General features: G+C 42.4%; 2 protein-coding genes across 3 annotated transcripts; both read right to left on the bottom strand.

Annotated features, from left to right (window-relative positions):
- Positions 1 to 2,469: 2,469 nt before the first annotated feature.
- RPE65 (retinoid isomerohydrolase RPE65) lies at positions 2,470 to 18,840 on the bottom strand. The gene is made up of 14 exons (XM_077824424.1): positions 18,830 to 18,840; positions 16,998 to 17,080; positions 14,792 to 14,942; positions 13,380 to 13,487; positions 13,131 to 13,272; positions 10,347 to 10,494; positions 9,904 to 9,985; positions 9,295 to 9,427; positions 9,036 to 9,175; positions 7,000 to 7,129; positions 5,167 to 5,281; positions 4,974 to 5,068; positions 4,758 to 4,869; positions 2,470 to 2,621 (listed from the first exon to the last, which is right to left on the bottom strand). The coding sequence occupies exons 1-14, from the start codon at positions 18,838 to 18,840 to the stop codon at positions 2,470 to 2,472; spliced, it is 1,602 nt and encodes a 533-aa protein (XP_077680550.1).
- A 24,274-nt stretch (positions 18,841 to 43,114) lies between these two features.
- Positions 43,115 to 62,124, bottom strand: DEPDC1 (DEP domain containing 1). Of its 2 annotated transcripts, XM_077824017.1 has the most exons (12): positions 62,068 to 62,124; positions 60,615 to 60,880; positions 59,851 to 60,001; positions 58,562 to 58,677; positions 57,809 to 57,939; positions 57,447 to 57,494; positions 52,854 to 52,994; positions 51,468 to 52,349; positions 50,570 to 50,742; positions 48,120 to 48,296; positions 47,623 to 47,808; positions 43,115 to 44,688 (listed from the first exon to the last, which is right to left on the bottom strand). In XM_077824017.1, exons 1-12 carry the CDS (start codon positions 62,113 to 62,115, stop codon positions 44,548 to 44,550), a joined length of 2,460 nt encoding a protein of 819 aa, XP_077680143.1. In that variant the 5' UTR covers positions 62,116 to 62,124; the 3' UTR covers positions 43,115 to 44,547. The 2 variants fall into 2 exon arrangements, with proteins under 2 accessions (XP_077680143.1, XP_077680144.1); XM_077824018.1 differs by lacking the exon at positions 51,468 to 52,349.
- Between the last annotated feature and the right edge of the window lie 52,189 nt (positions 62,125 to 114,313).

Here is a 114,313-nt window from a genome sequence, read left to right as displayed (position 1 = left end):
CCTCCCACATCCCAACCCCCAGTTTTGTGAGCATTCATGGCCTGCCATACAATTTCCATACCCAGTTGTGACCCTTGTGTGCACTATACTGTCAAACTTCTTAGCATTCATCAGTGTAAACAGGGGCTGAAGGGATCCATCTTGCTTCTGAACTAGTTTGTTGTGGAATTCTTTTATGATACACTATAAATCTGCATCACTGTGAGTCTGATCCAGGGCCCTCTAAATGTAACGGGGGTCTTTCCATTGACTTTTAATAGGCCTTGGATCAGACCAAACATTCAGAGATCTAGTCTCTCCATACTGTTGGTAACATTTAGCCAGTACTAGGTGTTCAGTTAGTTAAGAGACACAGTGAGTCAGCAAATAGGGCACTGACCTGGGAGACAGGAGCCCTGGGTTCTGTTTCCAGCTCTCCTGCCTATGTGGCAAGTCATTTCACCTCTCTGTACCTCAGTTTCCTCATCTGGATAGTCATAATGATTTACTCCTTTGTAAAGTGTTTTGAGATCTATGGCTGCAAAAGTATTCTATGATATGACCCAAGTACTGTTACAATCTGAAGGCTGTTTGGCCTATGTGAAATGAATCAATGTTGAAAGAGACCTCATAAAAACTAGTCCTGGAATTGGCACTTTTGTCTCCATTCAGTAAAGGTCAAGAATCCATTTGGTATCTGAAAACTTTAGATTCAGTCTTTCCTCATAGGATGTGAGGTACCTTAGCAGGGCAATGTAGGGCAACTTAACTAGCCCCCCTGACCTGAGAATTGGACCTATTCTGCAAATAGAAAAATTCAAGTTCTAGTTGTATCAATCTGAAATCATTCACCAGCAGAAGTAAGTTTGTTGGAGTAGAAGACAGTGAGGACAAAAACCTTTTCTTTGCATCTTTTGCATGTGCTAAGAAAACAGGAGCTAAATGCATCTCACATGGGAGTTTTGATAGTGACAAATTACAGTAACAAGTTCTGGGATAACAAAGCTTTAACAGACAACATTACTTCAGCTCAGGGTCTGAGATAAAGTAATATTAAAGCTGGAATATTAACAGCAAAATAAAATTTAAACAATGTTTAAATAACAAGAATACTATTAATTATGTAACATAACTGTTTTGTCAGCTCTGGCATAGAATTCCATGAATTCAGTGTCAAATAATGCCATTTTACCCAGAGGCTGGCTGCTAGTAAGTCTGTCAGTTATGAAATGTAACAGCTTTATTCTTCATATAGCCTTCTGGATCTTTGCATCAAATACAAACACTGAGCTTAGCTGACTGGGCACATCATTATTTTAAATTTGGATTTGGAGGCTGGCAGGACTTTTGAGAGTCATAAGAGTACTTTCACCCTGGCAAGCAAGTGGTCAATATTTAAGTCCAAACGTCCTTTAAGTTTGGATTTTGATCTTGGTCACTTATGCAAACATCCTGCTACATGCAGTATTTGGAAGGTTCTGCTCCCTAAATTTGGAGAAAAGCTGAGAGGTGGGGGATTTTCTTTCATATTTGACTGTTTCTGGCTGCTATATGTTTGGAAAGGGGACTTGCTCCTTAACTGAAGGGTGCAGTTGGGACATGAACTGTTACTTTGTTGGCTGCATCTTGCAAAATTTCTTTGGAGTGAGTGTGTCATCAATGGAGAAAATACTGTCTCTCAAAGCCATGGACTTACTGTCTCATAGATGGATCCTGGTTCTCAAAAACAGCCCCAGGAAGGATAGTACTCAACTTGAATGAGTTTATGGTGGCCCCACTCAAAAACATTGGGTTTTAAAAAGCTAATACAGTGAACTGGAATTTAGTCAAATCAATACATTTTTATACAGGATAAAATAGCCTCCTCATAAAGTCATTAGAAGACACTCGAGCTTGTTCCACTGATGTTTAGACTCTACAACACACTGAATTTCACATAGTACTGTTTCAAGTGCATCTCTGCCCCAAAGTTTAAAGAAAGGTTCTTTACAGAGTTAAAGTTTTAAAATGCTCAATGCTGCTTGTTTTAAAATCCTGTTGATGATTTTGCAAGGCTGAAAAATCTGATGAGAGAATACTTAAGTGACCATCAAGAAAAGTGAGAGACTGGGAGGTAATATCTTTTATTGGACCAACTTCTGTTGGTAGAGACAAGTTTTCAAGCTGCACAGTACTTCTTTAGGTCCGAGACACTCAAAGCACCTTTCCCAGACCTAAAGAGTGCTGTGCAGCTTGAAAGCTTGTCTCTTTCGCTGACAGAAGATGTCCAGTGAAAGATATTATGTAGTCCACCATGTCTCTCTAAATTCTGGGACTAACACAGCTAGAAAACAATACCGCAAACATCAAGAAAAATGAAATTCTCAGTCTTAATGAGTTTTACAAATCAAAGACATTGAAGGAACATAAAATATTTGAGTTTTTGTAACTAGAAATGTATCTTTTCAAAGTCAAAAAAGCAAATTACAATAAGTACACTGAAGAGAATAGTCACAATCTTATGAACGTTCCATGGAAGGTAACAGGAATATTCATCTCCACTTCAGCTCTGGCAACTTCACTCATATCCTTTGCATTCAGTATCAGTAGACAGGCAGGCTTCTGGCCTGCTCCAGGGTTAACAATCACACTCAGAACGACACCTAGCAAGCAGAAGTAAATATGATTTATATCAACAAAAAGCACATGGCATTCAAGGTAACTCACTAGGCTCTCACTTGGACACCCACTAACCTCCAAGTGGCAAAACTATCAGTTACTTCCAGAATCCTGGCAGAGCACAGCTATTATTAAAAGCATGGTTGCCATGAAACTGCTATTGAAAGGAAAAGGCTTTTCCTCTTCAGAAAGCATTCTGGATTTTTACTTGCTTTTCCAATAACCCAGTGCTTTTTGGATTTCTGAGGCAGGTTCGCTATAGCATGGCAGCTCCAGCCCAGTGTATAAAATGTTTTAAAAGCAGGGCTTTACTCTAAAGATGACCATAAAAATGATATTGCAAGATCCTGTGACAACTGACCCTCAGAGTTCATATCACATTAGAAGTAGAAAGGGAAAATTATTTGCCCTAGAAGTAAGGCTAAGATTTCTGTCACACATATTTTTAGTAAGTCACGGCCAGGTCATGGGCAATAAAGAAAAATTCACGGAAGACAGTGACCTATCTGTGACTTTTACTAAAAATATGCATGACAAAATGGGGAGCTGCAGGGTCCCCATGCCACTGGTAACTCCAAGCTCAGGGGACTCCCGCCACCTGCAGTGGCTCTGGCTCGGAGCTCCAGGGCACCTCTGCTGGCTGTGGTGCTCCATGATCCCAGGCACCCCCACCGCCTGCAGGACCGGGAGCTGCACAGCACTCCTGCCACCCGCAGTGACTGGGAGCTGCGGGGCACGTCTGCTGCCCTCTGCTGCTGGGACCTTGGGCCTGAAGTTTCCAGTCACCAAGGTTGGCGGGGACCCTGCAGCTCCCAGGCGCCGGGGGCTCAAGTCATGGAGGTGTCTGGAAGTCATGGATTCCGTGACTTCCATGATCTCCGTTACAAAGTCATAGCCCTACTTTAATTCTACTTTTCTGATCTTCACTTCTGGGCTGACGTGTGGGATGGGCAGAACTCCCCTACCTCTTAAGATTTTTTTTTTTTTTTTTAGCAGCCACTCAAAGTAGGGTAGAGCATGAGACAGGAGAGGGCCCTAATCCCTTCTGCCTATCACTCCGTTGAGTCCAACTAGCCCTCTTCACTGATTTTCAATCTGCCTCCATACAAGTGGCAGGAACTGCTGACAGTGTCCTTAAACTCAGGCACTGGTACATTAAGCCCACATGCTGACAGCAGAGTGCCACAGGAGTGCTGGAACATGAGAAACAAGCACCTGGTGCAAAGAAAAAAAAATCTGAGGCATGGAAAACAGTCACTAAGGTACCAAAAAATGATCAGTGACTCGTGAGGGCAGAGACAGTTGCTGCAGCATCAAAGAACAATGTCAAAAGTCTTGCGACAAAGACTGTAAAAATGTAAGCACTGAACCAGAGTCAATGTTCACCTAATGCCAGAAAGCATGCAAGAGTGTGCTTAAGTTCCATTTAAGTAAATAGCAGTTAAGGATATGCGTAAGTGCTTTCGTGAATTGAGCACATAAATGGAATCAAAATTTCACCCACTAAGTCAATGGGAGGTTTAGCTGTTGACTTCAGGGGGGTCAGGATTTCACCCAATGTCTTTTAACCATATTTTGGGAGACAGGATGATACAGGAAACCATTGGGATAGCTCCTTACCTTTACGCGTGCTGCTGCTCACGCTCAGTATTGGTGCACAAGAGTGCAGCTGCCCAGAGCCAGCTTGCACTATGCCTTGTGCAAACTGGTGCTCTGCATCCTACACTGACACAACCACGAAATTCACTCCTCCCCCAACATTAAGACTAAACCAACATTTGTTCTTACGTTTATACTTTCATAAAACTCTGCTATTGGAATTGCGTCTAATATTGTAATTCCTGATAGAAATGCTCAAGAGGAGGGACAAATTCACAATACCCTCAAACTCTTGCTTCGACAGTCTTGGCCTCTGTTCTATATTCAGAAAGTCCTCCCAATTGTTTTAGACAGTTCTGCTTCACAGTAATGAAAACCACTCTCTCTTTCACTTGGCAATTTATTGACTGTCCATCTAAAGGACTTGGCATTCAAGATAGCTCTGGGTCCCTGGGTCAGTGGATTCAAACTTCTAAAAGAATCTAATTGAGCAAAAGTAAACATAACCTAAGATCATTTACCATCGTCCTCTTCCAGGGCGTCTGGATGTGAAACAAAGATAGGCTCTGATGGGTATGAATCTGGTTCCTGCCACACCCAAGTCTCTTTCGTTTTAACATTCAGCTTACAAAGCTGCAAAGGGGAGAAAAATCATCTCAGTACGGCTCCTTGTTAATTTTGCCTTAAGATAACATGCCTTAAATCAAACATGTCCTCATTAGAATATCAATAGTTACCCTGTCTGGAACAAAGTGATTCAATCCAAGGCCATACGTATATGTATAGGGTTTTCCAGCATATTTCTTATAATTGATTTGTGGAAACTCAAAGGCTAGAAAATGAGAGCACACATTTTCTGGGATTAGTGGGTTTCGGATTTAGTAAACTCCTTTTGCTGCCTATGGCTGAGGTTCAGATTTAACATCTTACCTTGGCGAGCCCCAGAGAAAAGAATCTCTGGTTCCAGCCAGATTGTTTCATCACTGTGCAGAGTTGCAGTTGCTGTTGTGTAGGGCAAGGTGACCAAATTCTTACCTGTGTCGGCCTAGAACAAAGAGAAGCAACCACTTTTGAGGAACAAAGGAACAACTGCAATTCCAAACTCTGTTTATTTTCTGCACTTTTGCACCACACACTGTCTAATGTTTATTTTCTTTGAACACCAGCAATGCAGTTAGTGATGTACAGCAGAACCTTGCTAAGCAGCAAAATTTATAATTCACCTACACAAAATGGCTGTCTCTTCCCATTTCTCAGTTAACACTTAACGGCAAGGTGCTTTGATGAGAGCTCATCTCCACAAGATTTTGTTAGTTTTACAAAACATATAGCTGTATGTTTCCCAGCATACTATGAAGTCTCAGGACATAATTGAAACTAAGATATAGTTCCCAAAACAAATAAGCAAAGTACAACCTGCAGTTCAGTATCCTTGACTTTTCAATTGGGATTTACTGGCTCATTTTTACAACTCGCAAACTCACATGGGTTTCCCATTGGCTAGTGTAAATTTGGGAGGCTCTGCTGCACTATATCTGATCATGAGCAAAATCCACATTTTGTTTTCCTTAAAAGAATGAAAACAAAGAGAGAAACCTGGGGCCAAATTTTGGTCTGTTACTTAAGTGTGAATCAGGAACCAATGGATTTACATTGGCATGAGATCAGAATCAGGCCGCTGGTCCTTAGGGAAGAGGTTTCACAAAGAGAAGTTAGGTACCCAATGTTCACTGAAAGGCAATGGAACACAGGGGCCTAATTCTTCTTGAAAATCTTCCCTAAAGTTATCCTGAGGTAATTAACTGCTAACATATGTACATGTATATTTTAATTAAATTATATGAGGTGTATGATATATAGTGCCACTGAAATTCACTGCTTTTAGGCCAATTTACTTGGTTGGAAGTGTCACCCCTGGTCTGTTCTCAACACAGTCAGGATCGAGAGCAAAGATTAGTTTTAAAAATCATCTAGAACGATAAGGGTGAAATGTAAGGGCCCCTGCTTTACAAAATCTAAGTGGGGTGGGGGCCACAGGAGGAGCAGATGCACAATGGACCTCGGCACTCTGTTTGCCAGGGAAATTAGCTCTGCAGCCGTAGGTGCTGGAACGTAGGGGTGCAGCTGCAACCCCTGGCTTAAAGTGGTTTCCATTAGATTCAAGATTTACAGTTTGGTTAAAAGGTTCTCAGCACCCCCCACTATAAAAATTGTTCCAGCACCTCTCTGCTGTTTCTCTGAATATAGTAGCTTAGAAGGGAGCAGTAGGACAAACTTGTTCAACACAGGCTGCTTGGTCTGTAAATTCAGAGGCCACAAACCTTGTGTTGAGGCTGGTCATGTGTCAGAATCCCAACACCAGACCAGGGGCTGGGAATGGATTTCATCCAGAAAGTTCACTCCAGCCGTGTCTGCTCTCTGCAAATACGCTAGCAAACAAGATGGCTGACAAATTATTCACCCACCTCCAATCAACACACTACAGCTCCTGGAAATCACCCTATCATAGAAGAACTGCACTTACACCTGGCACTTCTCTATCTTGGAAAGCAATACATGGGAACTTTCTGTGGGACAGACACTGTTAGAAAGTTATGGGTGGTTTTCTATTTCTATGAAGACAGATTTTTAAGGGGTTTTTCCTTCAAAAGAAATTTAAACTAAGTTACACAGGAAACAGTCTGCAACAGATTTGCAGGAGCCATTTCAGAGAACTGAATGTAGTTAAACTTCCAGATATGCATAGCCTAGTCAAACTGTTACCTTGTCAATGTTTAAGGGAAGGACATATCTGCGAGCTTCAGGCTGAGGAGCTTTTTCTGCATGTTTCTTCACTTCTTCCCAATTGGACCGCAAATTGGCTAAGTACAGATAATTGTAAACAAACTCAAACCTGCACAAAGACAGAATCAGAAATAAGAACCAGAACAATTGTGTGTCATTTTAGAGAGACGAGTTCAAAATGCATCTGTTCATTCCCACACCTGCAACAAGTGAACAGGAAGGTCTGATAGGGCTCCTGATGCAGTGTTCTTTGGGGGAAGAGTTGTGTGTGCACAACACTGCCCTCTACTGGACGGAATTAAGAACTGTTCAGCTGCATGTCACAGGCTCCATACAAGTTAGCTGATTTTGGAGCAGGAGAATCCCACTTTTGCACTTGGTGTCACCATGAAGTTTTGAGTGTCCATGGTGCAGAATCACTGCTGGAAAGTTAAAGTCTATACTGACAGATTTATTTCTGTATTTCTGTGACTATTGCCTATCACCCTAAGAAAATTAATCCAGACTTGTGCCCATCGGACTAGCAGTAGCAGAGGTATTTGAACAATTAATACCATTTACTAAAGCTAACAATGAACTGAAAGCGTTGGTAAATAAGTTATTAAAACTTCACAAAATCCTCCACACACACTAGTAACTGAATATCTGTGTAAACCAAAAGTGATCAGTATGAACATTCTGAAAGCAGATAGTTGAAAATCAGGTCCTGCTTTAAACCCTGACCCTAGAAGCTGATTCCCCGCAGACAGATCCCATTTCCACTTGAGGGTCAGCTTGGGGGATCAGAGTCTTACTTCACTGCTAATAGCTGAGTGCCGGGGCTGTGTTTCCCCTGCAGGAACAGATGTCAAAAAAGAAAGATTTTTTACGTATTGTAACGAAACAGTCACATAGCCACAACATTCTAATTACTTTCAGGAAAATAATATTTTGCTTTTAAAAATTAACATTTTCCCTGAAACCAAGTTATTTTTTAGTTTGAACAAAAATAAGTAAATAAATAAATACATTTAAAAAAAAATTAGAGTCTGCCAACTTATTTCCCTTAACCAGATCACAGCATGGCAGTACTTTATGAGCAGATGTCACTTTAGCTTTGTGCTTTAAAACTGATTACAGTTAGATACTTCCAGGTCAAAATTATTAAGGGCTGGTCTACACTACACAGTTAGGATGACATAAGGCAGCTGGGGCTTCAGACCTCCCTGCCTGCTGGGAGTCAGGCAGCCTTATCAATTTCATGGCTGGATGAGCCATGAAATTGACAAGCCTGCCCTGCTCCTGGTGGGAAGCCAGTGGGGGGCATGGGAAGCCCAAAAAGCCAGGGCAGCTAGACCCCACTCCTTGGGGGCAAGAAGCCTGGGGCAGCTTCCAGCAGGGAACAGGGAGGGGAAAAGCACTGGGCAGCTCTCCCCGCTCCCAACTGGGACCAGACGGGGGGTAGGGGAGGGGAAGGCAGCCTTCCAGGAGCCAGGGAGCCTGTGGGGCAGCTGGGCTCCTGGCAGGGCTCAGCTCCTCACACTGCCCTTCTTAGGTCGGTGGAAATGCTCGTTGTGAGGACGTGCACCACCAACCCAAGGAGGGTAGTGTGGATATGCACTACCACAATAATTACTGCAGTGGCTTTAACTCTACTTAATATAGGTCGACTTGCATTTCCAGTGTAGACATACCCTTAGTGTAGTGGTTATCCCTGGTTCCTTAGAAAACAAACTTGCTGCTGGATTATCCAGACCAGCCAGGTATTTTTTCAGTCAGAATGGATTTATAGCCTTGGATGACAAAATCATCCATCCATTCCTGGGGTACATTCGTACTTTGATTGAAGACAATGACAAAAATCTCACTAATGTCAATCACAGAGAGTCAGGCCCAGAATCATAGCAATTAGATATAAGAAAGACCCACTAGGTTGCCCATCCCATTGCCTTCTCAATACACGATTTCTCTCAGCACATTTCTAGACTGTATTTACAAATAGCCCTGTGGGCAATCACTCGAGCGCTCTCACATACCCCTTCCAGGTGCAGAGATCCACAATAAGAAATCCATTGTCTTCATAGGTGTTAATGTGATGGAAGAGGTTAAAGGCCGAGGTCCTATATTTGATATTGAGGTACTTTCCTTTTTTTTTATCTGCTACATGAAGCCAGACCTGGAAAACAAAGAAGCATTTTGCTTTTCGTACATGAGAAATAGTGAAGGTATATTTACCATGACACAACCTCTCATTTAGAAGGCCAGTATGTAACAGTGCAATGCAATTTCACTTACCCCCATGGTTTCATTAGACTCAAAGCAATCCATGTAGTTGGCTCCCCACAGACTCCAAGAAGAAAGGAATTTGAGCAGGTTAATTTTCACTGGTGTTTCCACAAACACTATATAGTTTGGAGTCAGCCCAAAGCTGTTCAGAAATACAGTAGGAGCTTGTAAGTTTGTTTGTGGTGATTTCCGACAAAAGTATGTTTATACACAGAATGGTGGCTTATCAAATAGTGGCTGCTGCATTTAAAAGTCAGTTTAATGTTATTGGAACATAATCCTCCTGATTTCTGCAGATTCTTAATGTTAGCTGGTGTTTACTGCATGCTTAGCAGTTTTGCTTCCCATGTATAAAACAGAAAGAATGTTTGAATAAACCAGTTTAAAAAAACCAATCAAACATTGTGCAAGCTATATCTGTCCACATTACAGGACAGTTGTACCTTTTGTGTTATTTGCATAAATGACAGTGGGTTCTCTGCTAGAAATGGCTGTTTTCAAATGTGGCTCAAAGGTATGAAATACAGGTTTCACAGCAAGAAAAAGTCTCACTTTTCTGCATACAGAACTGGTTTATATATTTCACTGTGCTGTTGAAAGAAATGGCCTACAATTTACCTGTGCACATACGAGGGTTTAAATCTATCGCTGCAAGGAAACTGCACAACCACATTGGACTTGTTCATTGGATCTTTCTTGTCTGAAATAAAAATAGTATTTAAATGATTATGGAAGCAGCCCCAAGAATGGCTCAGTAACCCAATGCAACAAAATGTTAGCTAGGAAGGTTTTTGGCCTTTAACACAAGAAGTATTCTTTTCTGAAAATAACATGTACTGTCTTTTTAAAGAACAACATCTGTAAAAAGTTTCTTATAAAAATTTTTAGTTAGATAAGGAAGGGACAGAAAAGAAAAAAAATCAAATAAAAAAAAATCATCTTAATACTGAAAAATGATGCAACATTCAAAGGTGACGGATTAATTCGGCACCTGAAGGGATTTCTACAGCATGAATGTCTGAAGGGCACAGACATTGCTTTTAAGCAATACATAAACTAACCTGCTTGCAGTGGAGGGATCCTTACAATATTGTAGGCAATTGCAAAATTTTTTCCAAAGCAGTTGCCGATGTTATAAACCGTCCCATCATTTTCAATATGGGGGTGAGCAGTCAAGCCATTGATTGAAACATATTTGCAAAGGTCCACCTGAAGAATGAGAGAGAGAGGTGACTTGGGGTGAATCACAAGCTTTTCTGGAGGAGGTATTTACTTATCATTATGAATGTAATGAAATACTTGGCTTGGGAGTGTCCTGTTATTTTAGGTAAGGAATGTTCTCGTTTCACACCTCTAGGTAAATTACCTACAAATATTTAGAGAAATAGCAGCAATGGCACGCACACAACTCCCATTTAAGTCAAGAGGAACTCTGTATGTAGAACTGTTGGGTCCAAAGGGAAAGAGTTTAAAAATAAAAAACAGCTTTGATGTCTCACGGGCAAGCTGTTGAAGGTGGCATTCAGGTTAGAGACAGTTCTGCATTCCTCCACTTGGGGGATCAGAATCCTTCCCAAAACCTCTAGCTCTGATCAAAGAAACAACACACTAGATTCAATTTTTCAGCCTTGACATAGAAATGTGAATTGTACCCTGCTGTAGTCCCTTTATGAGCTAAATTGGGGATTGAGTAGAATGGAGTGCCAGAAGAGAGTGAAAATGGAGGTGTGCTCATACTTCCATGCTGCAGTGGTATAAATGGGTTGTGAGGGTACCTGATTGTAATGTCAAAGATTAAAGCAGCTCCCTTCACCTTGAACTCTGGTGCTACTTTCCAGAGTCTGCAAAGTCTGCATCAGCTCATGCACTCAGATTTTCAGGAGGCTGCACAGGAATATTGTTCTTTTGACAGCCATTACAAAAACCAAGTATCCTGGCAAAATAGACAGCAAGCCAATAAGCACAATGATGGCTCCACTTGGGGGGCCAGAGACTGGCAGTGCAATTGTGTGTCCAGTGAACATTTTGCCCTGTTACCAGACCACTGGGACACCATTAGCACATGGCTCCATGGCAGTCACTGGCTCATACTAAGGAATGCTCACTAGCTATGTCTTCATTGCCATGCTACTCAAATAGGTCCTATAGGGAGGCTCAGGGCCGGCTCTACGTTTTCTGGTGTCCCAAGCAGCCAAAAAAAAAAACCTGACGAATACGCCGCCGCTGGAGAGAACAGGAACATCGGAGGGAGCTGTCGGCAAATTGCTGCTGACGGTGAGACGGGAGTCAGAAGAGTCGCCGCCGAATTGCCGATGCGGGAAACAACGGAGAGGTGCTGCCACTGAATTGCCGCCAGGGCTGCTGCCAGAGTACCACCCCAAGAACAGTTGGAGTGCCGCCCCTTCAGCAGCACCGCCCCAGGCACCAGCTTGCTTAGCTGGTGCCTAGAGCCGGCCCTGGGGAGGTTGGCCTTGGGATAAAGGCACTGAACTGGGACATCTACCCCAGACTTCCTGCATGGACAAATCACCGAAGGGAGGACGGCACCCAACACCCACTGAATGTCATTGGATTTTGAGCACTCAACTCTGAGAATCCTTTGAAAATTGCCAGCCTCAGCCTGTGTGTGTCTCAGTTTCCCATCTCCAAAAAGAGGATAATAGAACAGGTCCAGTTTTTTTTACCCCATGAACATTTTTGACACAAACAAAAAATATTAATTTTAGGCAAAATGTCCATGGAAAAGCTTTAAGTTTTTGGTGAAAACTGGAAACCAAAAGATGCTGGCTGCAAATGTGGGTTGTAGTATGTCATGGGAGCTATGCACCTCATATCCCTATTCTCCTGTGTCGGCTGGAACCCCAAACTGGATTACATCTCCCATAACACCTCAGAGTCTCACTTTTTTGTGAGGAGAACTGTGGAACATGGAGTGCCTGGCTATGGTGCATTATGAGAGATATAGTTCAACTGGGGATCCCAGCCCCTAGAAGAAATGGGACCACGAAGAGCAAACTACAGCTTCTATGAGGTACCACAATGCTCATTTGTAGCCAAACTCTTTCAGTTTTCAGCTGAAAACTTTAGGTTTTGGGCCAGAATATTTTGACATAGAATGACATTTTCCATGAGAGCAGACACATTTTTATGAAACAAGTAATTTTGTGGTGAAACCCCAATTTTCCATTGATAAACAATTTCAACTGAAAATTTTAAGCCAGCCATAATAATAAATAATTAATAATAATAATAAAGAGGTGCGGTAAATTCATTGCTATTTGAGGTGCTTAGCGAATACAGTGTATAAGTACTTAGACAGATCGATAGCAGATGCACCTAACTTAGGCCCCAGTCTTGCAAACATGATTGGCATATTGCTTTCTGCTGTGAATAGACCCATGGACATCGCTGTTATCTGTAGAGTTGGGCTTTCAATTCTCATCAGCCATGGTCATGGATCCCAGTCACACTCCTCACCTGCACAAGTGTCTACTTTGTACATGAAGATGCACTTTGGTCATAGTTTGTAAGGCAGGATTTTAATAGAATCCTTTGATTTCAAGGGAGGAATTAATAAGAGGAGCAGACAGAACTCTTTAAAAGAAAGATGCTATTTTCATCTGCAAGCATGATGTAAGCAGCATGCTGTGAAGAGAACATTGTCCCATTTTTCATGAAGCCTCAGAACCACTTTAATAAATGAATGATCAAGCTAGTTGATATCTTTATTAAAACTGCCCATTCCAGGTAATACCTTGGATCTTACCCTCTGTAATGTGCTACTGATAGAGTTTAAAAATGTGGAGGAATTACAAATAAAATGAAGACCAAGTATAAATATCTACCTGCTTGATTGTCTCCAAAGTCTCTGGGTTAATCTTGGTGATAAAGTTGGTCTCCGTGCAGGCATAGTAATCTTCACCCACTGGGTACACATTGACCAGGGCATTATCAGTCACCTCCACACCTCTGAAGTATGAAAAAAACCTGGGCAAACAAAGTCAACAAATGATCAATGATATCCTAGCAGTGGGGCTTTCAGACCATAACACCGAAAACATGTCACTCTTTTACAACATGCAACTCTCAGTCACCTGGAAAATATGTTCTTGCATGGATCAGGGTAAGCACAGGTGCCAAATTCAGTTATCACGATTCTTTTCTCAGTCATTGCTCTTACATAAGCATCAGTCCGAATGAACCTAGAGAAAGCCAAGAAATAGAAGGGATGTAATGGACATGACGACAAAAGTGGCTACAGTGTTATACAATGAAACAACAACTAATCCCTAAAATATTTAAATGAAACTCGATGTGAAGTTTAAAAGAGCTGAGTTTCATAACATATTTCTGCAATCAAGAGGGTCATGTCACATCTCAAGAGTATATAACTCTGAAACCTGCTTCTCTCTCTCCCCAAATGCTCAGACATGGGAAACACCTGGGAAGTTGATGACCAGGTAAAGCTGGAACCCCTCTTAGATTTTGACTTCAATGGGAATTTTGCCTAAGGACTGCAGACTTGAGACTTTTCTTAGTGGTTTTCTGGAATGGCATCAGTTATGTCTTCCTTGGAAGCTCACATGTCCTATTCAGAATTGGACAGATGTTTTTTCCTTGGAAAATCTCAACATTTCATCAAAAAACAAACCCCCAAACTGAATTCTTTTTTAAAATAAAAAAGATTTGAACTTTTTTGGTTTTTGGCAGATTTTGCCTGACCAAAATCCAAAGAATGTTCAGTTTTTGGTTTTCTCACACACACACACACACACACACACTTCAAGGAAAACAGACTCTCTCCACTAAAAATGCCTACTGTTGAAAAATCTTTCAATGGAAAATTTTCAACCAGCCCTAATCATCTTGTATCCTAGATTGATCAGCTTGGATGCCAGTCAAGTATCTGGACCTTCAATATGAAACAAATGTTGATCCTGCCAAATTGAAACAGATACTTATATACTTTGTTGAATATAAAGTGGCAGTACATTTTGGGTGCAAGCACAGAACCCCAAGAACTACAAGAGTGTTCTACATTAATGGTCCAAAACTCTGCATTAACAAGAGGCTAAACTACAGGGTTTTGACCATTGCTGTAGGACACTGCAACAACTTTCATAAAGGACTTTAGTTAACTAAAGGAAAGCAGAGTTGTCTAGTGATTAAAACCTGGGACTGGGAATCATGAGTCCTAGCTCTGTCACTTGAGGAAGCTTGAGGAAGTTACTTAACCTCCTTCTGTACCCGTTCTCTTATATGTAAAATGACCCAGTTGAAAAATGCATGCATTCTGTAATCTTTAAATGGAAAGTGTTATGTTAGTGCTAAGCATAAATATGATGTTACCATTATTAACAATTTATAATAATCCCAGCATTAGAGATTTTACAATCAGCTAATTGACTTGAAGTCAAGGTGAATCCTGCAGGCATCAGAGGGCAGAATATGGCCCTAACATTTTGTATTTTATCTCTTTATATTTGCTTTGATGTTTTGCACTTACCTGCGATGGTATGTGACATGCCCCTCCTTAAAGTCAAATTTATGAAGAAGTGCTTGGCCATCAAACAGATGATAAAATGGTTCCGAACCAACTTCAAACAAACCAGGCCCACATCTAAGCAGACTGCCTGTAAGCCATATGGGAATCCTGCCTATAAGAAAGGTAATCAAGAGGTAATTTTGTGAGTGCTAATTCCAAGATAAAACAGGTTTTTCTTAAGGGTCATGTGAGAAGAATAAACATTCCAAGTGCACCATTCCTCTTTCAATATGAGTTCTCCCTATGTTTATTAATCTCTTATTTTCACAAGGAAAACTGGGCTCTCACAATCTCTGAGATCAGTTTTTTCTTATTCTGCAGACTTAATATCTAGAATAAAGCCAAATATGGAACAAAATAAATCAGCAAATTGTTATTATGCAAAGGAGCAGATTTTGTTTTTTAATGTAGAAGATTTTTTTTTTTTAACATCTATTGAATTCCAATCTCTTTCCACCTCCTCTTCAAGATTTAAAAATGAAAGGAACTTAGAATTTAGTAGAAGAGTGAGCTATGAATCTGAATTCTCAATTAAAATTATAATGATCTTCCATTATACAGGATTCCAAGTCACCTTACAAACCTAACCAGTCTGATGTACAACTTTATATAGGGATTACTTCGTCCACCACTGAAACCCAGCCTCCTCCAAGGTGAAACACAGCAACTACTTAAGATTGCATAGTAATACCACCAGAGGTGAAAGTAAGCCAGTACACCCCGGTACGGCATACCGGTAAGAGCCGGTGCGCCGTACCAGGACCGGCTTTTAGAGAGGGCAATTTAAAGCCCTGGGGTAGCGGCGGCGGGGCTGCGGGGCTGCAGCCGGGATTTAAAGGGCCCCGGGAGCTCCAGCCGCTGCTATCACCCTGCCCCGGGGCCCTTTAAATCCCGGCCTGAGCCCTGCTGCCTGAGCCCTGGGGTAGGGGTGGGGCGGGGCTCTGGCGGGGATTTAAAGGGCCCCTGAGCTCCAGCCACCGCTACTGCCCCGGGGCCCTTTAAATCCCCGTCTGAGTCCTGCTGCCTGAGCCCTGGGGTAGCGGCGATGGGGCTCTGGCGGGGATTTAAAGGGCCGGGGCGGTAGTGGCGGCTGGAGCCCTGGGGCCCTTTAAATCCCCAATGGAGCCCGGCCACCACTACCCCAAGGCTCGGGCAGCGGGGCTCCAGCGGGGATTTAAAGGGCTCGGGGCTCCGGCAGCTGCTACCACAGTGGAGCCCCAGGCCCTTTAAAGCTCTGCCAGAGCCCAGAGCCCTGGGGTAACGGTGGCAGCTGGGAGCCCAGGGCTCCTCAGTGATTTAAAGGGCCTGGGGCTCCACTGCGGTAGTGGCAGCTGGAGCCCTGGGCCCTTTAAATTGCCCCCGAGCCCCGGGGCTCCCAGCCACCTCTGCAGCTGGTAGCTCAGGGGTGATGTAAAGGGCCCCAGGCTCCCAGCCACCACTACCGCAGCCGGAGCCCTGGCCCTTTAAATCAAGATTTAAAGGGCCCGGGATTTAAGGCCCTGCCTCTTCCGGTTGAGGCCACGCTCCCTGCACAGGACTCCGGCGTACCGGTAGGTCCTCTAACTTACTTTCACCCCTGAATACCACACAATAATTCTGGACAAAAGATGAAGAAGTATACTGCACACATGTTAAGATGCAAGAGGAATTTACAGGCAAAATGCCAATTTTAGGAAGATCATTGCTTTCAAAGCTGGAGTTTGACACCAGAGTTATCATCCCTGTTCTTACAAAAATGCCATGGGATCTTTAATGACCACAAGAAGTCAGGTTTTATGTCTCCAAAAGATGTTACCTCCAGTGCTTCCTAAGAACATACTGGGCCATGTATTTGACTCTCAGAAAAGAGTGCGACCTATGGAACTGTCAGTTCTATTTCTTCAGCTGTTAGGTGTTCCTACAGGTCTGTCCTGGTAAAGACTCAGCTTGATTAAAAGATCTGATGGGATCACAGCACAGGGTATAAAAGGAATTTGGGCTTGTCCAGAAGCACCTGCTTCCACTACCCTGAGATGTACAGGCCACTGTGCTTCCTGCCCCTGACACGTTTAACCCATTTATCTCACAGTGCAGCACCCTGGGATCAGATGAGCAGCAGTCATTGACCCTGGGGAGAAGTGCTGGATTCCGAGGAATTGTGAAAAGAAAGCATTAGAAATGTACAAACCTGTGACATGAGCAGTTACTGGTGCAGCCAATTCCTCCGCAGTCTCAAAAAGCTTCTTGTATCCACCAGCTGGGTGCTCAATTCTGAAAGGTTTTAAGAGAGCTTACATAAGAGCTCTGGAAATGTGTCAGAGTTACAGGGCTTTGTTTCTAGATGGGATCATTTCTGACTCACACTAACTCTTAACAAAGCTGCACGATCAGCTTGAGGAGAAGCAGTGGCCCTCAGAAGAATGAAGGTTTGAATGGACCTGAGGGGAAGCCTGATGAGCTGCATTAACTGATTAAAAATAACACAGAGACTTCGAAGAAAGAGAGTGAGCATCATCATGTGCCTTCACTGCTGGGCATCAGAACTGAACTAACGTTTCTGAATGCCTCAGCCCCCGGTGGCTGCTCTACAACAGGGCAAAGCCGTAATACTATTGGCAACGGGTAGAGAAACCCTGAGGTCAGGGAAGTGGGCTGTGATTTTAGTGCCAAGAGTCACAAGTTCCATTTCCCAGGCCTCAGGTAAATAGTTTGCTGCCAACTGTAATGTGTGTGTATGGCTAAAAATCATACACTTGATTCTCCTCCTGCCAAGTACAGACTACAATGTCCAACGCACTCTAAATATAGACTATACTCCGCACTGCACTACCCTGCCCTCTCATCCAGAGGTACAGACCATCCTCCTGCCCCCCCAACTGTAACCCCCCAGAACAGTATGCACACCCGAACTAGCATACAGAACATACTGCACCCCTAAACACAGACTGAAATTCCTCCCTGACTCTGGTGCAGCCTGCTGTCTAGGACCTGGTCACCCTCTCTCATTGCTACTGTAACGTTCCCCCTCTGTGCCTGATCCACAAAGTATGCACGTCTGTTACAGCCAACTGCTAGAGTGTGGCTCTTTAGCACATGTTGCGGAGACGTATGCTTTCAGCTCTGGAGGTCCCCTGTCAGTCCCTGCTTATGACAACCATCACATTGCTCCTTGGAGAGCAGAGTGCTGCATTATTCCCATATACTGCAACTTCTGAAGTGGGTTTCCATTTCTGAGAATATAACAAGCTACAATAAGATGCTATGTGCAATAATCTCGGTAGGTAAATTCAGGTATCTAGTAAATCCAGCAGATCCAGCTGTAGCATGGAGGAGGGAGGAAAGAGCCAGACAGTGTAACTCCTTCCCCCAATACTCCCCATAGGAGGGGAGAGCTGATATCAGGCTTCATATGTCCCCCGCCCCCACTTCAACCATGTGAATTTGGGGAAGAAAATCTCCTGGGAGGAGCCAGTCAGTAGGAGCAGAGATAAGCAGCTGTAGCCAGCACCTTCGGAAGTTGGTGGCATCATCAGTACTCAATGGATTTCACTGTGAAAACTCTCTCCCCTGTGCTGACTGGCTATTTGCTTCCCCCTTTCCCCACAGTCTCTTCCCTTCAGCCTCCCTCCATGCTCCCCTTCCCTTAGTACCGTTTCCCTTCCTTTGTCTGTCTGGTTAGCTAATTCCCTCCCAGCAAAACTCCACCAAATAAATTTAAAACAAGCAATCAAAGAATTGTGGCACTAACTTGATATTTGCATCCTATTACATTGCTCCCTCCGCTCATGTGCTTTATCTCCCTTGCCTTCCTTCCCCCCCAGCATGTCTGTGTCCTCTCCTCTACTTAGAAAGTAAGCTATTCAGGGCATGAACGATCTGCTACTCTGGTTGTACTGTGCCTCGCACAAAAAGGGACCCTGCCTGAGAACGGGGCCTCCAGGGGGCTATTGTAATACAATTACTACATTAATAATAAGCACCAAGTCTCTAGTCCAGAGAAAAGCCTGTAGGGATACTCACTGGCTGGACATTTTCTCCCTGATCAAGGATTTGAGCTTTCCAGAGCCAACTGCGGAGTGTGGAAGTCAGAGCTGTGTGCTGGGTATTTATATGAGTGGTAAGTCCCACTGAAGGGAGTTATAGCCTCAAGGAAATCATCCCAACCAATTAGCTTGTACCAGGGAACAGAAGTTGCTTTCACCACTGAAATCCTCCTGACCCTTTATTTATTTGTATTGCTGTTCACACAACAAAGTCTTTGAATGTTTTCCAGAGACTTAATTCCTTCCCAACCAGAAATGGATTACAAAGAAATAAGAAGGGAAAGAGAGTGCATTTGAATCACACAGTCTGTAATGTGCTCTGCCCTTCACTACCACCACCACTAAGACTGGCTCTGTGCAGCAAGGAAACAGTCTCCCAATGCACACCTGAGGGACAAAGAATTCTCTCTCTCTCTCTCCCCTCCAGGGAGTCTGTGTATCAGGCACTAGACCAGGCATCAGGAGATCATGAATTCTCTTCCCAGCTTTGCCACTGACCTGCTGTGTGTGACCTTGGGGAAGTCCCTTCATTTCTCTGTATCTGTGACCCTGTCTGTAAAAGAAGGATAACTTCACTTTATCCTTAAATGTGAAGCCATTTAATATCTATAGATAAAAAGTGCAATATCCGTGTGTAACCCTTCTGCCCGTCAGAGTTGGCAGCAACAAGGGCTGGGTTCAGTATCTAGGGGTTCCATTCTAATAACACAATGCAAAATCAGCTCAAGCCCCCACCCAGTGACCTGGGACAAATATATACCACCCCCGCTAGGCGCCTCCAAGAGGCAATACTTTCCCTCTCGCAAGCACAGAGTCTGAGTGTAGCAAAAGCCTTTTAATAACAGAGAGAAACAATATGGCATTATGTTGGGGAAACACCACCAACATGATTCATAACACAACCCATGAGCAAATTGGGGCGTGTCCTTTCCCTTTGGTTCTTGAGTCCAGCAACCCAAAGTCATCCAAAGTCCCAAAAGTCCAACAACCCAAAAGTCTCTGTCCCTGGTCAGTGTAGCTCCAGAGTTCAAAAGTTTATCTGCAGAGTTTTACCTCCCAACCTGGTTGGGGGGGGGGCGGGGGGGGGAGAGAGTGTTAAGGGGCACCTTACATGGTCCAAAGCCGAGTGCTCCAACTCTCCATGGGGCTCCGCTCTGCTCCACCAGCAGTCCCACAAACTGCTCTGCTCCACCAGCTGCTCTGCTCTGCCAGCCGTCCCACGAACTGCTCCACAATATATCTTCAAGCCTCCCCACTATTTAACACAACACTCAGTGATTTCAGCTCTTAGTAAATTTAGCTCTTTTGTGATTTCAGCTTGTAGTAGGGGAGCCTCAGTGCTAGTGCACCATTAGCCCAAAGTGAATTCAGCTCAGCAGCCTGTAACTAGACTCCTAATGGAATCAAAATTAGCTCTGTTTCAGAGTAGCAGCCATGTTAGTCTGTATTTGCAAAAAGAAAAGGAGTACTTGTGGCACCTTAGAGACTAACAAATTTATTTGAGCATAAGCTTTCTTGAGCTACAGCTCACTTCATCGTATGCATTAGCTCTGATATTCCACAGTGGAGAGAGGAGGAAGTACAATTAGCATGTAAGGCCCTCACCAGGGGGCCCATACCACCAGGTATTAATACCTGTCCCCAGCCTCTCTCCATTCACTAAGTTTTGGAACCCATGTCCCTGGCCTAGCGAGTGCTACTTAGTTGATGTCGAGTCCCTCCATCATAACGAAAGGCCAAGTACAGTTCCACTGTCCTTGATTCACATAATCAGGATAATAAGAATTTACTCTTCCTGCCCCAATAACAGAGAAACTGGGGATCCCACAGCAGCCAAAGTGACCATTTGGGCAGCTATGGGTTCATGCTAGGCGGGGTGGGTGTGCCTATGCAAATGAGATCAGCCCCTGAAGTTCTTTTCCACAACTTGCCACAACTCACCACCAGATGTCAGGGTGGAGCTCATCCTGATTCTGCTTACAAGTGTTTAGATAATAATCTTATGTAGCTATTCCGATGGTCCAGGGACATCTACATCGAACACATCACCGGCCACTGACAATACCAGGAGGTGTGAGCCGGTACAACATCATGCATCAACTATGGGAAAGGGACTGAGAGACTTTTTCCATTGGACCATATAAACTGGAACCATAAACTCTCTGAACATTAAATCCCACCAAATGAGGGTAAATCCATCCTCATCATCGTATCCACTCATTATACTCCACACCTGAACATAGCCATTATATGAACAACATACCCCCATATCTCAATGTCTGTACTTTGACCTTTTAAACTTTTACCCCCAATCGGGGAGATTGCAGATTATGTATTCCTTACGCCACCTGTTCCTAAACAGAATTTCACACCCCTTGATAATCTGTACCTTATTCCCTGATAACCAGAAACTTCTATGCTTGAACTCTGTACCGTTTTCTTTTTACTTCAACATCATCTTAATAAAATTATTAATTCCTAGTGAGTCTGCAACTTTGCTACTGATCCACTTCCCATCCCATTCTGATTTAGCATTGACCACTTCCCATATCTGTCTGCTACTAATTCCATTCCCCAGCCTTGTGCCATGGATGATGTCTCTTCCTAGCCTCAGTGTACCACACTACACATCTGTTACCATCTGCTTCCCTCCCCGCCACCCCATGTTGGGCCTGCCACTGATTGCTGTACTGTGACTGGCCTTAAAAACTTGCTACACTACAGTAGATAATACCTTAAACAAACCATGTTATCTAAGCCCATGCAGTACTCCCTATAATAAGAATAAGGTAGTTCAGGTACTGTGGGACAGGGATTGTCTATACCTTTTGTCTTGTACAGCACCAAGCACACTGCCAGTGTGTAACAAAAATCCATGCATAATAATACTGAGGTAACTGTATCTATTTATCGGATACAAAGTTTGATAGCTTTTAAGGGGACAGCAACTTGTAAGCAGCAAATTTTTAAGCCTGATCAATGTTGGCTCTCAATAGCTATCAGTCTCTGCTATGCAGACATCCACATCTCTGCAGGAACCCTGGGGCTCTCCTTGCATAAGGCCCATCTAATGTGGGAGGAGCTATTGCAAATGCATCTCACCTATCAGTTGAGCAGGAGTTGAGATTCAAGAGGTTTCTGGTTCATTGAAAGTGCCAACTTAGTATTTCAGTTAAAAAAATCACGAGGCCAGATCCTCAGCTAGTGTAAAGCGGCACACCTCCATTGGACTTCAATGCAGCTACATCAGTTTACATCAAGTGAGGATCTGGCCCTCAGCGTTTCATTTTTAGTGGGCATCATATTAACAATGACAAGATATTTGCTAGGATTCTCGTGGTTTGTCATTGCTTGACATGAAGTGCTTAGCCTGATTTAATGGTGTAATATCTAGCTAAACAACTTAGCCCTAGAATAAAAATGGCATATCCTCTTAACCACAGGCATGCAAACTCAGAACACACTGCTGCTTCATTACTCCAGACTGGGAATTGTGTCTTAGCAAACATATTCCATGCACATGGCCTGTTGCCTGCCTGCACACGTATCTGTTAGAACGGACCGATGACAATCATACATTGACCAAACTCCTACATGGGTCAACACTACAACAGACATCTTTCTATTGGAAAACCATCTTTAGTGACTATGTTGTCACACTGGCACCAAGTCTTCTTAAACAGGATGGAACATACTGATACATCTTTGCCACAGAATGATTACGGGCTAGTTTATACAACCATTCATGCTGAGTAGCACCTTATCCCATTCAGGTCAATGGGCTATTACCTCATGAATAGTCCCTTGTGAGTTATGACATCTCAGTCTGGCCCTATGTAAACAATTCAGGAAAGAGAGGCCTGGAGTTCATTTACAGGTACTTCTGACAGATTGTTAAATTTTTAATTGACAGAAAGATGCCTGATACCTAGTGCAGTGAACAATCTCTTTTCAAAGCAATATACAGTTACTAGTTAATTAATAATCCTCAAAACCCCTGACAAGTATTAATGTTCTCACTTTGCAGATCAAGGAACTGAGAGACAGATGCTGTGAAGAAATGGATTAAGCTAAACTGTGCTAAATCACTCAGACCAAAATAAGAGTTCTACACAAACTTACACCACATCAATTTAAAAACACATCTTTAGTTAAACCAGTGCAAGTCTATGTGTAGACCAGTGTGTGTGACAGGGCTGAGATTAGACCTCAGGAACAAGCTCCTAGTTCTTTGTCCAATCCACTACATCATGTCGCTGCAGCATGTAGAGATGGTTTAATATTCAGGGAGAGAGAACTGGATTCTATCTGGCTCATCCATCATAATAATAATAATCAGGGGCTGGGGAATGCCATTTAAAGTGAGAGGCCCATAGATTTGCTTCCCTCCTTCTCCTCTCAGGCCCCTCCACTACCTCACTATCCTTACCCCCCTAGGCCATGAGCCCCTCTGCCCTCCACAGCGGGGCCAAATATGAGTTGAGTGAATGGCATTGCAACTTGACACATGGGGTTGTAGTGCCACTCAGGTTTGGCCTGGCCAAAAAATAGTCAGGCCATGGCCCTCGTGCCCACACTCACCCCACCCAAGGCTCCCTGTGCTACAATTATCATTGTTAACTAAATCCCCAGTACAGAATCTTTACTGTCAGTGATGCATGAATCAGGGGAAAAAAAACAAACAAGTTTAACTTTTAAATCCCAGACTAAGTTTGTAGAGCTGGGTACTAAACCCCATCTTTTCACGTGTAGAATGAAGAAATTAGTTCTCGGTTCACTGAGACACAAACATGGAACCCCATGATGCAAATTTTACAGAGTCAGTTTTCAGAACAGAAATATACTTTAAGAACAGAGAACACTATTACTATATTGTACACAACTCTGATAGGCTACAGGAAACTGAATGAACTCAACTGATAAATTAATTGGTCCTCCTGGCTAATTTTAACTTTGCACCATGGTACTTAAAATGAATATTGCCCAGTTTGAAGTAGATTTTTTAGAATGAGTCAGAAAGAAAACTGACAACTCCATAGCGGTTTAGTTTAAAATGAAACAAAGAATGAACATTTTTATAACGTGTCAGCCATTTAAAGGTGTTAACTGTCATGTTGTTAGTCAGATTTGTAACTTAGTTAGCTATTACTTTAGTTTATGTCAAGACCTTGGACTACACATTAAATAACATGGATCAGGAACTCTGAATAATTGGGGCAGCCCTCTGAAAACTAAATCCTAAGAAATGTCAGCCTCTCTCCTAATAAGTTGCTTACATGGAACATGTAAGTAAGTAAAGTATTAACACAGAACAGAATAATATGGAAGTCATTACCGTGTGTAAGGTTAGGCAGGTACTGGGGTTTGCAATGCTTTATAAGCACTGTTTGCTCCAGACTGCATATAGGTGACATACATCTTACTAGCAACAGCATCAATGCAAAACAATTTCTACAGACAAAAGAGCCATTGATTACATTACCAATATCAGCCAGTTTACACTGGATCCCTCCCCTCCCATCATAAAACAACAGCTCACCACCCTAAACACTAGATTATAGCAGGAAAGCACACATTAATGTTCCAAGACATATCCTGGCTATTAGAAGATAACCTGCTGCACCAAAGAAAGGAGACAAAAGCTCATACTACAGCTAGTGAGCATTTTTCTCTCTCCCCAAGAACCGCTTGTGCTGCATCACAGATGGTGCCTTTTGTAATTTCCACAAGAAGAGGCAAAACCAATTGCTTTGCCTGGAAAACTGAGTAAATTATGCTAGAACAGAGCTCCAAGACCAGATGTTTCCCTCCTAGATCCCTACCTGGGAGGCTCTTTGCATGGATTTTCCCCTTTCCGTATAGAGGAGAGGCTCAGCTGCCTACTTATCCCCCATACTCATCCCTCCAGATTTTGCTGATGCTTCCCCATGTGGTCCAGCAGGTTCATGCTAGGTCAGGAGATGGGGGGGTAGCTGGGAAGAGAACAAGACCATGGGACCCCCAAATTCCCTCATGTCCCCTGTCCTAAAGAAGACCCTTGGATAAGATAAGTCAGTTCCACCGCACCCCCTGATCCTGGAAAAAATCCATGACCGTGCTCATCCACAAAAAAGGCGAATGAGACGACCCCAGCAACTGAAGGCCCATCTCCCTCTGCTCCACCATCTACAAGCTGTATGCCAGCTGCCACAAGGCAAGGATCACGGACTGGTCAGTGTGAGGGGGCGCCGTCAGCTCAGCGCAGAAGGGCTTTATGTCCTGCGAGGGATGCTACAAGCAAAACTTCCTTCTTCAGATGGCCATCCAGGCAGCCAGGAGATCCAGGAGGCAGTGCGCCATAGCATGGTTCGACCTGACCAACGCCTTTGGGTCCATACCCACCATCACATCTTCACCACCCTGGGAGAGTTCGGGATGCCAGAGACCTTCATCCAGATCCTCTGGGACCTCTACAAGGACTGCACCACCACCATCTGCACCACGGAAGGAGAGACGGATGCCATCCCCATCTGCTGTGACATGAAACAGGGCTGCCCTCTCAGCCCCATCATCTTCAATCTGGCCATGGAACCGCTCATCCGAGCCATCTCCAGCGGCCCGACCAGCTTCGACCTGCATGGCAAGACAATCAGCATCTTGGCCTACGTGGACGATCTGCCCTTGGTCGCTGACAGTTCGGAAAGCCTCCAGCGGATGCTCAACGGCTGCCAGCTGAGCCGCTGAGTGGATGGGCCTCCGCTTCAACTCCAAAAAGTGGCGCCTCCTTTAAAGTCGAAGGCGGCGCCAGGGCTCTAGTCCTGGTGACACGGTTCCTGATCCAGGGCGAGCCCATGGCCTCCCTTGAAGAGGGAGAGGTATACCAACACGTGGGCACACCCTCAGGAGTCTGCCTCCGACAGATCCTCCCCGAACACATTATTGAAGAGATCCTGTGGGACACGGCCCAAATCAACTCCTCTCTGCTTGCCCCCTGGCAAAAGATCAATGCCCTCAATACCTTCCTGATCCCCTGCATCTCCTTTGTCCTCAAGGGATTGCCTGTAGACAAGGTGCCCCTGAACAAGGCCGATAGGACAATCAGGCAGCTGGTGAAGAAATAGCTCTACCTTCCCCAGAGGGCCAGCACCGACATCATCTATATCTCCCACAGGCAGGGTGGCACCAAACATACCTCGGATGGGCGACCTGTGTGACGTGGCGGTGATCACCCATGCCTTCGGCCTCCTGATGTGCCCGGACCCGATGGTGAGGAGCATCGTGGAAGAAACCGTATGGGACGTAGTCAGGAAATGCATCATCAGGTCCCCCTCCGAGCAGGACGTCGCCACTTACCGCAGCAGCTCCCTGGAAGCTGAATTAGGGAGAGAGGGGGGAGACCTGTCCTCTCTCTGGTCCCGAGCCCGCAATGCCTCGAGATGCCTAGAAAAGAGAATCGGCTGCCGCTGGAAGTGGTGCGAGGAGCGCCGGGAGCTGGGAATACTGGTGTCATGCATAAAAACCCCGGACCACACCATCATCATCCCGACCGCAAGAATGATGCTGGAAAGAACCCTGAAAGATGCCATATGCTGCCACTGTGCCGAGAACCTCAAGCGGAAGCCGGACCAGTGCAAGGTGTTTGAGGTGTCCAGCAAGTGGGATGCCAGCAACCACTTCCTCTTTGGGGTAGCTTCACCGACTGGTGGTTTGTCCACCAGGCCTGACTCAACTGCGTTCCCCTCAACGGAGCCATCTGCCACGGCAACCGGGACAAGAGCTGCAGGAAGTGTGGCTACGCCAACGAGACCCTGCACCACGTCCTGTGTGGATGCAAACAGCACTCCGGAGCCTGGCAGCACCGCTACATTGCCATCCAGAACTGGCTGGTGAAAGTCATCCCGCCATCCCTGGGGAAGATCAGTCGACTCTGCTATCCCCAGGACAGACAGCTGACTGCAACCCGACATTGTCGTGACTGACGCAGAAAAGAAGAAGGTCCTCATGGTAGACGTCACAGTGCCATTTGAAAACAGATCACAGGCCTTCCACGAGGCCTGAGCATGGAAGGCATTGAAGTACACTCTGCTGGCTGACACTCTGAGAGCCCAGGGCTACGAGGTCCAGATCCACGCCCTGGTTGTGGGAGCGCTGGGTGCATGGGACCCCACAACGAGCTGGTACTGAGACCGTGTGGAGTCAGTTGACGCTATGCCCGGCTCACGAGACAGCTCATGGTGTCCGACACTATCAGGTGGTCCAGAGACATCTACACGGAACACATCACAGGACACAGCCAGTATCAGGTTGAGTAACTGAGAATGCGAACCAGGGAAATAACCCACTTCCTTCCTTGATGAACCGAGGGACGCACCCCACCCATGTACTTATTCTCTACACCAATACTGACTTGGACTCTTAATACATTCCATGGGTGGCGTACCCGAGCCCATTTATCCACTGATGCTTTAAAAACTCCCACACCCCAATCTGGATCTATGCTGGTTATGTGATATATATGTACCTCGTGAACTTTGTAACCGATATTTGCAATCCCCCATAACCCAAGCCTGACCCCATATGTACAGTACCTTCCCTCTTAACTTGTGTAAATTTGATTTTAAACATTAATAACATTTTTAAATCTGTTTTTTCCATGGAGGCAGATGTGGTTGAGAAAGACCTTGCACCCAAGGTGACAGGAAGACAAGGGTGAGTAGCCACTGGGTCCACAGCCTGTATACAGATGACCATGACCTTCTGAGGTCCTGCAGTACTGCTGACAGGCCCTCATAGGAGCAAACTCCATCTCCTTGACGGAATAATGGGGAGGGACGTCTCTGTGAGAATGTCCATGTGGAGATTTCCTCACTCTGAGAGCCTCCATGCAGGGTTATCTATTTATTTTTTAAAAAACACTTGAGGGCAAGATTCATGCATGTTACATGCACAGAAATCCTACAGAAATCAAAAGGAGCACAGCAGGACACAGAATCAAGACCTTAATCTTTTTAGGAAAAACACTGCAATTCCAGATGGCACAATTCAAAGGAATGAGGATTATCAGCCACATGATTGTGAAAGATGCATTATTTAGCTTTTTTAAAGGGAAAATAGAAGTTCTTTATTTTGCTGTTAAGTTTTTCTTAGTTGACAAAGATTTGTTTCAGTCTTTCTTAGAGATTGACCATTGCTTAGGAAATGCCAGTCAGTCACCTGGACAAGGAACAGGAATTTATTTCACTTGCAGAACGTAAGAGGCATTTCTAGCCCCCCATTTCCCCAAGCAATAGGGTATTTTGAGGAAAGAACATGGGTGCAGTTTCATTGCTCTAGAAAAGAGCTACTTGATGCTTAAATATAGACTAAGATGATAGAAATAGAAATGACCATCCTCAGGCAAACTCTGCATGAGTTATGCTGGCAAAAGCATATTTATCCCAGAATGAGAATTCAGATACAAAGTTACTGGGAAATCTCCCCATGAAATATTGAATAAAAAAGCTCTAGGAAAAAAGACTAACTAAAAGCCTAGAGGATTCTTGGTTGCCTGGAAATCAGTACTAATTTGCTTTCATTTTAGTTTGGATGTATTTGGCTTTGTGGCAGTTCTAATGTAACTTCATAGGCCATCGGACTCTTACCACACCGAATTCAACTTCTTGTCCTCTCTTCAAGATCTGCTTATCTCTCTGGTCTCATTTTCTCTTACTCCTCCACCCTGTCCCTGTGTTTCTCCCAATCTGCTCACCTTACTGATCCCTTTGGCTTTTCCCCAGTCTCCGTTTTGAACCTTTAATTGTATCTCTCCAGGTACGTCCCCACTGGAATAAAAGACCCGTGGCACAGATGCAGCTGGCCCAGGTAAACTGACTTGGACTTGTGAGGCTCAGGTTGAAGGACTAAAAAATTGCAGTGTAGATGTTAGGGCTTGGGCTGGAGCCTTGGATCTTGAACCCTCCCCCATCACAGGGTCCCAGAACTCAGACTCCAGCCCACGCATCTGTACTGCAATTTTTAGTCCCATAGCCTGAGCCCCATGAGCCCGAGTCAGCTGACCTGGGCCAGCTGTGAGTGTTTAATTGCTGTGTAGATGTACCTTCAAGGGCTATGATTTAGCCAAGCATCCCTACTCAGTAATGCACTTAAATATATTTAGTCTGAGGGTGTGTATGCACTGCAAACTAAGTGTGGGCTCTGATTCTGGTTTGAGCTCAAGCCCCCTTTCTGTCTACCAGCAAATCAGTCTGACTCAGAACAGCAAAGACCCAGGTTCCAAGACCCTGCTCAGGTAGGTAAGTCAGAGCTCTAATCCTGCTGCGACTCACATCCAAAACCTGTCATTTTTGTAGCTAAAGCTGCAGACCTGAGTCAGAAGGTCTGCATAGTGCAATGTGGCCATATTAATGTGGCTGGGTGGGCTTAGAAACACTGAGTTCACAAGCACAAATCCCCCAGATTCAGGTTTACAATGCAGTGTAGACACACACTTATTAATTTAGTGTGCCTGGCCATTTAAGTGCCGTGATGTACCCGGGAATAAATGTCAGCATTAGATTCTTTTTTTTGGTGGGGGGAGGGGAAAGGAGGAATAGCACAGGGGCATTATGTGAGGAAGGAACATAAGATAGCCATACTGCCTAAAACAGTACAACTTGACACCCCCAACTTGGATCTGTAGAGTGCCACCAGGACCAATAAAGGGGAAGCCTCAGGTTGCGGGAACTAAAGCATAAAATGAAGGAAGTGCATGTGAGCTTGCACAGCACCTGCCCCCATATTGCCCAATGCAATCAAATGATAGTACTGCCTCCTTTCCACCCTCACCCCAGAATGACAGAGAGCAAGCAAGTGGGCAGTTTAAGAATTTATCAAGGAGCAGCACTGTAATTAAAAAGACAAAAACGTAAAACAGACTTTCAATTTCATGGCTCAACTTGCCTTTAAATCAAATACCAGTTCTAGTCTTTATTTTACACTGAAATGATGTTATTAGTGAACTTGTGACACTATGTTTAATGAAACCTTGAAACACACTAGAAGAACAGTGAGCAAGAGGAGGAATTCTGCAGTGGAGAGTACACCTGAATACCAATTGAGATTACAGGTTTTTTTTTTTTTTTAAAAACCATGTGCTTGAATATCAGGTGCTCTGACAAGCCTGATCACCTCAGGCAAAACTGCATGTAAACAGCTAAGATTCAGAGCAGGATACCTACTAAATTTCAAATGAGTAGCTGAAAAGAAACTAAGAACATGGTTAAATCTTTCAGGATCAAATTATAAATATTACAGTAGTGAAAAAACTTATACTATTATGTTATGTAAATAGCAGTTTTTACTGAATATTTCAGTAAGTGGTAGGATGTTGGGTATAACTAAGGATGTTTACAGAACAAAGTGATTATTTACCTTATAGTAACTGTGGTTCTTCAAGTGATTGCACATGTCCATTCCAATGTAGGTGTGTGCATGCCCCCACGCCCTGAGCACAGTCGCTGGAAAATTTTTTCTCAGAGGTACCCGTCAGGGTGGCTCTGGTGCCACACCCTCATAGTGCTGGTATAAAGGACCCAGCAGACCCCACACTCCCTCAGTTCCTTCTTACCGCCCAGGACGGTCGCTGGAACTGTTCCCTTGCTACAACAAGCTTCTCAGTGGACCTTCTTTATGATTAGTGTATATAGCTGTAAATAGTTTAAGTGTTACTTAGTATAGTTTGTTTTTAGTTAGTTAGCGAAGTTTTCTCCATACTTGGTGCCGAGGCACGCCGCGGTCACTGGGCTTCAAGCCCTGTGCCTCCTGCAATAAGGTGATGTCCCTGAGTGACCCGCACTCTAGTTGCTTGTAGTGCTTGGGTGAGGCTCACATCAGGGATCGCTGTCAAATTTGCAGGGACTCCAAACCCCGTACAAAGGACCAGGAGGCTAAATTGAAGTTTCTCTTTCTGGAGGCGGCACTGAGACCTTCCTCCGAGCAGAGCCAGTTGGATTCAGCACTATGCCCTCAGTTTTGGTGAGGAGTGCTCCTTCTATGGTGCGGGAGTCCTGGCACTATTTGCCATCCCCGGTGCTGAGGAAGAGGCACAAGGGGCAGCTGGCCAACAGTGGATGTTCCCCAACTCCTAAGAAGGCCAGGCATGGGGAGCAGAGCACAGTGCAACATAGGTCAGGCCACTCCTCTGCTTCAGCATCTCAGTCAGCACTGTTGACATTGGCCCTTATGTGGGTACCATTGACTCTGGTACCAGATGAACTGGCACTGGAGGGACAGCACGACACCAACACCATCACAGCGCTGTCTACAATGGAGGCGTTTGCTGCTGCCAGAGACCAGCTGGCACTCTCAATATCGCCGTTGCTGGCAGTACAGGAGTCAGCAGCATCGGTGCGGGTGGCTAGGAGGAAGCACATAGCCCCCAGTTGCCGCTCAGTTCCGGGCCCTGCAGTACCGTCTTGAGGGAAACCGACAATGCTGGCCCCGATGCAAGCTTCTGTGCCTTGTCACCAATGTTCAACACCAGTGGGAATTGCACGTCCATGGTCATCAGAATTGGAGGTTGGATCGTACTCCTCTCGGCTGAGCAGTTGTTCTTGCTTCTCCTTCAGTCACCCCTTCCCTGCTGTGAACCCTGGCATAGGAGTTCCATTGAGTGCTTGGCCTAGGGGTCACTGGCCTATGCCAGTGCAATGACCCTTTGAAACCCCCAATCCCAGGGCCCCATTCAGAATGCTCATACCTGGTGGCCTCCAAAAGAAGGGCACATCTGTCTCATTGGGCATCACCTGATCCGGACTCTGGTACTGAGTTTCAGGAACTGGCTCTGCAGGATCCTGTCAGCTCAGAAGGGAAGGAGGTGCCCTCGGCCAGTGCAGGCTTCCTCCTCCCTGGACAATGCTGTGCCAAGGCCACGCGTGTTGCCTCCCTACATCTGTAAGGCCCACCAGGAGCTACTGAGGACTTAAACTTGGACTTGCAGGCAGCAGTACTGAAGGAATCCTCCAACAGCCTGATTAACATTTTGGTTGTGGCATGGCCATCAAAGGTAGCCCTGCCTTTCAATGAGGTCACTATGGACCCAGTGAAAGCTCTGTGTCAAACCCTCGCTGTCCTTCCCCCACATCAAAAAGGGCTGAGAGGAAGTACTTTGTGCCCGCCCAGAGTTATGAGTTCCTTTACGCTCATTCCCTCCCAGGATTCCTGAAGGTGCCTGCAGCCAACAAAAGGGAGAGGCAGGATTTGGAGGGGGCAACTCCTAAGGCAACAGACTCCAAGAAACTGGATCTTTTTGGTAGAAAGGTTTACTCTACTGGGAGGCTGAAGTTTAGCATCACTAACCAGCAGGTGCTTCTGGGAAGATAGGATTTCAACATGTGGGACACGTTGAAGTTTAAGGACTCACTTCCCCAAGAGACAAGACAGGAGTTCTCCTCACTGGTAGAGGAGAGGAAGTTGATAGCCAGGGTTTCTTTGCAAGCTGTCCTGGATGCGGTGGATGTGGTGGCCAGGTCCCTGGCCTCCACTGTAGCCATGAGTAGGAGTTCATGGTTTCAATCCTCCGGTCTCCCATATGAGATCCAGCAAACACTTCAGGACCTCCCCTTCGAGGGAGCTTCACCCTTTTTGGAGCAGACTGATGCTAAGCTTCATGGGCTGAAGGACTCCAGAGCAACCCTCAAGTGCCAGGGGGTATATATCCCATCAATTTCGAGGAAGCACTTCAGCCTCAGCAGTTCTCCCGGGTCTCTGCCCTGCCATCCCATCAAGACCTGCAGAGGCATTGGAGCAGATGTTTTAAATATAGACCACCACTCTTCTCTAACTTGGCATCAATGCCTGTCCCGCCCAGATACCCAGAGAGCTCTAAGTGGCCTTTTGATGGGACGTTCAAGGACATTGTACCAGTTCCCATGTTTCCAGATTCTGTTTCCCCTTTATTTTCAGACTGCCTGTCACTCTTCTTCACAGCACAGTAGGTGCTGAACACAGTGCAAGTGGGGTATACCCTCCAATTTACTGCTACCATCGCAACCTACCTCCCTCCCCATCTCTCTTCAGAGCTCCCTCTCAGAAGCAGTTTCTAGTCCAGGAGGTGAAAACTCTCCTCTGGGTGGGAGCCATGGAAGAGGTTCCACAGAATTTAAGAGGGAAGGGGTTCTACTCTCACTATTTTCTAACTTCAGAAGCCAAAGCTGGTCTCAGACCCATTCTAGACCTATGCCTGCTCAATGGCTACCTCAAAAAACTAAACTTTTGTACAGTCTCCATGCCTTCCATTATTCCCTCCCTGGATCCTGGGGAATGGTATGCTGCCCTCAATTTAAAGGACGCTTACTTTCACATTTCCATCTTCGAAGGCCACAGAAGGTTCCTCAGGTTCGTTGTGAACCAGGTCCATTGCCAATTTGCCATACTCCCATTTGGCCTGTCAGCAGCCCTGTGGGTGTTCACAAAATGCATGGTGGTAGAGGCGGCCTTCCTGAGGAGCCATAGGATGCAAGTCTACCCATATCTGGACAACTGGCTAGTCAGAGGCCAGTCCATGGCTCAAGAAGAGTCCAACCTCCACCTCTTTCAGTCAATGATCCAGGTCTTAGGCCTGCTCATAAATGCACAGAAGTGTACCCTCATTCTGGTACAGAGAATAGAGATTGTTGGAGTGGTGCTCACCTCCACCCAGGTCAGTTTCTTCCTCTCAGGTCAGTTTCAGACAATCATGATCCTGTTAGTACCTAAGGGACCATCCGCAACAGCCCATTCTTGTCTGAGGCTCTTGGGTCACATGGCCTCTTGCATGTCTATGTGGTTCAGCACACCAGGTTACACCTCAGGCCACTTCAGACATGGCTGGCCTCTGTATTTTGCCAGACTCAGTCTTCACGATATCTTTCCCGGTTCTCACCTCCCTCAGTTGGTGGCTGACTGTTTGCACAGGTGTTCCCTTCTCATGGCCCCATCCATTGATATCCCTGGTCTCATACATGTCAGCACTAGGTTGGGGAGCTCACCTAGGGCCCCTCAGACTCCAAGGCCTGTGGTCTCCAGAAGAGCTCTCGCTACACATCAACATCAGGGAGCTCAGGGCAATTCGCCTGGCCTGTCAAGCATTCCTGCCTCACATTTCGGGCAGGAACATGCTGGTGCTTATGGATAACACAGCAGTCATGTTCCACCTCAAAAGGCAGGGAGGGGTCTCACTCTCCCCATTTCCCCCACCTGTGACAGGAAGCATCCTTTTATGGGAGTTGTTCATAGCCCACTCAATTCACTTCAAGGCTTCTCACCTTCTGGGAGCGCAGAACAAACTGTAAGATCACCTCAGCAGGTCTTTCTCCCATCACCACGAGTGGTCCCTTTGCCTAGATATCGTAAGGGACATTTTCCAGTGGTGGGGGATTCCCCAGATGTGCCTGGTTGCAAACAGGTCTAACAGGAAGTGTCACCAGTTTTGCTTCCTCCAAAACCACAGCCCAGGTTCACCCATGGATGCTTTCTTGCTCCTACGGACACATCACCTGTTCGTTGCTTCCCCCCCATCCTGTTTGTGCACAAGGTTCTGCTAAAAATCAAGTGGGACAGGTGATGGTCATTCTCAGCCCCAGCGTGGCCCGGTCAGCACTGGTTCACCTGGCTGCTCCAATTTCGCTCCCTCTACCTCCGGACCTGATCTCCCAGGACCATGGTCATCTGCTTCACCTGAACCTCAGCTCCCTCCATCTCATAGTCTGGAAGCTCCATGGCTAAATCCCAGAGAGCTGGCTTGCTTGGAGCAGGATTGCCAGGTTTTATTAGGAGCAGGAAGCCCTCCACCAGGGCTATGTACCTCTCAAAATGGAAGCAGTTTTCCATATGGGCCTCCCAGCACGGAGTCTCACCCACATTGTCATCTCCGCAGGACATGCAACTATTTGCTATGCCTGAAACAGCAAGATTTAGCAAGTTCCTTAAGTTAAGGTCCACCTTGCCGCGATTTCAGCACTCCAGCCCCGAATGGAAAGCCAGTCTGTTTTTTCACATGAGATGTCCATCCATTCCATCAAGGCCCTGGAAAGACTATTCCCCCAAGTACAGAAACCTGTTGCTCCATCGGACTTTACCCTGATCTTATCAAAACTTACATGTCCCCCATTTGAGCAGTTTGTACCTTTCCTGGAAGCTGGATTTCTTAGTGGCCATTACTTCAGAAGACTCTCGGGGAGCTGTGCCTTCACATCAGAGCTGCCATACATAGTTTTCTTTAAGGATAAGATGCTGTTCCATCCTTCCCTTAGCTTCCTCCCAAAGGTGGTTTCCCAGTTTCATAGTAATCAGGCAATCTTCCTACCTGTTTTCTACCCAAAGCCACATGCAAGTACTGAGGAGCAACATTTTCACACTCTGGATGTCAGACATGTCCTAGCATTCTACATAGAGCAGATCAAACCATTCCGTAGATCCACCCAACTTTTTGTAGCTATTGCAGAAAGGATGAAAGGTCTCCCTATCTCTGCTCAGAGACTTTTGTCATGGATCACATCGTGCACTCGTACATGTTACGAGCAGATGGGTGTTCTGCCAACAGCTATCCTGACTGCCCACTCCATGAGAGCGCAAACATCATCAACTGCATTCCTGGCTCAGGTCCCCATTCAGGACATTTGCAGAGTGGCGACTTGGTCAGTGTGTATATTCTCTACTTGTTACACCATTAATCAACAGGCTAGAGATGATGCCAGTTTCGGTTGAGTTGTTTTACAGTCAGCATGTCCGTGAACTCCAATCCCACCTTCTATGCAACTGTTTGGAAGTCACCTACATTTGAATGGAGCTGTGCAATCACTCAGAAAAAAAACCAATTACTTTCCAAAACTGTTATTGTTTGAGAGGTGTTGCACATGTCCATTCCACAACTCATTTGGAGTTGGCTGGAAAGAAGGAACTGAGGAGGCGTGGGATTGGCTGGGCTCTTTCTACTAGTGCTATGAGCACGCAGCATCAGAGCCACCCCGATGGATACCACTGAGGGAAAAATTTCCAGCACCTGTGCTCGGAGCACACACACACCTACATTGGAATGAATATGTGCAACACATTTCACAGAACAACAGTTAAAGAAAGGTTAGGAACTGTTTTTTCTTCAAGATGTGTTGTCTGCATAGATTCTTCTCTTAATGCACATGTGCCCTTTGTACATAAAATTGGATTTTTTTTTAATAGCAGTGTCCTTTGGGGCTGCACTCTGGGGGCCCTCACAATCACCATAGCAGAGGCTATAAGGGTCAGGATGGCCTAAACCACCTCTTAGTTTCCTCAGCAATAATGACTCTGAATGGCAGAATGGGGACTGAGAGTGCGTCGTGGAATCTGTAGGGACAGCGCATCTCAAAGGACTCCAACCACAGTTACTATAAAATTAGTTACCCATTCTCTTTTCTTTAAGACATTGTCCACATAGATTTTACTCTCGGTGACTAGCAGGCAGTATTCCGTGCTCGGAAGCAGTTCAAAGAGTCCTGCGTAAATATCTTTTGAAGGATCACCCTACTAAAGCTTGCATCTGATCTAGAGGCCTGTACCAAGGCACAGTGAGAAAAAAGTATGGACTGAACTCAATGGCACTGCCTTACATATTTAGTCAGAGGGAAGTTGTTCAAAATGTCAGTGGAAGCAGCCTGGGCTCAAGTTGAATGAGACCTGATGTGCCCACAGAGATTCTGTTTTTTGCTAACAAATAGCAGGTACATACACAGTTGGAGATCCATTTAGATAATCTCTGAGGATATTGGTGGTCCTCACTTATTTCACAAATGCAACAGTCTTGGTTAGGAGCTAATCAATTTCATCCTGACTAAATAACAGTTCACTCTAACCACAACCCGTGTGTGAAGTTTTGCTTCAGCTGGTGAAGAATGAAGTTTGGGGAAAAGAGACCTGCAGGTGAATACACTGGTTAATGAGAAAATCAGACTGTTAGGCAAGAACTTTGGATGAGGCCTAAGAGTGACTTTGTCCTTCTGAAAAATAGCATAGGAGGGCCTGAATCTCTTCTATTCTCCTGGATGACGTTATGGCCACTAGGAATGCTGTCTTCATTGAGAAGTACTGGAAGGAGCAGGTAGACATGCGGTCAGAGGGGGAGTCATCAAACAACCCAGCACTACACTGAGATCCCAGGAAGGAGAGTGTTCTCCAACAGGTGGAAAAGTATGGTTCAGTCCTTTAAGAAATTTTCCCATAGTGGAATGAGAGAATACTATGTGGCCCTGTAATGGGATTCACTCACCATAGAAGCACCTCCCTGTGGCCAGGCATGGCATAGCAGCTATCTTTTACTCTGGCACCCCCTGCTGACAATTGCTCCTTTGCTGTGGTGGTCTCTCTTCCATAAGAATCTTCTGGCCAGGTCACGGTATTAAAGGCAGCCCCTTGCAGGAAAACAAAGTCCAACAAATAAATCCTGGATCTTTTTTCAGGTCTCTGACCCTGGCTCTGAGCACAGCGGTCATCACCTCCCTCCAGGCTTTGAATTATTCTAATCTCCTTATGTCAGGGGATTTATGCCACCTTCCCAGTGTCTGGGTCACAAGGTGTGACCAGCAGGGGGACTGTTGGTAGAGGAGTCCAGGCCCTTCTACTCCACTGGGCTCCGACCCAGGACTCTTTGGGGCTACCAGGGATCTGGCAACCAAGGCTGCCCTCCCTATCTCCCCTTCTCTCCCCCAACTCCCCAGCTCAGTCCAAGCTTTCCCCTGCTGGGGTAGTCCAAACCAAGAAAATAAAAAGGGATTACCAATGTCCAGGGTCCACATGTGGGGGAAAGGGGAATTGTTTGATTGTTTCTGGGGTAGTCTTCCCTTCCCCCAGAGAGGGATCTTTGGGGCAGTTATGTCAAAGACTTCAGCCTTCCCTCTGCTCAGCGCTGCTGGAGCTATGGGCTGCAGGTCTGCTCTCTTCTAGGTCTGCCCCCCAAACGAGCTGTTTCCCTCTCTTAATTCCGCCACCATTTGCTGCAGGTGTTGCAGGGTGAGGCTGGCTGGGCCCAAAATAATCCCTTAATTCCTTTTTGCTCAGTGTGGGGTTTGTACACCCCATCACACTTCCTGAATCTTACCCTTTGAATGAAGGGTCTAGAATGGGTCTCCATCCTCCTTTCTTCTTTGGTATCAGATAATACCTTGAATAGAACCACTTTTTGCTATAAGGGAGAGGAACTGGTTATATCATCCCTAGTTTCAATAGATAGTTTATTTCTTGCTTTAGCAGACTCTCATTGAAAGGGTCTCTGAAGAGGGACAGGGTAGAGGGGTGGGAAGACAAGATAGCCATAAAGTGGATCAAATAACTGGTGGTAATTATTTCTCAGATGCACATGTCTGATATTATGGCTTCCCATACACTTCAGAAGACTGCAAGACGATTTCCACAGGGAGGAGCAAGAAAAGCACAGGAAATTGTTAGATCCAAATGGCTTGGTAGTATGCAGCTCTCAACCTTTCCATCAAAATTGTTGCTTTGCTCAAGAGGATGATTGTGTGTTACCTGCACTCAAAGACATTGGTCTCTTCTTCTGGAACCTTGGTCATCTCCCTGGGAGTTCCGATGATCTCTAGTGAGGCTTGGAAGGACCTTTGCCTTTGGAGGACTGAAGTCTGCGTTTTCTTTTGGCTGACAGTGTATATATTCCAAGGGATTGCAATGTCACAGAGAGTCATTGGTCCTGTCATTGAAGAGTCAACCCACTGAAGGGAAGGTCTTCTATTGTGTTTGTTCCCACCTTTGGAATTTTTGACATCTGAAGCCATGATGATCTGCATATCATCTGTAGCAACTGAACCTAAGGCTGCATCTGCCATGTCTAAAGCATCTTGTAATGGTGACCTGGCTATGGAGTGGCCCTCATATTCCCTGAAACTGATCCCTTTTGTCATGTAGTAATTAAAAAAAAAAATCCAACAATTTGTTGTAGTTTACATAGCCAGATCAATGCCTGGAATTAACTATTCTAAACTGAAGACTAGCCGATGAGTAAAATTTTTGACAGGTCAAATTGCTTGTATTCCTTAGCCAGTGTTGTTCATTCATTGGTCACCTCTACCACCAGGGAATTTGGAGGTGGATGAGAAAATAAAAATCCTGAGACTTTAGGTAGTACATATCTTTTATCATCCTTTTTACAGGTAGGAAGAATTGTAGCTGGGATACTCCATATAGTTTTTGCTTGACTCAATAATGCTACATTTATTTTAAGTATCTCATGTCGACAACAGAAGATTATCTAAAAGCTTATGCTGAGAATCTTGCACTCCAGCTGGGGAGGGGGGTCAGGGGCTTACCCCAATCCATGCATGCTGTGGCTCCGCGTGGCTCCTGGAAGCAGCAGCATGTCCCCCTTCCAGCTCCTACACACAGGGGCAGCCAGGGGGCTCCACATGCTGCACCTGTTCCAAGCACAACCTCCATAGCTCCCATGGGCCAGGAACTGCATCTAATAGAAGCTGCCTGGCTGCGCCTCCACGTAGAAGCCGGCGTGGGGACATGCCGCTTCTTCCAGGAGCTGCTTGAGGTAAGCACCAACCAGATCCTGACCCCCTCCCGCGTCCCAAACCCCTACCCCAGTCCTGATCTCCCTCCTGCCCTCTGAACCCCTTGGTCTGAGCATCCTCCTGCACCCCCACCCCCTCATGCCCAGACCCACCCCAGAGCCCACACCTCCAGCTGGAGCTACACATCCCTCCGCACCCCAGCCCCCTGCTCCAGCCCGGAGCCCCCTCCCACACCCTGAATTCCTCATTTCTGGCTCCATCACAGAGCCTGCACCCCCAGCCAGAGCCCTCACACCCTGCCACACCCCAATTTTGTGAGCAGGATGTGAGGTCTCCCAGGGTGATTTCAACCTTGTTAGGTAATCCAATTCCCTTGCCACCCTCAGTGAAGAGGAGCTCTTCCACCCACAAATTTGTCATTCTGAGGTGTCCTACCCATAATGGGTGGCTTAAGCACCGCTCTGTGAGATGCAAAAAAGATTCCCCTGAGCCCTCCTGTCCTTTGGGGGGTGGGGATGGGGAAGAGATTAGACAGACTAGGACACAGGTACTGACTTTCTAAAGTGCCAGAGGATGCTTGCCCCCGGGTCTGCCCCAGGCCCTGCTCCCACTCCACCCCTTCCCCCAAGGCCCCACCCAACGTCTTCCCACTCTGCCCCCCGAGCATGCCGTGTCCTTGCTCCTTCCCCCACAGCCTCCTGCATGCCGTGAAACAGCTGACTGCGGAGGGCGGGGAGAGGCGCTGACCCACGGGGCCTGCTTGTGGGCAGGAGGCGCTCGGGGCAGGGTTGAGAGAGGGGGGAGCTGATAGGGAGGCTGCCGAGGAGTGCTCAGCACCCACCATTTTTCCCCCATGGGTTCTCCAGCCCCGGAGCACCCACGGAGTTGGCGCCTATGGACTGGGATTCTAAGCTGCTCTCATGCCTTCCTAGATGAGAAAAAAACATATGCAGCTTTGTTTCCCTAATTTTCCAAATGCTCTGCTGAAAGGACCTACAAATCCTCTACTTAGAAGGGATATGTGATTTCCCCTAAACAATAGCCAGATTATGCAACTATTACTTAAGGGGATGGTTTTCCTGCACACATCATGCAGTTTAGAGATTTGCTGGGAAAGTTAGGAATTCCCTCCCTAAACTTAAAAGGATTTGCTTCCACCCTCAAACAGAAAATAGATGCTTATTTGTTTCCCTAAGCCAGCCTAGCCCAAAAACAAGGACGGGGGTTGGGGAAAGGGATGAGGAAGTGAGGAGTAAAGACTTCCCCCTCCCTCTGTTTTTTGTTTTTTTTTTAAAAACACAGAATATGCTTATTATACTAACTATACAACACTATACAAACATACAAACTAGCTCTGCAGACACCACAACACAACACCTCAGGCCACAGGCAATTGAGAAAGAATTGAAGTGGCAGCTGGTCCAGCTCTGCCCTACATACCCTTGGAACAAGGCATAAGGATACCTAGGGAATACGGGTGGACCACATGGGCACTGCTGACAAGAAATCTCCGGCTGAAGGCACATGGGGTGCAGCAGTCATAGGACAAGAGAGAAGATCCTCTCATGCATCAGTAACTGGTTAAAAAACAGGAAACAAAAAGCTAGAAATGGTCAGTTTTCACAGTGGAGAGAGGTAAATAGTGGGGTCTTCCAGGATCAGAACTGGGACCAGTGCTGTTCAACATATTCATAAATGATCTGGAAAAACACAGAAACAGTTAGGTGGCAAAGTTTGCAGATGATACAAAACTACTCAAGATAGTTAAATCCAAAGCAGACTGCGAAGAGTTACAAAGGGATCTCACAAAACTGAGTGACTGGGCAACAAAATTACAGATTAAATTCAATGTTAATAAATGCAAAGTAATGCACATTGGAAAACAATTGCAACTATATATACAAAATACTAAATTAGCTGTTACCACTCAAGAAAGAAACCTTGGAGTCATTGTGGATAGTTACTCTGAAAACATCTGCTCAATGTGCAGCAGCAGTCAAAAAAGCTAACAAATGTTAAGAACCATTAGGAAAGGGATAGTTTCTGTCTTATTGTCAGAATAGCACTATATAAAATCAATAGTACACCCATACCTTGAATAATGTGTGCAGATCTGGTCACCCCTTCTTAGAAAAGAGGTATTAAAATTGGAAAAGGTATGGAGAAGGGCAACAAAAACGATTAGAGATATGGAACAGCTTCCATATGAGGAGAGAGACTGGGACTTTTCAGGCTGGAAGAAAAACGGCTAAGTTGCGAGGGATAGAAGTCTGTAGAATCATGAATGATGTGAAGAAAATGATTTACTCCTTTACGTAAAACAAGAAGCAGGGGTCACCAGATAAAATTAATAGACGACAGGTTGAAAACAAACATAAGGAAGTACTTCTTCACACAATGCACACTCAGCCTGTGGAACTTGCTGCTGGGGATGTTGTGAAGACTAAACTGGAAATAGATAAATTCAAGGATGCTACCCCATACTCTGGATGTCCCTAAGCCTCTGACTGCCAGAAGCTGGGACCAGATAATGGGAAATGGCTCATTCTGTAATTACCCTGTTCTGTTCATTCCCGCTGAAGCATATGGCATGGGCCACTGTCAACAGATAAGGTACTGGGAAAGATAGACCATTGGTCTGACCCAGTATGGTCATTCTTGTGTCCTTATGGACTACTACTTGAAAACTAATTATACTTTACACTTTAGTTACATTCCCTCCAAGGATTTCCAAATGCATTGAACAAGAACTAAGCCTAAATGCACTCAGCCTGGCTCGTCACTAAACTCCCCACATACCCAACCTTGACCACTGATGCAGCCACACAGTTGACAGCAATGGAGCAATGTTTTTAACTTCCATGCACTTTTACTTCCACATCATCCCATCCTGCTCTCAGCAAGTTCAGATGACACAGTAATAAAAACTCTCCCATCCCACAGATTTCCCACAAAAGACTAAAACAGACAGGTCACAAAATGAATATTCCGTAAGTCACTCTTCCAGCATTCAAGCAACATTGTCCACAAATCTCATGATTCCTCCTTCACCATGTATGCTAATTGGTGTTGGATACAAATTCTTATCTTTCATAGGTGATATTATAATAATTCTGATGTAAGACACTATTTCACAGTATATACCTACTGATTCGGAATCTTTAAAGGTGACTTGCATAGGGAAAGGGAAGAAGGTTTGTGCTTTACCACCTCCTATACACTGTATAAAGGCATTAACAAAAACTAAGTTTAAAACCAGCCTAAAAGAAAATCCCTTCCCTTCTTCTATCAGTTTCACTAGTTCTACCATCTCCCATAAGTCAGACAAGACCTGCATTTCTATTGTAAGAAAACAATCAGGATTTTTTTGTTTTTTGAGGGGTGGGCAAGATGACTCTCAGGCTATGCTTTTATAAATGCATAAGGAATGGCACAAACCCCCTTCCTCCTTCATCCCACCTTTTGCAGTTCACTAAGATTCTAAATCATTTAGCTGGTTGTTGTTTTACAGCTGTAATGCAGCTACTTTATGTACAAGCTGAAGCCCAATTCTACAAACACTTACAAAGAGTAATCCCCTTGTAGGGCTACTCACATGTATACAGTTCCACATGTTTGAATTTAGGGGCTGGATCTGGATTCTTAAAGGGTGAAATTAGTGGTACAACTCCCATTGACTACAATAGGCCCAGGACTCATCCAAAAAGATTATCTACAAATCCAGAGTTTAAAAACTACACACACAAAAACACATGCTCCCTACAATCAAAGTTTAGTTTCAGTATGGCTTAACATGCATGTACAACGTGCAAAAGAGTTTAACATTATGACAAGGCTTTTGCATTAGATAGATAAATAAACTGTGATTTAACTACATTAAATCACCAGCATAACTAGCAGTGACCATTTACATCTAATTTATACCTTTAACAATACACAAAAGTGCTTAAGGAATGGACAAATAAGTGACCCATAAAACTGAATGGATAAAACAAACCCACCCCCCAACAAAAGCTCCCTGCATATGCACATGTTGTCCTGAATTTAAAAGACAAAAATCAAACCCACCCACAAAAAACCCTGGCAACAACAACAAAAATAGTACACAAATGTTAGCATAGTGTATGGAAATACCTGGGAAAAAAAACCTACTTTCAAGATGTGAAATTTATTGCACAGAGATTTAAAATCCTGCTGAAGACAAGGGATGACATCCTAGCCATCAAGTCAACAGGAAAACTCCCATTGCCTTCATTAGGGCCATAATATCACCCATGATGTTTAAGAAAGGGAACAATACAGACATTTTCCAAAAGTCTTGTAAAAGCCAGCTCAGCAGTGTTATAAATAAAACACTGAAGCCTAATACCTATATGCCAATTTGGTTCAGTGTAGGTATATATCATCCTCCCCTCTTCCTTATTTTGTTCAAGCAGTGTTTCAGGTCAGTTATCCATGTATTTGAGACCAGCTTTCCATCAAAAATTAGAAATATATATAAAACCAAGTATAATAGTTTTAACATGTATAAATATATTAAAAAGTTAAAATGATTTTAATGATTTACAAATGAGTGCAAAATGAAAAGTATATATGAGTTTGAAGTTGGATAAACAGATTAATCCGTAACCTAGGGTGAATTTCTAGCCCTACTGAAGCCAGTGAGGCCCGGATGTCACCTTTTTCAATCCAAAAAGGTAATCTTTTTTTGCAAGTACACACTATACGGAGTAGCCAACCAGAGCATTTATACAGTACACAAGAAATTATTAAAAACCAAAACTACAATTTAAATAGCATCATTTTCAAAACAGATTTAACACAAAAGTTACAACAATATGCATACTATTAGTTTCCCAGACTCTAGTAATAACACACAGACATTTTTTGGTTACTAATAACTTCATGTTTCTTTTCACATTTCTTTTTACTTCTGAGATTCAACACATACAACTCAGTATTTGTTTGCATGTGTTGGGTAACTTGTAAACATTAAATATTTATCTCATTTCAAGATTTGATAAGTGAAAAATGATCTCCAGAACAAAGATACTTTGGCACCTTTTAACATAAAAAGTGTGCATGTGCACATCTCTCTCCCCCTCCACAAAGTAAATATCAGATTTTCATAGTAAGTATCCTTCACTAGACTATGCATATACCAACCAGATAAATAAATTCAAGAGGTATAGTTGAATTAGTATCTTAGGCTACGAAACTTTGGTTTTTTCAGGCTAAGCATTGGTTGCTTAATTGTTGGTTTGTTTTCAAATAATATTGCTTCACTTTCTGTAGTTGGAAATCTGTTCTGGTAGATCAGTGGATATTCCTTCTGAAACTAAAAAACAAAAAAGAGTAATTATAAAAAAGACTACTTAAAAGAATATAACTGAACCTGATTAGACAACTATCAGTCTGGGGAGTAAGCCTGCTAGGCAGGATGAAAAATACCTTTGCTGTGATATCCTACCAAACCCCTGGCTCCTGCCCTACAGGAAAATAACCATTTTGTACTGCATTAAACTGTAACATTATCCCATTTCTATTTAATGCATTGTTTAAAAAAAGTGTATAGTACTCCCTATTTTGTATTTTTGTCAGGCCTTACTTCCCTTCAATGCTTTACTCTACATTTTCTTTTCTATAATATAGCATGGCTTAACTCTTTAGTTCCTCTCTACGGCTAATTCTCCTCTTTTCCTTCTCTTTCTGCCTCCAACAGCTGCTGGGAAAGAGGTGCTAGAATACCTACCAGGATGGCATGTTTGAACCCTGTTCATGGGTTTTATCTTTCAGATCCGACTCTGATAACTTTGAAGTCTCTCTCTCTCTCTCACGAAAAAGAAGTACATTCTCTCTCTTTCCCACGCCCACTCCATGGTCTCCTGGCTACTGTGTTTGAGATGGAGGTATGTGCAAGCACTCCTCTATCCTGTACTCAGCCAATGCCAGTTACCCTCATGCAGAACTACACTCATCTCTCCATTTTAAATATTATTCTCTGCTGTTGCTCCTGACTTTGTCAAACAGCAGTGACATAGACATGAGGCTTATCAGTTTGCACCATCCACAAAGTTCTGAACATTCCAATCAGCTTTCACCCTTCTGCAGCATAGCAAAACTGGAGCCATCTATCTGCAGACAAAGGAAGACAGTCTTGCACTGGCAGACACTCTGTTCTCATTTGGAATCTTTTATGACCATAACAACAGATAGTTAAAAAAAATAGTTTTTTGCATTAAAGTTTAGATTATGAAAATATTGATGGTACTAGGAAAGCTTCCTACTCATCCTGTTTTCCATATCTGTAGATATGGAATATCACATCAAAAATGGGTTTCTGAAACCAAGCTGCTTTCCTATTATCTCTTCAATTTTTTGGTGCAGTGGTTGGGAAGAGGGTAAGTGGTATATGAACTTATTTCAACAGACCAAAAACTTTCTGCTGATGAAGTCAGCTTTTTCAAAATGACAGCACAGTTTATAGGCTTGGGGTGGGTGGGAGAAATAATTGGACCTACTCCTAAAGGAAAGAGCATATGGATTTAAAAAAAAAAAAAAAACACAAAAAAAGCAACATGCTCCACAGGGTTATCATTTCAGGAAAGTATGTAGTGTCTGCCTCAATCGCTGAGAGTAAGACTACTAATTCTTACATATTCTCATGGCCTCACGCAGTCTTACAAATTAATTGACTTTATATGAGAAGTTCCCAGACTGTGGTGCATGTGCTCATTGAGTTTTTGGTGTACCACTTCCAAACAATATTTGCCCCCCCCATCAGTTTCAAACAAAAAGTCACTGGACGCACTGCAGAGTGCCAAAAAATGCTAGAGAAGCAATATGCACTTTTCTGGTTGTGTTCAGGTATAATGAAGGAACAACAATTCACCAACTATTCCAGCACAGTAATTTTATTTAGAAATTACAGTGTGTTGTGGCTGTGCAGATGAGCATAGTACTTTTATCTGTCTGGCTTTCTACTAGACCTAGGCCTCAGCTTGAGCTACTGAGGCAAACTTGTGCATTTCAATATCACAACACCTGAGCATTTTTGTCCAAAAATACATATGCATACAGGGCCAGTTTAGAGCAAATGCAGTGAGCCCCAAGATCAAAGGGCTACAGCTAGAGCTCTCTCTACACTCCCTACTCTGCAGAGGCTGTAGCCTGACTCTTGCAGGGATGAAAGGCAAGGGGTACATGGGGAATTCCCTCCCGTTTCCACACAGAAATTTGGGGGTAGTCAAAAGATTTAATCTACCAATGCTGCTACTATTTATTTCATACAACCAGTTTCAATTAATTAAAAAAAAATGGAGGGCCAGCCTTTTGGTTTGTGACCAAGTTTAAGAAACATTTCAAGTCCTAAAAAATCATTATTTTTGTGGAGGCTGGAGGAGGGGGAGTGGAAGAGGGAGAAGGGGGCAACTTGAAGATTTAAAAGCAGCTTTTGTGGAGCTGTGTTTGAGTCACAAGATGTGCTTAGTTAATTCTGGGACAAGTACACTATTCACTGATCAGAGATATTTGCCAAAGGGTTTCTGCAAGAGAAAAAAAATCCTCCAGCATTAAGTCCTGCCAAAGTTGTTGAGCTTTTAGTTTGACTGCTGGGCAGCAGATTAGTAGAATTTAGAAATATCAGATAACCTGAAGCAATATGTAAGTTATTCAGAATTCTATGAGTATGTTAGAAAGTACCAGTTATTTGGTCATAAGAGGGCTTCTCATTCCGAATAGTCTGGTCTTAAAATTTTAACCAAAACTACTATTTTTATTTTTGTGCCCTTCACATCAGAGTTTTACCTAGTGAAGATCGTGGCACAAAAATGAAACAAGAAATCTGGTGCATTTAGTATATCACAAGAAATAACTAATTTCTACCGCAGAGTTGCTATTTAAAGCAGAGGGCTTTGAAAAAAAATGATTTGTGTTTTACTCTTAAATTGTGCTTAGTTTGAAAAACATTGTTGCTAATCAACATGAATTCTTGTAGTGGAGACCAAGCTCCCTTCAAAACAGGATCAGAACTTGCCATCACAACAAGCACTCATCCAGATGGCTGTACCCAATTCTTTTTGCTATCAGACTAGAATTCATTTTTAAAGAGTTTGCTGATGTGCTAGGATCTAGTAATTAGGTAACTAATTCTCTCCTCCACCTCTATGCATGTTTTAAAACCAATTTGCACGCTGCAACTGAGTGTTCTAAAAAAAACCCAAAACCAAAGTCCCACCAAAAAAAAAAAAAAATAGCCCATTTCTTTTCTTACCCGTTTTAGCTTTTTCTTTTTGTCTCTCAGAGACAAGCTTTTGTCCCGGATAATGTTGTCCAAGAGTTCTGCAACTGCAGCTTGAGAGGTAGAAACTTTTTGTTCATCAAACTCCTGAGGAGTTATCCGCTTACAATATGAATAAGTTGGCAAAATAGCACTGATGTCTTCCCCTGGATGTTGGAACTGAAACAAGAATGGCAACAAAAGAGTCTACACATGCTTTAAGGATCTTGCTTGGTTGCAAAGTTATTGCCTCACTGGCATTCAGTTACATTGTAAATTAAATGCAAGTTTTAATAAGTTAAATTGCTAAAAAAAGTGAAAAACCTATCTATAATTGTAAAGCTAGTTGCATGAAAGTTTGTACTTTAAAAAAAAAAAAAAAGGCAATGGAATATAGTTTTGTTTTTTAAACTAACAGTAGTAGTTTAATACCCTACAATTCATAAACAGCGATTAGCAAAGGGGTTTCAACTTTTTGTCACAGGACCCACCTGAGCGTTCTTTAGAGATTCTATATGATCTTGCACTGCAACCTGTAGGTAAGCTGGAACTTGAAAAATGTCCTGCTGATGATCCATTAGAAATGAAACTAATCTTGTGGCAAGTAGCTCATCAAGGTCCACTTCTTCTGCACAGCATAACACACATCGAGAAAAAGTCTGTATCATCTACAAGTATTTAACAGGTTGTTAGTATGTACAACTATAGCATTTGGATTCTTTTCTCTCTCCCTGCAGCTCCGTACTGCACTCCCTGCTACAGATTTGCATCAAAGTACCTCACCTTCCTGCACTATTGACATACATTGATAGAGCAAGGAGGAAATCTGCCATTTCCCCCCATTTGAAACATAGTGATTTTTGTATAAAATTAGAATTATGCTCTGTTCTTATGATTAACCAGAGCTTAGTTTTAGTTTCAATTTAAAAAAAATTTAACCAGGAAGAAGAGTCCAAGAAAACTGCATCACAGTCACATTCTCCACTATGTAGGAAAAGCCACACATCTTGAAATAGCTATCTGGGTTACTTTTCCCCATGGAAACTTCTCCCGGTTTTGCACAGTAACAGCAGAAGAGGAGACTCAGAGGGAGTTAATGCTTGCAGAATCTAGAGCAGTGGTTCTCAACCCCTGGCCCAATCAACACAGCTGTGGCCCATGTAACATCCCCAGGGCCACACAGATAGTATATATATTGTGTGGATGCGGCCCACATAATATATAGAGAGCTGCATATGTGGCCCACAATGTTTATCAGGTTGAGAACCACTGATCTAGAGGCTAACATGCCACAGAGTTGATATTTCTATTCCTCACCTGCCCACTAGGTTCTTCCAAATTTAGCTCCCCTCTGCTTAAGGTAGCAGAGGGAAGCCAACAGCTCTAAATGAATAATGAACTAGTATTTATTTGGCACATTTCACCCAAATGTATTAGTGGATCCCAAGTGCTTTACAAAATGCAATAGGAATAGGTTTGTCTATGAAACAGTCATTTTTGGGATGAAACATGGCAGTTTCTGAACATTTTGCAGCAATACAGCAATAGTTTAGGTAAGAAGAGAACAATATTCAGTTGAAGTTAGGGGAAGTGCTCTCCTTAAAAAAAAAAAAAGCCAATCAAAAACTCAACACATAATTTGCACTTATACATGGTCTTCCATTTGCAGATCTCAAATCACTTTATTAATAATATTTATGAACTCCCCAGAATAATTACAGACTGTGTTGTGGCAGGATCTAGAGGCCCCAATCACTGATAAAGGCCCCACTGTAGTAAGGGCTGTATACACTGATTTGGGAATACAACTCAGATCTGCCTAGCTTCTAGCTCCATACCTCAATCAAAACTATACTAATTTCTTCACCATCCTTCCAGTTTATGTACGAAAACTTTAATAGTCTAGGGCTCACTGGCTAACACCCTTGTCTCTTGCACAAAAAAGAAGCATTATGAGATTTCAAGATGGCATAAATGGTCAGAACCTCTGTTACATCACTTGCAATAACTGACAAGTAGTTACTCATTTCTTGTTTCCCATTTTTAATTAACATTCTTGAATCAGTATTTGTTTAATGTGTTTTAAAATAACTGTAGGTACTAAGGTAAGAGAACCTACAGGTTTGATGTCATTCTAACCACTGTAAATACCTCTATTCTTTCCACTGCAAGCTTAAACTCAGTCCTTACAGCTATTCTTTAAGCCTTTCCACAGACTCACTTCTGTTTCCTTTCTGACATCGGACCTACTAGAGTTCAAAATGTAAACCCTACAGTTAGGTCCATTCTTTAATTTTAAGATCTAGTGGCATCGGTGTACAATAGCTAGAGTCCTGACACAATATTTATATAATAAAAAGGCTATGCTAACGCTCAGCTATGGAAATTCACTCCATACTGGACAAAACAAAAAAATAAACTACCTCAAGTAGACACTCAGCAAGAGTTTTAGCCAAAAACTATTTTTCAAAACGTATCCATTAGACCTTTTAAGATACAGGAAAGCAAAATAAGTTTTGTGTTCATATCAGTTAAAACAGAGAGTCAGTTAAAAAATACTTACAAGGTTTTGTAGGAATTTAATTCACAATATCAATTTAGTTATTGACAGTGAGGTGTAGAAGGAACGGGACAACACTGAAGCAAAAAGGATACTGAATCTTTTCTGTTCTTTTAGAAAGTTAATAAAGGCTGTTCAAATAAAGTGTTTTCCCAAAAACCTATTTTGAATATGTTCAGATGGAGTTAAACAAGAGAGTTCACTTTGATACAGATTTTTACAAGTATACCGGGGTGACATATCTGTGTTACATACTAGATGTAGTGAGACAAAGACTAAGTTCCTCCTTTAACATTGAATATTCTTGCTTTTCTCAGATTTAAGCATTATTTTTATGCTATTGAATAAAGCTATCCATACTCTTAGAAGAAGGTGTCTTACCAGAGACCTTGTGCCCATTGCATCATGAAGTCGAGGCATATCAACATTTTGGCTGATTCGAGAGATCATACGCATTAGGAGTTGAAGCTTTCTACGATTTGGTGGAGGAAGCAACAAACAGCATATCTGTAGTGCTTCAATGGCAACCCTTTCTAAATGAGGCCGGAGAAGATCTAGAAGTTAATAATTATAAAAACAGGTGTAATTAAGTTTTGAAACAATATGAAGGATAGTGGTACATCAGCAATTTCATTTTATTCAGTTAAGACAGCAGCCACTTTTTATGTTAGAGAAGACTGTGCTTTAAAGGGATCAAAGTTATTTCAACATTTTTTGCATGGTCTTCACCCCCAATTTATCTCATTTTGTTCTGACACATTATTGGCTCAGGTCAAGATCAGATAAGGAATATAACTGAAGCTATTTCTGCACATCAGTGTCGAGTATTTTCTGTTATTATATTATATATTGGTTAGCCAATTTCCAGGCTTCTAAAGACTCCTATAAACTTCATTCAGCATCCAGTTTCAACAACTGTGAAGAGACATCACTTAGAAGCAGGGAAGTCTATGCTGATTCCTCTCAGATGTTTGTATCACAAGGAATAGTACTTACTTTGAACAAAGAGCAAAATATGGTGAACTGCTTAGACATCACTATTTGGGGAAGAGAGGATACTACCCAAGAGCATGTATTATGGAAGATAACAAAAGCTTGTATTTAATATAATTAGTTAAGTTACTTAAACTTCATAGCCATTAGAATATTCTTTAAACAAACCATGAAAAACAGATTTTGCTATTTAAAAATCCAACAATGGAGCTAAAGAAAGTAGGAAAGCAGAGACAGTTAGTCAACACAGTAAGCCAATACCACATGCTTTGAAGAGCAATCTTACTTTGCGTGCCAGTCAACATAAAGGAAGCTGGAATGAAAGAGTTTTCTGAAAGTTCTACTGCACTTTTGCAGAGTCGTTTATTGACTGTGATATCAGAATCCATAGGCTCATTTTCTACTATAGTAACCACACTGGTAGTACTTGATTTCCTTTGTCCAAGATGAACTATTGGATATGGTTTTACTGTGATTTCAGCAACAGGTGTATTGATGCCACTGCAATTTCTGGACTTACTGCTTCCAAGTAAACTCTGAGACCTGCAGAGTTGCTTAGATTTGTGATTCCCATTACATAGCTCTTGATCGTGAACTGTTGATGCAGACACTCTCCTGGAACCACACGGTTGTTTCTGCCCAGTGCTATTTGATCCAATATTCAACAGCGATTCTGCTTTGTACCCAGAGTGTAGTAGTGGGTTTTCCTTATTTTTGCCTGACTTTATGTTAATGTCAGATTGATAGAGGGAGTTTGATCTCACTTCACTACAAAAACTTGAGGTAGTAGCTGCAATTCGTTCCAAAGAATAGCACCTTGCCCTAAGTTTGAGAGGCTGGGCCTGTTCATTCTTTAAACCTGACAGATTTTGACAACTTTCTCCTCTTAAGTCATGAGCACTGGCTTGTTTACACGCAAAGTTATAGTGCTGTAATTTTTTAGCACATCCTTTTTGAAGAGTATGTTCATTTTGGGAAATATTTCCAGAAGGCTCAGATTCTTCCTCTTGTTTTTCAGTCTCTTTTCGAAGTAAACTTAGTAGAAGACATTCAGTTGACTTGAAAGAGTTCAAGTGCAGAGTTTTTGAAGGCTGTGGGTCACACGCCTCATCTTGGATACAGTATTTTCCACTGGGTCTATATGGAATTGTGATGTAGCCACACACAACTATCAGAAAATGAAATACAAGTTAAGATGCAAACGGTGTGAAAGTGAACAAGATAAGAACGAACTGAAGTAGCTAAGTAAAACAGAACAGTTAACAAATATAAGACATTAATATAGTCCACATGGTTAGTTGTTTAATGCTTTTTTTTAACTACAAGACATGCAACAAACAGCCCATACATGCAGGATTAAGGACAATAAAACTTTACATTTAGCTTTTAGAAACAAGACAAGGATTAGTTTACACTATTTGAGACTGTGGTTATTATACTTTGACAGTATCAGACCAGATAATTTATATGGATTTATTGTCACAAGAATGTAATTCTATTTTCACTCAGATTGTAATGTAGAGCTACTACTGCACTGGTGGCCTCCCACAAATTCATACTGCCATACAGATTGGGGGCCAAATTCTGCACACAGTTACATATATGTAACCCACTAGACTCAAATTTGTACTTAACACTTAACAAAATACATTATTTCTCAAGTCATACATACCAAGAATGTTCACAAACAGTTCATAGTATTCAAAAGTAAGCAATGGTTCAGGTAGATTGAGAAAGTAATCAGCAACTGTTCTGAACACATCCCGTTCAAAACCAACGTAAGTTGGTTGGCTCATGTCATTACTTCTAGGCCCTAAAAAGAAGGCGAGGAAAGAAGGCTCATGACAGTACTATTCTCATAATCACATATTTAAAATAAATAAATAAATAAATAAAAACACCACACAACAGAAAACTTCTGCAACATTAGCAGAAAGAATGGTAGGGACGGCCTAGTATTTCTCAAGGAGTGTCATGTCAGCCATCTACTTATACAAACATTGGACCAATAGTTCAGCCTTGTGTAACTAGTACGCAGAAACAGAATAAAACTGTTTATATAGCAACAGATGAGCAAGAAGCTGTCGCTCAACTTTAGAAGATAGATACTTCAATATTAATAAATTAGAGGAAGTCCCTTATTTGACTACTTCAACCCTTTCTGCTTCTCACCCACTCCTAAAAAAGGAGTCAAAAGAAGCAATTAATCTTAGTTTTTCTGTTAAAATTACTACAACAGCCCCACCCTCAAATCAAACAGATTACATAGAGATAAGCAATAAAACAAAAGTTACAGGCACCTAGGAGTTTATTTTCAGATACTCTGAATAGATTTAAGATTTTTTCCATATTCAAGACGCTTAGGGCTCAATTCACTAATAAAGCTGCTGAAGTTTCGTTTCTTTTTTCCATCTGGGAGATAGGTGTGCTTTTTTATTTTAAGTGAGCACACACTACTGAAAGCTTACATAACTGGTGCAATAACAGCAAACTTTGTTCACCTGTATGCCCCCTAGAAGATCACAACTGCTCACTTTAGGTTTGCTCTTCACCCACTACAGCATCTTCAAAAGCGTGTAACGAACTATATAATTAACCAATTTATGGGCATGGGTGAAAACAAGGAGAGAATAAACTGAACCAGAGTTTCCCTGCAGATGGGTCTCCACCATACTCCCACAGAAAGATGGGCTAGGATGAAGCAAAGCAACAGCCTCTGCCCTGTCCCCATTTTCCTTTACAGTTTTCTTCACAAATGGACTCTGGCTTTTTAGGGGCTGTGCATGAAATGGGGGAATGTCACTTTCTGTGAATCACCCAGTGCAAACTTAACTCCAGGCTCTATTAGCTGCACATGAGCCCCTTCTGCAGCTGCTACCGAACAGTTAGAGAGACACATATATGCATGCAATGACACAGCCATCATAGCTTCTTATTGAGCTTTGCTGGAGGTTGTGGGGAGAGAGGCCGCAAAAAAGCCACACAGTGGCACAGGCACCAATGCAGATACAGTAACTCCTCACTTAATGTTGTAGTTATGTTCCTGAAAAATGTGACTTTAAGTGAAACAATGTTAAGCGAATCCAATTTCTCCATAAGAATTAATGTAAAGGGGGGGGGGGTTAGGTTCCAGACAAATTTTATTTTGTCAGACAAAAGGCATTATATACATTTTAAACAAGCAATTTAATACTACAGTCATCATTGCTGAGTATGAAGCTTGGTTGAGGTGGTGGAGTCAGAGATTGGAAGAGGGTGGATTGTCCCGCTGCTCCTCTTGCTGAACTTACTGAACTCAAAGAAACACATTGAGAGATTGTTGTTTTGCTTTCCTCCCCCCCCCTTGGTAAATTTCTTTATAGCAAGTCATTAGATGACCAACTTCCCTAATCACTTTGGAGCAGCATTCCCTGTCAGGATCGTCATCACTCAACCCTCAGCCCACCCACTCCACCCCTGCCCCCAAGCCCCCCCCCCTCAAGCCCCCCCCCTTTACTTTGCACGCTGTGTCCTCACTCCTCCCCCCTCCCTTCTGAATGTGGCAAGCCATCTGATTGCCGCAGGCAGGAGAGGGACGGGGGAGGCGCGCCGAGTCTTCCCCCATCCCCCCTGCCTGGGGCAATCAGCTGGCTTGCGGTGTTTAGGAGGAAGGAGGGAGGAATGCGGACTCGGCGCGCAGGCTCCCCCTCCCTCCCCACCCTACCTCCTGCCCAGGGCAATCAGCTGTGTTCAGGAGGCAGGGGAAGCCTGCGCACCGAGTCCTTACTCCTCCCCCACTCCCTCCTAAACCCCACAAGCCAGCTGACTGCCGCGGGCAGGAGGCAGGGGGAGGAGGGGGAAGGGACCGATCCATGAGGTCTGCCGGTGGGCGGACGGCACTGTTGGGGGCGGGGGTGGGGTCCGCTTAGGGTGGCTCCCAGCTGTGGAGAAAGCAGGTAGCCAGACAACATAACAGTCGAGCATCACACAACTTTAAATGAGCATGTTCCCTAATTGATCAGCAACATAACAATGAAACAACATTAACCGGGACAACTTTAAGTGAGGAGTTACTGTACAGTACATGTGAAATGGTGAGTTGGAAGACATGACATTTCTAAATTTTGCATGCCCCAAACTGCTTCTTTGAGGAGAACTGCTCTGCAGGAAACGCGATGAGGTCAAACTCATGTTTTCCCTACCTCTCCAAACTCTCCCCAAAAAAAAAAAAAAAAAAAAAAGTTACACATAAGATTCTGTACAAATGATGACGAATTCAATTGGATACAAGACTTTCAACATAGTCATACATATTTGTTCAACAGCATTTATAAACTGTGTGTTTTTTTTGTTTTTTACAGTAACTCCTCACTTAACATCCTCCCGCTTAACGTTGTTTCGAAGTTATGTCGCTGCTCCATTAGTGAACATGCTCGTTTAAAGTTGTGCAATGCTCCCTTATAATGTCATTTGGCTGCCTGCTCTGTCCACTGTTTGTAGGATTCTGTGGATGAGCAGCGACTGTGGATGAGCAGCAGCAAGGGAGCATTGCACAAGTTCCTCTTCTCTGCCTCCTCTCCCTCCCTCTCAGCGTCTCCCTAGCTGCCAAACAGCTGTTTGGCGGCAGGCAAGAGCTGGGAGGAAGAGGGAAGAGCGGGGATGCGGTGTGCTCCGGGGAGGAGGTGGAGAGGGGCTGAGAATAGGCGGGCCTGGAGCATCCCCTGGCAAAGTCGGCGCCTGTTCTTCTGGGGGAAAGCTGCTGCTGATGCTGCGCAAGGCGCTTCCTAGCATCCTTTCCTACCTCATTGTCTGTAGCGGGCTGTGCCTGTGTGCGGTAAGCCAGGAGCACCTCTCAACCACAGTACAGTACAGTATATAATGCCTTTTGTCTGCCCCAAAAAATTTCCTTGGAACCTAACCACTCGCATTTACATTAAATCTTATGGGAAAACTGGATTCGTTTAACATAGTTTCACTTAAAGTTGCATTTTTCAGGAACGTAACTACACTGTTAAGTGAGGAGTTACTGTAAGTGAAAGACTGACATCCCAAAATCCCAAGTGAAGTCATTTCTATTAGCCCACTTCACATGTGTAAATTTTTTTTTTAAAGTTTATAAACTTTGCTAATTTTTATATTATTTTTAAAAAGGCTATTTTAGTCCAGGGCAAAGCCAACAACCTGAAAAATGCAGTGTAGATTACATAGATAGAAGTGACACCCATTCATTTCTCAAGAGAATTTGCTTAATTTTGCTATACTGATTCTACAATGTAGGAACATATACCTATGTCTTGAAAATATTCCACTTCTTCATTTCATTCCCTCTTTTCTATATAAAAACTAGAGTGGAGAGGACTGTGCTGCAAGTTTGTCACACCTTCAGTTATGGATAGTGGCTAATAAAGATAGTTCTTTAGAGTGGAAACTATGGAATATTTTACATCAAGAATGCCAAAAATCTTGAGCACTGTTGATGCCTATTCAGAAAAAATAAAATAATCACATTATGGGCTGGGCTAGGCCAAACTAGCAAACTCTTCAAGGTTTGGCTCAGAGTTTTTTCTGAATTATTTCACAGCCTGGGAGAAGTAAGCAATTCTGTGCAAGAAGCAGGTAGTTTAGTCCCTGGAATACCACATCTGAGAAGGAACCACAGAGGCACTGTGCCTGAAGGCTCAAGTTTCATCTCTGCCCAGCTCCTGCCAGCATAGCTTCTTCCAGTGACTCAGCAGTCTGTAGCTACCACTTGGACCCCTCCTTATAGTGAGAAGAGATAGTGAGGTCCTCCAGCATAGCAGGGCTCCATATAACATTAATTGAGTTCTAAGTTGTATGTTCCTGCAGATTCCCTAATTGGCTGGGGAATGTTGCCGTCTTCCTCTCACTTCAGTTAAAATCCCCAGCTGACCATCCCCTTCTGAAAGGGCAGGGAGAGATTCATGCATGGATCCACAGAGTGCAGCCTGGTACTAGGATATTTAGGTAGTCTACTCAATGATTAGGAGTAGTACATTGGTCTATAGGATCTCTTTTCTCTTTAATGCACACGTAACTTCATTATCTTTACCTCATCTTCCTTATAGGTCACCTCTGTACACAATTGTTTTATGCAGCCTACTGTTATATCTTCTGAATACATCAGGTTGTTAGATATAGTTGAACTTGCATCCAGTGTAGAAGAGCTTAGTACCTCTCACGTATAAGCAAACATTTTGGAATTTCCACTCCTCAAAATAAGCTTCTTCATATCTGAAATTTTAAAGACTACTTTTGTATAACTTACAGTATGCAAGGCACTTCATAGCTGACAATACCCAATGAGGGAGGTCTTCTGCAAAAAAAAATTTAAGAAAATTGTTCAGCAACTGCCACTATATACTATATACTCTAGCCACCTGATGTTAAACTTTAAATACAGGAAGATCATATATAGAATTTAATTAGTTTTAAAAGAATACATAGAATCACTATACTTATTACATTCTCACCTGCCCTACTTTTTAATTTTGAAAGAAAAGTAGACTACAGAAGTTATCACCCTAAGCAAATCTGTTTTAAGTACTACTATAGTTAATTACTGTCATCCACCACTTGACAATAACTAAATACTGGCACTTGAAGCAAATGTCAAAACCAAAACCAAACCTGATTTGTTTTGCAGAACAACAACACCATGTTTACTTGTGTTAGTCATGTTGTACATGACATATTGAGGAATTACTTGCGCTGAGTGCAAGACTTCTTCCAAAGATGGTAGACCTAAAATGGTTTGCAAGCTGTAGGGTGGAAGAGAACAAATGTTGTTTCAGAAGTCTTGATAGCACGTGAACGCAAGCTAATTACTTTAGGACCTCTTCAACAAGCAATAAAACCTCAAAATTTAACTTATTAAACTCTAAGTTCTTAGTCCAAGACCAAAGCTTCCAAGTGTCAGAGATAAGTTTTTATGCCACAGACTAAAGGTCTGTTTGAACCAATAGGAAGCGCCAACAACAAGAAGCAGGCCATAAATTCAGTGTTTGAGGAAGTGTGCCAGATACACACCACAAAGGAAAGGAGGAAGAGAAAATCAGCTACTCAACGTGCAATTCTCACTCCTTATAATATTTACTTTAGCAACTTTCCTAAATATAATACTGTGGTCCTTGATAATATATTAGAAAGTACATGGGTTACTTGTGTAACTTAGCAGAACTACTCCTTCTGCAGGATTAAAAAGTTTTCTGAAAAATTTAAACACTTGTTTAGATCATTGATTATTGACACAGCATATACTCATGGATGTACCTTCTGCTCTGATGGTATGTTGAAGCTAAAATGGCCTAATCCATATGTACTGGCAGGAAAAGATATATACACACGCCCTCCCCAACCATTTCCAGTTTGTTATTGACTTACTGTATCAAAATTATGTTTCGCCAAATTTCTTCTATATCCTCTTGACTTATTTTCTTCCTGTGTAAGTTTTCCTTGTCCTCTTCCATTATTTCACTTTTTGTGTTTTCTATGTTCTCCTACAAATAAGCAATCATGCATGTTATATTTTGTTGACTCTCTGAAGTAGCTCAAAAGCCAAACTCAAAATTCCAGTAAAATGTTATTTAAAAACAAAAACCTACTCACATACACTTCTAAAAGGCTCTATTCTAAATTAAAGAACACATTCATTTTCTTTTTTATAATTTAAGATCTCTTAACACTAAATGGGTCTTCTCCCATCTTAAAACAGAAGGCTAAAGCTCTTTTCCATCCACAGAAATGTTTGCCATCCACTGCAGAAAAAAAACCCCAACCATACTTCCATAATTTTGAAATTTAAAGGCAAAAGTAACAAAATGCAGAATGAAATGTGAGACCAAGGCCCTAAATACTGAATGCATGCATAAGTGCTTGCAGGACTGAGACTGGGGCCTAAATTCAGAAACACAAAAAAAATTAGCAAAAGAACAAAACAAATAATGACCGGTCAGCTACATTCAAGGTTGTAGAGTTAAGCAAGTTAACAGCTAAGTAATGTACCCTGATTTAGTGTTCCTAAAATGTATAGTTTCTAAGATTCCTCATAAATTCTTAATCATCTGACAAAAAAGAATAAAATATTTAAATATATAAAACATATTCGGGGGGAAATGAGGAAGAGCATTAAGTGATCTTTTTTAGTTCTGCTATTATGTGACTAAATGAGGGGAAAAAAAAAAAAAAGAATAAGCCAATACCAGTCTATTGTTAATCTAAAGTTGTGGGTAAGAGAAGAGGTTGGATATATCGATTTCAGTTTCTACTGTACAGTGTAGTTCAATCTACTACATACAATTCAAAGCCAGAAATATTTAATTTCACTATTTCCAATTTGTCAGATTTCAGCAAGTCCACGTAAAAGTTTACAATTAAAATGGTTTTCATACAAACAGTATTTTGAACATCTACCGTTCATGTTGCATTCCAAGCTTTAAGCAGCCACATACAGCATAAAGGCTTTTTGTTACCAGGGCTGCTGTGTCTTTCTGTCGCATTCTCATACTGTTGTACTTCACTGAGAGTAGTCCAGAGGAAACTGCTAGTTTATTTTTTCAGCTGGAGATGAAGATTCTACAGAAGTAGATGATACAGCCACTAAAGGAGATGATTATATTTGTTTTCCTAATGCTGAAAAGAACACATGAACGATAAGAAGCACAAGTTATTACCAGAGTATCAAGTAATTCATATTTTTTAGGAGTCCTTCTGGAGAAATGTGGTAGTTTAAAGAGCCTTTCTTCCTCTTTTGGAATATTTTCTGTGTCCTCTTTCAACAGGGACCTTCTTGGCAAAGTTTTAACTGGAGAGGTTGAAGGGAATCTATAATTAACAAGAGAAATGTAAATACAGTCGGAACATATTAAAAAATAAGAACTTAGTTTCATCAAAAAATTTAGTGCCCAGTGATGATTCCAATAAGACTCCTTAGAGGCTTAAGATAAAAAGAAGAAAACACAGAACACCCCTACAACATATACCTAATTTAAATGAGGCAAAATTCCAAATTAGCTTTGGACTATCATTCCCTTCTCTCAAATTCATTGGAGGTCAGTAGGGGGAAGTTCAACTTTCAAGTTAAGTCCTTGGAGAAGATTCTGCTCTAATTATACCTTCTGTAGGCTGTAAAAGGCACTGGCGTGGGAGGGAGACAGCACAATGTAGGAATGCTTATGCATGCTATCCACCTTGCAAGCTCTGGAGCCAGGGTGGGGTTCAGGAAAGGCCCCTTGCACTTAGTGCTACAGAAATGCTGGGCTGCAGCCCATAACAGCATTATTAATGAAGGAGTAGAGGAAAAGCAGACTTCTTGGTGAATCAGTATTGCTTTTGATTGAAAATTACTTTCCCCACAGTAAAGTAACTGCTGATCCCGTTACAGAGTACTCTTGGTTAGTTTTCACAGCTTAGCAATTTGTGTACACCCGTACAGCACCTGAATAGGTTGTTGTTGTCATCTAGATTTTCTGATCCCCATCTTCCTTTTATATCCTCAATTACATGATTCTTGAGAAACTTTCTTAGTAATTGAACGGTTTGTTGCCTAGTAACTTCTGGACCAAAATTCCTGTTGCTCCTAAGCAGTTCCTGGAGCCAGTCCACAGCTTCCACGGCACTAAAACAATTCCCGTATTTTCTGAAACGTTGCCTGTGCTTCCGCAGTGGCATCCCTGCTCGAAAGTATTTAGTAACTTCATTCCACTGCAAGGGAGAGGGAACGGGGAGGGGGAGGGGGAAGAAGACAAGATGAAAGCAAAATGTTGAACGCATTTAGATCACGGGTCCCCATTCCTTCCAGCCAGGCCCCCAGCCCTCATTGCTCCCTGCTGCCTTTCCCCCGTCCCCTCAGGGGCTCCAGTCCCCCCAGCAGCCCCCCGACCCCCATCGCCCCTTGCTGCCTTTGCCCCGTCACCCGTCCCCTCAGGGACTCCAGTCCCCCCAGCAACCCCCCGACCCCCATCGCCCCTTGCTGCCTTAGCCCCGTCCCCTCAGGGGCTCCAGCCCCCCAGCAACCCCCCGACCCCCATTGCCCCTTGTTGCCTTAGCCCCGTCCCCTCAGGGGCTCCAGTCCCCCCAGCAACCCCCCGACCCCCATTGCCCCTTGCTGCCTTAGCCCCGTCCCCTCAGGGGCTCCAGCCCCCCAGCAACCCCCCGACCCCCATCGCCCCTTGCTGCCTTTGCCCCGTCCCCTCAGGGGCTCCAGTCCCCCCAGCAACCCCCCGACCCCCATCGCCCCTTGCTGCCTTTGCCCCGTCCCCTCAGGGGCTCCAGTCCCCCCAGCAACCCCCCGACCCCCATCGCCCCTTGCTGCCTTTGCCCCGTCACCCGTCCCCTCAGGGGCTCCAGTCCCCCCAGCAACCCCCCGACCCCCATTGCCCCTGGCTGCCTTTGCCCCGTCCCCTCAGGGGCTCCAGTCCCCCCAGCAACCCCCCGACCCCCATCGCCCCTTGCTGCCTTTGCCCCGTCACCCGTCCCCTCAGGGGCTCCAGTCCCCCCAGCAACCCCCCGACCCCCATCGCCCCTTGCTGCCTTTGCCCCGTCACCCGTCCCCTCAGGGGCTCCAGCCCCCCAGCAACCCCCCGACCCCCATCGCCCCTTGCTGCCTTAGCCCCGTCACCCGTCCCCTCAGGGGCTCCAGTCCCCCCAGCAACCCCCCGACCCCCATCGCCCCTTGCTGCCTTAGCCCCGTCACCCGTCCCCTCAGGGGCTCCAGTCCCCCCAGCAATCCCCCGACCCCATCGCCCCTTGCTGCCTTTGCCCCGTCACCCGTCCCCTCAGGGGCTCCAGTCCCCCTCCCCACCAGGAAGCGCTTTGAACCTCACACTCCAGCACCCCACAGACTCTCCCCCCGCCCCGCGTGCTGACCCGCCGCCCCCATCCCCTCTAACCAGCTTTGTGGCGCGGTAGGGCCCCGCTGTCACCAGCCGGCTCTCCATGCTGCTCGCCGCGGCCCCGAATGCAGGCCGGAGATGGCGGGTGCTGGGGGAGGGAAGCGACCACCCAGCAGGATGACACTTGCTAACCGTCGAGGTCTAACTGTTTGAATTGACGGCCCGAGCGCTCCGGGGCCGTTGATTGGAGGAGCCCGGCGGCCACATGACAGAGAGCGCGATCAGGTGACTTAACAGGAAGCAGCCCCGGGCACTCGGGAGAGGTGGGTGGGGCTGGGCATTCCTGGGCCCTGAGCTCCAGGCCTATCGCAGTGTCAGCGGCCCCTGTGCCCAAAGCTTCTCCCACAGGCTGCTGAGCTCCGGTCAGGCAGCGGCCGCAGTGGTGTACTGAATGGGGGGGGAAGGGGTCACCCTCACCGTTTGTAACACCGTGGCCATGTGTCTCACTAACTAGCGGCGCGTCACGACTCACGGGGCAGCTCTAGAAACCACATTTGCAGTGTTGCTTACTCTCGTGATTTTATTGCCCGTCTCAGAAGGTTCGGTATTTAAAGCCCTAACTCCTGGATTTAGGGTATTACGGGAGTATCTCAGCTTTATTTTCAAGGTCTTAGCCCTCCAGGTTGCAGAGGAAAAGCTTGAAAACATATATTGTATTGATTATGACACAGAAGACATAAGAAGAACCTCAAGAGGATTTTTTTCTTTTTGTGGAACACAGCACAATCTTGTGAAAATCATCCCTAAAAAACAAACAAGGCAGCAAAAACGAATTTGCATTGTGGCTCATCAACCTGCAGGGGGGAAGAATTCTAAGTGGTAACGAGTGAGGTACAGGCAGACATTTCAGTCATAAATTAGCTGTGAACCCAAAAGGGGTCAAATAACTTGCACCCTATTAGAAGCAGCACATTTTAGTCCACACTGAAATGTCAGATCTGAGTTTACTGTCATATAATCTCAATATCTCCTCCATCCCCAGTTGCTACCCCAGCTCCACCTTCAGCCCAACCTCTGCTGCTGCTGAGGAAGCCTTGGCTGTTCAGTAATGGGGCGGGGGGGACATGGACACATTCTGTTAATGGTAAAGGGGGGCATGACTGGAAAAGTCTGTGCACCACTAAATTAGAGATTGGTTTAAGCCCCAAAGCATATGTTTTAATGTCCCTGACAATATTTATACCATTATTTACAATAACTCTGGATATTCGTATTATCCATATAATTCTCCAGTTTCTTATTGAATCTTAATAAGTTCTTGGCCTCAACAACTTCCTGTGGCCATGAGTTTGAGAATTACACATAATGTGAAAAAGTTTTCCTTTTATTGGTTTTAATTTTCCCATTTTTTAATTTAATTGAATGGCCCCTTATTCTTATGAAACAGGGAGAACAGAAGCTCCCAAACTACCTTCTCTAGACTATTAATAATTGTATGTGTTTATCACATTCCCTTTTATTCATGTCTTTTCTATGTTAAACAATCACAGTCTTTCTAATCTCTTTTCCTAAGAGAGCTTTTTCACGCCCTTGATCATTCTGGTCACTTTTCTTTGAACCTATTCCAAGTCTGCAATGGTCTTTTAGAGATGAGGAGACCAGCGCTACACTCAGTATTCCAGCTAAGGCCACATCATTGATTTATGTAAAGGTATAATATTCTTTGTATTGTTCATCATCTCATTCCCGTGCATCTAATGTTTTGTTAGCTTTTTTGACCATAGCTGCACATTAAGCAGAGGTCTTCATTTAGTAGTCTACTGTGACACTCAGGACAAATATAGATAATACTGTGAGAAGAATGTTTGAATGCTGCCTCTGTTGTGGGGTAGAGAGATGTCGAGGCAATATTATGTATAACTAAGACTCTCTGCTTTCTTCCTGCACCTCAGTTTAATTATTTGCTAAAGCACAGGCCAGGATTCTGTCTTTTCAGAAGGCATCTCATGGACTTAAACTTAAGAGCTGTTGTATATAGGATCCTGATAAATAAATGTTAATAGTTCCTAGTCAGCTTTGGAGTATCATACTGTTTCTTAGTAAATAAAAATTAATGTACACAGAAAACAATGTAAATAGTATTTGGAATACTATGAATAACTATTAAAAAAAACCCTGTTGGGTAATATAGCTACAGTTATTCCTTACACAGACTTTGCCACTTTTGTTACACTTAAATATATTTAAATATAAGCTTCCAACATAATATTTACACATCTGTACTTTAGCACATGCATATAAACATTCCCCTCTGATCTTCTACAGAGATAATTTCTCAGCCTTTATAATGTGCTCATAGTATCTATTGATACTATGGCACCTGGACTCGTCAGAGCTTGAGAAGAATGGCAGCATCTAGTAAGTTCTTTTCCAAACACTTTAGATTTAGAACATGAGTTTTACACCTATTATAGACTAAACAAATCAATCTGATGTTTAATCAAAGAAAACAAAGCAATTAGTATAAAAACATAGCACTAAAAGGTATTTAGTGTTGTTTTTTTTTATGGAAAGTTTTCATTGTGTCAGTGGGATTTACAAGATAAGAAGGAGTCATCCCTGTATGCTTGCAGATAAAATGTTGAAGCAAATTCATTTTTCTTTCAGACCATGTTTTGTGCCATTCCTTAAATATTTTTAGTAGTGAGTGCTGTTTTGTTTTTGGTTAGGACATAGACTTTATATGAAGGTTGCTATTCGGAGATGAGGTCTAACCTCTTGAGTTTGTGCCTATAGGAAAAATCCCTTTTGAAAAAGCCCATAGAAATTATCACTATTTCATGGGCAATAAAAATTCTTCTGAAAAGCAATTATTTGCCTTTGGAATTCACCAGTTTGTACAAAATGGCATATTTTAACAACATCAGCAGATCCCTGGGGATAGATTAACCAGAATTTCCTACTGAAAAGTGGGACACCTATGATGGAGAGAGTTTTGTGGGGAAGGGGAGATAAAAGAATGCAGGGATGGTTCTGGTGGGCATCAGGGAGGTGTATATGACAAGGTTTTCACTTTTCCAACTCCTCAGCCAAGCACCCCCACTCTTTTCCCACTACTCTGTGAATTTGACTCTAATGCAAGGAAAGTCTAGTTTAAGAAGTCATGTAGTGCGAGGCTTACTGGAGAGTCTGAAGTGTGAAGTGTTTCTTTCTATTTGAGCGGAAAAACATGGGAGGATGCCATTTTTATTAAATCAAGCTCTTTATTCAAACAACTATTTACAGAGTTGCTCTAAATTTTAGCTTAACATCCCAGCCTTTTGCAGGCAGACCTATTTGCTGGTGCCACTTCTAAGCTCCTCCCTCCTGCAACCCATGCTCCTCTTTCCAGGTTTCATGGAGGTTGCTACAGAGTGGGCAAGGCCTCAGCATGTGGGAGGCCTGGTGTGGGGATGACATGCAGGCATGGGTGTCAAGTTTGTATAATTTATGGTGGTGTCCAGAACGGGTCCAAGCAGAGCCATCCCATCCATAGGACGGACCAGGGTCCCACGCTTTGTGGGGCTCTGCACTTCAGGGGGACGTGGGCTCCAGGCGAGCGATCCCGTCCATAGGATGGACCGGGGCAACCGCCCCGGGCCCCGTGCTTTTTGGGCCCCACATTTCAGGGGGACGTGGGGTCCAGGGCAGCTTGGAAGGTTAGCAAGGGGCCTGGTGCCGGCAGCAGCAAACGACCTGGCCCCAGCCTACCCCGCCGGTTCCCAGCATCACTCGGGGGAAGCTGTGGAAGCCGGAAAGAGGTGGGGCAGGGGCTTGGGGAAAGGGGATGAATGGGGGCGAAGCTGGGGCTGGGTTGCTTGCTGCTGGTGGCGCCAGGCCCCCCGCTAGACCCCCAGGCTGCCCTGGACCCAGAGCTGCCCTGTCTATAAGATGGCCTGGGGCAACCACCCCTTGGCCCCAAGCTTTGGGAGGCCCTGTGCTTCGGGGGATGCAGGGTCCAAAACAGCCTGGGGGTTTAGTGGGGGGGTCTGGTGCCATCAGCAGCAAGTGACCCAGCCCCAGCCCACCCCTGCTCCGCCCCCTCCCCACCCCCATTCCACCACTTCCCCCAAGACCCCGCCCCGCCTCTTTCTGGCTTCCGCCCCCTCCCCCGAGCGATGCTGGGAGCCAGCGGGGCGGGCTGGGGCTGGGTCGCTTGTTGCTGCCATTGTCAGGCCCCCTGTTAACCCCATAGACCACCCTGGACCCTGAGTCCTCCTGAAGCACGGGGCCCCCCAAAGTGCAGTAAGCCCAAATATTGGTGGAATCGGGCCCACATTCCTAAATATTGATGGAGCATGGGCACCATGGGCCCTTATAACTCACTGCCTATGGGGTGCACATGCCCTCAGTGATCCCGTTGCCACTTTCGCCAGTTCAGCTCACCAGCGGCTCTTTCACATGGCCATTCGGCAGCAATTAACAAAAACTGAGACAATACACTGATATTTTGTATAACTGATGGGGTCATCAGGAAAAGCCCTTGGATTTGAAAGGCACAATCCCTGCCCTTAGGTTCCCCCTTTCATTTCTGCTATTCAGAATTCAAATATCTAGAATATATTTTGCCCACCAACCAAATGTTTTAAACCAGGACCCCTACTTTATAAAAACACCTTATATATTTCCCCTCAGTGGAATTAGTTGTGGAAAGAAAGAGAAAATCAATATACCCAGTGCTTAATGCTTGCCAGGGCTAAGCTCTGCCATCTCTAGGCTTGCTGCATCAGTTACGAATGTAAAAAAATTGCTTGAGCCCCGACACCTCTTTCATTACAAATTAAGCACTGACTGTATCTTATTTACAGTATCACCATCTTTGTTGTAAATCTAAGATAATGGCAAACTGAAGGAGTACTGAGAGCTGTAGCCTCTTCGCCATTGGAGGAGTGTCAACATTTCAATTTTTAGCTGAATATCAAACAGAAAATTCAACAAAATGTTTCAACAATTACTGACAGATCAATGACTAATTAACAACTAATTATGAGAAGATATTTAAGATGAGATACAAAAAATAGCTTTGGAGAAGAAGAGATTGTACTTAGCAAAGTGAGCATAACTGTAGCAGTGAGCTGTAAATTAATACCATAAATATTTTACTCATATAGGTTGATTGATGTCTGCAGTTTGCTTTCCTTGCAAGGACATGTTAATTGAACATCAAATGTATGTGAACAATTAAGATGTATGTGATCTTTGAATTGTCAGATATGTTCAGAAAGGGACGGGTTGTAGTAACTTAGCCTATTAACATTAGCTTCAAATGTACTTTCAAGCCTTGCAGAAATATTTAATCTATAATTAATAACTAGTGCATTACACCCTTCTTGGAAAATGGCCAGAGTTTTAATACCAAATTTTATTTTTCATAGGACTCAGATTTGTTCAATACAAAAAATGATAAACCATGTATGATGTCTGTTTCCACTGCAACATCTGCAATTGCAAGACACTAATGTTTACACAGTTGCTGAAGTTTACAGCTGTAAACAACATCTTAATGGAGTATACACATAAGATGTTGTGGTTCCAAGCATTTAATGGATACAGCTACTGTAAAGCTTGAAGTATTTTGAACCAGTCATAAGAAAGAGCCATTTTGCTGTGCATATATTATTTATTAAACTGTCAAAGGTTTTTGATATAGTGCATCATGATATAGCAATTAACTGATGTGCTTTTTTCCCCATCAATTAAGTTAAGCCTTAATTAAGCAGTCAGTGTTAAATAGACTTTACCGCACAATAGGCTGGTACTTTGTTGTGATCATTTTTAAAACGTTTGGAGATTGTAGTGTAACCACTTGTTCATAATACTATGTTCTGATAATTTGTAACTTCTGATGACTTGAATCTTTCAGGTAACACAAAAAATGAAGTTCTGGCTGTCTGTGATCATTTAAGCACCCGAGTCACTCTTTATGACAGAAAGGTTGTTATCCCTGGTTTCCTGGCCAAATTCTAATCCTGGTAAGTACATTCTGCTTACCAATCCCTCTGCAGATATAAGTGGATATGGTTTTCTTCACGTCCTGCCTTAAACTGTTGTGTAGTATGTGGTCTTAAACAATTACCACAGAGTTGCCCTCATTTCAATGCTGGATAAATCTGTAAAGTGTCCTTGGATTTATCTAGTTGAGGGACAGATTTTCAAAGGTATTTAGACATCTAGAGATTTAGATAGGCTACTAGTGAGAATTTAAAAGCACCTAAACAGGTTAGATGCCTAAGGTCAGATATTTAAAAGGTATTTACGCATTGCTCTGCTCTGCATTTTAAGGCCTAAGTGACTCAGATGGCTAAGTCCCATTCTCAAAAATGACTTAGGTGCATAAGTCCCACTAACTTTTATTGATTTCAGTGGGAGTTAGGCACCTAACCTGCTTAGGTGCTTTTAAAAATCCCATTAGGTGCGTATCTGCATCTATAGGCACTTAAATACCTTTTAAAATCTAGCCCTAGATCAGAGGTGGGCAAACTATAGCTAGCAGGCCACATCCGGCCCGCGGGACTCTCCTGCCCGGCTCCTGGCCTGGGAGGCTAGCCCCCAGCCCCTCCCCTGCTGTTCCCTCTCCCCCACAGCCTCAGCTCACTGTGCCGCCAGTGCAACGTTCTGGGCGGCGAGCTCCTGGGGCAGCACAGCTGCAGAGCCTGGCCTGACCCGGGGCTCTGAGCTGCGCGGTGACGTGGCCGGTTCCAGCCGGGCAGCGCAGCTGTACCGCCGCCCGCTACCGGTGCTCCAGGCAGTGCGGTAAGTGGGCAGGGAGCGGGGAGTTTGGATAGAGGGCAGGGGAGTTCGGGGGGGGTGGGGGTCAGGGGGTGTGGCTGTGGATAGGGGTCAGGGCGGTCAGAGGGCAGGGAACAGGGGGGGTTGAATGGGGGCAGGGGTCCCGGGGGGGAACAGTCAGGAAGTGGGGGGGGGCGGTTGGATGGGGCGGTGGCGGGCAGGCAGGGGTTCCAGGAGCAGTCAGGGGACAGGGAGAAGGGGGGGTTGGATGGGGCAGGGGTCCCAGGGTGGCAGTCAGGAAGGAGGGGAGGTTGGATGGGGTGGCAGGGGGCAGTCGGGGGCAGGGGTTCCGGGGGCAGTCAGGGGACAGGGAGAAGGGGGGGTTGGATGGGGCAGGGGTCCCAGGGTGGCAGTCAGGAAGGAGGGGAGGTTGGATGGGGTGGCAGGGGGCAGTCGGGGGGCAGGGGTTCCGGGGGCAGTCAGGGGACAGGGAGAAGGGGGGGTTGGATGGGGCACAGGTACTGAGGGGGCAGACAGGGAGAAGGGGTGGTTGGATGGGGCAAGGGTCCCAGGGGGGCAGTCAGGAATGAGGGGGGGTTGGATGGGGTGGCGGGGGGGCAGTCAGGGGCAGGGGTTCTGGGGGCGGTCAGGGGACAGGAAGTGGGGGGTGTGATGGGGCAGGAGTCGTGGGGGGGCGGATAGGGGGTGGAGGCTGGGCCACGCCCCTCCTCCCCTAACCAACCCTCCATACAATTTCCAAAACCTGATGCGGCCCTCAGGCCAAAAAGTTTGCCCGCCCCTGCCCTAGATGATATATGTTGGTTAAAAATGCTGAGCCCTGTCTTCACTAGCTTTCTAATTATTTGTACCTTCTTTGGAGCTTCACCAGTGGGTATGAAACAGTGAAGATATTCCAGAGAATGCTAGTATAGACACAGCTAAGCAAGCACTGTATTTCTTTCCCACTGACTGACATGTATCCTTCAACCTAAAGGAGGTGATTTAATAGTAGAGGACCAGTTTTCATAGTAGGATTTGGGAGTTAGGTGCTAGGGGCTTTTAAAAAGCCCATTATTAGTGCACATTGCGTTACAGGGAGAGCTGGCTCTATGTGTTTTACAATCCCTGAACTAGAGGAATGAAAAAAGGAACAGATAAACAGGCCTAGGAAGCAGGAAGAAAGCAGAAAATATATCAATCCTAGAAGCAGACCTCCTTTGCTGCAATTATTGTAATGTTTAAAATTGGCCACTTTTAGGCCGTTAAATTGCCTAAATTGGTCCCTTTGATAGCATCAACTTTACACTGTGGGTTGCTGTACCTTTTTATTTGTGCATTACAACATATTAGTTAAATAATCCCTTTTCAGAGTATGGTAGGAGTAGTTTAAAACTATCTGTGTTTTGTAGAGAATTATTGTGTAATGACCCCAGATTGCTAGCAGAAAAACAAAGTAAGCTTGATAACGTTCCCAGAGACTATATTGGTAGCCTTTTCCCTCCAGACATAAGGAAGCTCTTTGGGATATTTATTTTCTCACTGAGATCAGTCTCAGCTATCTTCAAAAAGCAGAGTGTTAATTGTATGTTTTAAGAAAAAGTAATTGCTTTCAGTGCTATTTCTCATGCTGATCTCTGTATGCGTAAGACCAGTTCCTTGAAAATACCTAACAAACAGAAAAAACAAATGCCTGACCAACTGCAGGGGAATTTTGATTCAAATTGAGTCTGTTCAGTAAAGCTGGACAAAACTTTTCCTGACAGTCTATGCAGAATCTTGTATTTGTGAATATCTGCTGGAATGTTCACACAAAAAATTAAAGGAGTACTTGTGGCACCTTAGAGACTAACCAATTTATTTGAGCATAAGCTTTCGTGAGCTACAGCTCACTTCATCGGATGCACTCCTTTTCTTTTTGTGAATACAGACTAACACGGCTGCTACTCTGAAACAAAAAAATTATGTACTTTAAAATAGTTAAATCTCCCTGGATTGTTCAGGGAGAGAACATATCTGGATGGTGAATATTGGACTTCAGAGTATGCATTGTTGTCCACAATACAGTGCAGGAGGGACCACAAGTTTAAGAAGGGCCAGATTCAATGCCCATTGGCATTTATGAGTACACTTCATTGATTTTAGTGGGCATTGAACCAGGCCGCCGTGCAGAGAGGAGAAAGGCAACACATTTCTCTGAGACTGGACAATGAACATACTATTCACTTCTGCTTTTATTTATATTTAAAGTCATTCACTAGGTTCCACATACTAGCTCTACTCTGGTGAGCTTGGATTGCTCACACTACACTAGAACCTGTAACTCCAAACAAAAAACTGTTTTCCTTTGAATTTCTTTTTAAACTCATGGAATCATTTCTGTTGATCTGAGGTTTTATGATACATTGATTTTGCTCAGTTTAAATCTGGCTGTAAAGTGACTTGTTAGTGGTACTTCAACTTTTCAACATATGATTGTTTTAACTGCATTTTATTTTAATAACTTAAATTACAGATTCAGTACATATTGACATACCCTTTGGCAAGGACTCCCCTACAGGCTTTGTGCAGGGGGTCATGAGTTCTGTAATATATGTTAGATCCATTAAAAGGTTAATCTGTAAAAGGTAACTGCTACCTCAAGATGACATCAACTATGGCCTGCTTCTGACTATGAATAGTCAATGACGGTTCTGATAATTTAATGCTTGTAACCTGACACACTGAAGAGCTATGGTGGAGTTTGTCCGGAACCCAACAGCACTTTGCTTCCACCTGTCCATCTTGCTCATGCAGTTTCTGTTGAATTAACCATTTGTACAAAAGGCAATTATTTTTCTGATTCGGTTATGAACTCTTAAATAATGGTTGCTTTGAGTACAAACAGGAGCTTTTTCCTGTTACTGTGATCCACAAAGCTACTTCTTCATTTTAAAAACTTTACACAGTTTTAGCCAAGTTGTTCTGAAAAATTTAGTCCCCTTATGCAGTAGCTCACAATTTGTCATTTGTGAACTGCAGTACAGCTGGGCCCAGTATTGTCACAAATTAATTCATCAGGTCTATTATTCCATAAATGTGAAGCAGCTGTTACTCAAATCCAGCTTGATTATACATACCCTCTACTGTTTTACTCAGTTGGTTTACTCCAAACATTTTGTTGCTAAATCATACATTTGGATTTAACCATCCATACAAAGTGTATGTAAATATGCTTCATGCTGCAGCAATTAGAAAACCAATTGTTCAGAACATCAAAGGGTAAAAACACATATATGTTTTAACAAGAGCGGACTACTAAATAGGGTATAATCTTTTTCATGCATATACATGACTCCCATTGGTGCTAGTGGAAATCTCATGCACACATCAAAAGAAGAATCTGCCCCAGTCTAAAGAAATGATAAATTTACGGTTTAAGCATTATGAAATTTGAAATCTGTGGAGAATATTTCATTATTAATATTGTACATTTATATAGGCACTTCATCCCAAAGATTCCAAATGTTTCACAAAACATACATTCAGCACTACTTACTGAAGCTACTTCTAGGGTGGAAGATGGTTGCCAGCCAGTACACAGTACCATACTAGGGGAACGCAAATGTTGACCAGGAATTCTGAAGTGAAACTGTTTTTAGGAAAAGTGATGTGTAGGATTTTTAACATTCACAAAGACTGATCAGGACCTGGGTTTTTAAAGGTCTTTTCCAAAAAAACCCACGGTAAAGTGCATGATACTGAGTTTATCTACATCAGAAGAGCTTAGTTAACCCTGCCAGGATTCAAATTTGTTATTACAGGGAGTCTGAATATGCCAGATCTCATGGACAGATCTCTTATCCCTATCACTGAGTTGACATGAATGTGGCTATTATTCCTTATTCAGTATACAAATATCACTCCCACTGATGCTAATGGGAGAGACGCACACACGGTAAGACTAAACTACCCAACATTGCCTTTCTGTGGTTATTAACAGCTCTGGAGATCACTGTGCTTGATTTATGCGTTGAACAAGTACAGCAGATGTAGTAACTTCTCTCTCTGCCTCAGCTGAAAGAGTAGTGTGGTTGTCATACTATTCAGTGCTTGGCTTCTCTGCTTTTTTTCAACTAACAGAAATGGGGGAGGGAGCACGGAATTTGGTCACCTATTCATTAAAAAATGGACTAGATTATCAATTCATTAATGCAACACCTGACAGCCATGCTAAAAACTCAGTCACTTCTGATTTGGACTTGAGTTGAATTGGCAACTTGGAGAGGAAAGATTCTATGGGCAATTATCAATCTCCTGAGCCATCTAGTCTCCCTAGCAACCTCTTTTTGATACCTAGAAATTTAAAATTTTTATTAAAGCTAATGTTAAAAAATTATATAGTACATAGGTTAAGAAAAAGAGTGTCTGTATATCTGGGTATAGTGCTTAGATTATCCACAAATACAATGTTTGTTTTTAAAGTCATAAGATACATACAGTGCATAATCAGCAATAACCCACATTTAGGTTGTCATAAATATAAAGGGAAGGGTAAACCCCTTTAAAATCCCTCCTGGCCAGAGGAAAAATCCTCTCACCTGTAAAGGGTTAAGAAGCTAAATGTAACCTCGCTGGCACCTGACCAAAATGACCAATGAGGAGACAAGATACTTTCAAAAGCTGGGAGGAGGGAGAGAAACAAAGGGTCTGTGTCTGTCGGTATGCTGCTTTTGCCGGGGATAGAACAGGAGTGGAGTCTTAGAACTTTTAGTAAGTAATCTAGCTAGGTATGTGTTAGATTATGATTTCTTTAAATGGCTGAGAAAAGAACTGTGCTGAATAGAAAGACTATTCCTGTCTATGTGTCTTTTTTGTAACTTAAGGTTTTGCCTAGAGGGATTCTCTATGTTTTGAATCTAATTACCCTGTAAGATATCTACCATCCTGATTTTACAGAGGTGATTCCTTTACTTCTATTTCTATTAAAAGTCTTCTTGTAAGAAAACTGAATGCTTTTTCATTGTTCTCAGATCCAAGGGTTTGGGTCTGTGGTCACCTATGCAAATTGGTGAGGATTTTTACCAAACCTTTCCCAGGAAGTGGGGTGCAAGGGTTGGGAGGATTTTGGGGGGAAAGACGTGTCCAAACTACCTTTCCCAGTAAACCCAGTTAGAGTTTGGTGGTGGCAGTGGATATTCCAAGGGCAAAGGATAAAATTAATTTGTACCTTGGGGAAGTTTTAACTTAAGCTGGTAAAAGTAAGCTTAGGAGGTTTTCATGCAGGTCCCCACATCTGTACCCTAGAGTTCAGAGTGGGGGAGGAACCTTGACATAGGTGAATACATTTAAGAATACAGTTTAGATGTTAGTATCCAAGTATTCGGGTACATCACTCATGAGAAGTTTATACAGAAAGTTGATTGTGGAAAGCAAATATAGCAATGAGTGAAGATTGTCCCTCAGTAATTAAGAATTTAGGGTAGGTTGTCCATTTAGGAAGTACAACCCATGAGGGAAGTATTTCAGTTACTTTCCCTACTGCACTTCTAATCGTCACGCCAGATCATCCCTTCTGGTATTGCCGATGTCTGGTGATGTGTTCTACGTAGATGTCCCTCGACCATCTGATGTCATCCGACACCATGAGTTGCCACATCAGCCGAGCGTAGCGCTGACCGAGTCCACGTTCTCTCAACACTCGCTCGTTCCTGGGGTCCCATTATTAAACCAACTCCATACCCAAGTTGGGAGCTATAATGAAACTATTGTCAGTTCCTTAACTATAGAACCTTAATTTACCAGTACAGCTGCACACCACCAATATGACTCTGGGGCAAACAGCTAAATTACTCATTAATAATGAGTGAAGTATGAATTCACAAAAGTTAGAAAATGCAAATCGAGGCTTCCATGTACACCTTTACTCTGTGCCTTTGTATTTATGCATTTTGGTAGGGTCTTCCCACTACATATCTACTTCAGAGCGGTGTTGTGAGGATTAGTCCTTACACAAGCAAAATTACGATTTAACTGAGAGTTTTGCCCAAGTAAAGTCTGTGGGGCTGGAACCTTAATATCTGCAAAGTGATTTGAAGATAAGAAGCGGCGCATAAGGCCCCAAGTCAGCAAAACACATAAGCCTGTGTGTAAGTTAAGCACATGTTTCAGTGCTTTGCTGAATCAGAATCTAAGTGCCAGTTACTTATTAATTGTATAATACTTTTACAATACTGGTTAATCTGACATACTGTTGAGGAAACATTTTATGTCAATTAATTAATTTTGCTTTGTGTCCATTATGTTTCACTTTAACAAAACAATGCAGCTAGCTATCAGAAACTTAGCACTGACATTCACTCATCCTTATAGTTCTCCTTAGGGGACGTTTCAGCTGCTTTCTTGATTAAGAGCCAACCTATAATGGAGGATCTTCATTTCTCTTTCATTTGAATCAAGTAAGTACTTGCCATTCCCACTGAGGGCAGTAAAATTTCCTGATTAGGAGATACAAGCAAGATATTTTAATTTCCACTTAAGCAGATGGTTAGGTTGCCATAGACAGTTAAATCAAAAGTATGATAGCAGTTGACTGAATGCACTGTCCCATTTTTGAACAATAAGGACTACATAGTCAGTGAGTGTTCAGTGCTTGCCAAAATGGGTAATTTTCATTCACCAAGTCAGAGGTCTGTTCTTCTTTCACTCTTTCTTAGACTGCCTATAAGAAAAATAAATTGTTCTGTATCTTCAAACACTGTAGGAAGCACTAGTTTCAATACTAGGTTGTCAAGAGATTTAATTATAAGACAACTACTGATAATTTCTATATGCCTTAAATAGTCACTCAGGATTTTTCTAAGGCTATTTAGCTTCCTTAATTTGTGCAAATATTTACTCTCCCCCCCCCATTTGTTTATATTGGCAGAGGAATAAGCTATTATTCACACAAACTTAAGGTCATTATTGCTGATGCTGTTAGCGGAGTATGGCAAGCAGGATTCTTTGTTAACTTTGTCTTTCTGTTACCTAGGTCTGTATTGCTTTAATTCAAAATGATCTTGTGACCCAGTAAAGTGACCTGAAAGACCAGTACAGTTTGAAAGAATGTTAGAAGAAAATTCTAAGAAACCACTGGGCACAAATTGTTTTCTGGAATAAACCACTATCCCTCCTTTCCAACTTTTGGGAGCTCTGGAATAGATGTTGCAGCTATGGTCTTAGTATTCATAGAAAAGATGGAAAGGCCATAAAGTCAGATGGAAAAGACCATCAAGATGAGATCATCAGGTATATCCTCTACCACATCAGGATATATTCCTGCACAGAGGGCATAGCTGATTTTCCACTATCGCTACACTTGATCTGAAATAGCAGTCTGAAAATGGCCCATTCCTGCCTGGATATTGGGAGACTATATGCTCAAAAATAAAACAAAATAGTTAGCATTAGGGACAGATTCTGCTCAGTTGCACCCACAAAGTTTCTTTGAGATCAGTTAGAGTGCATGGATGTAACTAAAGGAGAATTTGGTCCATATGTTAAATAATAGTAGGAAAAAAAGAACATTCAAAGAAAGACAAACTACCGTGATAGGGTGAGATTTAGCTCTGCACTGGCGCAGGTGCCAACACAGTTATAGAGAGGAGATGGCTTGTGTCTCCTCAATTCAGGGGCTACCAGGGCCTAGTGGGGTTGCTGGTGAAGGATAAGTTGAGTCCTTGCTTCAGTGGTCCATATGGGCCATGCGGGAGGTGCAGAATCACTGGAGTGCAGGTCCCTGATCAACCCCATCCCTCCTGTGGTACATTATACCCCCACTGTGCCTATGCTCTGCTTTGGGCCTGCCCCAAAGTGACCCTTGTGCTAAGGATTGCTGTGTAGGAAGAGCAGAGCTGGTAGAGTCCCATTCCCTCCCCCATGCATCCATGGGAGTTTTAATTAATTAGCTTGCATTTCGGTAGTATCTGGAGGCCCCAGTCTGGACTAGTAGGCCTTTTACAAAAATGGGAGCAACAAGATAGTCCCTGGCCCAAAGAGTTTACAGTCTAGTGGCCTGTCAAGGTTCCTCCCCCACTCTGAACTCTAGGGTACAGATGTGGGGACCTGCATGAAAAACCTCCTAAGCTTATCTTTACCAGCTTAGGTCAAAACTTCCCCAAGGTACAAAATATTCCACCCGTTGTCCTTGGACTGGCCGCTACCACCACCAAACTAATACTGGTTACTGGGGAAGAGCTGTTTGGACGCGTCTTTCCCCCCAAAATACTTCCCAAAACCCTGCACCCCACTTCCTGGACAAGGTTTGGTAAAAAGCCTCACCAATTTGCCTAGGTGACTACAGACCCAGACCCTTGGATCTTAAGAACAATGAACAATCCTCCCAACACTTGCACCCCCCCTTTCCTGGGAAATGTTGGATAATAAGCCTCACCAATTTGCATAGGTGACCACAAACCCAAACCCTTGGATCTGAGAACAATGAAAAAGCATTCAGTTTTTTACAAGAAGACTTTTAATAAAAAATAGAAGTAAATAGAAATAAAGAAATCCCCCCTGTAAAATCAGGATGGTAGATATCTTACAGGGTAATTAGATTCAAAACATAGAGAACCCCTCTAGGCAAAACCTTAAGTTACAAAAAAGATACACAGACAGAAATAGTTATTCTATTCAGCACAATTCTTTTCTCAGCCATTTAAAGAAATCATAATCTAACACATACCTAGCTAGATTACTTACTAAAAGTTCTAAGACTCCATTCCTGGTCTATCCCCTGCAGAAAACCAGCATACAGACAGACCCAGACCCTTTGTTTCTCTCCCTCCTCCCAGCTTTTGAAAGTATCTTGTCTCCTCATTGGTCATTTTGGTCAGGTGCCAGCGAGGTTACCTTTAGCTTCTTAACCCTTTACAGGTGAGAGGAGCTTTCCCCTGGCCAGGAGGGATTTCAAAGGGGTTTACCCTTCCCTTTATATTTAAGACATGGCCCAACACTGCAATGGGATCCACTAGCATGGGGCTCTGTGTCCATATGGAGCCTGAGTGACTTCAAGCTAATAGGACTCCACATGGACTCAGGATTTTGAATTAGCAGATCTGATGACAGGATCTGGGCCTAATTCAAGACAAGATGGAGCCCAGTGAGTGTAATAAAAAATTGGGAGGAGCAGAGGAGGAAGAATGAGAGAAGCTAAACTGAATATCCGTGCTTTTGTAGGTTTAAATCTCAACTTTCTATGGAGCTTTATATGATTTGATTGTTTTCTACCACATGATGGTGGTGTTGCTTCTCATTTTAGGCTTGAAAATTGGCTTCAGATTCCAGTTGGAGTGGTAAAATTATTCAGTGCAGCCCAAGGATAACACATTTGTTTAACAAATGTTAGTGCAATTTTCATGTTATTTTTGTAACTAGATATAATAAGGCTATCTCTTCATTAGAAAACAGATCTGCTGCACTTTAGGAAGGATAGTCTCCCCATCATCCACCATTTTTCCAGTCATCCCAGATCCTTGTGTCTCTGAGAATCTTACTGAGTTCTGATTGCCTGATAGTGTTTTTTTTTTCAGTAAGACAAAAATGACACTTTGCCTGAAAAGCAAAATATGCAATTCAGACTTTTCTCTTTGAGTCATTTAACATCATTCTACATAATTAAACTCCTTGTTCTTATAAAGGCAACTTGGCAGGCATTATGTTATATGTAATGTGATACTATTTCATCTCTGTGTAGGTTTCAGCTTGTGCTAGCTCAAAGGGATCATGCTTGTCAGCTGGGTAACCATCTTGTTCAGGGAAAGCGATTCCTAGAATGAAATAGTGATCAGTTATTTAGCTACTGTAGTAAAGTCTGCCAGAGTGTCCCGGAGCTCTAAACTTGCTGGGACAAAGATCAAGACATGATAGTGTGGCCCAGAAATATTTGGCTACATCATTTGCACAAAGGGCGTGTGAAATCAGCCCAGTAGGCCCCCTGAGGATTGCCCTTGAGTAGAGGGAATGCCAGAGATGATGTGAAGCCAGCATACAAGGTCTACGCCACCATATCACTGGTGAATAAGGACATAGCAAAAAGATCTTTGTGTTCCGCAATCCCCAGCCACTGGAATGGTCCTTTTGGGCCATAGGCAGCAGGATGGGATATAGAGCAGGCCCGAAGTATCAGCTATAAGTTGCTACAAGGTCTAACCTGCCCAGCAGCCATTCTAAGGAAACTGACAAATTGGCATAAAGTCAAACTTTTCCATCCCCCTCCAGTTCTGCCCAGAGTACAGCTGGTCTGGATAGGCAGGTATAACTCGCTCAACAAGATACAACTTCATTCAGATTTCTCTTGGACACTGTAAACTAACGGACATACACGTTCATATAATAAGATTGCTACTGTCCCATGCAGTCTTGGATTACCATTAGCAGTCTGAAAACAAACAGGCATGGGAAAGAAAACTGAACACTTTTGCCACTTTATGGGCAAGAAGACAGAAGTATAAAACAGTCTTGCCTTGTCATCATTGTCATTTTCATCATCTGTTTATGGAATCTCCCACCATGTGCTAGGCACTTTCTAGACTTTCAGGAAGGGATAGTGCCTGCCCAGAGAAACTCACGATGCCAGGGTAGATAGATGGACAGAGGTTAGGGGAAGAAGAACAACAAATAGGGACCTAGATTCACTGTAGGAACTATGGCAGAAGCAGTTTCTTAAGGGAGACTTAAAATGTAGACAGGGCAAGGGCCTTGCAGGTGAGCTGAAGGAGGGCTATGTGGAATATAGCACAGAGGCGATTGTTCAAACAGGTGACAGACAGACTTATGAGGCTGGGAACAGGGACAGTGTGCAGAGACAGTGAAGAGCCCTTTGCCAGACCACACTAATAACTTCTTTCCTCCTCTCTTTGACATTTTTGGTTGATCCTACAATCGGTCCATGCGTATAACTCCTGCTGAAGTCAAAGGGAGTCTCTGACTTCCCCAAAGTCTTCAGAATTGGGCCCTCACTCGTCAGATAGCAGCATTTTGTAACTGTTTTCCTGCTGTGCTAATACAGAACATTTTGATTAGTGCTGGTGAAGAATAAAAGATAAACCATTTAAAATTCTCCATGATTTGATTAGTGATGGCAGAGACACTGATTAGGTAAACTCCTAGAGAACAGATGAAGAGGACAATTTGGCCACATGAAATGAGGGCAGGATTTATACTGTGTAACAAGTAGAAAGCATGATTTAAATGATTCACCTTAAATCCCAGCAAAAGTTCAGGTCATTGTTTTTTCTCAACCAAACCAGCTATTTTACTTATGTGCAATCTTATTACATAACAGCATAGCTCTGATCTTGATAAAATTGATATTAGTTTTTGCTAAGATCATGTGAAATAAACATAATTCATTCTATAATAAAATTACTAATGTATAGTTCAATTAATTTAATTGAATTAATTATATTAATGTGCAGCATCCTATCAGTGTACCTTGGAAAGAAGATACATAATAATATTCATATTTCACATCCATCTAGGATATTCCACCAAATCACTTTGCAAACATTGATTAATTAAGCTTCTCAGTCCTCCTGGTGAGGTTGGGAAGTATCATTATCCTCCTCTGACTTGAGCTAACAGAGTAACTGATAGAAGTAGCAGGTTGTCATCTTCTATGTGGACCAGCACTAGAGAGGGATCGAACACCTTGCTGGTGGGTTTCACAGATGTTTGCTGACAGCAGAGGAATGGTGAGACTCAGGACTCTTGGGTTCCATTCCATATTTTGGAAGAGAGTGTTCACTAGTGATCACAACTCTTCCACTTGTTCCTCTCAAGCTTGATCTTTTTTGCCCCATCCTCGTGAACCCTGTCCTCCCCATGCCCAGTCGAGTCTCTTGACCAGTCAGTTTCAGATCCCTCCCCCACTCCTTGCACAACCTCTCTCTTTTCTCCCCAGTCTCCAGTTGTCCCCCATTCACCTACGTTCTCCATTGCCAAAGGCTCCCAGTCTCCCTCCCTGGGCTCCTCATCTAATCTACTCCTCCTTCCCCACAGCTCTGTCCCAGTCTCTTTGCCCGGCCAGTCTGTCTCTTCTGAGCTCAGACTAGGTAACTGAATGGTCTCATAGCCTTTCTTCTCCACCAGCTCCCAGTCCTAGTGACCTTGCCCAGCTGGTCCCAGTCTCCTCCTATAGCTCCCAGTCCTAGTCTTCCTCTCTCCCATACAGCATCCAGTCTTAGTCATGTGTTGTCATCCCACAAGCTCCTTGTCCTGATATACTGCCCCGGCACTCCACCTCAGCTCTGGCTTTTGTCTTCAAGTCCAGGCAGCTTCCTCCTCTGCACTGTCTAGGCATTAGCAGGGGAGACAGGCTCCCTGCTCTCAGTTCTGGTGCCCAGCCCCAGTGCGTCCTGCAGTAGCTCAGAGCTGTAGTTGCAAGAAAAGTCCTGCTCCATTGTGGGATGGAAAATACTCAGTGTGGATGGAATCTTTGGAGTTTTTAACTGCAAAACCCTGGCAAGTCTTTACTGAGTATGTGTGAACAACGATTTTTCAAAGGCTTATCATTTGCCAAATTTGAGCAGATTTTCCCAAGAACAGCAAAGGGCACACCCGTGGCACAAATGCTTCTCTCTGCCAGATTTCAAGTCCTTTCTCCAGAGCAAGTGAATGGTAGAGTCTCTCAAAGAAAAGGTCACCAGAATTTTTAGCAATGGCATAATAAAACAATGTATTTTTCCCTAACCTCATTCTCAGAAATGTCTGAACCATTTTGGCTGAAATTTTCCAGAAAAAATTCAGTCTGAGACAGACATCCAGAATGGAAAATTTCAGCCTAAATGGTTAAAATTTGGCAAAATTATAAGCAGCTGTATGGGAAGGGTCTTATAATGGGAAGGGTCAGGCAAATTTAATAGTAAGTGGCGGTACCATCTCATCTATAATTAACCTAGTATCAATTTTTTTTAGCAAGAGTTATTTAATTTTTCCTAAAAATCTCCTTCAACAACTCTAATTTTAGAATATAAGAGCATTGTATATAGAGAATCAGAAATGCCAAATGTGGCATAGTAACATGTTGAAAATCAAATCAGCGTTGATGATGCTGATGGAAATATGCCAGCCTACCCACATATATATAGTCAAAGAGCAGTCTGGATGAGTAATGGTTTTCAGTGCCAGTTACCTATATTTTCAGTTTAGTGTGTATATGGAACAGGTGCCTTGAGCCCCTCCCACACCCCAGAGCCCTCACCCCCAGCCAGAGCCCTCATTCCCCTCCCCCCCCCACATTGTGCAATACAGGGAAACTGTTAAACACTTACTATTTCCAGTCCATTTTTACATTATTTAAAAATATATATATCGGCTTACAAGGCGTGGGGGAGGGGTGGAGAGGGGGGGACTTGAACCCATTCTGGTCACCACCAAAAATTATACAAACCTGCTGCCCCTGGGAACTATATGTGTAAATGGCACTAGAGGTTACTAAGTGTTACTACGTGTTCCAGGTCTACAATAAGTTTACAATGCCTCAAAAAAATGTACAATAAAAAATTAGCCTTGGGCTAATGAAATGGTGTTTGGGTCCAGATTAAGTCTAGGTTAAGGTTTAGGATTCAAGTTTGAGACCAAACTAGGTTTAAGGCTCACATTTGAATTTAATGACATCAAATTTTCATGAACTGCTCTTGCAAAATTTCAGTCCAAACTGGCAGAAATCTTATACAACCAGCTAAACTCATGAGATTTCAGCTCTCTTGAATGGTAAAAGAAACCATACAAAACCATATATTTTTGTGATATTTCCACTGTACCCACCCCCTTTCCTGTTTTGGATCCAACCCAGACCCAAAACCACAAGAGTGAGCTGAGATCCCTGGATCTGAACTTGTGGCATGCCTTAATACAATACTGTAGATTACAATAAGTAACCCCACAAACTACAATAAAACAATGCTAGGACTGAGATGTAAATGAAATTGGTGAGTTCACAAAGTGCCCTTAACTCAGTGCCCTTGTCCAGGGCTGGACTAATGTATGGACAAACTAGGCACGTGCCTGGGGTCCACATGGGGCGGGGGGTGGGGGTGGGCTAGGCCTAACAAATAGCTGTATAGTATACTCACTGCAGCTGGCTTGGCCATGCTGTGGATCTGCCAGGACCAGGTGATCATCATGCTGCTGCTTGGTGGGGCTGCTCTCCCTGAATGGGGTTGCAATGCCAATCCCTCAATTTTGGCCTGGCTGATTCTTTATTGTGTTGGAGGAGTAGCCAGGCCAAATCTGAGTGAGTGGTCTTGCTCCCATCACAGCGAGCAGCCCCACAAAGCAGCTGCAGGATGAGCAACATGGCCAGCCTGGCTGCAGTGAGTGTACTTACTATACAGCTGTTTGTTGTTATTCATGAGAAGGTCGGGGGCCATAAGTGTATTGTGCGTTGGCCACACTGATAGGTTAATCTGGCCCTGCCCTTGTCATAAACTTTACGGCATATTGTGCAGTCTGCACGTTCAGCTGGTAACACTAATAATACACTTATTGTTGTAGTCTTAAGGGATTGTCATTATGTCTCCTTTTGGTTATGTAAGACTAGCTTGCTTAAAGAATGCATTTGCCTCGTGTTCGTATCATTGGGACTAATTACCACAATTTACATAATCTATCAAACAATCCCATGATCCTCTGAAAATTTATATACACCCACTAGTTTTGTACTACATAATACAGTATAACAAGCATATAACAAGTGGTGCACAAAATATTTATATATGCCACAAGCTCCTATGGGCAGATTAAATATTTTCTCAGTGGTATATACCAACTTCATTTATCACCTCAGAATGGAATAGTATATTTGACAGCACAAATAGTTTCCTTATGGATATTTTGTGTAACTTTAAATGTTGTCTTACAATTAAAATGACAAAAAAATTCAAAACATCCAGAAGGTATAATGATTTCTCTAAGTGCTGTTTCACTTAAATGCTGTTTCACTTAAAAAAATTATACACTACCAATTATTAATTCAGGAGGTGGGAAATAGAAACATGAAGTTATAATGTTGTTTTAAACAAAAGTATGTAAAGCTCTCAAATATTCAATTATAAATGAGGCAATCACTAACTTTAATTTATCCATTCCTCCTGTGAAGACAGTTTCATTTAGTCCACCTTCAGAGTCTTGTGCAGTTATGTAGTATTAGGCCATTTCATAATTTTAAAAAGAGAGTTAAGTACTCATGGAATGTTCAAGATAGACAGGAATGATAAATGAATCATCTATTCAGAAATGAAGGAGAAGAAGGATGATCCAGTGGTTAGGGTACTGGCATGGGACTCAGAAGTCCCTACTCTATCATATTTCCTGTGTTTAGATAAGTCACTTTGTCTTTTTGTGCCTCAATTCTCCATCTGTAAAAATGAGGACAATACCATATGAGCAATTACTTACTTACATTGCTCTACCAGTCTATTCTATTCCTGGTCTGTTCAGTTCATCTGTAATGAAATGTGCCAACCAGGGTGTGATGGAGGCTGACTGCATGTAGGCAGAAAAGATCACCATGGCTTCACCTAGGCATCCATCTACCAACACTTGGGGGACAATGCAAGAGCCCACTTTGAAGTTCCATTTCTGACACCTTGCTGATCTTACCAGAGTGGATGTGGGCAGCAAGGCAAAAGGCATGGGAAAGTGAGAACAAAGACCTTTGGCTAGATTGAATGATAGGTCCTCAAGGATGGGGGACAGACTGAGACCTAGACCCCTGCAGATTAGGGATCTGGGATAAGATAGGCCTGCCTAGGACTGTAGGTAAGATAGACATGCATGTAGAACTTACTGTTTTAAAAATCCTTTTCATTATGTTATGCTTGGTTCCTGCTGTTAAGATTAAACAATACTCTGTTTTAAGAAGGCTGTTTTGGGTCACTGAATCCACAGGTCACTGGAAGAACTGCAAGAGCCTGAACCCAGTCAGACCTGCTTGGTAAACACAGTTGATATACAAGGAACTGTAGCCAAGGCCCCAGTCGAAGGGTGGAAGAATAGTAGAATTCTACCTGGAGGGTGGTGCAGGCACAAGATCCGAGATCTGAGGAGGATGTGCTCAGGTGCAGCCAGCCTGATAACCATAACAGAGGGCACCAGTTGTGATAGTGGCTTTTTTAACATGGACATGGACACTTGTCCACCAGGAACTTGACTGAGATCACCAACTCCTTTTAGCTGACACACAGTGACAGGGCAACCTTTAGCAACCATCATCTGGGTCAGATTCAAGCCAGTGATTCAAGTCAGAGTCCATATCCTATCATCAGTCTCTTGTTACATCATCCCTACTTCTAAGACTCTTTTGTACATTTATTGTATTTATCTAGATATAATCACATGGAGTACAAATAGTTGCAGTGTGGTGAGTCATGCAACACAAAGGGTGCTTACAGGGTGAAGAAGGTGTCTTAAAATAGCCAAATACCTCATTAATTAATAGCATATAATGATTTTTAGGGCTCAGTGCAGTAAGATATTGACTCACTCTCAATGTGAAATAGACAAGATGTCTAGTTAAGAGTAGATTGCAACCTGTATTTCTTTTTAATGGTTTTGAATAATCCAAAATCTAAACACCATTTTCCTAATTAACAACTCTAGAACTAAGGAGTTAGCATAATTGTTTAGTGAAATAGAGCCTTACTGTAAAACACAGCAATTTAAAAAAAAAAGAAACATTTACTCATAAAGGCTTTTAATAATAACTCAAGAGATTTTATTGTTTTTTCTGTTTGTTTTAACTTGGGGAGAATGTTCAGTTTTAAAAAGGGTATACCCCCATGCAAGTTACAGTTGTGATAATTACATGCTGTATGTCATACAAATACAATACCTACTAACTTTAAAGCTTTTAGAAATTATAATGGACACAGATAGATGTTGCAACATTTAAAAATAAAACTAAAACAACAAAAACAGTCTTGAGTCTCATCAGAATTCATCAGCAATCAGAGTTTAATTCCATGGTACTGTACGGTTATCTGTCAACCATTCATGCAATTAAGAGAAAATATCTACCAGCGTTTCCATGGTGCTAAAGCATTCCAGTAGAACAACCAGCCCACACAGGACCTAGAAGCTATAAAATATTAATTCAGTACAAGCATGCGTTCGATTATCTCAACATTTATTACAGGCTATAGTAATTCAGTCCTAACAAATTGTTCCGTTAAATAGAATATTGCCAAATACTACAATGCTCTGCAATGATTCGTTTCAAAAAAACATTGTTTTCAAACAATGTTATTTATTTTGGGATTAGAAATGTAGACCTGATAGAAAAGCTTTCATGTTAACAATGTAGAAATCATAAATGATAGCAAAGGATAAAGGTTGAGTGACACACTGATTATGTCGCATACAATAGAGGTGTAGTTCAACCTGCTTAGAGGCCACTGAGGAGATTCTACTACGTGATCAAGAAAAGAGTTTGATTTCCCCGTGAGCCTTTAGTCAGTTCAGAAATCGCAGCTATAGCAAAGGTGAGTGTCAAAGCAAGAGAAAGCAGTTTAGCAGTTTTCAAAGGAGGTGCCCTATTGTAAGAGGTAAAAAATCCAAAGGGAGAGGGAGCTTGAAATTCTTTCTCTGCCCTAACATAATTTATCTACTGCATGGCACTGGGATAACAGTGCATACTATCGGTTTCACTGTAACAAATGAAAAGTGGTCCCTTCACTGCAGTAGTAGCAGCTTATCATAGGTTATTAATGTAATGTGTCCACAGTGCTCACATTTTGGAGAAACTGTTCTTCTGCCAGTAAAGACATACGATAAGCATCTGCCAAGATAATAGACTCGCCTATTATAAGGATATGGCTTTCACTTAGTTTTCATTAGCCCTTTCCCTGCCCTCGCTGAGATCTTTGTTTTCGCGTTCTGCAGCCACCATCTTTTTATCCTTCCTCCATCACAGCCTGGGGAAGTGGACACTTCAGTGATCAGTGCTGATGTAATTCTGTGACTTGGATTTTGATACATTTGTACTGCTTTAGCAGCACCTTACTCCATGAATAGTCCCACTGGTTTCATTGGAGCTATTTGAGAAGTACGATAATACTCTCGGTATGAGTGAGGATATCAGAACCTTAAATAACTCCATTTCTACTTGCCTGGAGAGGTTTTTGCTCTTTAGTTCGTGTGTGTATGCGACATTGTCCCAGTGTTCTTTTTCTGAACAGTATATGTGTATGGTCTAGTCATGCTTATTTGATTTTAAATGTTTATTCATACAAGAGTGAAGTTCACCCTTGTGCAAAAAGCCAGTATAAGTCCTATGAAGCATTTAACTCCCATTTAAGTCCTCCAAATGGGGCTTATGTGGTGCATAGACCTGGAACTTGCCCTCTGCACAATGCTGAATTTCACCCACTAGCTCATACAGAACCCTAAAACAGACTAATACTCTGGGAAACCAGGCATGGACTAAATAATTGTGCCCAATCCCACAACCCTTACTCTTGTGAATAATCCTTACTCATCTGATAGTCCTGATAGTAATGATTGCAGGATTGGGTCCTAAATGGAGTTGTACTGCTATACCAGACTAAAGATTGCTGTTTCCATGGCTATTGTAGGTTTAAAGGCAGCACTATGCAATATTTCAGTACTGATGCAAAAAGCCTGGGAACAGGCTTACTGTGTCCTATGCTATAAATACCTAACATTGGTACTTTGTAGAATATATTGCTTCATGTAGGATGCAGAGAACTCTGGAAGGAACAAAGATAAAATATGTTTGCCCCATGTCTACTCTTCAGAGATGTGTAGATGAAAGGACCATCACAGCTCCTCAGTATTCCTTTCATCAGCTCCTTTATGTGATGCTTTCTGTTCAGGCCATTGCTAGAAAGGAAAAGAAGAAAAGTTGGAAGCCTGTTGGGAAAATACCAAGCAATCAGTTTCTGAGGATATGATCATATATTTAATCATTAATTTAATACATTGTCACTTGTTCACAATTAAAAACATGCATAATAAAAAGATCACGCTCATAACTCTATCTTTAAAACGATTCTCAACCAAAGGTCAGCTTTCAGCAACCAGTTATTATATTTCCTTACATGACTGGAGTGCTGTGAGCATACATTTTAAATGATGTTAGTCATAGAATAATAGGAAGTAGAGTCATAATGCCAAATTAGGTCATCTAGTTTATTCCCCTGCCAATGAAACATAAAGGGGGAGGGGGAAACAGGCCTGTGCCCTTTTTTTGCTTCTTATGATATATAAAGAAAGTCTGAAGGTGGAGTTTTTTGTTGTGTCTTAGCATTAGAAATTCATCTCCTATGTAGTCTGGAAAACTCTGATGACTATAGAACTAGTGAGAGGATAGTGTCATAAGGGCTAAAAGTGTGAAATTTGAGTAATTGAGAGGGGAAGGATTTGTAGTCCGATTATTTTACAGTGTTTTGTTTATCTTTGTTAACATTTATTTTACTCCAATGTCCAATTAACATTTCAGAGAAATGAAACCTTTGTTAAAACCCAACACCCCACTCATTCAGTTAAAGTTTGAGAGCTAACAGTGCACATCCTCTGAGATTTCCAACAAATTTTCCAGAAAAACAAGGAAAGATCAATGTTAATATTCCTGATATTTTAAAGATAAAACAGGAACAAACAAATCCTTTTAAATAAAATATTTCAATCCTTCATTATTGACAATCATGAAGTAAAAAAAGGTACAAGCATACTTTTCTAAACATACTGTTTAGGTCATCATTAATATCATCCCATTACTTCCTCCACATTTTCCTGCATATTTGATCATTGGTTCTTAGATCCTTCAGATATTTGTAGACTGTTGTCATGTCCCATTCCACTCTTAGCTGACACTTAGCCGAGTCACTCAGTATATACAGTAGTGACAACAAAATTTAGTTTGTTCAGTCTTTCCTAATACATCAAGCCCTTCTATCCTTTTACTCATTTTTATTGTTTTCCTCCAGCCTCCTGCAGTTTATCTACATCCTTCTAGTAATGGGGTGGCTAGAACAGAATGGAATATACAGTGGCAACAAGGCAGAGAGTGTGGAGATCTGAACGCACAAGACAATGATCAGATCTGGACAAGGTGTAATCTTGAGTTTGGGGTTTGCATTTAACAACATCTAAATATTGCATGCTGCTTTTGTGAGCTTTTTGCCTCAGATGGTGGAACTCTCATGCTAATATCTGATTTCAACAGATTTTTGCCATCTTGAATTGTGGAAATGTTGGGAAGTCAGCTGTTCTCATAAGTTTTGTTCATCTCATAAGATTTCTTGTTTGTTCATCCAAAATCTCACCAGAATGGCTGTTTGAGGAAACTACAGCCCCATCTGTTCAGGGTCAGAAGGAAGTCTCCATCTGATTTTAGACCCAGCCCAAGCTATAATGGAGATTCACATGGTATGGGTCGATAGCTCAGCAGATAGACAAGCAGATTGGAGCCAACATCATAGTGGATTCAGAATCTGAATTGTCTGAAATTTGAAGTGGTACTGATTTGAAGTTATTGTTGCAGTTCATACTTAGTACAAGGTCAATCAGTAATCATGCTGCTTGTTAAGTTATCTTTGGTGGCAATAATGACCCAACAGCTGACACTTCATGCTATGGCAAAAGTTGCTGCATATAACAGATAAACATATTTTGGCACAAAATCAAAGAATGTTTTTCCCTATAGATATCCACCTGAGTGAACTCATTAGATTGATGGGCACTACCTATCATTAGCCAGGCACTCCAGTGGTGCTACATACAATTATGAAATATTAATCATTACCAGCAGTAGTAACCTAAGCATTGTGTCCCTACTACAGTACCCAGTTTCCCTGACTTAGTGAGAACAGTTCTATTTTTCATCCTAATAAAACCTGATTCACCTGTGACATCTGCATTCCCCATTATATATCTTAAAAACAGTCAAACAAAAACAGACCTTGCTCCAAGTGCAGCATTCATTGAAATACATACTGGGTTGCTGAATCATAACCCTAAGCTTATTTATATAAAACAAAAATCAGTTGGTTTTTCACCAGAGATGTGAATTGTACCATTTTTTCTCTTGTATTGCTAATGAGATATTTAACCCTTAATGCATTTTAAGCCTTCAGTCACAATATGTTAACATGGCAGTTTATTATGACTGTTTAATATGACATTAGATTTATTTTGTTCTGTACTGTATGAAGATCAGTAATACTTTTCCAGATCTCCATCTTCTGCAATCATCTTCCCTTACTATTATTCCTTTAGTGTATGCTGTTGCTGTACATCCGAACTCACACAGGGAAGGATGGTGTCAAACCCTGAACCCATTCTTCTTGTGGGGATTGCTCATTTGTATGATCTAGGGTAGATCAGACTTATGCTGATAGAGGGAGATAGAAGAGATTTTTTTGTGGTACTGAATTGCTTCTCAGACCTCATAAATATTGTGGATTTATCTTGAAATCTTCAAGAAATGATACAGAATATTAATATTACTTTAAACTCCAGACTCAGGGAATTACCTGACAATTAGATATCCCATTGTGTACAGTATTCCAGCTTGGCATTGATTCTTTAAGTTTTAGGAGAATTACTTTAGGGCCTGAAAAGTGACATGTGGGTGTAGGATCTGTTTATTCTATTGCATATCTGCATTATAGCTAGCCTGTTGTGTAGATAGCATGAGAATGAGAGGGATATTTTGATGATGGGATTTTTGTCAGTCTATCAGCTCATTCTTTATTAAATTACACTGTATGATTTTATGAGTTAATAGATTAAATTATTTGTACAATTATATATTTTCATATTATATTTCATATTATATATGCTTAACTTGGTTTCTCGTGATTTTGGTTATATGGGCTGCTAGTGAGTGATATTTTCAATATGTGGCAAAAGTGAGGCATTTGATAGTTGTGGCTTGGAACAAATTTGTTCTGAGATTTTTCATGTTTTGTTTTTCTTTTGTTGACTGAAAGCCTATGTAATTTCCTGGCTACCTTGAGTTTCAGCAGAGCAGCTCTGTTGATCTCAGTCCTCTTTCTTTCTGGTCTTCAAATCCTTTGCCTGTGGACCTTTTTTTGACTAGCCTGATATAAGCTAGTTTTGATACCTCTTTCTCTTGAGAGCAAACCTTGCCAGCTCCTCCTATTTCTTGTAGTGAAACTTGTGCAGTTCTACTATGCAGAGCATGGAGCCTAGCGGTGGGGGGCTGCCTCCCTGGCCATACTCACTGGGCCTATGGCAGAATTAGAGGATCTACCATGAAGCTGATCCTCTCATCCCTCCTTTTCCTGTTGGGAGGATGGGGTGGGGGTGCTGAGGCCCCTGTCTCACAACAGTTGTAGAGTGGGAGATACAGGTTTTAGACTCATAGAAGCTGGGAAGATAGGGCAGAAAGAAGTTGGGTCCATTTGTAAATATCATAAGTAAGGGACTTTAATTTAAACCCGATAAAAAGTGCACAAATTTGACTTACAGAGTACCAGTAAAAATAATTGTACAGAACTATCACCCTTTCAGATAATCCACATTTAAGAGAAAAACCACACCTAGCTAAAACCTTTCAGCTGAGATTTAACTTGCCCTAAGTACTAAACTAGACTGAACTCCTGGGTCTGGAGACCTTTATAGAATCCATTGGCTCCACACAACTGTCTCCCTTTGGTTTAAACCCCCTTCCATCTCTCCCTGCAATTTCTTTCCTCCCTTTTTGTCCTCATTTTTTGTGTTCGCATGCTTCCTCCCCACTTTTCCATTTTATTTGTCTGGCCAGAAGGAAGTAAGGGGCCACCAACAGCATCCACCAAAAAAAAACCAAAAAAAAACCAAACCAAAGAATACCCCCAAAAAAACCAAACCCCAAAACAGAATAAGAAGAAACCAAATAATTGTGGGTCATTTCCTACTCCTGAATGGGGAGCTGCAGTTCTATCTTTGTGCGATACTGCATTCCTTACAACAGGTGATGCTGCTGGACTAAATAGCAGCACACATCAGCTTCCCAAGTGATTCATCGCATGACCTAAAATGGAGCCTACCAGCTGGGAGACACATGTCCTCTCCTAGTTCCAGAGAAAACTGATCCCCAAGGTAAAACTCCCCACGTTTCTATGTTTTCAGATGAGGGCAATAAGAAGAAGAAAGGAAGAAGTTAGCTTCCCCCTCACTGCCCACTCCTGTAGCCTGCGTTTGGGCTCTCCTTCCTTATCTTCCCCATAAGACTTTACATTCAGCTCAGTAAGGGAACTACTTAATGCTACTAATATATGCTTCTGAATTAACTGTTTAACAGCTCCTCTCCTTGGGTTCCATAAGTAGTCCTCCTCCCAGTAATAAACCTAGTCAAAATAATATTGTTATTATGTCTCAAAGTTACTTAGCCCTTCTAAAATTTCAACCACAACACATAACTCCAACCTTCTGTGGCAGTGAATCCAAAGTACCAAATGCGTAGCATGAGAAATAAGGCTTCCTTTTATTTATTCTAAATGTACTTGTGATTAATTTCAAGGGATCTTTGTCTTTGATTATGGGCGAACACAAGAAGAGGTTATGGTACGTGCACACCAGCCCCTTCATAGGTTTCTTTCCCTTTCAGTCATGAGTTTTGTTCAGGTTTTCTACAACTTGGTGTCATGTTCTTTTGGCTGAAATTTGGTAGGTACAGATACAGTAATATTGATTTTGGCTGTAACAAGAGGCTTCTTGGATCTCCCACAGCTGTCAGTGACACAAATACATGCAGGTATCTGACACAATCGTGTTTCATTTTGCAATTGCCAGCTGCTGTCCAGGAGCAGATGGATCTTTGGGAGTTCTTTTCTGTTACTGAATATAAAGAACTTTCAGCAGTGGTCAGGTGGAGAGAAAAAAATCTGAGCTTCACCTCATGGAGTTTTTCTTGAAATGTTATTCTTGTGGGAGAGAATTGGAGTGGAGTAGAATTTGGAGGTCAAACCTCCTCCTTAAAGGTGTAGGGAAACCTGGTTTGTGCTGAAAGGAGCTATCCTGTAGATACATCTGCTACTCTGTTGCCCTCCCCCATCTATCTTTCAGTCTGTCCGGATATCTTCTGCTCCTGTGCCTCTATTTCTCCATCTACCTATCCATCTATTCTTCTAGGTATATACATAGTCCTTATCACCATGGTGACTGAGTGCCCTGGCAACATTTTAGTTAAGGGGATGGAAGAAGGACCCCTTGATATTTAAAATTACGTATTTCTTATCTAGAGTGTGTATTGCTCATTGTAAGAGCTTACTCAATGGAGACTGTTGTCAGTGACTTTGCCTTCGTATAGTGAAAGAGATGAGAGTGGATCAAGGTATCCATTCATATTTATGCTTACTATTTTATGATTTTAGTTTCTATAATAACCTCTCCAGATGTCTTTAACATCAATTTGCCTGTGGTTTCTTTTCTTTAACTCGTAAGCTTGATATATCATACTGACTTTTCCTGCAGACCAGAGTTGCAGTATGGGGAAATCTCTATACAGTAGGGACTGACATGGAGTATGGCTGTTTCTGTAGAATAATAAACACTTCTTAACATGGCAGGAGCTTGCTCCTGTTGTTTAGCTGACCTGCCATGGGACTATGGCTGAATGGTGGAGAGTTTTCACTTTGACCTGCATTATTTATTCTGCACGTTTGTCTTTTTTTTTTTTTGAGTGGCAAGGAAATCTTTTCCTTGCTTCTCTTGTTTCCTGCCATGTTGTGGGTAAAGGTAGGTTGGGGTGTCTGTGTGTTCACAACAGACCTGCCAAGTCCCACTCATTTGATGAGCGATTCACTCCTTTGGGGTTAATTTTAAGTAGCCTCTTAGAGCATTTCACTCTTGCAATGAAGGAATTTGCAACATATCTCAGAGGACCTGTCAAGGTTCCTTCCCTACTCTGAACACTAGGGTACAGATGTGGGTACCTGCATGAAAAAACCCCTAAGCTTATTTTTACCAGCTTAGGTTAAAACTTCCCCAAGGTATAAACTATTTTACCTTTTGCCCTTGGACTTTATTGCTGCTACCACCAAGCGTCTAACAAATATATAACAGGGAAAGAGCCCGCTTGGAAAGGTCTTTCCCCCCAAAATCCTCCCAAACCCTACAGCCCCTTTCCTGGAGAAGGCTTGATAAAAATCCTCATCAATTTGCATTGGTGAACACAGACCCAAACCCTTGGATCTTAAGAACAATGAACAAGCAATCAGGTTCTTAAAAGAAGAATTTTAATTGAAGACAAAGTAAAAGAATCACCTCTGTAAAATCAGGATGGTAAATACCTTACAGGGTAATCAGATTCAAAACATAGAGAATCCCTCTAGGCAAAACCTTAAGTTACAAAAAGACCCAAAACCAGGAATATACATTCCATTCAGCACAGCTTATTTTCTCAGTTATTTAAAGAAAACAGAATCTAACGCATATCTAGCTAGATTGCTTACTAAGTTCTAAGACTCCATTCCTTTTCTGTTCCTGGCAAAAGCATCACACAGACAGAGAGAACCTTTGTTTCTCCCCGCCCCCCAGCTTTGAAAGTATCTTGTCTCCTCATTGGTCATTTTGGTCAGGTGCCAGCGAGGTTATCCTAGCTTCTTAACTCTTTACAGGTGAAAGGGTTTTTCCTCTGGCCAGGAGGGATTTTAAAGGTGTTTACCCTTCCCTTTATATTTATGACAGGACCATTTAAAATCTCACTCTCAGAAAGGACACCTATTTAAATCGTCACAGCTTGAAAACCATGCCTAGGGATGCCTTTCTGTGTTTAGATTTATTTGGTGGCTTTTTGTATTGTGTTGAGCAGCTGATGTCAATTCAGCAGTCAGACTAAATATCCTTTTAAAACATTTTGGATCTCTTTCTTCTTGTATTTTTATATGCATTTTGTCTTCACTGTTTCATTGGTGCTCCTGCTCCTTCATAAACATAATATCTGTCTTTGGCTCTTAATAGGCTGTATTAATTCTAAATGTATAGGCCATTTGTGGTTTATTTGGACAGTTAAGAATACTTTATAAGACAGCACAGAGTGAATAAAGGGGATTTATTACTCATTTTTGCATGAATGTAAGCCAATCCTTTTCCTCCATATTCCCCATAGGCTGTGCAACTTCAAAAGAAATTCAAATCAAGATAAAAAGGAACATTTCAAGCTTTTTTTGGTGGTTTCTTACCTCAGCTCTTTTTTTCTTTATTTTAAAATTGTGAGAGAATTTAGTGCTCATGAAATTGTGGAGCTAATAGTGCTAGTGTGAGCCCGGAATACTTCAGGCACATGTTATGCAAGCTGTCCCACATAGCTCTCTGCCAATTAACCTCAATCTTGGCCTGCAACTGCCTTGATGTTCCACTCTTGGGCCTGCGTTAAGCAGATTGCAACCTGTGTGTTGACTTTATGATTTGAAGTAATGGTATGTTGTGCAACCCTGAGAAGGTTGGAACTCCCAGTAATGGGATTTAGTCAGACTGGGGCTCTTGAACCTGGGACGGTGGTATAAAATTTAACCTTAAGCTAAGGGAAAATGTAGTTAATAATTAGGAGTCTGTTTTGTTGAAGTCAGTTCTGTTTATGACAGGTTTCAGAGTAACAGCTGTGTTAGTCTGTATTCGCAAAAAGAAAAGGAGTACTTGTCGCACCTTAGAGACTAACCAATTTATTTGAGCATGAGCTTTCGTGAGCTACAGCTCACTTCATCGGATGCATACCGTGGAAACTGCAGCAGACATTATATACACGCAGAGATCATGAAACAATACCTCCTCCCACCCCACTGTCCTGCTGGTAATAGCTTATCTAAAGTGATCATCAAGTTGGGCCATTTCCAGCACAAATCCAGGTTTTCTCACCCTCCACCCCCCCCCCCCCACAAACTCACTCTCCTGCTGGTAATAGCCCATCCAAAGTGACAACTCTCTTCACAATGTGCATGATAATCAAGGTGGGCCATTTCCTGCACAAATCAAGGTTCTCTCACCCCCTCACCCCCCTCCAAAAACCACACACACAAACTCACTCTCCTGCTGGTAATAGCTCATCCAAAGTGACCACTCTCCCTACAATGTGCATGATAATCAAGGTTGGCCATTTCCAGCACAAATCCAGGTTTTCTCACCCCCCCCACCCCCATACACACACAAACTCACTCTCCTGCTGGCAATAGCGCATCCAAACTGACCACTCTCCTGTTCTGTTTATGATGGATTAAATTAAAGAATGTGGTGTTACTGAAAGAATATTTTTGTATTAACGGGTCTTGGTCTATGAGTTAATTGGAATTTATATAAATGGAGAGAGGAAGATTGATTCTTTTGAGTGGATATAGGGGGTTATAGGTAATTTCTTCCCTAAAAGAGCTGAGTTGAACAGATCATCAGATGAGGTCTCTGGTAAAGTTAGGTTACTGTTGGGGTAATATGAACAAAGGGGTTGAAATGATGTCCTATTCTTTTGGCCAGGAGTTTAGGGATTTTTTAAATCTTGTTTTTGGTGTTAATTAGCACATAATTCCTTAAATTAGGTTAGTAGTAGCAATTTATCTTTTGTATTTTGAAATTTCCTCCTTCTAATTAAAATTAAGAGTTATGGAAATAATTCTTACAAAGTTCTTTGATGAACCCCCAACCCCTCCAAATCAGTGCTCAAGTGTGCCCGTAACCTGCCTACAACTAGCTTGGCACAGCCCCTTCACACATACCAGGTGAAATCCTGGACCTTCACGGGGAGAATTTCATCTCCCCTATGAAATTTCTGGAATATGTTGTGTAGCGGGCTCTAAGTATGCATAGGTGCAGAAAGACGTGGACCATATTGGCTCAGTCATTGAAGAAAGGCTTGTGGAATCATAGGACTTTTTATAAGAGTTAAAATCCAGGCAGCCCACTAGTGTCCTGCTGCTTGCCAGGTATTTTCTGGCATGCACAAGCCCAGAATTTGGCTCCATCAATCCGTTATTTTCAAAATAGAGGCAGAGGTTATTGTGGCTCCATTGCAGCAGCAAATTATGTTGCAGTAACTTGAGTTTGTTTCATGTAATTTAGTCTGTGTTCAATGAAAATATACTTCTACTATGGCAATATATGCTTCATATGGTACATACATGCTATAATACAGGACACTTAGAGATAAAGGTGAGCACGAAGCATGATAACGCTTAGCTTTCTCCAAATGTGGAGTTGTTTGGAGATGGGGTTCCAGTTTGGGCCCTTTATAGAGGTAAGCCAGAGCTATGAAGATAATACATGTATCAGAACTTTCCCAAAGATCAATGTGTGTGTCAGAGGGGATGGATTTTGAGTTCTGGGTTTTAGCCACCTCTGCTTTATCACACCAGAGTATTGCATGAACTCTGTTAAAATGTTTGATTGATAAGCACCAAGACTATAGTGGGATGAAAATTAATTGGAAAATGTGATATTTATAAAAAATCCCCATAGCTCCACAGGCAGGGGACCAGGTTCGTATTTTAGCCAGAATATTTACATACTGTTAAGGTGCTGAGTTAAACATTTTCTTCTATGAAAGTCTTCCCTGCGTATAACCTATCTGTTTTGTAGTTCTGTTGATCTTTCTTTTATTATTCTGCAATATGTGATCACAAAAGACAATCTTGCTGATGAGAAAAGCCACTCGGGAAAAAAAAAGTATGCTTATCCTTAAATCTATACTGCATATTGTGCATGGATGTAGTATTTCAAAAAGCCATTTGCATTACTTTTATGACTTTCTCTCTTTAAAGTCTGTTCAGTGATGGTATATTACTCAGATATGTGTGGGTAGCGAATTACCTAAGATGTCAAACTATGTGTGGTTAATTGACAATAGACCATTTTAGTGTATTAAGTATCCATTAAAAACAACATACTTTTTCTAGATAGACACTGTGCAGTACACTCCTAAAATAACATGACCTGACATAACATGGAGAGCTAGCTTGTAGATAATATAATGAGCCAAATGTGAAGAAAAGGGCTATTTGTTTGGATTATGTATTTACTACCCATTTTGGTTATATCTCATAAAGAATAAATCTAGTGAATTTATGGTCTTCTGTTTGAGAATTAGCAGGTATAGTACTGCTGTTAGCTGACCAGCCATATTATTTTCTGATTTGTTCAGCACTATGCAGTATGTCAGTTTTCTAGTTAGTACATCTTCATAGCTGGAAGTTTTCAGGCAGAGCAGAAATAGGTTCCTTTAAACTTACTGTGAGACATCACTAATTCTAGCAATATATTTTTTCCAGAGGTTATTTTCTCTGAGATGCAATGAAAGGAGATCTATATTGTTGTAGTATTTTTTTAAGAATGAAAGCTAGATATTTTCCTTGATGAAGAGGTGGGAGTGGGAACAGTTGTAAATACATATATCTTAATTCATGCAAGCCTTTGCCGTTTGGTATTCACCAACTCAAATAAATAAGCATACCCATGAGGCAGAGCAGTGGATTTATGCAATTAGGCTAAAGCTGAGTTCAGGCATCCTGTACTCATCCAAGTGGCCAGGATGGGTGTTGGGCAGATGTGCAGGGTCAGGAGTATGGGAAACCCTGCACAGCAATGAATACCCCAACTTGCCCCACTCCTCTGCTGGCCCACCATGCTCTCCTCTTCCATGCTCGCTGCATTGCTCCCACACATCTGGTTTCCACTTCCACAGTAGAGCTGTCCCTGTTTTGCTACAATGGAGATGCTCTATGGCTGAGGAGGAATGTACTGGATTTGTCCCCACTGCAAAATCCTCCAAAACCATGCTGACATGAGGTCTAGGGAAGCTCTATAAGAGGCGGTATCTGGCCGTCTACTTTGCGCACAGCTCTGTAATGGAGTTTTAATACTTACATTTTCAAAAGAAAATATGAAGAAATGCATGGAAATCAGTTAAAAAAATTCAGAATAACTGAATTTTAACTAGCTAATGTAAAGCACTACAGGCTTGTCCCCATCAATCAAACTTGAGTGCAAATTAGATGTACTTCTCAGTTCTCAACAATTATAGCTAAAGATAATGCAGCAAGTAAAATACTGCTGTTAAAATGTTGTCACTCTGCAGTGTAGCTGACTGTATCTGGAAATTATAAGCCTACAACAGAATTTTGTTTAAATTTTGAAATAATTAAAGGAAAAAAGAAAAGAGACAGACAAAATCTTTGGTGGCACTGATAAATTTGACTAAACTGTATCATTTCTATTAAAAAAGCAATTATTACTGTTATTGGACTCATCATACTGTCATTGTTTTATTGCTGATTTTGATTCTGGCATCTTTCTTTTTTTAAACACACAAGATAGTGCACGTACAACTTTGCATTGGTATTCAGGAAGAAGCTGCAGGTCTGCATTCATGACAGCCTATTTAAAATGTGCAAGAAAAGGAGTCTTCTGTAACAAAGTTATGCTGTATTGATTTACATTCAAGTTTTTATGTATTGTATGTGTCATTTCTAATAGGGAAAAAAATCCACATTATTTTGTGTTTGAAAAGATTTTGATGCTGAATGTGAATCTATATGGTAAAGAAAATATAAAGGAGATTTATTTTGAATATCTGCAATGCTTTTTATTCAAAATGAACTTTATTTACAGTACATATTTAAAAAAATACTTAAAATTCAATACTAATATCTATGTAAAGTTACGCGTTTTACATCAAATCCTTATCTGGCTTGTCCCAAAGTACGTTTTGGGAAAGAATATCCTTTGCATTGCAAAATTAACTTGTTACTTCAATGGGCATACCTAGGCCTTCTGTGGGAAGTGTAGAAATTCCAAGCTGAATTCTTCACTTAGCACATTTAAGTGGCAGAAGATTAAACAAAATACTCCCATAATTAAAGAAAATGTATTACTACTAGAATTTTTTATAAACACAATGTATTACCAAATGAAAATCTTTTCTTTGTTTGTGGGGTGCTGCCAAATGAGAAAGGGACTGACCTGAGGAAGCAACATGTAGCTCCTCTTTCAGTTTGAAAAGATATCTGATAAACATGAGTTACACAACATCTGATAAACATCTTGAATGGAGAATTATACTGACAATATAGTGAATATATTGCTGCAGTGAAATAGACCTATATAGTTAAACAGAACTCTTTACTTTTTCCGTATTGTAATTTCTCAGTTAATTATTGACATTTCTGATAGGGTCCATCGGTAAAGAATTGACCCAGTAGCTTTAGTTGAAAAAGAAAACAAACCAACAAGAAATTCTATAGAGAGCTGGTTAATGCTGTACCCTCAATTTGACTTGAAATGAGAAAAGTGCTTGAAATCAACCTTGATTTGAGTTCAAGTTGTAGTCTCCAACTCACAGTGGTTAACTGTGGCAGCATGTTGAACATGGGGATGCCGAACCTGCCAGTGCTAAATTATAGTCCCATATCTAGGAGATGGGTGGCATCATTGCCATCTCCTGCTCCTGATCTCCATGCCATTTCTCCTCCATTTCACCCATCCCCTCTTCTTTCACAGTTTTCCTTTGCCCCCTTTCTCCTCCTGGAAACGTATGCTGAAATAAACATTTTGTAACTCTAAGCTTCAAACTAAGGGCCAGACTGTGGCCAGCCCCTGGGTGGGTGTGCAAAGAGTTTCTCCAGTCTCTGTATCCCATTCAGAGAATGGGCGCAACTATCCTTACACATGGCCGCTGAGCATGCAGGCAACTCCAGTCTCCCTTCAGATGTATAACCCTCCCTATAGGGAGCAGAAAGTAAGCATGGCCAAGGTCTTGCTCCTTTCTTGTTACCCACTAGTGGACCTGCAATCCAGTCTCATTTTATGGAGTAACAGCATTAGCAGCTCAGTGTTTATTTATATTAACTTCATTAATAGCCATCATGGGTTTATGCAGGATTTGTATGTCTCTCTTGTTTGAGAACTCCTTGGGGAAACAGGCACTATCTCCAGTTATTAAAAATATCCACCTGCTTATAGCAGCGCAGAGGGCTTATTTTCTCATTTGTATGAAATGCCTAGCATGCAGCTGGTGCTATGCAAATTGCAAGTAATAATTAATAGTTAATGATTGCAGCCTTTATTTTTCTGTATCAATCCTGATACATAAGTAAGAGGGAGAAATGAAATGTTTCCACAGAATTTTTCTAATAGTTGGGCTTCAACTTTGAGAAGTGTGTGAGGTTAGCTTTCTTTGATCCAAATGTTCAGATTGGGTTCCTAAAGGTAGGCACCTAAATCCATATATAGGCACATAAATTGGTATCCTGATCTTCCCCAAAAAAGTGCAGGTGCTCAGCACTTCTGAAAATCAGGGCCTTATTTAGGTACCTAAATCCATAGATAGGCATCAAACTTTGCCATTCAAGACTGAAAATTTAGACCTCTGTTTTTCACCTACATTAGTTTTCAGTAGTGAAAAGACTGCTTTTAACATTCTGTAAAAAGAAAAGGAGTACTTGTGGCACCTTAGAGACTAACCAATTTATTACAGCATAAGCTTTTGTGAGACAACTCACTTCATCGGATACATAAGCTTATGCTCTAATAAATTTGTTAGTCTCTAAGGTGCCACAAATACTCCTTTTCTTTTTACGGATACAGACTAACACGGCTGCTACTCTGAAACCTGTCATTTAACATTCTGCGTTCCTACATTTAGGGAAAGAATCAGCAGAGGAAAGAATATGATGTAGAACTTGGGGGCAAAATGCAAAACATGCAGCACAGTACAAGAGAAACATCTATGAATTTTTTTTTAATCTGCATGTACTCTTTATTAATGCTTTCTTTAGAAGTGACTACAGCAGAACAAATTCTGTTTCTCTGCCCCTTCTTACTTTGATGGTCAAACTAAAGGAGCAGATCACCGGTAGTGCAGAAAAGGTACATGTGGCTGTGTCTCAAGATACACTAGAGCAATAAAATCACAGAGAAATACTCTAATGATAATGGATCTCAGGATCTTTCAGGAAAGACCATTAGAATAAGATCACCAGCATATTTCAGTTAGATATTAAGGATGGAGAAAACCATGTGAGTTTTGTGAATGAAGATATAATTGAAGTCTATTAAAAACTGCCATAAAAGGTCTAAAATGAAATCCTATTTATAGAAACATTATGACTGTTAAAGATATTAAAAAAGGAAATTGAGGGAGATACTTGAATGCCAGGACAAACAGTTTTCATTAGATAGACTTATGCAAGTAAGTAAAAATAAGAGAAGCTATAAGAACATTATTAAACTTATTTAAAAAAAAGGAAAAACAAGAGCCTAAGAAGAAAGAAAAATAACATTTAACTGCACTGCTGGATAAAGATGAGTAATAATGTTAGCCTTATCAGTTATTACTCATAAAGTGCAGTTCTGTTCTAAAAATGACTTTATAAAAACTGCAGACTGGGGTTCTGTGTTTGTTGTATCCCAGTGATTTCCAGACAAATGTGCTCATGTTTACAAATGAAAAGATATTTTTTTTAACTGCCAGCCATGCAAACTCAGGGCTTATCTAAAAGGGGGACAGCCAGGAAAGTTAATCCCAATTGTACATATAAAATGATGGGGTCTAAATTAGCTGTTACCACTCAAGAAAGAGATCTTGGAGTCATTGTGGATAGTTCTTTGAAAACATCCACTCAGTGTGCAGCGGCAGTCAAAAAAGCAAACAGAATGTTGGGAATCATTAAGAAAGGGATAGATAATAAAACAAAAAATATCAGATTGCCGCTATATAAATCCATGGTTCATCCCCATCTTGAATACTGTGTGCAGATGTGGTCGCCCCATCTCAAAAAAGGTACATTGGACTTGGAAAAGGTTCAGAAAAGGGCAAAAAAAAAAATTAGGGGTATGGAACGGCTGCTGTATGAGGAGAGATTAATAAGGCTGGGACTTTTCAGCTTGGAAAAGAGACCACTAAGGGGGGATATGATAGAGGTCTATAAAATCATGACTGGTGTGGAGAAAATAAATAAGGAAGTGTTATTTACTCTTTCTCATAACACAAGAACTAGGGGTCACCAAATTAAAATTAATAAGCAACAAGTTTAAAAAAAGCAAAAGGAAGTTTTTTTCACACAATGCACAATCAACCTGTGGAACTCCTTGCCAGAGGATGTTGTGAAGGCCAAGACTATAACAGGGTTCAAAAACGAACTAGATAAATTCATGGAGGATATGTCCATCAATGGCTATGAGCCAGGTTAGGCAGGTGTGGTGTCCCTAGCCTCTGTTTGCCAGAAGCTGGGAATGGGCGACAGGGCATGGATCATTTGATGATTACCTGTTCTGTTCATTCCCTCTGGGGCACCTGGCATTGGTCACTGTCAGAAGACAGGATACTGGGCTAGATGGACCTTTGGTCTGATCCAGTATGGCCGTTCTTATGTTCTTAATTAACGAAAGGTGTTAATTAACCCCTGTGTGAACACCTTCATTCAGAATTAAAATGGGTGCTCAACCCTTTTTTGAAAACCAAGCCCCTTCAAATTGTCTCAGGCTGGGCACCCAAAATCACTAGACTCTTGAAAATCTTGGCTCATGTCCTTTCCATCCTTGGCCCTTCTGCTGTTTTATCCTTGAAGTTAGTTTCTTTTTTCCTCTGCATATATTAGAAGATATTTATTTGAATATAATTCTGAATGGAATGCAGTCTACAGATATTTTGAGCATAAGTAATGTCACCTTCTGGATGTGCTGCTTTTGCTTTGGGTTTTCTATAGCGCTGCTTTTGCAGAGCTTTAGAGCGGCTGAGATTGGGGAAATTTACTTCAAGGATAATAACATCTGTCTTGACTAACAGCTTTTTTATCAAGACTGTTACAATAGAGGCTATTTAAAATTTGCCTGGGTAAATTGCTATTTTGTAAGCTACTCCATTTAAATTATTCAGATGCTGTTACTATGGTACTGCAAGCTTTGTTTGTTCATATTGTGGAGGAAGGTCTAATGGTCCCCTAGTGTCCTCTGAACTGTAGAAAATCTAATTAAAGGAAAAAATACTTTGCTGTGTGTGTACAAGATTCACAGCAAAACTGCTGAATACCTTTTTCAGTGTTTTTTTTTAATGTGTGTAATTGGCAGAAGTGGGGTTTCTAATAGAATACACTATTTATCTATATTTCTGGCTGCATGGGTGCAAATGCTCCAACATCCAGCTTCTGCTGATTCAGGTCTGCCATGTTCCACCTCTCTGACGGAGAACCCTGCAGGTTGGCGATCAGCTGCATAAGAAAGAGCTTTTTTTTTTATTGGTTCCAAATTAAATGCTTTTCAATTTATTTGAGTGTCCCGTGTCTTTGTGTGACATGGTAAAATATTTGGAAATTTAATCCCAATTAAATTTAAATGTAATTAAATGTTGCACCCTTTATGCTACGACACTAGTGGTAAATCCAATGGTACATCCTTTACTCTTACTGGATCTGGCTATCAGAGCAACATACATTTTTAAACCAGCATTTGCATATTTCTTTAGTTACTCAGTCAATTCTGCAAGCTATTCAATGCAACAAACAACCTAAGAAAGAAACGGATTTAGATATTTTTTCATATATCCATCTGTCTAGTGTTTGAATCCATATCCCAGGTCTATGATTCTGAGAGAAGGAGTCTTGAATAAGTTCGCCCTTGTGCAGGCTGCTGAATTACTCCATGGATTGTAACTCTTATTAAACACAATCAGATTGCTTCTTTTAAACAAGCCATTTTTATAACCAGCAATTTTATATAACTTCCATAGATTTGTATTGCAAGGGCCACACCATCACTTGCCTTAGCAGGAGTACAGAAGAGGGTGCAAGAAGTCTGGCCCCTTAGTCCCATGCACAGGGGCTAATCACAGCATCAGTTGCACTCCCTCTCAAGAGAACTGGCTTGAGATGTCGCCAACAGACACACCACCTTCTCCGAAGGGGAGAGTGAAGGAACATAAATCCACACCATGTAGAATCAAGCACAGGAGTTTATTACGTACAGCGCTGGTGCAGTGTCACCTTGCTTATTAGGCTCAGAGACACTGCAGAACAATTAATTACAATAGATTATATAGGGTGCTCACTGGGTGGAGAGAAGCAATGGGGATGGATTTTCCCAAGCCTCTAGATAGGTTCTAACAGCAAGACAAGATAAGCACAATAAGCCAATGGTCTAAAAGATTACATAATGGCTCAACCCAGGCTTAAATTAACATATTGCTGACACACAGGTAATTACCCCCAAACTATGTCTATTAAAATGTACCGGTTAAATCCTAATTTTGGGGTTCCAGGGGAATGAGGTAGCAGCTCTCCTGGTTGAGTAACAGGTACATTCCTGGAGATTTAAAGCAAAAAGGCAGTAATTAGTACTTAACAATAACAATTGTTTATAAATTTACCCTTGCATTTCTGTGGGCTAGGATTGGCATACATCTGTGAGGGGAGGGTGTCATAACTCATGTCAATTATATTGGGCCTCTCCCTGAACTCTGTCTGGGATCTGAGGGGTATTGTACCACTAACTCTTCCCTGCATTAGGGAGTAACCATGAGGCCTTTCTCAGCGCTTCATGTGTCTATAACTCGCAATAAGGACGCCCAATTACATTTGGAGTTATGCTGACTCCGCTCACTGACTTGAAACACGCAAGGTTATCTGTTTACCCCAGCTTTCTCTTAGCTATGTATTGTTCTGTTAGCCAGCCTCCATGACCCAGGCCAAGCTGTGGACTCCAGGCCTGTATGAAAAGTTCTTAGCAGAAACTGCAGTTAAGATCTTACATCCACATTAAATGGATTATGGCTCTTCAGAGAGGCAAGTGCAGGACAATAACCTCTCTCCCAGTCTTTATCAGCCAGGGGAACTGGGCCTACATGGGGTAGGTATCCACATGATTCCCCTTTTTGAAGGGAATACGATCAATCTGTCCTGCTGTCCCTGAAAGCACAATCTCTCTGGGGGCTCCTATACAACCCTAGCACATTCTATCTTTATACATCTACATTCACATGATGACTTTACTTTCACTCTTTTCCTGCTATCAGTTTTTTGGCTAAATCTTGAGGTGTTTATTCACTTTTTGCTCAGTCTTTTCTCTGGCAAACTCCCATTAAAGTCAGTGACGTCAGGATTTGGCCTACACACCATGTAGTGCCAGTGGTTTTACTATTTTTATCCGGGATCAACCCCCTCCCCCGCCCTCCTTTTTTTTTTTTTTTTTACTTTGTCATCTGTATATTGCATCCTTTTCAGATGTCATCTCCATGATTAAGTTTTGGTTACTTATCTCTCTACCTTACGTTAATCTAGGTTCACTGCTAAAAATCTATTATGTTCATCTATATTCATCCTATTCATTTTGTTTATGCAATCGCTCTATGCTTGTTTCAGGTCATGAGTAAATATTACACCCCTTTTGAAATTTTTTCCTCTTTATGCATTTACAAGATTGACAAGTTGAAGTTTTAATGTGACCCTAGTTTGGCTGACTATTGATTGGGATACACATACACCAAAAGCAGAGAAAGAGACTGAGAAAAAGCAAGTGATGGATTGGATCACGAGATTTAAAACACCCACAAGTGCTGTTCTTTATCCAAAATGAAAGATCATAATTGTTTCAATCATACATTTTATATTTCTAGACTTATTGTGTATGAAGAGGACTCTAGCTAATTTGATATCACTTCTGAACTACCAGTATGTTATAGCCCCAGTCATAAAAAAGCATTACTTTGGAATAATGAGCACAACGTGAACCCAGAATATTCGAAGGTTCATTTAAGGCTGTGTAGTGTGTAGGGCTTGGATGACTCCATAGTGGTTTTTTCATCTGGTTCCATTTCTTATTCTCATTTCCAAGACCATTCTCTGAAGTTTTCAGCCAGCTGAATGTTGCCATGTTGCTTTCTGGACACATGTAGAAAATTTTTGCAGACTTTACTTGCAAGGTAGGTCAATGAGTGTTATCTCTGTCTTATTGGTGGGGATATTAGAGACAGAGAAATTTAATTGTTATGCATATGTTACACTGCAATAAAACACCCATAGCTGGTCCATGTTAGTTGGCTTGGGCTGCCAGGCTATAAAATTGCAGTGTAGACTTTCAGGCTCAGGCTGGAGTCCAGGCTCTGAGACCCTCCCCCCTCGCAGGGTCTTAGAACCTTGGCTCCAGCACAAGCCCAAATGTCTACACGGGAATTTTATATCTCCACAGCCCAAGCCCTGCGAGCCCAAATCAGTTGAGGTGGGGCAACTGTGGCTGAGATGGTGCAGCTATTTTATTGCAGTGTAGACATATCCACAGAGAGCCAGTAGCTGAGCCAGGATTAGAATACAGTTGACCTCAATGAAGTACTGGTGTGAGTGAGAGCAGAATGCATTCTAACATGTAGCAACATAACAGAATTTATAGAATAACCCCGGTGTTTTTTCATGCTATATTGCAGCAGTCGACAGTAACTAGAAGTGTTCGCTGCCAGAGGAGACGCAGGCAACGAGCAGCTCAAGGGTACAACTGTGTTTTCTCAACATGCCTTTGAAGGTATTAGTGGCACCACCGCTTAAACATGTCGGTGGAGAGAAGCTTGTTTGGCTTCACTCACATTATTAGGGGTTTACAAGTTCTGCTGTTATTTCACCATTTGTGAGATTGCTGCTGGCTGGGAAATTACAATAAAACCAAAGTTTATAGTCCTCCTGTTGTGAGAGAACTGGATTATAAACTAAATTAAAACAAAACAACTATAAATGTGAGCAGACTAGATGCAGCACTTGTCTTTATAGCTTATTGTTGTAATTTAATTATTGTTGTATGAGTGTAATTCCCATTAGGGAATAAGATACTGTAACAATTAATAGGTCAACTGTGTAAATCTAAGCACAACACTCACAAAATGTGCAGGTATTACATTTTTAGAAAGCTTTTTATTTATTATTAGTAATATTATGTCTGAACCAAACCCCTAAATCTGAACACATCTGTGTGACATACTATACCTTGGGGGAGCATCTTGTAACCCCCATATTCCTCATTTTTATATAATCGTGATCTTACATATAAAGCATGCCTTGTAAGGTATCAGGGGAAAGATTATGATCTGCTGAAAGTTATTTCTCTATCATATATGTATATCATGAATGCATATGAAGATATGAGAATTGTGTTGTATGGTTGTCACTAAAACATACTGTAAGTTGGAGAATCAGCCAGATATTAGCTCCCCAGGGGCAACAGCAAGGAAAGCAACCAACACCCGGGTGGGGTATTAAACAACCCATCAACAACCATTGTCCAGCAAGGGAGCTACAATTCAATGACTCACCTGCACGAGGCCACACCAGGGGAATTGCTCAACCTTGCCTAGAGACTCAGCAATGCCCCCAGACATGCCTGGAGTTGGGCTCCCCAAGCACATAGGACTGAGGTTATAAAACAGACACAGTGGCCAGATGCTTGGCCTCTTTCCTGCCCCCAGTCTAATAGGGTTGAGAGTTTAGACTGCATGCTTATATTTTATACTTTGGTAACCAACTCTGACTTTTTGCCTATCACTTAATATCACTTAAAATCTATCTTTTATAGTCAATAAATTTGTTTTATTGTTTACCTTTACCAGTGAGTTTGTATGAAGTGTGTGGCAAATCTGCTCAGGTTTTGCAAAGGCTGGTGTATATCCACTTTCCATTGATGAAGTGGTGAACCAATTAATAAATCTGCATTGCTCGTCTTAAGCAGTGCAAGACGGTATATTCCTGAGGCGCAAGCCTAGGAGCTGGGGGGATTTGGCTCTAATGCCTTTCTCTGTGTCACTGCTGAGTGGCTCTGGGAGCACTCATGCAATATAGCTGGGTGTGGGGCTCCACATGCAGTAACAACACCTGGAGGGGTTTGCTGCTGGTCACTAGCAAAACATTGTGAGAGACAGCCCAGGCTGGAGAAAGTTAAGGGGGCACAGCGATCCCACATGTGAGCAGAATAGATGGAGCACTTGTCTTCATAGCTTATTTTTGTAATTTAATTATTGTTGTATCAGTGGGGGCAAAAGACCTATCTGGCTTCAAGATTAAACTTGATACATTTATGAAGGAGATGGTATGATGGGATAACATGATATTGGCAATTAATTGATCTTTAAATATTCATGGTAAATAGGCCCAATGGCCTGTGATGGGATATTAGATGGGATGGGATCTGAGTTACTACAGAGAATTCTTTCCTGGGTATCTGGCTGGTGAATCTTGCCCACATGCTCAGGGTTCAGCTGATTACCATATTTGGGGTTGGGAAGGAATTTTCCTCCAGGGCAGATTGGAAGAGGCCCTGGGGGGTTTTCGCCTTCCTCTGTAGCATGGGGCACGGGTCACTTGCTGGAGAATTCTCTGCAGCTTGAAGTCTTTAAACCATGATTTGAGGACTTCAATAGCTCAGACATAGGTGAGAGGTTTATTGCAGGAGTGGGTGGGTGAGATTCTGTGACCTGCATTGTGCAGGAGTTCAGACTAGATGATCCTAATAGCCCCTTCTGACCTTAAAATCTATGAATCTATTAGGGAATAAGATACTGTAAGGATGAAAAATTAACAGGTCAACTTTGGAAATGTAAGTACAACAAACTTGCAAAATATGCAGGTATTACATTTTTTCAAAGCTTTTTATGTATTATTAATATTATGTCTGAACCAAAACCCTAAATCTGAATACATCTGAACTTTGGGAGATTTGGAATTTGAAACTAGTTCAGATTTGGATTTTAAGTTTATACCAATATTTATAAAAGGCAGAATCAGAAATTTCATTCTGAACTCCCCTGGACTTTGAGTGGGTGAAAATTCAGATTATGATCTAGACTCTATTCTTCATCTTACATTTGTCTGATATTACTAGGCTATTTTCAATGAGAAGTCTGTGTCCAGGTAGGTATTAGCTAGGAGAGAGTCTTCCAGATATTCCAAATAAGTATGCTGCCAAATACTAAAATATTGTCCCCTGTTCTGCTGCTTTAAATATACATTACCTTGATGTTGGTTTCCTTGCTCCAGTCTTCTGTTACTGGAGTTTTTTGAACTCTGCAACCCCCATATACGGATCATTCTTGCATATGAAAGGAGGACCTGAGCTATGTCTAAATATCTTTTATTCATCACTATTTGCTGACCAGTAATCTAAGTAGGAGTTCATTTTCTGTGTCCTCACCTAGTATGTTGCAAATGGCGTTTGTAACCTGTTGCCAAAACCATTTTTTTCCTTGGAGCAAGGCCAAAAAATAAAAAACAGGCATCTCTATCATTCTTCCGGAAAGTTTGCATGAATGTAAGTTTTGTGAGGATGAAATATCAGGTTTGGGTAAGGTGACAGTGAGCCAGCATGTAGTTGGAGGAGATTGCTGTAATAAGTCAGTGACTGAGAGGCTTTGTGATTTGGGATTAATTACATATTTAAGCATTCTTGCATAAAGCTTAGGGAGTATTTGGAGGTATGGAAAAGCTTGTAGGCAGATATGATTGATTTTGTTGAAGCTGTTATGCCATGTAAGTGTTCTTTGATTTAAGTTTTAAATAGAGATGGACCGTGGATCCCCAAACCTTGCAGTTCAGGCCCATCTCTGAGTTTAGGGGTCCAGTTTTGGAAGCCAATTTAGCAATTCTCAGTGAGACTGAGGCAGGAGACAGAGCATAGTGTGTGCAAAGGTGTATAGAAGTGGGATAGCTGAGGTGTAGTTGAGCACAGTCACCTCCTCCTTGGCTCCTGCTCCTGTTTCAGTCGTTTTTAACCACTGTATATGTCAGGCTTTGCAGGATCAGGTTTATGTAGAGACTTAACAAAAGAAGACAAAATCAGAGGGAAGAGACAGTCGAAATAGGGAAACAAGGGTTACAAGTTTGAGTTACTTTAGTGGTACAGCATAAAATATTAATGTTGATGAAGTAACTATGAATGTATTGGATAGTGTGGTACTTTCTGCGTTAAATTAAATGTGAGGGAAGTTATTTACTCTCTTCAAAAGCAATTTTTAAAAAGAAACCCACAAATAAGGTAATATTGATTATGATTAATTTAATCTGGTATTAAACAGTGTGCCACATGTCTTCTGTTTACGAGGTATAAAACAGTATATTTTGCAAAAACTGGGAAGCAAAATTAACTACAAATGATTAAACACGCTAAGAGTGCTGTTGCTACTAATAACAAATTATCCCTGTTGCGTGGTAGTAATTGGAACTTTGTGCAACTATTTCATAATCAATGGAATAGATACAATTCCCCTTTTTGTGTGTATGGATCAGAGAATTGGTCTTTTGGCCATAAGAGGGAAGCTGTTCTGACTTCCCCCTTCACTCCCTTCTCACTTAATAATTCTGTGGTGCACAAAGTGCGTCATGATGGGGGTGAGCCAACAAGTCATAGCTGAAATTCAGGTTTCTGTGCCACGCTGTCTTAACGACTAGTATTTCTCAGATGATTGGTACAGCTAAATGTCACAGTGAGATGTGCTTGGTGAGGGAATGAGGTGAGATTCACGTCAGAGGAAATGTCGAAAGAGAGTACTAAACACAGAGATATGATGATTCCACCCTCTTTGGAATTATAGGTATGAAATCCTAGCTTCTTTTTCACACTGAGTAGCATTTACGGTTCTGAACAGCCAGTGATGTTGTGGTTGTGTTACCTAGCAACAGCTTGTGCTTGCTTATTTATGAAGTTTTACAAAAGTGATCATCACATAGTCTTTAGGGACTGAAAAATAACAGAAAAGAACACACAGAACTGGTTGATCAGAAGATTCTCCTCATGGGGGATGGAAGAGAAACGGGCTGTATATTGTGCCCTGAAGGACAAGAAGTTTAAGCTCTGGTGCACTGGTAGGGGAAATGTTGTTTCAGGGAATGAGGCCTTCAACTGAGACGCTCTGTCACCGGATCCCTGACATTTAAAGCTAGAGGCTGTTAGCGTGAGAGTGATCTCGGCTGCTATGCTGGCACACACGGAGAGAGGCTGTCTCCCAGATAGCCAGGATATGAGCTGCATAGATCAGTGGCAACCCCCTAAATTACAGCCCAGAAGCAAATTGAGGGGGCAGTGGCTCACTGGACATGGCACTGGATTGGGACAGACGTGAGTGTTATTCCTGGCTCGCTTTATACCTGCTATGTAAGTTTGGGGGAGTTATCACATTTTGAATGTCTTCTGTATTTAGATTTTAATTCTTCAATGCAGGGGCTGTGCCTTGCTCTGTGTTTGTACAGGGACTAGCATAGTGTAGTCGCGATCTTGCTTTGGGCCTTTGCATACTACTCTTCTTATCCCAAAGCATCTTTACAAATACAGGGAGCAGAATGGTATCACCATGCATTCCTGTCCATGGCCTTCCGTACCTTCTTATGTATTTTTCCTAATGCTTTGATAGCACTTGTCTGTTTTTTTAAGCAGCTCAGCTGTTATACTGTGTATTCCTGAAGCCTGCCTGTAGCAGAGCGGGACTCACCCCTGCGATGCCTCCTACTGGTAGTCCAGGGAATTAGCATTTCCAGCCTCTGGAGCACCCTCTGCAGGCCGGGACCCCCTGGCAGTACCCCCACAGATCTGGGTCTTCTTCTCCCCCCTCAGGGAATCCCCACCCTCTATCCCCACCTCGCCTCAGTCTTTTGCTGCTGCCAGTCACCATCTAGCCCCCGCTCCCTGGGGCGGACTGCAGTATAATTGCCACTCATCATCGGCAAGGAGGGTCTGGACCTGCTGCTTCGGCCTACCCTTGGGCTGCCTTCTGCAACCCCAGCACCCTTTTTCTAGGCCTTCATCAAGGCCTGCAGCCTGGGGGTTTCCCAGGCCAGAGCTTCCCAGCTTCTCTAGCCTTTCCCCAGCCCTGCTCCACTTTAGGAACCCTGCTCAGATCCCAGCAGTCAGGTTCCTCCCTCTCAACATCTAGAGAGAGACTCTATCCTCCTGGCCCACTGCCCTCTTATAAAGGCCAGCTGGGCCCTGATTGGGGCGTGGCCGCAGCTGTGGCTGTTTCCCCAATCAGCTGAGGCTTGCTGCTTTCCCTAGCAGCAGCCCTCCTGCAGCCTAAGCCTAAGTCGCGGCTGATTTCAAGCCCTTCAGGGCAGGAGCACGCCTCTATACTACCCATTTTTTAACTGCTTCCCTGCTCTTTCTATTTCTCTTTCTGATGGCAGTTCAGTGCTGATATCCATTCCGCCTTGAATGCTGCCCTCTTCATCTAAAATATCAGGAATTCTTGCATTGGGATGAACTACAGTGTTGAGCACTTTGTCAAAATGTTCCTTCCATACTTCCAGCACCCCTTCAGCATTTGTCAGTTCACTGGTAGCCATTCTTACTGCTTGAATTGTTGCCCTGATTGTGTTTCCATATAGCCTAACCTTTTTGTATATTTTCATATCTTGTTTTTTTGATGCCTCCTCTAGTTGTTGAACCTCTTCTTTCCAAAACTTTTGCTTGTCCTATCTTTGATTTCTTTAGTGCTTTGCACAATGCTTTTATTTTTCCGCTTTCCCAGCAGTCTTGGCTTGTTTACAGTTTTTCTATAATGTTCTTGCTCCGTTGCTTGTCCAGCTTTTTCCTTCTTTGCTTACACCTTCCAGTAACTTCTTCCAGTATATTTTGAATATTTCTTTCCTTGAATATTTCCCATCCAATCTGTTGTGAGATTTCTTAACCATCGCAAATATATGGTCTGGAATGCACTTGTATATCTCCTTCAAAGAACTGTCCTTTAACTCATCAGGATCAAATATGGCTCCAGTAGAGCCCATCTTTTTGTTGGAGTTTAAGTTAATCTTTTCCACCAATAGTTCATGATCACCGCTGCACTCAGCACTTCTATAGACTCTAATGTATAACAGTGACCTTTCACTGATGATAATGTGGTCAGTCTGATTTTTAGTTTGATCATCTGCTGAATTCATAGACTCATAGATATTAAGGTCAGAAGGGGCCATTATGATCATCTAGTCTGAACTCCTGCACCATACAGGTCACAGAATCTCACCCACCCACTCCTGCAATAAACCTCTCACCTATGTCTGAGCTATTGAAGTCCTCAAATCATGGTTTAAAAACTTCAAGCTGCAGAGAATCCTCCAGCAAGTGACCTGTGCCCCATGCTACAGAGGAAGGCGAAAACCCCCCAGGGCCTCTTCCAATCTGCCCTGGAGGAAAATTCCTTCCCAACCCCAAATATGGCGATCAGCTGAACCCTGAGCATGTGCAAATTTTTGTGAGGGAACCAAGTACTGCATCTCATAGCAAGTTCTTAACCTTTCCCAATTATCATGTGCCATGCCAGTGCCATGTGGTACAACGCTCTTCAGTTGCTTATCATATCCCCTACCAACCTTTGCATTCATATGGTCAGGAATGAGGGCTTGCAGCTGCGTCTGGGATCAGCTAGCTAACTGTACCTGAAACCCCAAATTGACCAGATCACCTGATTGACTGAGTGGTGTGGCCATGACTACTGTTGAGTCCAGCAGAAGCACTTGGCCAGTGGGTGCTCAATTCACTCGCCTGCAACTGTGATCTCTCCTGAGTCTGCCTTGTTTCCAGCCTTGTTCCTGCCCTGCCTGGTTCCTGACTATGGCTCTGA

Source organism: Eretmochelys imbricata, chromosome 8, assembly GCF_965152235.1.
Source record: "Eretmochelys imbricata isolate rEreImb1 chromosome 8, rEreImb1.hap1, whole genome shotgun sequence".
In the NCBI taxonomy this organism is placed as follows: Eukaryota; Metazoa; Chordata; order Testudines; family Cheloniidae; genus Eretmochelys; species Eretmochelys imbricata.
The sequence above is the reverse complement of the archived record's forward strand: the minus strand, read 5'-3'. Positions and strand labels throughout refer to the sequence as shown.

Coding starts and splice junctions, on each gene's coding strand:
- DEPDC1 (XM_077824017.1), bottom strand. CDS start 62,115: ATGGAGAGCCGGCTGGTGACAGCGGGGCCCTACCGCGCCACAAAGCTG. Junction 60,881..62,067: donor CCTACCGCGCCACAAAGCTG/GTTAGAGGGGAT, acceptor TCTCCCTTGCAG/TGGAATGAAGTTACTAAATA. Junction 57,495..57,808: donor TGTTCTGCAAAACAAATCAG/GTTTGGTTTTGG, acceptor TTTTTTTTGCAG/AAGACCTCCCTCATTGGGTA.
- RPE65 (XM_077824424.1), bottom strand. Junction 13,273..13,379: donor TGCAAGAACATATTTTCCAG/GTGACTGAGAGT, acceptor TTGTTTGCCCAG/GTTTTTTTCATACTTCAGAG. Junction 4,870..4,973: donor ATCACTTTGTTCCAGACAGG/GTAACTATTGAT, acceptor TCCCCTTTGCAG/CTTTGTAAGCTGAATGTTAA.